Source organism: Castor canadensis, chromosome 13, assembly GCF_047511655.1.
Source record: "Castor canadensis chromosome 13, mCasCan1.hap1v2, whole genome shotgun sequence".
Taxonomy (NCBI): Eukaryota; Metazoa; Chordata; class Mammalia; order Rodentia; family Castoridae; genus Castor; species Castor canadensis.
The window spans coordinates 72,509,080-72,627,609 of record NC_133398.1 but is presented as its reverse complement, the minus strand read 5'-3'; the positions used below and the strand labels follow the sequence as shown (position 1 = coordinate 72,627,609).

General features: G+C 35.7%; 1 protein-coding gene, 1 non-coding gene and 1 pseudogene across 4 annotated transcripts; 1 reads left to right on the top strand and 2 right to left on the bottom strand.

Annotated features, from left to right (window-relative positions):
- Positions 1-29,901: 29,901 nt before the first annotated feature.
- Positions 29,902-118,031, bottom strand: Smc5 (structural maintenance of chromosomes 5). 3 transcript variants are annotated; one of them, XM_020182223.2, is made up of 25 exons: positions 117,765-118,031; positions 113,114-113,255; positions 107,134-107,186; positions 95,150-95,312; positions 94,099-94,233; positions 92,235-92,375; positions 87,906-88,067; positions 84,789-84,860; positions 73,498-73,753; positions 71,722-71,876; positions 67,548-67,661; positions 65,611-65,705; positions 64,839-64,971; positions 60,878-61,051; positions 60,614-60,783; positions 58,052-58,175; positions 57,657-57,779; positions 40,923-41,048; positions 38,501-38,545; positions 37,988-38,083; positions 37,305-37,409; positions 36,703-36,822; positions 33,529-33,708; positions 33,355-33,450; positions 29,902-32,247 (listed from the first exon to the last, which is right to left on the bottom strand). In XM_020182223.2, the coding sequence occupies exons 1-25, from the start codon at positions 117,947-117,949 to the stop codon at positions 32,104-32,106; spliced, it is 3,309 nt and encodes a 1,102-aa protein (XP_020037812.1). In that variant the 5' UTR covers positions 117,950-118,031; the 3' UTR covers positions 29,902-32,103. The 3 variants fall into 3 exon arrangements, with proteins under 3 accessions (XP_020037812.1, XP_073908119.1, XP_073908118.1); XM_074052018.1 differs by lacking the exon at positions 117,765-118,031 and adding an exon at positions 95,902-95,964 and having other exon boundaries at positions 113,114-113,198; XM_074052017.1 differs by lacking the exon at positions 38,501-38,545.
- Positions 78,711-79,129, top strand: LOC109698195 (adenylate kinase 4, mitochondrial pseudogene; annotated as a pseudogene).
- LOC141415997 (small nucleolar RNA SNORA18) lies at positions 93,476-93,608 on the bottom strand. The gene has a single exon (XR_012440934.1). It is a non-coding gene; the product is annotated as a small nucleolar RNA SNORA18 (small nucleolar RNA).
- Positions 118,032-118,530: the final 499 nt, after the last annotated feature.

Below are 118,530 nucleotides of genomic sequence, written 5' to 3'. Positions count from 1 at the left end.
AGTGCCGCAATAAACATGGGTGTGCAGGTGCCTCTGGAGTAACCTGTGTCACAGTCTTTTGGGTATATCCCCAAGAGTGGTATTACTGGATCAAATTGTAGATCCATGTCTAGCTTTTTAAGTAGCCTCCAAATTTTTTTCCAGAGTGGTTGTACTAGTTTACATTCCCACCAACAGTGTAAGAGGGTTCCTTTTTTCCCGCATCCTCGCCAACACCTGTTGTTGGTGGTGTTGCTGATGATGGCTATTCTAACAGGGGTGAGGTGGAATCTTAGTGTGGTTTTAATTTGCATTTCCTTTATTGCTAGAGATGGTGAGCATTTTTTCATGTGTTTTCTGGCCATTTGAATTTCTTCTTTTGAGAAAGTTCTGTTTAGTACACTTGCCCATTTCTTTATTGGTTCATTAGTTTTGGGAGAATTTAGTTTTTTAAGTTCCCTGTATATTCTGGTTATCAGTCCTTTGATGTATAGTTGGCAAAAATTTTCTCCCACTCTGTAGGTGTTCTCTTCAGTTTAGAGACCATTTCTTTTGATGAACAGAAGCTTTTTAGTTTTATGAGGTCCCATTTATCTATGCTATCTCTTAGTTGCTGTGCTGCTGGGGTTTCATTGAGAAAGTTCTTACCTATACCTACTAACTCCAGAGTATTTCCTACTCTTTCCTGTATCAACTTAAGAGTTTGTGGTCTGATATTAAGATCCTTGATCCATTTTGAGTTAATCTTGGTATAGGGTGATATACATGGATCTAGTTTCAGTTTTTTGCAGATTGCTAACCAGTTTTCCCAGCAGTTTTTGTTGAAGAGGCTGCTATTTCTCCATCGTATATTTTTAGCTCCTTTGTCAAAGATAAGTTGCTTATAGTTGTGTGGCTTCATATCTGGGTCCTCTATTCTGTTCCACTGGTCTTCATGTCTGTTTTTGTGCCAGTACCATGCTGTTTTTATTGTTATTGCTTTGTAATATAGTTTGAAGTCAGGTATTGTGATACCTCCTGCATTGTTCTTTTGACTGAGTATTGCCTTGGCTATTCGTGGCCTCTTGTGTTTCCATACAAATTTCACAGTAGATTTTTCAATCTCTTTAATGAATGTCATTGGAATTTTGATGGGAATTGCATTAAACATGTAGATTACTTTTGGGAGTATCGACATTTTTACTATGTTGATTCTACCAATCCATGAGCATGGGAGATCTCTCCACTTTCTATAGTCTTCCTCAATCTCTTTCTTCAGAAGTGTATAGTTTTCCTTGTAGAGGCCTTTCACATCTTTTGTTAGGTTTACACCTAGGTATTTGATTTTTTTTGTGCAGAAACTTTTTAATTTGAGTCAGTCCCATTTGTTGATTCCTCCTATTATTTCCTGAGCTACTGAGAGTCATCTGCAGACAGTTCTTGACTCTGCCTATTCTTCAAGTGCTATGTTTTCCTATAGCAGTTTGAAAGTTTGAGTTCTTACGTAAAAGTCTTTGATCAATTTTGCTTGAATTTGTGTAGGATGAGAGATAGGGATCTAGTTTCAGTCTTCTGCATGTAGATATTCCCAAGATCATTTGTTGACGAAGTTATCTTCAGTGTACATTTTTAGCACCTTTGTTGAAAATCAGGAGGCTATAGCTGTGCAGGTTTATTTCTGGGTCTTCTATTCTACTGGTGTATGTGTTTGTTTTTGTGGTAGTGCCGTGATGTTTTTGCTACCGATGTATTGATATCTTCAGCATTTCTCTTTTTGCTCAGGATTGCTTTGGCTATTTGGGGTTTTTTGCTTCCATTTGAATTTTAGGACTAATTTTTCTATTTCTGTGAATAATGTCATTGGAATTTTGATGGGGATCACATTTAATCTTTAGATTGCTTTTGGTAGTATAGTCATTTTTACCATATTCTGTCAATACGTGAACGTGAAAGCTCTTTCCATGTTCTAGTATCTTCTTCAGTGTCTTCAGTGTTTCCTAAGTTTACCTTGTATAGGTCTTTCACCTATGTTGTTACATTTATTTCTTAGTTTTTTAATTTTGAGACTATTTTAAATGGAATTTTTTCCTGATTTTTTAGCATGATTGTTATTGGTATATAGAAAAGCTACTGATTTTTGTATATTGATTCAGTATCCTACTTTTCTGAAAGTGTTTATAAGAAAATCTAAGAGTTTGCTAGTGGAATCACTAGGGTGTTTTATGTATAGCTTCATATAATCTGCAAAGAAGGATAATTTGACTTCCTCCTTTCCTATTTATGTTCCTTTTATCTCTTTTCTTGCCTTGCTCTAAGAATTAAAGCACTATACTGAATGATAGTGGAGAGTGGACACCCTGTCTTAGTCCTGATTTTAGATTATTTAGACCCTCTTGGTTCAATTTTGGTTGGACATATGTGTCTATAGATTTTTCAATGTATTAGAATATAAATTTTCAAAATATCCCCTAATGACCTTTTCCTTTCAGTGGTATCTGAAATCCCCCTTTTCACCTCTGATTTTATTTATTTGGGTTTTTTCTCTTTTAGTTAGTTTGGCTAAGGATTTGTCAATCTTATTTATCTTTTCAAAGAATTAACTCTTTTTTTCATTGATTCTTTGTATTGTCCTTTTAGTTTCCATTTTGTTAATTTCCATCCTGATCTTTATTATTATTGGGGTTTGCCTTGTTCTTGGTTTTCTAAGACTTTGAGGTGCATCATTGGGTTCTGTGGTGCTTCTCTGATTTTTTAATGTAGGTACTCATAGCTATAAACTTCCTTATTAGAACTTCTTTTACTATATTTGAAAGGTTCTGGTAAGTTGTGATTTCCTTTTTATTTGATTCTATGAATTAATTTTCCTTTCTGATTTCAAAAATGTATTGTTCAATCTCTACATGTTTGTATAGTCTCTATAGCTTCTCTTGCTATCGATTTCTAGTATTATTCCATTATGATCTGATAATAAACAAGAAATTATCTCAATATTTTTGTATTTGTTAAGACTTGGCTTATGGCCTAATGTGCTTCTGAGAAAGTGTATCCTACAGCTATGGATGGAATGTTTTGTAAAGGTTCAATACACTTGATCTATGGTGCAGTTTAACTCTGAGGTTTCTTTGTTACTTTGTTGTTGTTTGGATGATCTATCTATTGATGATAGTAGGGTATTGAAGTCACACACTGTTATTGTATCTGTCCCTTTATGTCCAGTAATGTTTGTTTTATGAAATTCTCAAAGTTTGTACATATGTATTTATAATTGCTCCATCTTCTTGATGGAGTTTCCTTTATTAATATGTAGTAACCTTCTTTATCAGTGCAAATTTTGACTTGAAGAATCCTTTGCCAGATATGAGTATAGTTATACTGCTTACTTTTAGACTCTTTTTGCTTGGAATATCATTTTCTGTCATTTCATTTTCAGTCTTTGTGTCTTTGCCAATAAGATGAGTTTCTTTAGACAGAAAAAGTTGGGACTTTGCTAATCCATTCAGCCAGTCTATATCTTTTAATTGGAGAGTTAGGACAATTTACATTTAGGATTATTATTGTGGAATATGTACTAATTTCTTCTTCTTCATCTTAGAGGTTTGCTGGTTTACTATGTTGTTAATGTTTGATTCTTTCCTACTTCTCATTTGTTTATCAATTTTCCTTGCAAGATTTATTCTTACCCAAGTCTCATGTTTGCATATATTTTTCTTCCTCTCCTATTGTTGTATTCCTTTAAGTATCTTCTGCCTTCTTGTCTTAGTGGCCCTGAATTGCTTTAGTTTGGGAAATTCAAGGAAGCTTAAAAATAGTAAAAACACACAGCTGCTCCTTGGTGTAAAAGTTGATGATGTCGACCAAAATGGTCTCCAGCAGAACCACCATGGCACTGGCTCCTCCTCAGCAATAGCCTCTCCCCACCTCACTCCCCACCAGTGGAGGAGGTGGTGACCCAGATTTATTTTTATTGCAAATTTAATCAGCAGTGTCTTAGAATGATTTCTTTGTCATTAGTCTCCCTTGTTATTTAATGATATATAAACAAACATCTGAGAAAATGCTAAGTTTAAGGGACCCTATACTCTTTTTTCAAAGTACTATTCCTAATTGTGACCACTTTAGCTTTGTTATTTTATTGTAGGGAGGCAAATATTCAGGCACTTATGGCAAGTATTCTGCTTATTACTACAAAGGCAATGCCAGGAATAGGGACTGCAGAGTCCCTTGGGTAAAGCCACTGTACAAAGATTTTTTTTTTCTCCTTTCCTCTTTAGTGATGTATATTTTGGTGGTGACCTCGGCAACTCAGCCACCTTGGGTGTACAGATCAGGCTTAAATAATTGGGCAGCAAATCCAGGATGGCATCCACTGTAGTATTTTTTTTTTCTATAAAAGTAAAAATCTTCATTGACTGCAACCAACACTAAACAAAGAGTACACACAAGAACAGGCCACAGCAACTGAAGTGTAAGTTTGGATGATGATAATCAGTGCCAAGCCACACACAAATTTGCTTATTCTAAGAAGACCTTTATGTACTCAGGCTGTCTCAGGCAGGAAAGCACAACTCTCTGAAGAGAGCATGCAGGTTTTCTTCTGAGGCCAGCTATAAACACCTTCATTTAAATAGAGTTAGAGCAAGCTTGCTTAATCCTAGAAAGAAAGCCTTAGGTCTTTCATCCTCTTTGCATGGTCACTAGCTGTGAATCATCCAGTGTTGCAGCATTTCCCTATTTCTCAATGCATCAGATTCCCAGCCTTTCTAACCTGCCTCAGTTCCTTCAGTTTTGGAGTCTTGTTGCTGTTGCACTTTTTTCTAAATGTGCACACAGATTTTATACTTTGGCTTAGGTTGGATTTTTCTCTCCTTTGCATAATTACATACACATTTGACAGACCAGAACAGTTCTAAAATAGACAGGTCTTTCCAGAGAGGAGGTGCTATATTGCTTCTAGTTCCTTCAAGCTCTTTTTATTTCCTAGCATACATTTAGTAATGTTATATGTTATGTTTATGCTGTCCAAGACTCCAGCAACCCTCCCCATCTTTAGAGGCACCAAGGATACATGCACTTTAAAGTGACTTGTTTTTCCATCTTTTTGAGTTTAGAACAGCATTGATGTAAAATCTGTTGTTCCTAAGTGCCTCTGATAATGGTTAAAATGTTTTCTCTTTCTGATATAAGATAGTAATTTTTAAAAAGCCTTCAGTCACCTTCTGTATTTCTGTGTTGGTCGTAGGTGGTCAGCATCATTTTCTGTCATCCCCACCCAGTGAAGTATTAACTGGTCTCCAAGGGCTTAACCCAGACAAATCAAATTTACATGGTGTCTCAGCTATACTTATTTTTACTGTCTAAATTTGTCATTGGTATTTGTTTCTGCAGAATTCTATGAGGGAATGCCACAACACTGACATGTTTTCTGTTTAAGTGTTCCCCAGTTAAATAACTGATACTTTACATGTACTCAAAAAACTATTTGTGAGTGAGACTGCCTGAAATTTACTTTTTTTTTTGGCAATGGAGTTTACTTTTAGACATTGGTCTTTGATTTAATTTTCCTGGTGTTTTGCAACTACTCCCTCCCACAGGCTGCTCCAATATAATTTGAAATCTTAACCCTCACGATATATAATGGAACACCGATTATAAACTAAATTCAGTGCTATACTAACTAGAAAACATTGCTAATTTTAAAAAGTTGATACAGTGCCTAGCAAGCATGAGTCCCTGAGTTCAAACCCTATTAACAAAATTTTGTATATATATATATATATATATATATATAAAATCAGCACACATGGAGCTGCTTACTTCTTAATGACCCCATGGTATTCCACTTAATTTAAAAATATTTAAAAGTTGAGCTAAGTCTCTCTTCTGCAGATAAGGGGACAGAGGCTAGGAAGGGAGCAGTGAGAACATGAGCAAATTATAGAGATTTTCACAAGAAAATGTTACAATTAAGAGAAATGAAGCACAAAGGTCAGAGATTCTGTGTGTTAACTCAGAAGATGAAACATTAATCATGGAAGACTGAATCAGTTTTTTCCTTATTAATTTTTAACTGACAAAATTGTATATAAATAGTGTGCATGTCTTAAAATCTGTTTACATGTGTCAGGGGGAGGGTGAAGAGAGGGGAGAAAGGAGGATGGATTTTATATACTTACATGAAATAGAAAAATGAAGCCTGTTGTAATCATTTTAAGTAGTGGGGGAGGGGATGAGGGAGAAAGATGGTAGGGAGAACCCACCCAAGATACACTGTAAGCATATATAGAAATGTCACAAGGAATCGCCCCTGTACAACTAATATATGCTAATAAAAATGTTTTTTAAAATGTTTACATTGTGGAATGTTAAATCAATCAGTGACCTATTCTTCTGAGCTCCAGTCGCACACATTATAAAATTATAGCATTTAATTTATTTATACATTTATTTTTTGAGATATTCTCACTACAGACTGACCTCAAATTCAAGATCTTTCTACCTCAGCCTCCTAAATGCTGGGATTATAGGTGTGCACCACCATGCCTGGCTACTCTTGTTTTCTTCTAGGCTCTTTCTTTCTTTTTATTTTTTGGTGGACTGGGGTTTGAATTCAGGGCCTTGTGCTTGCAAGGCAGATGCTCTACCACTTGAGCTGCTCCTCCAGCCCCCCTTTTTTTGTGTTTGGTATTTTCTCTCAAGAACTATTTGCCTGGGCTGGCCTTGAACTTTGTTCTTCCTGATCTCTGCTTCCTGAGTAGCTAGAATTACAGATGTGGGCCACTGGTGCCTTGTGGCTCTTAGTTTCTTGACTGTGTTCCTCACCTTAATGTAGTGCACCTACATCTCTTCCTTTGGAGGCCCTTGTGTCCTGTCTCTTCCCAGATACTCAGGTTGGCCCAGTCCATATTGGGAAAGAGAATGTGGGTTTTGGTTCCCACATTTTCTAACTCAGGTGGGTAAGCCTGAAACTGCAGAAGATCATCTTGCCTGGCTGCATGAAAGAAGCTACGCAGGCAGGTGAATAAAAGGTAACAGGCAAAAGAGAGCATGAGATATGGAGCCAAAGAGAGCCATGACGATATTATTGGGCGTCTTGGGTAGAGCTGTGCCTGACCCCAGCTTCATTCCTGGACTTCCTGGTTACACTGCAGATTAATTTCTACTTTTCCCTAAACTCATTTAAGTCAGGCTTCTATGAGTTTCAACCCAGAATTCTGCAACAAATCTGGTACAAGTTTCAACTATCAAGTTGGTGAGAAAATGTTGTAAAAGCAATAAAATAGAATGATTATTTCAGAGCTCTGATTTTGCATTTTTTTAGACTATAGTATCTAATTTATCTATTATAACTCTAACATAAACAAGACGGAGTGGTGGTACACATCTGTATTGATCTCAAGTTTGAGGACAGCTTGGGCTAGATAGCAAGATCTTATCTCAAAAAAAAAAAACCCAAAACAAACAAACGAACAAACAACAACAGCATTGGCCAAGCCATTTTTGACCATTTTCCAGAATGAGATATGGGGTAGAGGACTTGGGTGGTGATTTTAATGAACCATGGATCCCCCTCCAGGGTTTTTTTTTCCTCTTAATATATTTGAGTTATTTGAAATTATTGACACTTATTCTGCTGTTTAAGCAATATTTTCAATTGTCAATATTTCCATTGTTGAAAATTTAGTATCTGTTTTCAAGTAAGTTGCCTGAGAGCAAATTATTTTTTAAAAAAATCAGCATTTCCTGTTGGGTGCTGGTGGCTAACTCCTGTAATCCTAGCTACATGGGAGGCTTAGATCAGGAGGACCATGGTTTGAGGCAAATAGTTCATGAGACCCCATCTCCAAAAGAACTAGACCAAAATGGACTGGAGATGTGGCTCAAGCAGTAAAGCACCTTCTTTGCAAGTGGGAAGTCCTGAATTCAAAGCCAGGTTCCACAAAAAAAAAAAGTTTCCTATAATTAATTCATGTCCTGATAACATCTATTCGCTCCACAGAGATTTACAAATTTTTTAACGTGTTTTTTAAGTATTTACTTTGTTCTCTAAATTACTCACAAAATCTTTTCCAGTCAGCGTGCCTGTATATTTATCAGCACTTCCTATGTTTTCTGTTGGGTATTTTTCTTATTTTCATGCAGCTTTAATTTCCTTTTATTTCAAAAGGAAATATCAAAAATTTCTAATAAGATGATCAATTTTTATGGCCCATTCCTGCAAAGGCCAAAATCCTTTTTGTAAACCCCAGAATGTGGAATCATTGTCTAGATTTCTTCTCGTGGATTTTCTATAGAGTAGGAGGTGGGAACAATTACACGTTCAACTGAGAGGCGCAGTTAAATTATAACAAATCTAAAAGGTGAAATAAAAAATTTGCTGTGGAAAAGAATGAGTGGTAGAGAGCCAGGTACAAGGTGTACTTTTTTTTTTTCCAGATGATTTAATTCACAAGTACTTATTGAGCACATTTTTCATGCCAGATACTGTCACAAGCAACAGGAACACAGAAGTTAGAGCAGACAAGTTCTCTGATTCTTACATCTACATTAGTATAATGTATTTCTACTCATGAAGCTTTTAAGAAAGTATTTTTAACAAAGAAAAATGAACACATATGTATACATAAAAGTGTAATTTAAAATGTCTATGAGTTTTAAATTGTTCTATCTATTTATCAGGTTGGCTTTGCAAATGTCTGGAAGTCTACCTAATAAAGTGTGAAAGGAATTGTCTGGGAAGGGGTGGGGCAACTGAGATAAGCGGGAAAATTCCTCGTCTACCTTGTGTGTATTTTGAACACTTTATTCACACACTATTTCCACCTTTCAACTAAAAATACATTTCTTTTAAGATGTAAAATTATAGGCAGCATTTCTAACCTTCACTTTAAGTAGATGAGCATTGTTAAGGAAGAAGAGTCCTTGCTGGCTAAAACGTAAAAGTATGATGGGAAATGGTCGTTGTATGGCCCACAACCAGTCTTCCATAAGACAGAATAGAGAAATGGGATCAAGAGGCAACTGAAACCAGAAGGGCGTACATACAGAAGAGAGGTGGAGCTACCATAATGGAATAGTATTTAAGAAGTACAAATAAAAGATGGGTTGCTGAGAATTTTTTGGGATCTATTAAGAAAGCAAAGAAAATTTTAAAATGGGCAAGGACTAAACCCATGAGGAACTTTGCGGTCAACATGAGAAACATGGAGAAGCAGGTCAACCAGTTTCTGGGTACTGTCTTTGTGTGTGTGTGTGTGTGTGTGTGTGGTAGCAAGCATTGAACTCACATCTTCCTGCTTGGTGAGGCACAGCTCCTCAGGGTGCCCTGTTAGAAGGTAGCAGACCAGGAGGCAACCCACAGGAGAAGGGAGACCAGGAGCTCCTTCAAACCATGGCTCAGATGTCCAGACAGAGACACCACACACACCAAAGGATATACACAGGTTTGTTACTCAGATAATAAGTGAGAGCATGGGAGAGCAGGACAGGCCTCCCAAGTTTGTCCAAAATGGCTTGAGAAAGTAAGGAAGGGAGAGAAATTTGGTGTTTTTGTTGTGGGTAGAGGGTAGAACAGGGTAAGGCTTCTTATAGGTAAGCAGTGGGTTTGCAAGGTTTGAACGTCCTGCTGGAACAAAAGAGCAAGATGGAAAAAAAGTGAGCATAAAAAGTTATCAGGAGGACTGGCAGGGTGATTCACACCTATAATCCCAGCTATGTGGGAAGCAGAGATAGAAAGAACACAGTTCAAGGGCAGCCCAGGCAAAAAAAAAAAAAAATAGCAAGACACCATTTAACAAACCAGGTATGGTGGTTGATGTCTGTTATCCCAGTTACAGGGGGTGGAAGTAGGAGGATTTCAGTCTGAGGCTGGCTTGAGCAAAAAGCATGAGACCCTATCTGAAAAATAAAGCAAATGTGGCCCAAGTGGTAGAGCACAAGTGCAAGGCCCTGAATTCAGACCACAGCATGGCTTTAAAAAAAAGAAAAAGTCATTAGCAATCAAACATCAAAAAGATACAGTGGGGCTAGGGATGTGGGTCAATGGTACAGTGCTTGCCTAGCATGCGTCAGGCCCTGGGTTGCCACTCCATCTCCTCCTCAAAAAAGGACAAAAAATGGAGTGTGTATGAGGCCTGTGCAACACAAAAATTGTTTTCATTTCCATGGGAAGACAGACATTGGAGGAAAAACTTGGAATTCCATTGCCCTATACTGGTAAGGAAGCTTACAGCACTGAAGAGAGAGATTCCCACAGACACAGGCAAAGTGTTGTCTTAGTCCATTTTGTGTTACTATAACAAAATACTGGAGACTGGGTACTTAATTTAAAAAAAGGATTTAGCTGACAGCTCTGGAGGGAGAGGTCACATGGCAGGAGAGGGTGCAAGATGGCTTCCAGAGAGATGTCAGTTTCATTTATTACAACCAAGTACTATAATCAAGTATTAATCTGGTCTTGTAAGAGCTAGAACTCCCAAGAGATGAACACTAATTCCTTCTGAGGGCTATGCCCCCAATGACCCAATTAGCACAGACTGGGCCCACCTCTAAAAGGTTCTACCATCTTTCAAGACTGTCACTGAGGACCTAGCTTCCAGCACATGAATCTTTGGGTGACAAATCATAGCCAAACCATAGCAAGTGCAAAAAGGGCATGAGAAAGCTGACAGAATGGATTAAAAATGCCAGGAAATCTCAGATGATTTAAGAAGTCAGAGGATTTACAGGCAAGGTTGCTAAAATGCCAGCACGTAGCTATGGAATTAAGAGTAGCAAAACCAAGATGGGAACTCATGGGAAATCATTTGTACATTAAAAAACTTTTCAGATCAATATTGAATTTTTTATTCATAATCCAATATAAGTCAAAAGTAGAAAATATATCTTACAAAGAACAAAAAGAAAAATGTGACCCATCTAAGAAAAGGATACGGAGGTTAGATACAGAAAGTTAGCATGAAGGCAGTCACTTGATTAGGCTCTGAAACAAGGCAGCTGGGTTCCAGTGTCAGTCCTGCCACTGACTTACTGAATGACCTGGAAGAAGTGAGACTTTGCTACTATAAGCCTTATTTATTTCCTCTGCAAATGTGAGATAATACCAAAACTAATAGCGTTCTCATAATGATTAAATGAGATACTACAGATAACCTTCTGAGGATTGGGCCTGGCAGATCAACTGATGTTGCTATTAATAATTAACATGAAAAATTTGGAAAAGAAGGGAAGGGGCTGCTCTTTTCAGAGCCCACATTATCTCTCACTTAATCTCTGAAACTGTGCAAGGCAGGAACCATTATGATCCCCATGTTACAGATGCTGAACTGGAAATACAGAGATGGCAGTATGTCCGAGGTAGGTATTGGAGTAAGCATTCAAGTGAAAGTCTTTATGTCTCCAGAATCTTTCAGGCTGTGTGCTATATGCCAAGTTGCTTTTCTTTGGTACTCATTAATGGCTATTATCTTTAAAGTGGGAGAAGAGAGGAGGAACAATGAATCTTAGAAAGAATACAAATGGGGAAGTCAACAAGTGTGTAGGAGTCAGAAGAATGGAAACAATGGAACACATTTGAAGATTAAAAGAAAATCAGAAAACAGGAAAATTATGGGCACATATATATTTTTTCTAAAAATAATGCAGTGTTTGTAGAAAAGTTCTTGGTCAGGTGATGGGGGAAAGCTGTATGGGAGTCAAATGTGAAGACTGCTTTTATAACCAAAACTTGTGAGAAAGATAAGGAATCAACTTGGCAAAAATCAGTACTTTACCAGTAAGATAGTATTGGAGATGAAGCATTCTTCAAATGTTTACTGATAATATTTTAATTAAGGCAGTTTTTATGGGCATATTTTTTCAAAGGAGAAGAAGACGCACAATAAACAGAAAGAATGCATTTGTCCAAATAACTCTGCTTAAGAAAGTCATTTCATTGCCACTTTTTTGTTTTTATTGAATATTATCTTTTTACTTACTCTTTGGGTTTATGCACAAAATTTATTATGCCTTTAGCAACTAATCCAAATCCCAGTTTTTCAACAGTTTGTGATATTCCATGCATCTCACAGGGTGCTATAGTACTCTTACTTTAAATTCCTCAACATTCAGTTTCTGAAAAACCATACATTTGGCACTGAGGTGCAAGGAATAGAATGTGAAATGACCAGCACAAAGTCAAAACAGCAACTGTGTACCACAGTTCCAGATTAATGCAGAGTAATCAAATAAGAAAGTCCAAGAGAACAAGCTTTGTCCTCTCATGGGTTCATCTGGCTTTCGTGATGGTCAGTGAAGCATAACTCAGCCCTATCTGTTTGCCTCATACTAAGATCTGACAGATACTGTATTTCATGGTCAAAACAAGGGTCTCTATAAAGAAATTTTGCCCATTTGGAAGCTACAGCCAAGAGCTGTAGGCAGGAGGAGAGATAATGAACAGTGTCTCCATGTGTGTTCTCTGGATTCCAAAGACTTCTGGCTGGGTTTTGTAAGTTGAACCTTGCCTTATGTAGAATAGATTTACACTTCCACATTACAATAAAAAGAACAAAAAGAAACACAGCTAATCTCCCTCAGGAGAGACAATGGTAATCAATTCATTAAGCTGAGCCTCCACTTGTCAGATTTATGTAGTCAGAGAATAATGGTGTGGAAGACTAGACTCTGGCTGCAACTTCACATCAAGTACAAGTTATAATCAGATGAGAAACTGTAACCCTCCCTCCACAATGATGACAAATGAGTCATTTTAAATTTCAAGAGGATATTGTGTAGAGGATTTTTGGATTTTTAAATTTTATTTTGTATGAAAACAATATTACAGTGCTTCTCAGAAACTGGAATCAACAAAAGACATTCCACATAACATGGAATGCCTTTGGGTCACTCCAAACTTCCCTCCTCAGTTCTGAAGCAATCATGGTGATCGATCATCATCGGGTGTGCAACCGTGTGGCGACACAGGGCGATGCTCAGAAGGGCTCGGGTTTATTGCTCTGCTGTCACTATCTTGAAATTATTAATGATTTTGAACAAGGGGCACTGTGTTTTCATTTTGCACTGGGCCCTGCAAATTATGTAGCTGCTCCCACTGGTTGTGTTTGAGTTCAGATACCAACTTGCTCATAGATCAGTGATGCTGACCAGGTATTTTATAATTTCTTGACTGTGAACCACTGGATTTTGAGTTAGAAAGGAAGAGAAATTAACAATTTAAAAAACCCTATGTGGCCATTAGGTACTTTGGAGGTATGATCTTTATTTAGTCTTGAGCAATCCTTCGAGGAATATACTATCATCCACATTCAGGTAAGGAGGAAACAAAGGCTCAGAAATATTAGTAATTTGCACACACATCCCTGAAAGGCAACATTTCCAATTATGTGCACTGATTACAAATATGTTTAAAATATAATTAATACTATATGAGGACTTCCAGAAAGATAAAGTCACCCTTCTATAATTCATTTCCCCTTAAACCCACTAAAATGAATAAAGAGAATCAAAAACCAGAAGTCTGTTGATGATGAAACTAGGAAATAGTTACGGGGTCACATGCATGTATGAAGACTATCTGTTACATACAATGACCTAAGGTGAAGAAGCCTAATGGCAACACTCATTTTCTCTATCCAGTGCATGGTGCAGAGTTTAAACAATTTCAGAAGGATGCTAGTAAAACCCCTTCTTTGAAATCACAAAGACTAAGTGTATGGCTGGGACACAGGAAAAATGGAGACCTGTTTTTCTGAAATATGGCTAGTAAATGAAAATGAGTATGCTAAAAAAACTTGAAACAAAACTACCAGTTGGTCCTACCATTGACAATCCTGACTCCCTAAATACACACAGGAACAACAAAATTGAGCTCTGCACCACCAAAATTCCAGCTCAAGTTCTATGTATTGTTTACAGTGTGCCCAGGTGAACAGAGTTCAGAAGAACTCACAATATTTGGGGGCAAATAATATTAAGTATAGAGTCCATTTTACTCTATTTAAATCTGAATTATAAAAGGGGAAAATCTATACAGGAGCAATGTAGTCAGAGTAAAAAAGAATAAAGAGAAAAACGTTTTTTAAAAGGGTAAAAAGGAAAGAAATCAAACATCAGAGAAGTATTTTGAAAGAAAAATTACAGCAGAATATTTCAGACACAAAATACTTAGTTGTATTCTTTTTTTTTGATATTAAGGTATTTTATTGGCTCTCATTGTTATTAATATTAGGTTTGAAACAGAAGAAGAAGGAGAGTTCAATCACAGGGAATATTGCCATAGAAGAGATGTACAGCAAGGAAGCAGGTCAGGGAATGAACTGTTACACAGCAATACACCTTTCTGTTCATTACAGAAGGAAAATTGTAGAGAATTAGACCACTAAGTGAGATAAAAGAGTGCCTTAGTCTTCCTCAACAAAAGATACAAAATAAAATAAAAATTACAAATACAATGTCCTCGAAATAATTCTGATTTTTGTACTTGGCTAATTTAATAAACAAAACTCAGTCTGGTTCAGAAAATGACATCACAGAAAACAAGTCCAACATTCCCAATAATGTAGGGTATTTCAATAGCTTATAAACTACTAAAAAGTGATCTGCCTTAAGGAAAAAGAAAAAAAAAAACATACTCAAAAATTACTTGTTCTGAAAAGACACCCCCAAGGGCAGGAGAATAGATAATAACACCTTATATTTATATAAGCATGAAGCAGGTCTCCCAGAAGCAGGTAGTACTCCACAGATATAATTTAATTAATCTTAATTTCACTTCATTTATCAGCAGCAGTAGGCCATGGGACATTATTCCCATGTTACTAGGGAAGAAAATACAACTGTAACATACTGGAAAATTAGTTCAATGATGTCAAAAACATAAGTCAGTTGTATTCTTAAAAACAAAAAAACCCAGAATATGAGACCAGAGAAGATAAAAGAGATGAAAAAACTGAGTAAAACTTAAGCCAAAGAAGAGGAAGTTTATAGAAATGAAAGCCATATTAGAAATAGCATAACACAGAACTGACACGGTAGAAAGAATCTATATGTTCAGAAAGACCAAGTGTAATAAAAAGGGAAATCTTACATGCAGTGGGAAAGAAAGAGAAATAAAACCTATTAGAAGAAAAACAATTAGCTATAGAAGACAGGAAGCAACACATGCATGGTATTCCCGAAGAAAAGCAGAATCAATAAAAAAGAAAAAACCAGATAAAATAGCAGAAATCTTCCTTGAACTTAGGGATTGGGATATGGCATGTGCCACCATGCCCGGATAACAGCGTGCATTTTAATAAGCATTCCAGTTATCTCTGGTGCAGGTGGTCAGTCAGCACATTACAGAGTGGATCTCAGAAAGGCAAAAAAATCAAACCAGAACATCTCAAAAAACTGCCTTCAGGTTATGATTTGCTCTGAAATAGAAGTCTCTTTGTTCTTAAAGTCTTCTGTTTTCCCATCAAATTGATTTTTAAAGTCTGCAATTAATATTTATCAAGTTAATAATTTGAGTAGCTTTGGTGAGTTATAACCACATTACACTATTTAAAATGTACAATTTGATAAGTTTTGATACGTGCATACACCCATAAAATCCATCAGGACTGAGACAATGAACATATATGTCCTCTGCCACATACCCAGGCAATCATTACTCTGTTTTCAATCACTCTAAATTTGTTTGCATTTCCTAGAATTTTTAAAGCACATTCTATTTTGTGTCTGGGAGTCTGCCTTCTCTAGCTCATCAGTTATTTTGAGATTGTTCAATAAAACATTGCATGGATTTACCAGTTCGCAACTATTGACAGATTGGCGTTATTATAAAGAAAACTTGTATAACATTCATGTAAAAACCCAGAAGACTTACATTTCTCCATCAAATTATCTTGGCAATTTTTTGTTTTAGTACTAGGAATTGAACTCAAGACCTCTACACCCCAGTTGTTCTGCTCTTAGTTCTTCAGATAGGTTTGAGCTAACTTTGCCAGAGCTGGTCTCGAGCTGCAATCCTCCTTCTGCCTTCTGAGTAGTATCTTGACAATTTTGTTGAGAATTACTTGTTCAGAGGTATGTGTGTGTGTTTCTATTTCTGAAGTCTTGATTCTGTTCCTTTGACCTTTTATCGTTATGCTAATAAATATACAACGCAATGTCTTGATTAAGTTTTACAATGATTCTTGAAATCTGATAGTTTAAGCCCTTGAACTTTTTCAAAGTTTTCTGAGTATTCTAGGTTTCTTGAATTTGTGTTTGAATTTTAGAATCATTTTTGTTAAAAGCTATCCACATGCTGACTAGGCTTTTGATTGGGATCATTCTGATTATGGAGATGTTTGAGAGAACTGAGAGCTAAACAATATTGAGTTTCTGGTTTAGGCCTCTAATTTCCCTCAGTGTTTTGTAGTTTTTAGTTTCATATCTCATTAGGTTTATTCCCAATGTTTTTAGTCATTGTAATTTTCAATTTCTCACTAGATTATTCCTAGTACACAGAAATCCAATTAATTCTTTTTTTTATTTTTATATTTGAAAAATGAAGTAATTCTTAGCTGGGTGTTGTGGCACACAGGCGGTGGAGACAGGAGGATCACAAAGTTTGAGGTCAGTCCAGGCAGTTAGTTAGACCCTGTCCCAAAGGCAAAATATAGGACTGATGGAGTGGCTCAAGAGATGAAGCATCTGCCTAGCAAGCATGAGGCCCTAAGTTCAAAACCCAGTGCTGCCAGAGTGGGGGAAAGACTAAAAATATGGTTCGAGTGATAGAGAGCTGACCTTGGTTTTACATCCCAGCACTACAATTAATTCTTGTATTTTTATCCTGAAAACTTGCTAAACACACTTCTTGGTTCTAGTAGGGTTTGTATAGATTCATCAGATTTTGCAAATAAGGAATTATGTCATTTGCCAAGAAAAAAAAAAAAGGTTCTAGTTCTTCTTTTTCCAATATGGATGCTTTCTCTTCTCTTGCTTTACTGTTCTGGGGATTCTTCAATGATGAGTGGGAATCTTTGTCTTATTTCACTCAGCTTTTTCTGAGGTACTGGGGCTTGAACTCAGGGCCTACATCTTGAGCCGCTTCACCAGCCCTTGTTTGTGATGGGTTTTTTGAGCTAGGGTCTCAAGAACTATTTGCCTGGGCTGGCTTTGAACTGTGATCCTCCTGATCTCTGCCTCCTGAGTAGCTAGGACCAGCGCCCCCTTTTCAAAACAGTATCAAGTGAATAAAACAAGTCAGTGAGCAACTAATAATTTGAGAGGGAGAGCCAAGAGCTTTCTTATTGATTTAAAAAGTTAGAAAATACAACAATCTTAGTATTTTGCCTTTTACAACAGCAACAGTAACACCAAAATGGACATAAATGCCTAGAAATAAACTTGATTAGAAATATGCAGTACTCTGAAGAAAATCATAGATCTCCAGGTTGTAGGAAATGCGATTAAATGGAGACACCTACTGAGAAGATTCAATACTATATAAATCTCAGCTGTTTAATACAGAAATTAATATAATTCCAAATAAAATCCCAATATGCTTGTTTTTGGAATGCCAAGATGATCCTAACATTTACCTGGAAAAGTAAACTGTGGGAAAATAATTAGAATTCTAAGAAACAAGAAGAGTAGACTACTCCTGTAAGGTAGGAATATGTAGTATGAAGAAATAATAATTAACACATGATGACAGACCAGTGTCACTCAGTAGAGACTGAAGTTTAGCATGCAATATGGAGAAAAGGTAGAAGACTTACTGTCCAGGACAGCTCGTCTGCCTGTTCAGTGAGGCAGGGGGGAGGTGCTGGAGGTGGAGGAGTGGGCGGGAGATGCTTGACTCCTTCTGCATTCTTACATCAAAATAAATTACAAACAAAATAAAGCTTTTAATGTAAAAACAGAACTATAAAAATATAGAAAACATGAACATAGTATTCATATTATCTAAAAGTGGGAAAAGCTTTTCTGAAAATGACAGAGATTGAAAAATTTTTACTAGAATGAAATTTAAAAAAATAGTCAAACACAAAACCCCATAAACAAAGCAAAAAGATATTTGGGGGAAATACAACTTATATCATCGGTAAATGGTGAAATGCATACACACAGCTGGGTGAAGTTGCACACACCTATAATCCCAACTACTCTAGAGGCAGAGATCAGGAGGATTGAGGCCAGTGCTGGGGCAAAAAAAAAAAAAAAAAAAAAGAGAGACCTTCTCAACAAACAAGCTAAGCATGGTGGTACACACCTGTAATCCCAGTTCCTCAGGAGGCATAGTTGGGAGAATCATAGTCCAAGGCTGGCCTCGTGTAAAAAGCTAGACCCTATCTGAAAAATAACCAAAGCAAAATGGGCTGGAGGCGTGGCTCTAGTGACAGATCACCTGTCAAGCACAAGGCCCTAAGTTCAAACCCCAGTACCACAACAAAATAAGCTAATATGATGTAAATACGTGTATTTAAAGAATAAGGACCAGAAAAATTTCTACACATATTCAGTAGATTCAATTTTTTTTTCTCTAAATCTCCTATTGCTTGAATTCTAAGATGCAGAACCCATAACTCTGTATAGCGGGCCTATTATTTTTCTTCTTTCCTCTTTTTTTTTTTTGCCTATTAGAGATATGAAAATTAAAAGATTTGTAATATCCAACATGTGGGAGCAAATTAATTGCAGGAAGGATGCATTACTGTAACAGAGACCAAAGAGTAAAGTGGCTTTAGAAACGCTCATTTCTCTTCTATGTAATACTGCTGGTGTGAATGGCTCAGGCAACTGGACAGTTTTGCAAGCCGGGACCTTGCCTGAGACCCTGTCACAGGATCGGCGTTGTCAGCAATATTCCAGGGGTGGCCTGGTCCCTCCTCCAAAGGCTCTCAAGACTTCTGTTGCATACCGATGAGCCTTTTCAATTGTCTTGCCTTCAACTGACAGAGCTGCATTGTCTTTCCGGGTTGGTCTTAAGTCATGCCAACAAGAGACAGCCATTTCTTCTGTGAACAGGGCTGCTCTGCCATGGGTCCCTGGCTTATCCTTCTCTCTCCTTGCGATATGTGGAAGGCACAGTGTGGTCAAGACATGGCTTAAAAAGCCTCAGAGGACACTGTTGGAAAATGTGCCCTTCACTTATGCTATGCAATCCTGAAAGGTAAGTTTAGTGACTAGAGAATGTATTAGGTTCACATCTTGTATTCTCTAGGTAAGGCCTGTGTTTGTCTTCAGCATCAAGTGACCATTGGAGTCATCAGAAGTCACTGGACAAGGCACTGTCCGGAGTAATGACTAAGCGCTGAGTACATGTTCTGGGGGCTGCAGAGGCAAGAAAACCTGTATTGTTTCAATACAAACTCCTGAGAACTACAGCACCGAAACTAGCAACAGCCTTACTCCTTTGCGGTGTTAGCTAGGAAGGATGCATCTGCAATAAGAGGCGATTCTGGACCTGAGCAGGGAAATGTGGTGTTACTGAGCAATGAGCACACACCTAAGTATTTACTTATTACTCTAAATCTTCGTCTATTACTCACTATACCGTACTTTACAAGGGGCAATAAACCCCGTACACAGATTAGTTTACTTGTTAATCGGAAGGGATTTGTTTTTAATTTCCTTTATTCATATGTGCATTCAATGATTGGGCCATTACTTCCCCCTTCTCCCCGCCCCCTCCCTTTCCCCCTCTCCCCCCACCTCCTCTCTTCCAAGCAAAAACTGTTTTGCCCTTATCTCTAATTTTGTTAAAGAGAGTATAAACATTAATGAGGACCAGGGGTTTTTGCTAGTTGAGGTAAGGATAGCTATGTAGGGAGATTCCTAGTTTTGCTTCCATGTACATATGTGTTACTTTCTAAATTGATTCTTCTTGAACTAACCTTTTCTGTAGTTCCTAGTCTCCTTCTCCTATTGGCCTCTGTTGCTTTCAAGTTTCTGCATTAGTTCCTTTGCATTGAAGACATCAAATGCTATCTTTTTTTGGGGGGGGAGTTACCTACCTATCCTCTTACCTCCCTTGTGTGCACTTGCCTTATGTGATCAAAGTCCTATCCCCTTGTTGTGTTTGCCCTTGATCTAATGTCCACATATGAGGGAGAACATATGATGTTTGGTCTTTTGGGCCAGGCTAACCTCACTCAGAATGATGTTCTCCAGTTCCATCCATTTACCAGCGAATGATAACATTTCGTTCTTCTTCATGGCTGCATAAAATTCCATTGTATATAGATACCACATTTTCTTGATCCATTTGTCAGTAGTGGGGCATCTTGTTTGTTTCCATAACTTGGCTATTGTGAATAGTCCTGCAATAAACATGGTGTACAAGTACCTCTGGAGTAACCTGTGTCACATTCCTTTGGGTATATCCGCAAGAGTGGTATTGCTGGAGCAAATAGCGGGCCTATGTTTAGATTTTTAAGAAGCCTCCAAATTTTTTTCCAGAGTGGTTGTACTAGTTTACATTCCCACCAACAGTGTAAGAGGGTTCCTTTTTCTCCACATCCTCGCCAACACCTGTTGTTGGTGGTGTTTCTGATGATGGCTATTCTAACAGGGGTGAGGTGAAATCTTAGTATAGTTTTGATTTGCATTTCCTTTATGGCTAGAGATGGTGAGCATTTTTTCATGTGTTTTTTGGCCATTTGAATTTCTTCTTTTGAGAAAGTTCTGTTTAGTTCACTTGCCCATTTCTTTATTGGTTCATTAGTTTTGGGAGAATTTAGTTTTTTAAGTTCCCTATATATTCTGGTTATCAGTCCTTTGTCTGATGTGTAGCTGGCAAAAATTTTCTCCCACTCTGTGGGTGGTCTCTTCAGTTTAGAGACCATTTCTTTTGATGAACAGAAGCTTTTTAGTTTTATGAGGTCCCATTTGTCTGTGCTTTTTCTTAGTTGCTGAGCTGCTGGGGTTCCACTGAGGAAGTCCTTGCCTATACCTATTACTTCCAAAGTATTTCCTACTCTTTCCTGTATCAACTTTAGATTTTGGGGTCTGATATTAAGGTCCTTGATCCATTTTGAGTTAATACTAGTACATAGATCTAATTTCAGTTACTGCTAACCAGTTTTCTCAACAGTTTTTGTTGAAGAGGCTGTCTTGTCTCCATCGTATGTTTTTGGTGCCTTTGTTGAAAATAAGATGGGCATAGCTGTGTGGCTTCATATCTGGGTCCTCTATTCTGTTCCACTGGTCTTCATGTCTGTTTTTGTGCCACTACCATGCTGTTTTTATTGTTATTGCTTTGTAATATAGTTTGAAGTCAGGTATTGTGATATCTCCAGCGTTGTTCTTTTTTGCTGAGTATTTCCTTGGCTATTTGTGATCTCTTGTGTTTCCAAATTAATTTTAGGGTAGATTTTTTAATCTCTTTGATCAATGTCATTGGGATTTTTATGGGAATTGCATTAAACATGTAGATTACTTTTGAGAGTATAGACATTTTTACTATGTTGATTCTACCAATCCATGAGCATGGGAGATCTCTCCACCTTCTATAGTCTTCCTCAATCTCTTTCTTCAGGGATTCATAGTTTTCCTTGTAGAGGCCATTCACATCTTTGTTAAGTTTATTCCTAGGTATTTGATTTGTTTTGAAGCTATTGTAAATGAAATTGTTTTCATATATTTTCTCATTTTGTTCATTATTATTGTATAGAAAAGCTCATGATTTTTGTAAGTTGATTTTGTATCCTACTACCTTGCTACAGCTATTGATGATGTCTAGGAGCTTTTGGGTAGAGTGTTTTGGGTCTTTAAGGTATAGGATCATATCGTCTGCAAATAGGGATATTTTGACAGTTTCTTTATCTATTTGTATTCCTTTTATTCCTTCTTCTTGCCTAATTGCTCTGGCTAGGAATTCCAGTACTATGTTGAACAGGAGTGGAGATAGTGGGCATCCTTGTCTCATTCCTGATTTTAGAAGGAATGGTTTCAGTTTTTCCCCATTAAGTATAAGGTTGGCTGTAGGTTTGTCATATATAGCTTTTATAATGTTGAGGTACTTTCCTTCTATTCCTAGTTTTCTTAGAGCTTTTATCATGAAATGGTGTTGGATCTTATCAAAGGCTTTTTCTGTGTCTATTGAGATGGTCAAGTGGTTTTTGTCTTTGCTTCTGTTAATGTAGTTTATTATGTTTATTGATTTTCATATGTTGAACCACCCCTGCATTCCTGGGATGAAGCCAACTTGGTCGTGGTGAATAATCTTTTTGATGTGTTATTGAATTCAGTTTGCCATTATTTTATTGAGGATTTTTGCATCAATGTTCATTAAGGAGATTGGCCTATAGTTCTCCTTTTTGGAGGTGTCTTTACCTGGTTTTGGGATGAGTGTAATACTGGCTTCGTAAAATGTATTAAGCAGTTTTCCTTCCCTTTCTATTTCGTGGAACAGTTTAAGGAGGTTTGGTATTAGGTCTTCTTTAAATGTTTGATAGAATTCAGCAGAGAATCCATCAGGTCCTGGACTTTTCTCTTTTGGGAGACTCTTTATTGCTGTTTCAATTTCATTTTGTGTTATAGATCTATTCAGGTGATTAATTTCCTCTTGGTTCAGTTTTGGATGATCATATGTATATAGAAATCTGTCCATTTCTTTAAGATTTTCAAATTTATTTGAATATAGGTTCTCAAAGTAGTCTCTGATGATTTCCTGGACTTCCATGGTGTTGTTGTTATTTCCCCTTTTGCATTCCTGATTCTACTGATTTGGGTTTTTTCTCTCTTCATTTTAGTCAGGTTTGCTAGGGGTCTGTCGATCTTATGTTTTCAAAGAAACAACTTTTTGTTTCATTAATTCTTTGTATGTTTTTTTTGTTGTTTCTATTTCACTGATTTCGGCTCTATTTTTATTATTTTTCTCCTGTTTGTTTTGGAATTTGCTTGTTCTTGTATTTCTAGGAGTTTGAGATATAACCTTAGGTCATTGATTTGAGGTCTGTCTTTTTAATATATGCACTCATGGCTATAAACTTTCCTCTCTGGACTGCCTTTGCATGTCCCATAGTTCCAGTAGGTTGTGTTTTCATTTTCATTAACTTCCAGGAACCTTTTAATTTCCTCTTTTATTTCATCAATGACACACTGGTCATTGGGCAATGTGTTGTTCAGTTTCCAGCTGCTTGCATGTTTTTTATTATTTTTGTTGAGTTCTAGTTTTGATGCATTATGATCAGACAGAATGCATGGTATTATTTCTATTTTCTTGTATTTGCTTCGGCTTGCTTTGTGCCCTAAGATATGATCAATTTTGGAGAAGGTTTTGTGAGCTGCTGAGAAAAATGTATATTGTGTGGAAGTTGGATGAAATGTTTTGTAGACATCAACTAAGTCCATTTGCTCTATGGCATGTTTTAGGTTTAGGATTTATTTATATTTGGTTTGGATGACCTATCTATTGGTGATGGGGGGGTATTAAAGTCTCCCACTACCACTGTGTTGGAGTTTATATATGTTTTTAGGTCCTTCTGGGTATGTTTGATGAAATTGGGTGTATTGACCTTGGGTGCATGTAGGTTGATAACTGTTATTTCCTTTTGGTCTATTTCCCCTTTTATTAGTATGGAATGTCCTTTTTTGTCTTGTTTGATCAGTGTAGGTTTGAAGTCTATTTTGTCCGAGGTAATTATTGTTACTCCTGCCTGTTTTCGGGGACCATTGGCTTGGTAAATCTTCTTCCAGCCTTTCACCCTAAGCCTATGCTTATTTCTATCGACAAGATGGATCTCCTGCAAGCAACAAATTGTTGGATCTTCCTTTTTAATCCAGTTTGTCAAATGGTGTCTTTTGATGGGGGAAGTAAGTCCATTAAGTATTAGTATTGATAGGTATGTGGTGATTCCTGCTATTTAGTTGTCTCAGTTGTTTGATTGTGTGTAGCTAAATCGATGTTACTCTACTCTCTTGCCTTTTCTTCTCCTGTGATTTGGTACTGCCTGTACAGAAAGAATTTTTTTAAAGATCAGGAAGAATTACACCAAAGTTTTACAGTAACTGAATCTGAGTGTCACCTTTTTAAGAAGGCTTTTCCCCTGCATACATTCTATAATGTAGTCACATGAAACGAGAAAATAGGACAGGGGGTTGTCTTAAGTTTTCCATTATAGAAACGAATACCTGAGATGAATCAATTTATAAGGTGGAAAGATTTTGATTCAGTTTTGGAAGTGTCAGTCCATGGTCAGATGGCTCCATTGTTTTTGGGTCTGTGGCAAGGCAGTACTTCACAGCAGCTGCATGTGGTAGAGGAGGACTCTGTTAATGTCAAGGGAGCCAGAAAGCAGACAGACAGACAGGGACTGCACTCCTGATATCCTCACCAAGGGTCCCTCCCCACCCGTGACCTACCTTCCTCCCACAAAGCCCCACCTCCTAAAGGTTCCAACACCTTCCAATAGAACCCTGAGCCAGGGAGCAAGCCCTCAACACATGGGCTTTTGAGGGATATTCCAGACCCAAACTAAACCAGTGGTGCATGTAGCTCAGGTATGCTTAGCATGTACATGTCCTCAGGCCATGCTCAGATAGCTAATTAAATAGCAGAATCAAATTCTCTGACACTAAAGCCTATGCTCTTTTCGCTTACAAAAAATTTAGGCTGGACATGGTGGTACACACCTGTAATCCCAGCTATGCAAGAGTTGGAGATGGGAAAGTTAGTGAGACACTATCTCAAAAACAAGCAGGGCAAGATGGCTCACACTTGTAATCCCAGCTATGTGGGAGGTGGAGGTAGGAGGACCATGATCTGAGACCAGCTCCAGGCAAAAGTGAGATCCTTTCTGAAAAATAAAGCAAAACACAGGCTGGGGGTGTGGTTCAAGTGGTAGAGCACTTGCCCAGTATGGGGGATGAGGGGGAGGAAGATTTGTAGCTGGGGATGTAGTAGTGGGAGAACAGCCTGGGCAATACAGTGAGACTTTATCTCAAAAAAGCAAAAGAAAATATTTTTAAAAATAGGAAATACAAGGTACATAATTCAAAATATACTAAAAAACATGGTAGAGAATAATCCTTCCTTCCTGTTCTTTATTTACCTAGTTTCTTTTCCTAGAGGCAATCACTGTTACCTTTCTAGACAGAAAACCTAGCTGTTTTCTTTTTAAATATGAATGGGAAAAAGAGAAAACAAAACCCACACAGAGCTCTGCACTTTGCTATTTCTGTTAACTGTGGTGATCTGATCGTATCAGTCCATAAAGAGCACTTTTTAAACAACTATACTCTATTAAATGGTTATCTGCATAATTTATTAACTTCTCACACATATGCCTACCAATACCTGAGAAAGAATGTAAGTTGGAAGCAAGAATTCCTGAGTGGACGTGCTAAGTCAGGAGATACGTACTGCAAATGCATCACTAAGCTGCTCTCCATGAACATGTACACGTCACCAACCATGTGTGTCTTCCATTGTAAGCTTGCCGACTTCTTGTGTTTTGTCATTGCCTGTGATCTCTTCATAGTAGGGTACTGCCTGCCTGAGTACCAATTCCAGCACCTACCAACTTTTTGAATTTGAACAAGTCATTTTGATCTTTCTGAACCTTCTTCCTCTTTGGAAAGGAATATCCACTTTTTAGAGCTCCTATGAAAATTAAAGGAGCTATGTTAGAGAGCAACCATTACACAAATGATAGGCAAAAATAATTATTTTAATATATTTTAAATATAAATAGCTTTTGTGTCTTTCCTTCAATTCTATTTTTAGCACATCAAGAGTTTGGGCTTTCTAATTCATCTCCTCATTGTCAGCCTTTCTCACACACCTGCCCTCCTCCCCCAAGTCTGATGGTCAAATGAATCTTCCTGGAGTTCTAAAACAAAACCAAAAAGAAGGCATTTCTGAAACTTATCCTTCATTAGAAGATGGGTGGAGCCCCACCCTACCTTCCTAAGTGATTTTTTACTGAGCACCTTCAGCCACTCCCTTTAAATGCTCCAGCAATATGCAGCATGCTATTGTGGGATATGTTAAATTACTATTGCAGTCATTTGTCCCAGGTGTTCCAACAAAAAGCTATTGTTACAGCAGCGGCTCACGAGTGCCACTACTATCCATATATTACCACACAGAAGGTTTTGTCAATCAGGAATGTCGGAAGTAGATTTTTATTAAATTGATGGCTTATAGTAGACATGTGAGAGATGGTTTCTCACTGCAATATTAAGGTACTCAAGATATGTATTAACAGATTGACTAAAATGTTCAGGCAATACCATTACTTCATGGACTGGGTTTAAGAATTGCAAGGCCCCTTATTCTTAGGGGTGGCTCCCAAAGCTTATAGGCCTAAGAGTCCTATGATCAGACGTGGGAGTCTAAGTATTTCTGGTTGTTTCATGCCCACTTAAATAATATAATCCTGCTTCTGGAATATCATCACATCTGGGCATGTAAAATGTGATCAATCTACCCTAGATGATAAAAGAACTCTAACTCCACCATGCTTACAAACCAAGATATGTGAACAGTTTTGTACCTGGAAGTAATATTCAATGACTGTCTATATGAATGGCAGAATGTGATCACAGACTTATTTTCATTATCAAGGTTACAAAAGGATAGCTAACTCACCTATTTTAACTAGTCTTTTTCCAACAAGACCTATCAGTTGTTCATGACAACATAAGGTCAGATGGATGTCTATTTTTAACTGTACGAAGACTTTTCAACTTCCTATAACATATCATGACCATCTTTCTGCAGACTGTTTCTTCTTTTTGAAGGCCCACCATGAATACCTAAATTCTGTACCTTTATGAAGGTTTGCTGAACCAACATGGACCTCAACACCTCTCAGTTCCGAGTGTTCAATCTATGTCACTCAACTATACTTTAAAATCTGTCTTGTGTCTGTGGTCTGCAATAGCACTCAATAGATTTGTTTCTTAAGAATGGAACCATAGGTAGGCCCTATTTCTTATTCCTCAAACTATTAAGTATACTACATTGATCAAAATACACACAAATAAGAAATGAACAATAGGATATGCTCAAATCAACTATCAGCATTATGAGAAAGAGCATTCTTTCATGCTATAGTTGAGTGCTTATGATGTGCTAAGCATTTAAGTTCTGAGAAGGTGGCAATCAATACATCAAACTGTCTTCAGAGAACTTATATTCTAGCGGAGAAGAAAAACATAAATAAATAAATACTTTGAACAAAGATAAAACATGGTATGAGGCAGTAGAGGGGCTCAAAGCCTTCTTTAGATGGCAGTAAGAATAGGAAGAAGGTAAGTAGGAACTTTGAAGACTGTGATAACTCTGGATTCTTATGACTAGAAAGGACAATTTACTAAGCCTTTCATGTGAAAATGTTGTCAATGGGCCATATGATAATTATTTCTTGGAGTTGATGGCATAGATTCCCAAATGTCCTGATATTCACCTTTCCTTTTTTGAGAAGAGTAGCTGGACTTTACTTAGGTACATGGTAATGCAATATAAAGATGACACAGTCAAGCCTCTCTCGCAGATAGATCAGGCTATGTGACTAAGTTTGAGACAAGAATGAAAGTAATATGATTATGTTCTTAAAAAGAGTGGTCATGCCCTCTCCTATCCCTTTCTCTATTCTTGATGTTTTACATATAGATATGTTGGTAAGGGCTAAAGCAGCCATCCTGGACTGTGAGAAGGAATCCATGGGTTTCTGGGGAAGGCACAACAACACAACAGAAGTTGAATGAGTTGGCATACCAGCCACAGACTGCTTATGCTGCTACAACTAAACATCTACTTGTGTCAGTTATATTTGGGTCTTCGCTACAGAAGCAGAAGAAATCTGTATCCTAACTAATTTGGGGGCATACTGGAGAAGAAATATCTTACCTGCGAAGTTAAATATGTAAGTAGGAACTGCATATGGTACAGCTTCAACAACTCAAAAAGACAGCTTGATAGCAAGTCAGGAGAGTATTCAAAAAACAAAAAAATTAGACCCAATTTTCTAGTCTCACCCGTCATTTATCAGTAGCAAGAGCTTAAACGAGTTATAACTTTGTTAACTCCCTTTTTCTCTAGCAACAGTACAGGGTTGCTGTATACAATTATATTAAAATCATATAAATTGTAATATAGCATATAAACAAATTAGTGTAGCACTTAGTTTACAAAATAACTCACATGTAGGCTTATTGATGTGAGCCTTAATCACTCAAAGGACTCCTTTTCATGATTTATGACTGTAAAAAGAAGGAATGACCTAAGTCACTTGCAAGATTCCTTCTAAGTCTAATATCTAACATATGAAGGTAAAGACTGTGATGTGACACAGAGATCACCATGACTAAACTAAGATTTTAAATAATATGAAACAACGTAAAACTTATATCACCTCCTGTTCCCAATGGGATTATTTCTTTCAATCCACTCTTTAGAAAATTGTTGTGAATGGCTACACAACTCTCTTGGCATTCCATCTCCTCCTCTTTCGCTCTGAATGTACAGACTGAATGCCAAGAGTGTGTAAGTACTTTCCTGAGAGATGGTCAGACAGGTAAGACAATAATGCGTGTGGAAAGAGAACACCTTTCAGGTATTTCTGACCTGTCTAGAAATAGCTCATCCAGATTACAGCCTCTCTGATGACGGCAGGACCAGAGTCAGAGCTATTTTTAGGCAGCCTTCAGCGTTACCAAGTCCCCTTAGCACAGCTTATAGTGAAGTCAAGTGGCAAGGCCCTGTGCTTTCTCTTTAGGATAAATAAGGCTTTTTTTTTCTTTTCTTTTTCTTAAATCTTCCAGCCACTTGCCAGTAAATTACTTTGGAACAATGAGCAAATATAGTCACATGTAATGACAGGGGCATATTCTGAGAAGTGGGTTGTTAGGTGATTCTGTTTGGTGTAAACATCTTAAGTATACAATGCCACTAGTCAATATAATCTTATGGAACCACCACCATGTAAGGGGCCTGTTGTTGACTAAAACATCATGGCCTGGCAAGGTGGTACACACTTGTAATACTAGCACTGGGGAGGCTGAGGTGGGAGGACTGTGAGTTCTAAGCCACCTGGGCTACAGACCCTGTCTCAAAAAAAAAAAAAAAAAAAAAAGAGAGAAAGAAAAAAGTTATTATGTGGTACATGACTGCAGTTATATTTCATATATTAAAAGATCAGCCACTCCCAACTTCTCCACTGGGAATAAAAGTAAGCCCAAATTATCAACACAGTCAAATCTCCCACATATGCAAATTCATTGTAAAATTTCCAAAATATATGGTAAGACTATAAAACAATGAGATGGATTAGTATAAACATCTTTAGGCTAGCTCATCTAACTTACATTCAGATTTCATGATGGTAACAAGGTATATGAAAATACTTATTCTATAATGCCCAAGGCTCAAAGTCTATAGGTTATATATTTCCTTTGAACAACTGACCTACTGACCAGTAAAATAGAGTAAGAACTTCTGTATTAACTCAGAATTTACAAAGTATGTACCCAGTATATTACATCTTTTAAAATTTAGAATAAGTAAAGAAGTAAACATTTACAAAGCACCTACTACGATGCCAGGCTCCCTATAGGCCATTTATTTTATTTATCTTCTCAATAGCTCTGTCAATCAGGTATATTTCACCAGTGTGGAAATGGTCCAAGGGACTTGCCTGCGAGCAAGTGATAAAGTATACTTCACTGTAGTTACATTTAAAAAAATTACTAAGGATAATAGTTTAATGTAAGAAACAATAAGGTAAAATTGGCTACTGAGCATGTTTTTAGCAAATTTAGTATTGCAACAAAAATATTCATACTTGTCTTATAGCTTGGCTAAATTTTCTCTTTTCAATACTAATAGACTTCCAAACACTATCGTAAATGCTAGGCACCCAAGACATTTTTTCTTTTTTTTTTTTAGTAAATCTGAAAATGACTTTAAAAAAGATTCAAAGTCTAAAAGAAAAAAATCTCATTTTAAGTAACATACCCAACAAATATGAAAATATGTATTTATTACCAACAAAGTAGCATTTTGAACAGTTTTTAACCAACTGTACACATGTACACACATAATATCATGATGAAATTATGTTTTTCACATACTAAAAAAGGTACATACGGCAAACAAACAGGCATTTGTCTAAGACAATCAGAAGACAGCAAGAAATCATTCTTCTTGCTTTGATTATATTTCCATTACTTTTAACAGAGACTCTCTTTAGGTAAATCATTGAAGATTTAGTCCTCAAAATTTAGTCATCACCTTAGGGTTTTAAATGTTATTTTATACATCAAATCAGGCTTTTACTTAAAGTTTCTACAATATGAAAGTAATTAAAAATCAACATTTGCAGAAAATATATGACATTATACTGTGCTAGACTTATTCTTTAATATACTAAAACAATACATAATTTATCTGTCACAGCCTGAAATTCAATAAAAACAAAATATTACCTTGTCTAGTAGAGAGAAATATAAATGCTTATAAACAAGGTATGGAATAACTTGGCACATATAAATTAAAATGTAAATTGACCATTTTATTTTCAAATATGCTTAATCTTTGATCATCTTCATTTTCACACTGATGTTCATTCTGCAAAGTAAGATGGTAGTTACTCAGACAATAAACAAACTACACCAAGCACATATTAATAACGGTATTACAGTGGAAAACAACATAACAAGAGAAATGTTTGGCAACAGCCAGTTCACTAATATGTTACCAAATTTTTCAATGTTAATATGATTTATTCATACTTGTAAAAATGTATTTTAAAATATTTTTATACTTCATGCATTAGATTTAGTTTAAGAGGGGAGGGCGCTTTTAAAATTTTTTATAAAGAAAAACACTTTTTATAGAGAAAATGTCTAAGTGAGAGAACAAAAACTCAGTTCATTATTTTTTGATCTAATAAGAATATAAATTTCAATGGCTATTTAATAATATACAAAACCCAAACTGAATGCAATTCTTTAATTTATTCAGGCTAGCAAGTAAAAAAAAAAAAAAATCTGTCATTACCAACACAGATCTAATTGAATCCACTATTCAAAGACATGTTCTTGGACTGTTTGATTTTCTTACAAGGTTTATTTTTTAAAAGAATAGAATTTGGCACTGTTAATTAGCATAACTCAGAGGAAACAAATGGTTTTCTTTCAAGCTGGAAGAAAACAAACTAGATTTTTAAAGATAATGGGTGCAACACTATAAGGAAGGACCTATAAATTTAAACTCTAAAAACATTATGGTCTCAAACAAATCAATGCTTTCCTTCACATTTTACATAGCACTAAGAAATTTCAAATACAAATTGTAGAAACCAGTATATGAAATCTTAATAAAAATCTTACTAAAAATAATTATAAAAATGCTTTCAGAAATTTAAGATGTAAAATACAATTGACTTTAAATTAAAAAACAAAACAAGAAACTCCCTCCCAAACACACATGTACACGCTCTTTACAACGTTATTCTTTAAAAACCCTTTGTCAACTGATTTTAATCTCTTTCAATCTTTTGGCTGCATTTTGCATCACCTAGTGGGCCACCTTGTGGCTTTTCAAAGTCCTGCTACCATTTCTGAAGCCCAATTTTTTTTCCCCCTTTGAAATACCAATATAATTATAGCATCAAGTTTCATAAAACATTAAAGGCCCATAAAAGTCCATTTCCTGTGAAGATAAGGTAACTTTTTTTAACAGGAAGAAATTAATAAATTACTATACATTAGATTAGACACTCCCACATCAATTTAAAAAAATTAAATATAACACTAGGAGAAAATTAGAATTTAAGTTCTGGAGTCATTTTTAGGCTCTAAAAAGTAAAGTTATTTTGCAATTAAAGCTCAGGGTTACCATGTCAAGTAGACTCCTTTGTGACTGAGACCCCCTGTTCCATCCCACCTTTGATTTGCACTAATCAATACCTTTAAACATGAGAGCCCAATAACTCACAGAGTACTACTGCCTCAAGTTCAACAGGTATTGAAGACTTAACTTTCACTACCAGATAATGTTCCACAGAGTCATTATGGTCTCCATTTCATCACCCTGTATGCATTTAAAAGCAGGTTTCCATAAATAACCAATCTTTTTGTTTTAATAAATCTGCTAACTTTTATTAGTTGAGCCACACATATAAGCAGTTAAAAGGAAAACCCCAAAGTTCTCTCCCTTTAATTTTACTGAGAAGGTTGAGTGAATGTGATACGGCGCCGCCGCCTCTGGAAAGCCTTTAAATTCCATCTGTTTGGTTCCAGCATATGAGGACCATTGTAGACGAACAACACTGTCATCTTTTCAGAATAAGGAAGATTTTGCAGGAGCTGTAAGCATTAACACAGATAAATTATCATAACATTACACACTGAGAAGCACAGTTTTCCAATCTCACATGTGTATAAGTATATTATTTTATTAATAAAATTCTTAGGAAGCTCGAGAGCACCTCGCTATAAACCTGGCCCGCCTGTAATCGCTACCTGAATTAACATACCTTAAGCCTGGCCTACTAACTGTCTTGGAATAATGGACATGCCTGGAAGTCCTCAATATTCACAGGACAACTGGGATAATAAAGCTCCCTAGTAGACTCTAGAGAAGAACACATCCCACACAATTTTCCTAGGATACTTTTACTTTTATCCACACTTTTCACGTACCTTCTATGGTTAAGCACTGTGATAGACTGCTAGTCCCTGCAAGTGCAGGGAGGTTTGGTTTTTAGGCCAAGATGTTTGGTAAGAAATAGAATATTATCAGATTTGGCTATTCCACAGAGTATCTGCTGAAAAAAATAAGATGCTAAAATCCAAATAAAAAACTGAATTTAGGATGGGATCTCTGATGAAAATTTTCATGAAAAATAAAAAATCTGATTACATTAATAAATACATCTTTGAGTACATCCATTTTATTATTTATTCATAGCACTAGAAGTAACAAATTTCTCATTGTAAGGGTTTTAGATTACAGAAAATTCTCTTTAAAGGTAATTGTGTTGTTATCAAAGTTAATCTGCAAGTAAATGTCTGGGCCAGGGTAATGGCAGTGGTGAAGAGAGATGGCCAATATGTGACAGGAAGGTCTTTCTGATAAAATGCAGAGGGTTACCCCTCTAGGGTTTGCATTCCTCAATGATCTTTTAGTGCTAAAAAGAAATTCTCTAAAAGAGGAACAAGTGCCAAAAGCAGGGAAGAAATTTTGGTCCTAGAACACAATGAAATGTTTCCTAAATTTCTTCCTTGGATAATGAAGGTTCTGATTAAGTATGCCCCTTTATGTAAATGTTTATTAATAGTACTATAATCATTTTAGCTTCTTTTTTTGTAAATTTTTCTACTCATATTTATGAACTGGGCTAAAATCTGCAATATAAGTAAGCCACAGAGGACTTACTTTTCTGAGTGTCTGAGCACTTTGAGGTTACTTACCTTTGGTGTAATGAAGAAGTATTGAGATGTATTTTCTTTACAGGCAGTATTTACAACCATTTCAAACACTCTCCGTTCATTGATTGGGTCCATACCCTAAATCATGACAATAATAATAACATTTATGTCTATTATAGGATACAATAAGATCAAATAAAAGGATACTTGCTCTACCTGATTGATTTCATCGACCACTCTGAATGGACATCTATTAAGCTCCTGAAGTGCCATCAAGTATAACATAGTGGAAACACTTCTTTCACCTCCACTTTGATGATGAGGAGTCAATTCGTGCAGTTGAGTACTACTTCGAAATTTGACTCTAATTCGGATTCCATATTTATCATAGTCCTCCTATAAAAAATTTAGAAAGTGAAAAACTGAGTTTTCTCTGCTAATTTAACTTTATTATTTGAAAATAGATCAAATAAAACAATCGTAAGAATAAAGAACAATTAGTTAGTGATACTTGTTTAAAAGTAAAACAATAAAGTAACAATCAAGCAGTTTTTGTCTAAAAACTTTAAGAGCTTCCAAGGATCTATTTAGACAAGGAATTATTAAGATTAAAAGTAATCTTCTTCCTGCTCTATAGTATTCTTTCCAGCTTTAACAGGCTTTCCCAAAGAAGTTTTAGAAATTACTGACTGAGGAGACATGCCATGGAAAGGTACCATCTATTCTAGTTCTAAAGGGCTAGGTGTTTTGTTTTGCTTTGCAATACTGGGGATTGATTTGAGTACTTCATCCTTGCTGCAAACACTCTACCCTATGAGCCTCCACCTCCAAGGACCTGGGTTTACAGGTGTGAGCCACCACACCTGATTCCAAAGTACTAGGTAAAGCTAATTTAAACACAGTGGCGTGCCATGACATTTTCTGCTACAGAAGCTGCTGTGTATGCCTTGCAGAGGGCTACAAGTTCTCCCCATTTCTTCAGCTAGCTAGTAATAATAAAAAAATTTAGGTAGGTATTATTTGCATATTTTGAAAAACTGTATTACGTCATATATACACACACAATACTTAGTAAAACACCGAACACCTAGAGTTGCTTAACAAATATTGTTACAATGACTGCATTCAGTGTTCTGTACATTTTGTCAAAACTGAGCCTATTCTAAGATTTACTTAATGCTTTTATCACTATTATTTGTCATTTCTAGATCATCCAGGTTCAGATTTACCTTAAAAGTGAGATATGCAACATAAGCAATTAAAAAATTTCTAGCACATTAGGTAAAATTAATTTTAAAAATGAACCAGTATATCCAAAATATCATTTTGACATACAATCATAATACAAATACTATTAGTGAAATATTATATTTTTTCATAGTACATTTTTGAAAACTGGTATATATTATAGACTGAAGAACAATTTCCATGTTTCCCTGCTCAATAGAAAGATGTTTCTGGGTAGCAGTGACTTCATCAGCCAGAGGTCTAAGGTTAATAGTAATAACTTTTATAAAAACGTAAACCTCTTTAACTATAAATGTACGTATTCTAATAGGCTATCAAATATCTACCACTTTCAATCTGTTTGCCCCTCCCCCAAACAAACCAAAATAAATAACAACCATATAATAAATTTATAATAATTTCAACTCCCAAGATTTACTTTTTAACTTACTACATTTCTTTCATGATAATTTTATTAATTATAAAACTTCCTGACTATACCAGCTTTGATTACTAGAATTTTGTTTTTTGGCTGTTACCCACTCTTTGTACTTTCTGCCCTATTTTAGATTCTTCCATCTCACTGAAGACTCTGTTAAATGAGGCACTTCTAAAACCATGACTAGGGAGGGCAGAATAGAAAAGGAAGAAAGGCGCTAGCTGAGAAGAATATCCTAAAAGCCTAATGCTAGGTAACAGAACTTCACTGAAAACAATGAGAATCATTTCTCCTGCAATGCAGTTATCCCTCAAAAACACACAAAAAGCTATCCAGAAGAAGAAACAGCACATGAAAAAGTTACAGAACCATGTACTAGGATTTAAAGGACAGGAATGCTATGACAAGTCAAGTTCCATAGGGTGGGCTGATGTGATCATATTTATGCCTCACATGGTCAACCTACTGATGAAGATACTATTGTTACTTAAGAGTCTGATGATATTTCCAGGAATCAAATTTCTCTGAGAGCTTAGGCTCTGGGGTCAAGTTTCTGGAGTTTGAATCTTTGCCACTAAGAAGCTATGTGACCTTCTGTAAACTTATCTTAAGTTTTAGTTAGCTTGTTTATGAAATATGGTGGATAAAAGTACCTGTGCTCATAAGACTGTAAGGATTAAACAAGATAAATGTACAAGTTAGTGGTGTAAAGAAAGCATATTAGAAATTACATATTGAAACTACAATACTTCTTTCATAACAAGGATATATTCTTGTTCTAATAAGCCAAAAGGCTGTGTGAATAACAACTACTTTGGTAGGGCCTAATACCTTAGACTTAGAACTTAAAAAATGTATCGGTTGGCGGAATGGCTTAAGTGGTAGAGCACCTGCCTACCAAGCACAGGGCCCTGAGTTCAACCTCCCAGCCATACCCACCCCAAAATTAAACCCAAAACCAAAAAAGATTTTAAAAATGTAATGTTTCACACTTATGATTCATACTAAGCAGATAAGTCATGGGGCAAAACTCAAGAGGAGAAAACAGTGACACCTTGCTTTATATTTATATATTTAACAGAGTGCAAAACTGCATACATGGTAAAATGCAAAACTGTAAAGCTGCAATCTCCCAGGGACTCATGCATGCTAAGAACATACTGTACCACCAGCCCCCTTTTACAGAGTTTTTTTTTTTTTGTACTGGGGATTGAACCCAGGGCTTCATGTTTGTGCTCCAACACTTGAACTATTTTGTTTATGAATTAGGGTCTTGTTAACTTGGTCCAGGCTGACTTCAAACTTACAATCCTCCTGCCTCCGCCTCCTGAGTGCTGGGATTACGGGACTGCATCATGCCTGTATTGTGAATTCCTAAACTCTTCATCAAAACAGAACCACCAATACATATTTCAGTTATGTTTGCTAATCTGGTTAAGTAGGGCAGTGGTAGATTTGTAAAGCAATGTTCTTATTCATAGAGCTAAATAACGATTACTTGGACTGGATATAAATAGAGCTGGTAAGATATTAGTCATTTATCTCAAACATTACCCCTCATATTCCCACACACACAAAAAGACCTTAATGGAATCCCATAGATGGTCTTTTCCTTTCTTTGGGTAATTTTTTAGTGAGCAAAAATTTCAGATACAAGTCTAACTTACACGTACTTTCTACACTTCATTAAAATTACAAGAAATAAATTCCAAATGTGATTTTACCTCATTTTCTGTGTGGAGATCAACTTCACCAGCACACTGCATGGAACTAAAAAAATTGCTGAATTTTTCATTAATTTTTTCTACTAGCTCCTTTAAGGGATTAAGCCACCTTTCTTTTACCTACAAATAAAGACAATTTTAAAAACACAGTTTAGAAGAAGTATTATTACATTCAGATACAAAACTTTATACAGAACAGATTTTACATTAGTATCAAACTGGTCATAAGGACACACTTTTTCCTTTTTTTTTTTTTTAATTTTCTTTATTCCTCTGTGCATACAATGATCGGGTCATTACTTCCCACTTCCCCCCGCCCCCTCCCTTTGCCTCCACCCCTTCCCTCTCACGCCCACCCCCTCGCTTCCAAGCAGATACTGTTTTGCCCTTATCTCAATTTTGTTGAAGAGAGTATAAACATTAATAAGGAGGACCAGGGGATTTTGCTAGTTGAGGTAAGGATAGCTATATAGGGAGATTCCTAGTTTTGCAGGACACACTTTTTCTTTGGAGCACATTATTCCATTTTGTAGTACTCTGCATGCTGTACTGTTAATGGGAAGCATATGACAAAAAAGAAAGGATAACAAATTTAAAATTACCTGTGAAATGCTTTCCCTGTATTTATCCAGTTCAACTCTCTTTCCCTTTAGTTCTTCAGTTAACTGCTCTATTTCTTCTTCTCTTTTTGTATATTCTTCAACCACCTGGCAGGAAAAAAATGTTTCTGTAAGATAAGCCTATCAAAGGATAAACATAAAAATTTGCATCAATGAAAACATTAACTAAAATGCCAATTGTGTTGCACTGTTTGTACGAAATTAAGTCATGTTCTTATTACATTCTGAAAATGACATTTTTTAATCCTTGAAAAAATAGACACAGCTATATTTTAAGTTAACCCAACTATTCTTTTTATATTAAAAAAAAAAGGGCACAGAACACTGTGTTCTTTAGGAAGAATCTATTTAAAATTCTAATAGATTCAGAATCTGGCATTTAAAGCACATTGTTCCTGCTGTCTAGCTTATTATTACCAAGAGCTCTAGTACAGAGTGGGAGGCAAGTACTGGAAGGAAGTAAGTGTGAGAGAGAGAGAGAGAGAGAGAGAGAGAGAGAGAGAGAGAGAGAGAGTGTGTGTGTGTGTGTGTGTGTGTGTGTGTGTGTGTACTGGAAGGAAGTGTGTGTGTGTGTGTGTGTGTGTGTGTGTGTGTGTGTACTGTGTATATACGGGGAGGACAGCAGTAGTGGCAGCTGCAGAATGGGAATAGGAAAAGATACATACTGTAGGATTCAGTCCTGTGAAGCAGGAGGCTCTTGATCTTTCCTCAGTTAATAAAGCATCAATTTCATCCAATGTATTTGGAAGATCTTGGAAAGCCTGAAGAAAAAACAATTGTCTCAACCATTAGTGAATATAGTGAAAACAGTTCCATTCAATTAATTAAAAGAAAAATAATCTTGAGTAAGTATCTACTATTTGATCAACAGCATGCCAGCACACAACACAAAGTAATCATAAACAGGGTCTTTTGCCTTCAAAAAGCTTACACTTTAAAAGAAAACAAAATGTATATATTGGATAATACCTTAAGGCAATGTATTGATGTTGAGTATTAAAATAAGCAGTACATATATAGGCTATGGAATTTAGAGAAAGGAAGTGTTGTTTCATGCTACAGGAGAATTAAGAGAATTCAAAGGCCTAGAATTCATCTCTGGCCGTAAAGCAAATGACTAAAGAAAAGCAAAGCAGAGAGAGGATAGAAGTTTGGAAAAAAGAATGAGCACTGCATACCATGGGGAGTGAGGAGTTGTGTCCATTTGGAATGGTGGGTACTTGCTGAATTGGTAGAATGGGTCCAGAATATGTGGGGCATTGAAAGAGAGCAAGAAGTTAGAACTTTATACTATACTTATGAAGAACTACAAAAGCATCCTAAGAATCCAATTACTTTGACAGCAGAACTTCATCATAGGGCTATCTTCCGAATCTATGCCGTAGAGATAAATTAGAACAGATACTTTCCTATGAGGGAAGATAAGCAGTACATTGTTTGGCCTAGCACAATCTGCAAAGTCCAAATACTAAAAGGTACAAAATCAATCTTGTACCCCTAAAAAATATTCTGATGTGTAATAATAATCTAATATCTTAAACTTATACCTTGAATGAATTTCAATTTTTATAGACCTTCGGATATTCGTTGTTTGCTGAGGTCTGAACTTTTATAAGCCCAAACGTGGTATCTTCATGTGACTCTTAACAGACTTCTATTTAACATAGTGAAACAGAATCTTCATTTCACCTGCTTCCCCCATACCACTTTCAGCAAACCTTTCTCTTTCAATCTTCTCCATCTCTGTAAATAGCATCACTATTTGTTCATGTGAAAAACAGAGGGGTTCTTTCTTACTCTTCATCTCAAATCCATCAGTAAGTCCTACTGACTCTGTCATTAAAAGATACCTCAAATCTATCAACCCCTCTTTCTCCAATGCTACTGCTCTAAGCCATGCCATGATAATTTGTTGCCAGGTCCAAAGCAATAACCTATTAAATAGTCTTCCTGCTTCCACTCTTGTATCTATAATCTCCATTGACAAGTCAGAGTACTCTTTAATAAACTGAACTTGAGAATACGACTCTTGTGTTTAAGATCCTGAAGTGGATTTCATCTCAAAAAGAATATAACCCACGGATTGGGATGTAGTTCAATAGAAGAGTGCCTGCTTATCATGTGCAAGGCCTGGGCTTGATCCCCAATACTGAAAAAAAAAAAAAAAAAGGGAGATAACCCATCCTTGTCACTCTATCCCTTTACCTTGTTTCATTTTCCTTCTTAGCATCTCCTACTAGAACGGAGAAGTTTCAGTAAAGAAGGAAGTGTATATCTGTGTTATTCAATACCTGTTACATAGCAGCTAATCAATATATGTTATTTATAATTTTTTTTTTGGTGGTACTGGTGTTTCAACAAGTACTCTACTACTTGAGGTACATCTCAAGCCCTAGTTTAATGAATGCATTAGTTATCTTTTTCAAAAACAGTGTAAATCATCAATGATCAGGTTATTTCCTGATACTGCACTAATATTTATTTTATGAAAACAAACTCTTTTTTCTTTTTTTTTTTCAGTACTGGGGCTTGAACTCAGGGCCTATACCTGGAGCCACTCCACCAGCCCTTTTTGTGTTAGGTGTTTTCGAGATAGGGTCTCACAAACTATTTGCCTGGGTTGGTTTCAAACCTTGATCCTCCTGATCTCTGCCTCCCAAGTACCTAGGTGTGAGCCACCAGTGCCCAGCTTATTATTATCATTTGAAACAAATTTCTCAATTAGTTTCACAAACTTCTATTGGATTCCTACTATGTACTCAGTCAAACCCATTCTCTGAGGTTTCTGTGTCTGGTGTCCTAAAATAAATCCTCTGAGGATCTGACAATTATTATCCAAATGAATCTTTTTTTTTTTTTTCCCCAGTTCTGTTTAGTGGACATTTCATCATTTATTGAAATAGAAAAATTTCAAATACTAGCTATTTTAAAACTCATTTTCTAATTTTATTTTGAAAGTATCACCCGAACTTGTCAGATAAAGCTTAGGATCACAGAGGTACATATGTTAGAATGTACACTAAAGGACAGCATTTCCTAGTTCTACTTAGTGATGCATCATCAGCCTATGAAATAAAATGGAAATACGAAAAGGTTCTTTTTTTCCTTTCCTTACTGACAGACATTAGCCGTGAGGATTTAGCTCCCAATGAGCCCTAATTAAACACACCAATTTCTGTAAAAACTTTTTCATTTTGCCTTTGTTTTTCTAAAAATCTTGTCATTTACTGTTTCTTACATACCAACTACTGGTTTCCATGAAAAACTATACTCTGTACTTCTAACTGTACCTTTTAAAGGTGGTCTAGGGGAAAAGTCCACTTTTATTGAAAGGATAAATGTTGTAATACTAATAATTTTCTAAGGTAATTCCTATGTTTTAACAATTTTAGTACTAAGCAATAAGACTGACTGGTGGCTAAATGTGAGTAGAGAAAATCTGTTAAGCAAAATTACTTTATATATATTCAGTTTAAGCTTGGGGAAAACATTTTTTTCATGACATACCATGTTTTTCATGGTCTGTTACAATGCCTAGGATATGTTAAGCTTAAAACAATGTGTTATAGCAACGTAGCATTATATACTTTTTATACTTACTGTCTGATATTCTTGAGGCACAATCTGTTCTGCACTCAGGTTACATACTTGCCTAGCTCTCTTCATAAGTTCCTTGCATTTCTGCAATAATCTCATTCTGTTTTCATCCAACTCAACGAACTGTTGCTATTACAAGAAAAATATTTTGAAAAATTGAATGTTATTGTTAAATTAGAGGCCTGTTTTATTAAATTACCACTGAATTTATTAAATTATCACTGAATTTTTATTCTGATGATAATCATATCCCTTGAACCATTATCTCAAGACTGCTTTTGTTATAAAAGTTAAGTTTCAAGTTAAACTTTAATAACCAGCATTTCTCTAATCTGCAAGAACTCTAAAATTCAAATTTAACTGTCTTTTTCTGAAAGCTTAACTTGGCTATATGCAATTATGCTGTAATGAAATTTAAAATACACAGTATTAGGCTTCATGTCAGAAAACTCCACATTCAAATGCAAACCTTTAAATTGTGTTTGATAGTTTTCCAAGTGCCTTTTGGAGTTATTTACTCATGGGCCTATTCATTTCTTCATTAAATAATTACTGAGAAATAGAAAGGTTAATACGGAGAAAGATACACAGAATCACTATCCTAACAGACACAGATGCTATTTATTCAGTGTTTATGTGTTAGACTCATGGCTAGGTACTTTACATGTACCTTTTATTTCGTACAACATTATGCAGTAATATTATTTCCATTACAGACATTAAAAAGAAAAAAAGCTGGGCACCAGTGGCTCACACTTGTAATCCTAGCTACTCAGGAGGCAGAGATCAGGAGGATCCCAGTTCGAAGCCAGCCCAGGAAATAAATTGAAAAATCATTCACAAAAAAAGGGCTGGTGGAGTGGCTCAAGGTTTAGGTCCTGAAATCAAACCCTAGTACTGCCCCATCACTCCAAAAAAAGAAAAAAAAGTCTGAGGAATTAAACAACTTGCTCAAGCTCACACATTTGCAGACCATCATAATTCATACCCATGCCTGCTCGTTAGAGCAAAATGCTGCTCAGCAGGAACAGCCTGAATACAGTATGTAAGTGGGGAAGGGGATACACGAAGGGCAGAGGAGTCACAGAAGCTGTGAGAACGCAACAGTTTTAAAGAGGAAGACATTATACTAGAGAAGCAGTAGCACAAGGCATTCTAAGGACAAGTGATTATGGAGGTAAAGGCTCAGACGCCTCAAAGATGTGCTTATTTAACAAATAATCTAATATGGCTGAAGGAGAGGAATTTGTAAGAAAGTAACTGGCAAAGTAGACAAGGGCCAGACTTCAAATTTACATGTGATGAGGAGGGCATCTAATCTACCGAATGCCTTCTGTAGGTCAAGAACTATCACAACCACTACTCCATGTGTTAACTAACTTAATCCCCATTACAATCTTGAGAAATGTGTTACCCCTTTTTTCATATGTGGTTAAGAGACATTAAGAAACTTGCCCAAGGTTATGGAACTGGCAGAGCAGGTTTCTAGAAAAGAAAACAGATTAACTTTGCTCTTTCCATTAAATTTCAAACCAGTCTGCACAAAAGCACATTGGGATTGGAGTTTGATGCCCTAGTCACATCCTAGATCTATTTCACTAGTATCCCTGAGGATGAGGCTTGTATATCTGCTATTAACAAGTTCTTCAGGTGATTTTTACTCATGCTAGTTTGATAGCAAATAAACCAATAGTTATGACAAGTAAAAAAGTCATGTAATAGTCTGAACTGAAAATATAAGCAGGCCTTTATACTAATCACTTAGTGCCATGGTACCCTTGAATGAATTCCTCAGGCCCTGTAGCCAGAGAGAAATCAAAGAAAATGTAGAAGATTCCCAGTCACCCCAGTTTGCTCTCTCAAGGCATTGTACTCAGGTAAATGTAAAATAAGGAACAGTTGGAAAGAAACTAAACACTCCTAATCGTTTCTATTCCTGCTTCTTGTTCCTCTCAAAAATGCTAAAGTGAAGTATTAGGACATTATAAGACAGATATATCACTGAGTTGGATCATCTGGAGTTCTGGACTTAGAACAAAACCTCATTTAGTAGTTTCATTCAGTTTGATGAAGTCTAATAAAATCTTCATCTGAGAAAACATTCTTCCTATACATATGCATTTGTGACATAGCTCTTCACATGGCACCTGTTCTTTTTAAACCCCAATTCTTGCTGAGCTTTTCTTTTTTGGGCAGTGAGAGTACAGAAAAAGGGGAATACAATGCTATAAAGTCAAGCTAGTGAAAAGGGTCTACTTTACATTCCTGCTTAGAGGCTAGCCTTTAGAGAACAGAATATACTGCATTTGTTGGCCAGAAAGCTCACTACTATAAGCCTAGCTACTTTAGCGGTAGAGATCAGGAGGATAGCATTTTAAGGCCAGCCTGAGCAAAACATTCAGGAGATCCCACCATAAGCAATAAAAGCTAGGTGTAATACCTGTCATCACAGCTATACAAGAGGCATATAAGGAAAATTACAGTCCTGGCCAGCCCAGGCATAAACACCAGACCCTATTCTAAAAAAACCTAAAGCCAAAACAACTGGGGGGGATGGCTCAAGTGGTAGAGTGCCTACCTAGCAAGCATAAGGCCTTGAGTTCAAACCCTAGTATTGCACTGCTCCAAAGTAGAAAACACTACATTTTAACACATGAGAAAATGACTAAATTTATTAAAATATCCCCTTCTAACATCTCAAAAAGGATTATTTTCTAGGTATAAATCTTGGAAGAAATGAATGTTATGTTTTCTCTGAAATTCTTTCTTAAGGAAGTTCAGTTGTCATGAAAGTGGCACAGAAATACCTTGACTAGGAAAAGCCTTTCTAAGAAGGCCCTCTTGTGGAAGAAGAAAGAAACTCATACAATTTCTCAGACCAGTTAAATATTTATTAACAGTTCTGTTTAACAATTCATTAAAAAAATAAAAACCATTTTTTGGGTGGTAAAATGGTTCAAGTGGTAGAGCACCTGATTAGCAAGCATGAGGCCCTGAGTTCAAGCCCAAGTACTGCCCCCCGCAAAAAAAATTAAAGTAAAATAAAAAATTTAGCTGGATGCCAGTGGCTCACACCTATAATCTTAGCTAGTCAGGAGGCAGAGAGCAGAACGATCACAGTTTGAGGCCAGCCTGGGCAAACAGTTTGGGAGACCCTATCTTGAAAAAGCCCACCACAAAAAAGAGCTGGTGGAGTGGCTCAAGGTGTAGGCCCTGAGTTCAAGCCCCAGCACCGCAAAAAATTAAATAAATAAATCCATTTTTTGTATGCACAGAATTAAGTTCTAGGTAGCAGTGAAGTTAAAAAAAAAAGCTGTAAAATAATAAATTTCTTCAATTTTCCCTTAATACAATTTTATATAAGCATCAAATTTTATTCCAACTTGAGTGATTTTCTTGATTCCTCCTTCCTTCCTATTTTGAAACAGGGTCTTGCTATGCAATCCAGGCTGGTCTCGAGAATTTGTAATTCTCCTGCCCCAGCCACCCATTTCTAAATACTGGGATTACAGGCACGAGCTACCATGCTGGTTGTAATTTAACTGATTCCTAATTCAAATGTTAACTATAAATCCTAGTTACCACACAGAATACATACTTAAAATACGAAAATTAGTTTTTAAAAGTGTCAATTTGAAATTTTAATGCTAAATTTGAAATTTAGAAAATGGTGGCCTTTAATTGACTTTTAAATACACAAGATTAAAGTTTCAATAATATAACTGTTACCAAAGAAATAATGGGACTACAGCTTGAGCAACTCTAATCTGAAAGTCTGAAATCAACATGCTCTAAAATCTTTTAACTTTTTGGGTGGTGACGTGACACCACAAGTAGAAAATCCTGTACTTCATCTCATGATAAGTTGCAGTCAAATACAAGTGCATTTGTACTATATAAAGTCACTTGCAGTATGGGGTGGGTATGAAACAGAAATGAAGTTCCATCCCCGAGAGATCTCATTATGTACAAGCAAATACACCCCCAAATCTGAAATCCACTTCTCATAAAGAAATACTCCAAATATAGTATTTACTTGTTAAATGATTTCTATAGGAGACACATAAGTCATACACATCTCATTTAAGTAAGAGAATCTCTGACTTTTTTTTTTTTTTTAGTAGAGAAGTGGATGCAGGAGAGAAAGGTAAGATGAAAAGCACAGAATTCCTAAGTTTAGCACTAAGATGAACAAATAATTTTTGTTTCTTATAATTAATATTAATATCGATGTAAATCTAAATTTTTAAAGCAAACACCAGAATCATGCCAGGCAGCACAGTAAAATTTTTTAATGTGTACTGCAGAATTATCTTTAATGCCACAAAACCAGATACTAGGGCAAAAATCCACATTATATGCACACAAAGGTTGCACCATATGGATGTCAGATCCAGTCAGCTGTCTTTGGTGTAAAAGCATTTCTCAATATTATTGGGCTTAAAAAATAAGGATCAGGGTTGAAGGCAGGGCTCAAGTGGTAGAGCACCAGCCTAATAAGTGCAAAGCCCTCAGTTCAAACCCCAGTACTGCCAAAAAAGAAACTAATTACATTTACATCTTGAAAAATGATCTTGGTGACTCCATACTAAACATCTTGAGGTATTATTATTAAACTGAATGTCACAGCATCCCCAAAAGTTAGGCAGGAACCCTACTATCTCTGCAGATGATTAAAGTGGAGTGGTGAGGAAACCTAACCATGGCCTAAAACAAAGTAACTGGAATATCTGTATGTCCACCTCTGAATTTGTACTCATAATCAGCTTAGTAATTTGTCCTAAAAACATCTGAGAAAGTGGTGACATTACTAAACAGAGGCTCATAACTACATGCCTTTCCTTGGGAGATGCTCTACTAATATGGAACCCTGTTATTCTACTTGCTTTCCAAAGTCTGACAAACCATCAAACCCCATAGTGGTTAGCTATTCCTGTGTCCGCTCATGAATACAACCCCTACTGAAATTCTTTGTCAATCAATCTTATGTAAATTTATTTTCCTGATCAGACTAAAGAACAAAATAGTAGTAATGGCTCCTCAGTGCAATCTGCCATGTGTTAAAAAGGACAAGTAGCAAAAAAAGAAATTATTTCTCCTTGTTTCAAGTGAAGATAGACAGCAAAACAGATAAAGCACTTAAGAGCATATATATAGATGAGAACAAACACGAGAAGAAAAACAGGAGAGCAAGTAAAAGAGACTGAACTTCCACATATGTAGTTGTAGTTCTGTATGTTCTTCTTTTGTTCATCTTTCCTGACTATTTAAATTGTGGCTAATGAATATGTATGGTCAGTCAGCAGCAAACATTTATCAAGGATGCAACATAAGAAATGTAAAGACCTTACAAAAGGCTAGATGAGAACAATTCTAAATAAAAAGCATTTAAGAATTTTCCAGGCTGAGGGTGTAACTCAGTGGTAAAGTGTTTGCCTAGCAGAGGCACTGGGCTCAATCCCCAATACTGCAAAAGGCAAGCAAACAACAAAAACCCAAAACCCACAACAAATAAAAGTAGAACTTTTAAATCATCATACGAGGTATAAAATAATGCTGAGGAAATACAAAATGAAGTCAGTAAGATTAATATGGAAAAAGTTGTTAAGGTATACGTGTGTTTCAAGGAAGAATGTTCTGATCCTAAAAGTAACAATGGGCTCAGAGTGACGAAGGTGAAAAAAGCAATACAGGAAAATACAGGGAATAATAAGCAATAGTAAAAGACTACACAGAAAGAGCCAACCAAGATAAAAAAGACTAGAAGACAGGAGTAGTCACTACAAGACTACTGCAAAGCTTGGATCCTGTATAATAAATATTAGAAAGCTGGAGATTTCTAAGTGGGCTATGAAAAATGAGAATAGCTTTTCTGGCAGGTTACAGGACATTCAGTTGGTAAAAAGTGAGGCTATCACTATTAAGACCTGAATAGCAGCCATGGAAGTAGAAGGTGATGAATTATGAATGTGGTAATGGCTGAACTGTTGAAAGAGAATGAAAAGAAAGGAACAAAGACAAAAAGAGAATCAACATGTGCTATGTGAGCTGGGGGTGTGGCTCTAGTGGTAGAGCACTTGCCTAGCAACCTCAAGGCCCTGAGTTTAAACTCCAGTACCACCAAAACAAACAAAATGTGCTAAGTAATGTTTCTCCAATTAACTTTGAAATTAAGCAAATAGGAACTGAGAAATTATGCATTAAAAGTAATCACAGGTGTGGGGTTTGAATTCAGGGCTTCATACTTCCCAGGCAGGCGCTCTACCACTCCGAATCACTCCACCAGTCCTATTTGTACTTTCTTGATAATAACAAATCATTCAACTATAGGAACTGTAACTTTAAATTGATTGTGATATATACTCTAGCTTGGAGATACATGAAGATGGTAAGTAGCTGAGAACTGAGTAGGTTACCTAAAAGGAAAAATCAGGTTCTTTTTTTTTTTTTGTGGGACTGGGGTTTGAACTCAGGCTTTCATGCCTGGGTGCTCTAACTGCTTGAGCCACACCTCTAGTCCGTTATGCTCTGGTTACTTTGGTGAACTATTTGCCTGGGCTGGCCTTGAACCTTGGTCCTCCTGATGTCAGTCTCCCAAGTTTCTCTGAACAATTTGGCTGTCTTTGTGGAAAAAAATACGAATTAGGACCTTTCCCACAGTGCCCATGACATAAGCACTGGTGAGAGTCCCCTGTGGTCCAGTTCAACATCCAACGCCCCCTGCCTACCCTACCCCCTCAGGTCCTATCTTTGGTTTCTTTTTGCTGAATCCATCTTATATACTTAGAATTAACACTGTCATTATTGCTGTCTTCCTTTCCTTTTTGGGGGGTAAGAGTGGGGAGAGCTTTGTCTTCCATGTCTCTGGCTTTTGCTCAAAGTGAACTAGCCAATCTTAGCATTGAACCTAACCTTCAGTTGTTTGGCTAGGTTGCTGCAGGTACAGGCTCTTATTTATCTGCTAGCAAACAAAACTGTCTTCCCCACACCCCCTCCTTTTTCTAGCCATAAAGTGTTTTAGCAAGTTAGAGGGTCTTAACAAACTAGTTTCAGAATAATGAAGCTACTACTCTATTCTGATTAATTTTTATTCATCTGTATAGTCCTCTGTCTATATTTTCTTAAACTGATCCTCTAAGGATGCTTTCTGCAAAAAGACAAAAAACACTACCCCCCCATCCCCCAAAACAAAAAAAAACCCCAAAGAACAAAAACAGAAAAAAATCTCACTATAGCTCACTTTTATGAAACAGACACATTTTAAGTGTCAAGTGAATCATGTATATATCACTGCCAGAGAGTGGCAGACTTTTGAGCACTGGTTCTGGAAGAGTACAAGGGACTGTGAATACATGAGAAGATTTAAAAAATTCTCCAACAAATATGGTAAAGTGTTAACATCTGATAAATGGGTGGTAGGTGCACTGATGTTATGCTACTCTTCATGCTCTTGGATGTATTTAAAATTTCATACCTAAAAATACTGGGAAAAAAGACTTCAGTGACACAAATGATGAAAGTTTTTCTTAAAATGTTTCAGTTTTTTGTTAACTTTTGTGGTGTAACTGATGAATTATAAACTGACATATTTAGTGTACAACTTGATGAATTCTGACAAATATATATACACCTTTGAGATCATCACCACTATCCAGATAATAAACACATTCACTGCCCTTCAAAAGCTTTGTGCCCCTTTGTAATCCATCTCACTGTATTCCTCCCCACCGCCCCCGGCCACCCCAGCCAGGAAACCACTTACGTGCCTCCTGTCACAAGGCATTTTGTAGAATTTTACACAAATCAAATTATATATTTGATAATCTTTTTTGGCTTGGTTTCTTTCACTCAGTATAACAACTTTATTTCTTTTTGTGGGAAAGTAATCTTCCATGGTGTGTATATACCACAATTTGTTTTAACCATTCAACTGTTGCTAGACATCTGTTTTTAGTTTTTAGGTCCTACAAAGAAAGCTGTTATGTATTCATGCTCCAGTCTCTCACAGGCACACACTTTTAGGTAAAAACTAGGAGAACAAAGGCTAGATAGTATGGCAGGTTTATGTTTTGCACTTAAAAAACTCCCAAATGGCTTTCCAAAGTGGTTACACTTTAAATTTCCACCAGTTGCTCCCAATCCTCACCAGTACTTTTAAAATTTTAGCCGTTCTAGTGGGACTGTATCAGTAGCTCATCTGGCTTTCATTAACATTTCCCTATAGAATGATAAGGTTGGACATGTTTTTGCTATTTGCTAGCTGTATACTTTCTTTAATATGTTGAATGTTTTGTTTTGTTTTGGGCAATACTGGGGCTTGAACTCAGGGCCTTTTCCTTGAGGCATTCCACCAGCCTTTTTTATGATGGGTTTTTTTTGAGATAGGGTCTTGTAAACTATTTGCCCAGGCTAGCTTTGAACCAGATCCTCCTAATCTCTTCCTCCTGAGTAGCTAAGATTACAGGCGTGGTGAGCTTTCAGTGCTTAGCCTCCTATGTTGAAATCTTTGGTCATTTTTTGAATAGGATGATGGTGTTTGCATTGTAAGTTTTGTTTGTTTTTGACACAGGGTTTCATTATACAGCCTAGATGGCTCTCAAAAACTTGAGATTCTCCTGCTTCAGCCTCCTCAGTGTTGGTGTTAGAGATGTGCACCACCACACCTGGCTGTATTGATAGTTTTAAAGAGTTCATTCTATAGTTAACACCAGGGGTCAGTAAATATTTTCTATAAAAGGTCAGCAAATATTTTAGGCTTTGAGGGCTACATGTACTCTGCCACATACTCTTCTTAAAAAAAAAACAAACAAAAAAACCTCCCTGAAAGATGTAAAACTATTATTACCTTGCAGAATCTTTACAAAAATAAGAGCTTCTGCTGTATTTGGCTAATAGGCATAGCCCCTTGGGCTAGATACATCTTTTGTCAAATATTATGTTTTGCAAATATATTCTCCCAAGTTATAGCTGACCTTTTTTCTAAGTGAAAAATTTTCATTTAGTGAAGAACAAAAAAATTCAGTTTTGAGGAAACACAATGACTCTTTATACTCTTGCAATGTATGCATTTTGTATTCTGTTTGAGAAATCTTTGTCAAACCCAAGGTCAATAAGATTTTCTCTTATATTTTATTTAACAAGTTTCATAGCATACATTTAAGACAGTGAGACACATACACACACTCTGAAGTAAGGGTTGCAGTTCTTTTTTTTTTAATATCTGGTTCAACTGTTCTAGCACTATTTGTTAGGAAAGTAATTCTCCAATGAATTGCCTGGCTAGCTCTGTCAAAAAAATGATTGACCATATTTACTAAATCTTCTTCTGCATTCTTTCTTATATTCCAATGATCCATAAATACATTTTTTTACACACATTCAATGTTGCCTTGGTTACTAGAACTTTACAAGCCAAAGCTATTTTGAGTCCTAAAACTTTTTTTTCTTAAAGTTGTTTTCATTCTTCTAAGTTCACTGCATTTTAGAGTAACTTTTTAATTTATCCTAAAAACTTAGCTGGGAATTTTATTGAATCTACAGATTTAGAGGAAAACTGGTATTTTAACAAATCCCAAATCTTCAATCCATAAACACACGTACTTACGTTCTCTTAGAAAAGATTTTTCGCATCAAAGTATTGTCGTTTTCATCATTATATAGGTCTTATAAATACAAGTATTTCATATTTCTGAGGTTAATGTAAACAAAATTAAGTTTCAATTTCTGATTGTTCATTACTAACAGATGGAGTCACAACTGACTTCCATATATTGAATTTATATCCTTAGCACCCTTGCTAAATTAAATCCACCCTTAGTTCTAACAGCATTTTTGTAGAGTCCTTAAAACTCTCCATAGAGATGATCATATCTGCTGAAACTGAGAGGTTTCTTCTTCTTTGTCAGTCTGTCTTTTATTCTTTCTTGCTTTCTTGTACTGGCTGCATATCAAGTTCAATGTTCCCAATCATAAAGGGAAAAGTATACTGCCACTAACATACAGTCTTAACATGAGCTGTTACTTTTTTGTAGATGCCCTGTATCAGGTTGATGAGATTTCTTCTATTCCTAATTGCAGGAAGTTACCATGAAAGGATGATGAATTTATCAAACCAGATGAGACAATCATCTGTTTTTTTTTTTGCTTGAAAACTCTCAAACAAACCAACCAATCTTGTGTATCTGGGATAAAATTCACTTGGCTAAGATACATTATCTTTTTTTCTTATATTGTTGGGTTTGATTTGCCAACATTTCATAGTTTAAGAATTTTTGGATTTGGGTTCATGAGAGAGATTATTTTTCTTACAATATGGGAGCCTGAACTCAGGGCCACTCTACCACTTGAGCCACACCTCCACCAGCCCTTTCTGCTCTGCATTATTTTTCAGATAGGATCTCTGCATTTTAATTTTTTTGTTTGGGGTCAGCCTTGGGCTACAATCCTCTTACTTTTGTCTCCTTCATAGCTGGGATTACAAATGTGTTCTACCAGTTTGTTTGTTAAAATGAAGCCCAGGCTAGCCTTAAACTGCAATCCTTCTGATCTCAGCCTCCCAGGTGGCTGGGATTACAGGGACTTGCACAGCCAGCCTATCATATTTTCTTAACATACATTAAGGACTGTAGTACCTATTTTGTTATTTTCTTTCTCATCTTAAATTCTCTTTCTCTGAACTCCCTTCATGAAGTTGCAACAATCACAGATGTTTTTTCCCTTCTCTCAGGGATCACTGTTCTTTGCTGCCAATCATTGTTTCGTATATCTTGTTACATCCTCTAGTCCCCTAAGTTAGAAGGTAAAATATGACTTCTGTCACTTGACATGGCCAAGAATGGAAACTCTACTTTTTTATTGTGGAAAATTTCAAACAAATTCAAATGTAGACAGAACATGTATAATAAACCGTCATGTACCTAGCATCCAGGTTCTATGATTCTCAACCCATCTATATTCCTCTTCCTGCATATCCCCCTCCTACGGATTATTTTAAAGCAATCTCAGACATCCTATACCTTTCTTTTTGTTGTTATTGTATGTTTGTCTGCAGTACTAGGGATTGAATTCAGGGCCTCTACTTGAATCACATTCCCAGTCCTGTTTTTTTTGAGACAGTCTCAGGATGACCTGAAACCCTCAATTCTCCTGCTTCAGCTTCTAAATGCTGGGATTACAAGTATACATTACCAGGCCCAGTCTATAACTTTCTTTATAAATACTACAGCAATGAATCTCTAAAAGGCAAACTTAAAAAAAAATCCATAACCATAATGCCATTATCAAAACTAAAAATAATATCAATAAATCCTATTATCAAATAGAGTACTTAAATTCTCATTTCTCCTAAATTTTGTTTTTACAGTTGCTCTGTTCAAATCAGTATCAAAATAAGGTCCAAAACGGTACTGGGTTAATGATTTTTCAAGTTCTTTTTCACTTACAGAAAGGATACCCTGTTTCCCTTGAAACTTAGTCTAGAACTTGCATAGTCCAGTAAGACAGGAACTAGTCTCATGTGGCTCTAAAACTGCTTAAAAACTGATTATTTGGGAAGATTAATTTAAACAACTGGGCAGGTGAATTTATTAAGTTCAACTGTAAGTTTTATAAAATAAAAATTCAGATCAAGTATTTCTGATGAAAATTTATCATCTGACTTTAGATGTGTTTTAAGTATAAAATATTTTGAAGACTTAGTATGGAAAGGATATAAAATGGGTCATTAATAATTTTATACATATTAACTTAATATATTATAATTAATATTACCTATTTCTTCTTCGTTTTTAAAATTTTGCCAACGGTAAGTTTCTAATTCCCTATGTAGACTGCATAATATTTCTATTGGAAAGTGCTGAAATAAATCATCTATCCTATAGCATTCCTTACATGCTAGATTTTGCTGACTGCATTCCTGTGGTACCATCTAATATATTTCTTGCTCTCTTGCAGCTCTGGCAAACTGCTAGTTTTAGATCAATGGCTCATTACTGGGGGCAATTTTGCTCCTCAACGTACATCTGATGATGTCTTCAGACAAACATTTTTGACTGTCACTGGTGTGTGTGTGTGTGTGTGTGTGTGTGTGTGTGTTACTATATTATTGGTACCTAGCACATAGAGGTTAGAGGTAGTGCTAAATATTCTACAATGCATAAGACAGTTTCTCACAGAAAGAATTATATCCAGTCCAAAATGCCAATAATGCTGAGGTCAAGAAACCCTGTTCTACACACTTAAAGAACGAAAGGCAGGAATATAGAACATGTCATATTAAGGGGAGGGCTTTAGTGGGAGGAGGAGGTTAAATGAAGAGGATAAAGGGGGGTTAATATGGTGGATGTACTTTCTATACATTTATGAATATGAAACAATGAAGCCTGTTGAAGTTATTTTAAATAGGGAAATGAGGTAGAAGGGAGAATGGAGGGGATGAAACAAACCAGGATATAACACATGTATATATGTAAATATTACAATGAAATCCCCTACATATTACCATATACTAATAAAAATGGTTTTTCATTGTGGTTTTTGGTGGCACTGGGGTCTGAACTCTGGGCCCAACACTTGCTAGGCAGGTGCTTTTACCACTTGAGCCACTCAGCCAGCCTTTAAAAATGTTTTTTAAAAATGTACATATGTACAAGACATATATATATATATTCCACTCCAATAAAGGCCATTACATTGCAGATGTCTATGAAAAAAACAAAAAACTAAATACAAAGAAACACTGTCTGAGGCTTACACAGACTGAAATTTGATTATTTCACAAGATCATTCCATAACTGATGATGTGTCCTTTCATCAGCATGCACATAAAAATATCTGGCTTTTTGTGATACATGCAGCTAATGTGATACACTGATTCACAAGCAGATATTCTAATACTATAATTCCTTCTTCATTTATCAGATGGAATATTTCTGTAGACAGCCCCTCCTCCTTTATTCTTTATTGTAAATAACAGTTTCCATAGGAAATGGAGGATAAAAGCTAAATTCCCTATCATTTTTCAAAATAATGAACTAGTTTCCTAAACACCCTGCAAAGTAACCTATATTCTTTTTAAAATATCATTACAAATTTGTCAGTTTAAGACACTTTTGGTATGTTTCCATCTATTCACTTCATCCATGGCCAGTAATCTTTACACAGATTAATTTTCCTGGGCCTGGAATAACACATCTCTCCAATGTGCTATTTTAGTATTTGAAGCAATAGTCTAGGTCTTTCCAATAGACAAGTAAGGAAATGTTTTGTTCTGAAACAAGGTCTCATTATGTAGCTTACTTGACCTTGAACTCAGAGTCCGCCTGCCTCAACCTCCCAAGTGCTGGGATTACAGTATATACCACAATGCCTGGCTTAGTTTTTTTTAATTTTAGAGAAAATACATTATGAACTAATTCTGGTATTTCCAATTAAATTAAAATCTTCAAAGTGTTTTTCTTATTTATCTTCCTCTTTTTTTTTTGGTGGGACTGGGGTTTGAACTTAAGTCTTCACGCTTGCAAAGTAGGCGCTCTACTGCTTAAACCAGCTTCCAGCCCTATCTTCTTTGTATCTAAATATTTTCTCCCTCATGCTGAAGATCCTAAAACATTAACATAATTACTTGTTTGCTTTACCTTTTATTTTCATAATAACATCACAAATATTATTATAGCATGGCTACTAAACACAATATAAGATTTTTTTACAATTCTTTTTGTCTTTAGAATCAAATTACTGTGTTTAAAGGCACTTGAGATATTTTTCTCTGTGAGGCCATATTGTTAACTCAAAACAAAAACAGATGGGTTATATTTCATTTTGCTTTAGCTAAATTTGTCTTTATTTTGTTAGTAGGTTGTTACAAAGTAAGAAAAAAAGATCTGTTTAAATGAATACAACTTTTAACTTCCTTGTCTACTCCCACAAACAATTAAAATGAAAAGATGCTGCTTACCAGTGTAATTTCCAGTAAGCATGTAGGCACAATCACATTTCCCGACTCTTTCTTTGAAAGTGGTAACACACTACACATATTTCTCTCCTCACCTTTTAATTTTACTTAACAATATATATGAGATGCCACTCTATATAACACAATATTGAGATAATCAGACTTTTCCACATCCATTTGCCTGATATACCTTTGCCCATCCATTTATTGACATATAATTTACTGATCATAAGATCCCTTATTTTAAGGGTACAATTCAACGATCATTAGTGAATTTGCAGAGCTGTCACCATCACCACAGCTCTATGTTACATTTTCATCACTTAAAAAGGTTACTGTACCCATCATCCTTCTATTTTAAACCTTTCTGAACTTTTAGATTTACTACTCACATTTTGCACAGTGTTAGAATTTACTTCTTTCTTTCCTTCCTTCCTTTTCTTCCTTCCTTCCCTCCCTCCCTCCTTTTTTTCTTTCTTTCTTGTAGGCTGGGGATTGAACTTACTAGGCAGGTGTTCTACCACTTCAACCACTTCACCAGCCCCTACCCGCCTCCAAAACCTTTTTTAAATAAAGAAAGTACACTCACTGCCATTTAATAATATGATTGATGTTTGGCCTTAGTGGTTTTTTTTTTTTTTTAATTTTGATATGGGAACTTGCTATGTTACCTAGGCTGATCTTAAACTCCTGAGCTCAAGTTATCCTCCCACCTCTGCCTCCTTACAAGTGCTGAGGTAATTACAGGTATGTACCACCATGTCCAGACTGGCTTTGTTTCTGTCTCTGTTTTATTTCAGAGTAATTTTTTTCTCATATACTTATAAATGAAACATCTAATCTTAGCTATGTGGTCTATTTTGTTTCTCTCACCCCTCTTCTTTGTACTTCATTTTGGTATTTTAGGAAGGCTTCTATTTTGATTCTAAAGATTATCTTTGTGCAAATACCTTATATAATATACTTACGTTCTTAACAGCTTTTGATCTTTTTGTTTTGTTATGTGTGAAAGTAAGGTTTGAACTAAGGGCTCAAGCTTGCTAGGCAGGAGCTCTACCACTTGAACAATGCCTCCAACCCTTTCTATAGCTTTTTTGGGTGGTGAATGTCTATTGGCTCCCTGGTTGAAATAATACTGAAATTCTCACTTCCATGACCCAAAACACCCAACTGAAGTAATATTCCTGATAATATGTATAGGACAATCAGCAAATATATGCCATTTTATTTATATTGTCGCTTTCATTTTCAGAGAACTATGCTTTAGCTATTACTACCAGACTGACAATCATACAGTATACGTCTTACTACTGTTCCTTTAATTATCATGCATCTCTAGTTCTCCTCAGTAGAAGTTTGCTCTATGAAGGAGTTTCAGTTAGTTTGTAATTCCTAAGGCTGGACAACACCAGCATTATCAGACCTTTCCCTAGTCTGTAAAGTTGCCTCCCAGTTTTAGCTATTTTCATATAATATAGGACTACTGAGCTACCTTTCTATGCCTACTGCCCACCACCCTCCTCCCCTTTACGATGAGTACCTGTTGGCAACTTGATTTTTGGATTCTCTGAGCTTTTCCTTGCTAAAAATATCAGGCTATCTTTGATGCTGTTATTGATTTATTTCATCTACTTGGATTTTAGAGTTCACAGGCATTGTATAATAAAGCCTTTGCCACCGGTTCCTCTAAAACTCTTGAAATTGACAATCCGTGGTATTTCTGAATGCCTTCATCACGTGTGTGTTTATGCTAAGGATATGACTCAGGATGACAGTATGCAATTCTACAAAGACCAACTGTAGGAGTAAAGGGTTGAGTTTTTGAACCACATAATGTCAGCACAACTTCCCAAACTCAAACATGAGGGTTACAGACTAAATTCAATCACATGACCAATGACTGAATAAACCATGCCTACATAATGGAACCATACTGCAGTCTGGTTCTACATGGTAGAGCTTCTTGATTGGTAAGCACACAGAAGTGTCAGAAGAATGAATCACTCTGATTCCACATGAAAAGGGTACAGAAATTCCATGCTTAGGACCTAACCAGACATAGTTCTACGTTTCTCATCATTTGGCTAGCACTGATTTCCTTTATAATAAAATCATAATTTAAGTGTTCGCCTGAGTTTTGAGTTCTAGTGAATTACTTAACCTGAGGGCATCATGAGATCCCCTGAATTTTAGCCAGTTGGTTGGAAGTGCAAGTGGCATGGGAACACTTAAGCTTGTAGGTGTCATACAAAATAATGGCAGTCTTATTGAGAGCTGTGCCTGTAAACTGTCAAGTTTGACACTAACTCCCAAGTGGTTAGCACCAGAAAAGTATTACAGTACACTGACAGGGATACCTAAAAGCTTAGTTTTATTTTTGTGTATGTTGTCTGGGGTTTGTTGTTATATTATCCTAAGTGCTCTATTGTTTTTGGGAAAAGATTTTGGAGATTCAAAAAAGTACATCATTATCACTATCATTTTGTTGCCTCATCTTCTCTGAATTTTAAGTTAATGTGCTATATCAGATTTTTTTTTCCTCCTCCACATACTTTATCAATATTTATCATTTCATAGCCAGATATTAACAGAAGATTAAATTGTCAAGATTATATAGCTACTATTAAGTGTTTTCAGGATTGCTTTCCTCATCAGCAGGATACATTAAATTTTTAAATTATATAGCATACAAGAAGTACATGTTGCAAGTGGTAATACATGACATATGTTTTCAAACTGGTCAGAGGCTGGAACCCCAAAATAAAAAACAAAGGCAAAAATCGTACCTCTATGACACGTAGTTGTGAAGATGCAGCTATATAATCTGACTCTAATTTGTTCTTCTCAGAGATCATTGTAGTATTTTGAAGAATTAAATCTACTTTTTGTATATGCAGAGAAGTACAAATCTAGGAACAAAACAACCCCTTAGAGTTTAGTGTGCTTTCCCATGTATTTAGCAGTCATCTGGAATAAAATAATTTACTTCAACAAGTTAATCTATTATTACTTATAAACAAAGTGCATACAAGTTGAAACCGATAATGAAAATCTCTTGCTTACATAAAACAAAAAGAGCAAGAGACTTAATGAAGACCATCCCTCCCATAAATCCCTCTAAAGTTTTTATTATCTTATCAGCTATTTTTAAAAATTGGCCAAAACTAAGAAAATGTCTTACCTTTACTAGATTTGTTAATTCAGTAACAAGTTTTGCTTTCTGAACATTCAGTTCTTTGATTTTGGTACTTGCTTTCCGTTCTTCCTCTTCCAGGTTGCAAGTATCCTGTTCCATCAGCTTTATACTGTATGATACACACATAATATGCAGACAGATTAAGCACAAGGACTATGTCAAAAGCTTAATCCCCCTGCAGTTTTCTGGGCTACAATCTATTATTCAGACGTACAAACTGCAAGCTCCTAGATTAAACAATAATTTTATGCAATTAATCAGGATATAAAATTTTTTGTTGAGATTATGTACCCCGCCATCATCCAGTAATATTAATGGTGATGATATAAGAAACGGAGTCAGAAAAGATGGCTATGCATTTCCCCACTGCCATTCACTAACAAGCAGAGGAAGGCCAGGTGCTGTGGCCCACAGTATCATTTGGGAGGCTGAGCAGGAGGATCATTAGTATGAGACTACCCTGTCTCAAAACAAAAACAAAAGCAGTGGAAGCTAGATGTGGTTGCTCACGCCTATAATCACAGTTACTGGGGAGGCAGAGATAAGAAGGATAGCAGTGTGAGGCTAGTCTGGGCAAAAAGATCATGAGACCTTCCCCCCCATCTCACCCAAGAGTTGGGCATGGTGGTATGTATGTGTCATCTCAGCTATGCAGGAAGACTAAAAAGTAGCATTGTAGTCCAGGCCAGTCCAAGCAAAAAATGCAAGACCATATCCAAAAATAATTAAAAGCAAAATGCACTGGTGGTGTGGTCCAAGTAGTAGAGTACCTACTTTGCAAGTACAAAATCCTGAGTTTAAACCCTGTCCCACCAAAAAAAGAAAAGCGAAATAGTGGGCTGATAAGGGTATAAAAAATCATTTTACTGAAAAAAATCCTCAAAATTATTTTATGAGAAAGTTTTGTTTCATTTTATTTAGACATGTATCTGTTTGCGATACTAGGGCTTGATCTTAGGGCCACCAAGCATTCTACAATTTGAGCGTGTTCCTAGTCCTTTTTGCTTTTTAGTGTTTTTCAAATTGGGTCTCCGTCTTCCCTTGGACCCAGATCTTTCTACCTTTGCCTCCTCAGTAGCTGGAATTACAGACTCCCATCACCATGTCAGACCTGAAAGTTTTTTGACAAGTGGTCCAGCACAGCAGTCACCCAGTAAAGGTTAAGTGCTTTGTAGATGACTGAAGATAGGACTAAAGTGAAGGGTTAAAGTGAGGAAAAAAAAGTTTAAAGTTTTGTTGAGATGGTCTTGCTATGTAACCAAGGCTGGCCCAGAACTCACTATGCAGCCCATGTTGTCCTGGAACTTGCAATCCTCCTGCCTCAGCCTCCCAAGCTGGAAAAAACAAACAAACAAAAAAACCTAGGAAGACAGACTAATTACACATACCTCACTTTAAGTAACCAAGTGACATTATTAATTTTTAAAAAAAGATTAAAATGAAAATTTTTCTACCACACTTCAAATATAATTCAACTTACAGACTTAGGAATGCACAGTACATTAGGCCAAGGTAAACTTGTATCTTACTCTCTTACTCAAAGCAATGAGTTTCTAAAGACTGAATATATCATTAGTCTATATCCTCATTCTATGGGCAAGAACTTAAAACAACAACAAAAAAGTCTAGGCTATGTCATGGCAAGCTATAAGAAAAGCCTTAAATGGAAATGGTGCTCCTTTCCCCTAGTTTTGACATCCTAATAGCTTTTATCCTATTGAACATATCCTAGTTTCTATAAAAAATATAAATTTAAAGTAAAATTTCTAATGTGTTCTGAAAATAGCTACCTTGGACCTCACAGTAAGCTACTAGTTTTCCTTATGTACTCGTTCAGATCTGAAAAGTAAACAGCCTAAAATTGTTTCAAAGTGGCCAGCTAGGTCAAAACTATTTCACCATAATAAAAGGATGTCACTGCCCTTCTCAAGTAGGGCTGGTGGAGTGGCTAAAATGGCAGAGCACCTGCCTAGCAAGCACAAGGCTCTGAGTTCAAATCCCAGTCCCACAAAAAAAAGGCTTAAAAAAAAGTTGACTTAATGTTGACATTTGCACTGAGCTGCAAAAACAAGAAAAAATGCTTTAGAATGCTTCAGGTACCTTGGTGCACTAGTAGTCATTAGATTTGTTACTGCCATGTACTCAAAACATTAAACATTTCCTTAAGAATTTTTTTGTTGAAACAGCTAGCAGATTTTATAAAATCTCAAACTCTGAGAAAGTTAACACTGCATGTGATGAATAGGAAGTTCATGGTACTTATGAAGCATTTCTGCTATGCACAAACCTACGAAAGCTGCCTCAAGGAGAGGCACTTTATAGGTGGAGGCTTCGCTCAAGTGGTAGGGAGCCTGCCTTGCAAGCGTGAAGCCCTGAGTTCAAACCCCAGCACCACCACCAATAAATAAATAAATAAAAGCTTTAGAAACACTTACAAAATGTGCTTGCTGGAAGTGTGCTGTTATTATAGGTTTAATTAGTAATCACTCACGTACCACTTTGTGATTCTCCCCGTCCCCTCCAAAAAAAAAAAAGGCTAAAAGATACCTTCCTAGCTTGGAACTAATTTTTTGTTCCAGTTGTCTTTTCTTGGTTTTTCTTTCAAGAAGTTCCTTCTTCTTTTGCCTAAGTTCATTGTCTTTGTGTTCTAGACGTCTGTTTGTCTCTCGTAAGGCAAATAATCCTGTATCCACTGCTTGCAACTTTCTATTAATTTCCTATGGGATATACAAAATAACAATTTTGTTAAAGTTCTAGGTAAAGTATTAGAAATCCAGTTAATATTCTTTTCTAATAATCAAATCAATCAACCTTTAGCTGTTCTTCCAAGTGTCTTCTTTGCTCTAGATCCACGGTGACTGTGAGAAACTGGGCTACTTTAAGGGATGTGTTACTAGAAATAACTTTGTTTGAATAAAAAGATGTCTTCACCACATACTTTTCTTCTGCTGTATAAATTTGTTTTAATCGGGTTTCTTGTATTACCTGTAATGTAAAAGAAGAATCATGAACATCTAATGAAAACTGTGATACATGTTTTAAAGGACTTAAGAATTAAAACCATAATCCAACTGATTTTTTGGAGGACCAAAATACACTAGATATACTTTTCACTGTTTCCTTCCTTGATTATATTGTTCAAAGATACATAATCTTATTATACTTAATTCTGGCATATTTAGGCAAATACTAATTTTTTTTTTTTGACGGTACTGGGGTTTACAACTCAGTGCTTCGTGCTCGCTAGTCAGGTGCTCTACCACTTGAGTCACACCTCCACCCCATTTTGCTCTAGTTATTTTGGAGTTAGGGTCTCAGTTTTTGTGCAGGTGAGCCTGGACTAGGAGCATCCTATTTTAAGCTTCCTATAGTAGCTGGGATGACAGGCACATGTCCAGTTTTTTTTCCTGGGGAAATGGGGTCTTGCATATTGTTTCTGCTCTGCCTGGCCCAGAACCACAGTCTTCCTGATCTCAATCTCAACTTCCTGCAGAGATGGGATAACAGGCACATACCACCACACCATTTATTGGTTGAAATGGGGTCTCTCAAGCTTTTTGTCTAGGCTCGCCTCGAAGTGCAGTCCTCCCAATCTCAGCCTCACAAGTAACTAAGACAGGCTTGAGCCATGGGTGTCTGTCTATATGAGTTTTTAAACTAATGCATTCAAAGCACTACAACATTATCGAAGCTGTTTTTGTATATTTATCAAGAGCAGGCTGCTAGGATGTGTTTTTCCAGGCTCTGAAGATACATTAACAATACTATTGCTGTTGACTCCCTCTCCCCAAGAAGTTTATACTCTATGTGATGAGAGAAGGCCTGTTTAAGCACATTTAATTAACACGGTACAAACTGCCATCTTAAATCTTGAATCATTTGGAATAAAGGAAAAGCTTTACGTATCTGCATTTCAAGTGGAATTCGAACTAATGGAGACTGGTGAGGGAAGGATATTCCTAGCAAAAAGGACATCTCAAGCTAAAAAAAAGTATGAGACAATTTAACCAAAGGGGAGGGTCTTAGTAATGGGAGAACAATTTCATGAATAGTGTCTAATTACTGTTAGAGAACCTAAAATGCTAAAACTTAACAATAAAACACACCCTAAAGAATGTATTTTTAGCCAGGCACAATGGCTCAAGCTTGTAATTCCAGTTACTTAGAAGGCTGAGATTGGAGAATCACGGTTAGATGCCAGTCTGAACAAACAGCAAGACCCTATCTTAATCAATAATCTGGGTATAGTAGCACACCTTTGTCATCCCAGCTATGTGGGAGGCCATGGTAGGAGGATCGCAGTCTAAGGCCATCCCTGGGCAAAAGCAAGACCCTATCTGAAAAATAACCTAAAGGCAAAATGGGCTAGAGATGTGGTTCAAGTGGTGGAGCACCTGCCTATCAACTGCAAGACCTTGAGTTCAAACCCTAGTAGTATTTCTAAAGGAAATACACTGAATTACATCAGTGGTATGAGGTTTGCATGATGGGTCTGAGTTTGATCTGCAGCATAACAAAACAGAGGTTAAAAGAGGAGCGCTTCAAGCCACACCTTTGTTAACAAATTTTATTCTAAGAAATATACCAATTATTGCCATTATCTATACAAGACAAACGAAGAACTGAAAATATAAAGGGATATAATTGAAGATACACATATCAACTACAGAAATTAATGTATTCTGAAAGATGACCAAGATAATGTCTCAGGGCTTTACCAAGAGCTTGAAATACTTCCTAAGGTGTCTTTACCATATAAGGTGTCTTTACACGACAGAAAAAGTTTCTCATAATTAAAAGTACTTTTACATACATAGCACCGAGCTGGGAATCAGGACAATCAGGTAGAAGAAACATTCATTGTACTTAGTAACCGTAAAAATTATTTTCAATTGGGATGGAGGGGTTATAGGTCAGTGGTAGATGTTTACATAGCACATACAGCCCTGAGTTTGATACCCAGCACATGGGAGAGGGAGTGTTGGAAAAATATCATCATTTATGTAACACCAAAGAATTAAGGTGAATGAAAAATATCTGAAAAGATGTGTAAGGGAGGGCTGGCTAAGTGGCTCAAGCAATAAGAGCACCTGCCTAGCAAGCATGAGGCTGACTTCAAACCCCAGTGCCGCCAACAACAAAAGAAAAGAAGTAAAAGGGAAGGGACGAATTCATTTTACTTTCATTGTAAATTATATGAATTGAATGCTATTTCATTATTCCAAACAGTAGTGTTAAAGCTCTGTAGGTGACTGAAACAAAATATTAAAAGTACATAAAATAATTCAATATGAAGCATTATTCAAAGAGTAAAAAGAATTTTCCAAGTACAGTAATTGCTCATTTCTGCCACAAAATAAAGACACGAAAACTCCTACTAAGCTTTTGACTATCTTTTTCCACTAGTAAAGAATTCTACTACCCTTACTTTCAGAGGTAGCTCTATCCATTCCTAAAGCTGTAAAATAAATAGATTGGATCTATGTAAACAGTCTTATTGTCTTTTCTAACCCTTCCTGAATTAAGACACAAAGAGGTACACTCATATGTAAAGTTCTATTTTTGGTTTCTTCAAGTGATCTCCTAACCATATGATTTAATTTTTAACCAAGGACATAGGAAACTTGCTATAATTCATTTTTGAAAAAAAAGTTAGTAAGAGCACTCATTTCTATCTTCTGTTAGTGAAATAATAGTGCCCCAAATGAATGATCTTAGAAATACTTGGACACTGGTTGTCAGAAGACAAATTTAACATCATAAATACTAGTAAGGTTTATAAGTAGTTCTCACAAGTTACAGTATTAATATGGCAACTTGGTGCTATGGAAAAACCTGTTGTAGGAGAGATGCATTCTGTTTCTGCCCATAATAAAACCACAAGTGGTTTGGAAACATAGATATCACTTCTAAGAAGAAAATTCCAAATAGCGTTAGGAGAACACAGGAACTAAGAGTGTTTATGCCTATACTAGCCAAGAAAATTAGATCCTATGAAAAGTGGTCATCGAAATATTCAGATAATCTTTAAATAGAAGCTTTATAAGGGGGAGGGTTTACTGAAATAATTCTATACCACAGCCTACCATCCTAAAGTATAGCTTCTTTGAAAGATAATCTAGAATACAAGAATTTTAGTGATTAAGCTATTAATGATAAGCTTGATAGGTTTATCAAGCAGGCAGAATCAGGTAAGAACATCTAAGCAACTCTTTCCAGGTTTTAACTTTATTTAATTCCCCTAAAGGTATAAAAGTGCTTATTTTTCTTATCACTTTTGTCATAAAGTATTAGACAATACTCACTATTTTATATTAAAAATTTTAGAAACAGCTGGGTGCTGGTCTCTCAGGCCTGAAATCTTAGCTACTTAGGAGGCTGAGATTGGGAGGATCAAGGTTCAAGACCAACCTCAGGCAAAAACGTTTGTGAGACTCCATCTCAGCAGAAAAAAGTTAGACATGATAGTGCGTACTTGTCATCTCAGCTAAGCCTTAAAATAGGAGGATCGCAGTTCAAACTGGCCTGGACAAAAAGCTAGACCCCAAAATAACTAGGGCGAAAAGGGCTGGAGGCATGGCTCAGGTGGCAGAATGCCTGCCTATCAAGTGTTCAAACTCCATTGCTGCCCCCTCCTCCCACAAAAGTTAAATATAATGGTTAAAAACAACAGAATATTACACTGATTTAAACTTCCGATAATCTGGTTTCACTTTAAATCACGAAATTTTAATAAGATTATGCTTTTAGAAATAGCTCAGTACTTTCTTACCCGTTCAATTCGTTCTCTAGTCCTTTCAGTTCCCACAGGAACTTCATGAATATGGTACTGGCAGCAAAGGTAACTCATCACAGGATCAGGCGCGTCAAACAGCTCTCGTAGATAAGAGAAAAATCCATACTGTCTGAAAGGAAAAGTACTGCTTTGGTTTTTCTTCTTAAAATATCATTTAAAAAATCGTTCTAAGTGGCTGATAAGTAAAATATAAACGGTTTCAACAATGGTAGCTAAAAGTCTTTTTTTTTTTTTTTACATTTTAAAATCACTTCATATTGTTTACTTCCTTGATAGAAGTTTAAGCTTTTCATGATTACGAACTATTACACTGTTCTTTCATTATTTGATCTATTGTTTTATATTAAGAATGTCTTATTATATATAGAGTTGAGCCATTTACCTATAATTGTTTAAAATTGTGATTTTTATATTTAGTCCTCTGGAATTTATTTTTGCATTAAAAAGTGATGATTTACCATTCCATTTTACCAGTAACTAACCAACTTGTATCTTTTATCTTTAATAAAGGATAATTTAGTATCTCTCATTAAATAGTCCAATACTGTTCCACTGATTTGAAACATCACCTTTATCACACACTAACTATGCCACATTTCCTGGGCCTAAATTTTCCTCACTTTAGACTTCAGCAGAGATCCTAAAAGAGAATAATACAGCTTATAGTAAACATGTTATAAAGAGATCAAGTAAAATATATTTAAGGTAATTCAACATTCAGGTTAGTTCTAATATTTTTAAGACTTACTTCAGTTCATTTAGAGATCTTGAAGGTGCTTTGTCTGCATATGAACTCTTAGGAGCAATTACAGCATTTACTCTTAACTTTTTATTGTCACGAACCTAAATATAGGGAAAAGGGAATTATCACATATTCTCAATAGAAATAATTTTAAAGTTAGCACATTCCTGCTGGCATTCAGGGGATGGGATTGCAGGCAAATGTGTGCTACCGCACTCAGTCAAGAAGAGTCCACTTCTTTTAGAGATATATAGGAAGTATTTTCAAATGAAACAGGATGCCTGGGATTTGCTTTAGAATAGTAAAGAAAGGAGAAAGTTATGCTTTCATTAGTAGCAAATTATTTTGTATTGGGCTAATTTTTCTGCAAATAATGATTACAAACTCTAGGAAAAAGTTTTAAGAAATCATTTGAAGGCACTGGAAAAAAAGAAGATGGCGGAAAGCTGACCTTTGAAAGAGGAGAGTAGTGGGTGAGACTTATGATTATGTGGCTTTGGGTTTGAGGATGTTCCCACATCTGGGGCACAGTAATGGGGATGGAATTCAGGTAGAAAGCTGCAGTCTACTGGCTGAAGGAATAATGGGATGGGGTGACCAAAATGGCTGTGAAATGAGGAAGTAAATTCTTAGAAGGTGGGTGCTGCAAAGTGAGAAGCCCAAATAATCTGCATATAAATTCATGTTAAAATACTGACCCTTGAACTACAAATGCTTGGAAAAACTCGGGGCTGGAAGAAAGTAATAAACAGAAGGCTAAAAAAAAAAACACAGAATGGGAATTTCAGTTGCTATACATTGTATGGAATACAGCGTTTGGAGTTTGAGTCCTAAGTTAGCTGTCTGCTAGTCTCTTTAGAAAAAACAACTGAATTTAATCTTTACAGTGTATTATTAACCACGATTCAAGTACACAATAAAAAAAATTACAAGACATAAGAAGAAATTTCTGAATGTTGTCCCCTAACCTTTATTCCCCATTATCCTTGAAGGTTTCCACTACGTAATTTTGTAAAACAGTTATTGTTATAAATGTGTATGTTATGTTACAACAGAACTGATGGTACTTAAATGGAGAAATAATAAAGCCAACAAGCCAAAATATAAGTAATTAGTGAATCCGAGAAATGGGTATATGGAAGTTCTACATACTACTCTGATAACTTTTCTGTATGTTTATATCAAAATAAGAAATTACTTAAAAAATCAAAAGAGGAGTATAAATACTGGCTATGAACCAATCTATTACTAATGCTAGTATATGGGTTCCATTTAGCTTTCAAAAGTTATTGTTCTGGTAGTTATGTTAAATAAAAACCAATTACGCAGCAAGAAAGTAATTTTCTTTTTAATTTCATTACAATGTTTCTAATTATACCAAGGAGAAAGTTGGAGTATGGGGTCAACATGTCCTTAGCACCATGTTCTCTCTTTTAAAACATGTTATCTATTTACAGCAGCACCAATACATCTAGAATTTACTAACTTGGGAGTGATATTATACTTTCAGAGGATTTTGTTTGAGTACTAAAGAATGAGATGATTTGAAGAAAAACAAATAAAATAATATAGTGCCAGCCTTATAGATATGGCAAAATTTTACAGGTTAATAAAGGATGGGGAATGGTACATTAGTAGATATAATTTCTGGGGAAAGTTAAAATAAATTTCATAATTTAAAATACATATATGCCAGGCATAGTGGTACATGCCTTTAATTCCAGCACAAGGAAGGGTAAAAGAGGATCACAAGTTTGAGGTCAGCCTGGCTACATAGTGAGACCTAATTTCAAAATGCCAAATAAATAAATGAAAAATAATTTTGCACAGGAGTTAACCAGTGGTAAAATCAGTTACCACTTTCTGCTCTAGTTCTCTATAGCAAAAATTCAAGTGCCGAAAGATAAATGCCAAATGATTCAAAGGGTTATATTGGTACTTGCCTCTTTGAGGAAAACCTCCATGTCTTCTTGACTTTCAAACACAAAGGCTCTCAAGTCATTTGATGGAATATGATTTTCAATATATTTAGCATTTTTATTGTCTTTCATATTGATCTAAAAAAAAAAAAAGAAAAACTAAGTTGATTTTCGTAAGACCCACTGATTACTAGACATGTTTATATTTTTCTTAGATGAACTAGATTAAGCTTAATATGTAAGAGAAGTAAGACAAAAAGAGAATGATGTGATACTGAAGGGTCATTTCAAAACATCTAGTCCATATTGCTACTCACAAGCAACCAAAACGTAGTTCATCAAAAGCTAAGATCTGACTAGTTCCTGGATGTGTATCAACTGTGATAGTGTCTAAGAAGTAACTTCAGTTTCTTTCTGGTCAGCTCATTGAAAACATTAAAACAGTCTGTAAGACTGCAACCTAAGAGTATAAGTAAACATTTCTTATTTTTCCCAAACTTTCTTCTTAATTTTCAAGAGAAGTTCATATTATAGATGATAATAACTGATATGTACAAAGAATAAAACTTCACAAAACTCATGGAAAAAAACTTGTTATGGTTTAATGGCAGCTACCAATGCCTTTAAGAGAAATCCTAGGTTTGCACCACCACAGCACAAACTATCTAAGCTATTATTATTATTATTATTATTTTTATCATCAGACAAGGTCTTAATCTGTACCCCAAGCTGGCTTGGAACTTACTATGTAGCCCATGCAAGCCTTGAACTTTCAATCCTCCAGCCTCAAATTCCTGAGTGCACCACTATGCCCAGCTCTTGCTAATTTGCTTTAAAAAATATCAACTAATTAGGCATTTCTTCACGTGTAGCTCAATTCTATGGAAGTTTTTAAGACAGGTCAGGGAGAAAAAACCGTCTCCAGAAAAGTAATCTATTCTTCATGCAGATGAATAGCATGTTGAAAAGCTTATGATTAAAGCTTCCACTAACAAAAGCATATTAAATAGTGCTATCTATTGGGTTTTAGAAGATATATTACCTCCAGCAGATAGAAATCAGGTTCCTTGAAAAACTAATGAAAGACAGGATATTTATGTAGGAGAACATATCATGAGGCATAATTGTTATAGAACTAGAGCTTTGGGGGTCAGAGATACCCTTTCAAATCCTATGTGTGATCTAGATCAAGTACTACTTAAATCAGAAAGTTTTATTTAATTCCATCTGTAAGATGAAGATGATAAAACAGTATAACTTCAAAGGACTAAATGTAGGATAAAAGAGATAACACAATAAAAAATAGTCAAATACTTGTCACGTAAATGTTGGCCAATACTATTCTCTACAGAATATCAATAAGACACACAAAAAATTAAAATCATACAAAATACCCAGGCATAAACAATAAACATTAAGTGTCTACTATTTCATAAATTTTTGTCATTAAATTGCTTTATGAGAATGAAGGGTACAAACTGGACAAGATGGTGCATGCCTATAATACTAGCAACTGAGGCACTGAAGTAGGGGATTCCCAAGTTTGAGGCCATTCTGGCCTACATACTAGTGCCAGGACATTGTTACATAGTGAGGCCCTATCTCAATGAAACAAAAAGAAGGAAAATATAAATGAAAGAAGATGTAAGAGGATGTTTACTTCAACTTACAGAAAGGATAAAAGTAACAACAAAATGACCAAAAGAAGTCATTTTAAAAAAATAGTTATGGAAAAACCAGCCTAGAACGTGGGTCTCATTTTCACTTTCTCCTCTGGGTGTATTTTTCAGAGATATTCTCCCATTTCAGATTCTGGGTCCTCATCTGTGTAAATTGGTTTCATGGCCATTCAATTCTTTAATGGGTTTTCAGTCAGATAAATGAATCTCAAGAAGTCAAACAAATAGGGATCTTTTGGGTCACAGGCCAGTTTCTGCAGTTCTAACTGACTCATTTACGCTTTTTTAAGTGTAACACATATATTGCATTCTTGGTATAGTTTCCTGATATCTTTTCAGCACATTTAGTCACCTTATTAGTTCTTCAGCTTCCAGTTTCTTAGGATGCTCCCTCTCTTCATGACATCAGTGCAACACTTGTCAAAGTTCTTCAAAGAACTTTACAGTCATAGCAGTAAGACAGAGATAGGCAGACATATAGGAGATGTAGCACTCTCAAGATGAATCTGGTTGTTGAGGCAGACTCCTGTTTCACAGTTCTTTAAGTAAACTTCTATACTATTCTGTAACCTGTTTTGTTATTCATTAACATTTCATAAATGTCCTTTTATATTACTATACAGAGACCTACAGTGGTATTTTTAATGGCTGTCTTGTATTCCACTATAAAAAATGAAGAATAATTTACTTCACCAATCAGTATCTTTGTGAGTTTTCTTCTTTTGTCTAGCACTGTGCTATTATAAACACTACATGAGGAGTGTATCTGTAAATAAACTTTTCTACACTTCTTCAATTCTACACTGTAATTCTTAGAAATAAATCATGCAAATATGTGGCTGACAAGTTATATGACTATAATTTTAAATTTGCATATTGCTAACTTGTCCTTGGAGGTTGCCACCTCTCAACTACATCTTGAAGGGCTAGGAAAGTGTATATGGGGATATGGATGGAGGGAAAGTGTCAGAAAAGTTATTCCATGAAGGATGAAAAAAGTAGTTCATCACTTTAAGGATTCAAATAAAATTTAAAATGCAAACATGTCAACTAGTAGTATGACTTGGTGATATGTCACTGTCAGAAAGCAAAATGACAGAATGACAAAAGTTTTAAAATATTATTTTGAGGTTGGCATTTTAATAGAAATCCAGTGACAGTTAAATTTGCATTAAAACTTATGCCAAGGGTAATAATATTTTTTCTTTTATTTTCTTTCAATCCTCAGATTAACAAAACAATAGAAAGTCGTATCCATCCCGCCCCCACCCCCAGCAATACTGGGAAGGGGATGAAATCAGGGTCCACCACTGAGCCACACTTCTAGTCCTTTTGCTCTTTGTTTTTGAGACTTGGTCTAACTTTTGCATGAGCTGGCCTTAAACCTTGATCCTATCTCTTGCCTCTCAAGTAGCTGGGATCACACGCATGCACCAACATACACAGCTTAAAAGTCTCTTCTCGATCTGGCAAAAATATTCTACTGATAAATACTTAAGGAAGAAAACACATTAGGCATATTGATTTTTTTTTTTTTGTGGCACAGGTGTTTGAACTCAGGGTTTTAAGTTTGCTAGGTTGCCACTTGAGCCACATTTCTAGTCCATGAATATTAATTTTTACTAACATTAGCTATAATAAAAGATTAAAGCCTATAGAAAAAGATTCTTCATAAAGTATAGCACAAATGAGTTAGGGAAAAGTTTTTCATGAATCCTGCAGAATTTTATAATGAATTCTTTTTTAAAGAAAAACATTATCTATCAAAAATAACCCTGAAGTTAAATGGTTAAATTTTTATATGTATATTTTACAACAATTTAATTTTTAATTGTTGAACTTTGCCAGAACAAACAAATAAACAAAAAAACCTCAAGTCATTTTAGGATAACTTTTAAGTTTATACATAAGCTATATGTGATTTTTTTCACTTTTTCATCCTTTACATAGCCAAGGCAATCATTTTACAGTTTAAAATCCATTAAATCCATGGCCACACCTCATTAAATGATTTGCTAAATGTAACTTCACCTATTCTTGATGACCATAATCAACAATAAGAGCTATCAATAATGACATCAATAAACTATATGCTTCATTCTCAAAATCCTCAGAATGCCCTTTTTATAGGTGATTTTCTTGCCTATCCTGTCCCATATCCCTTATCAACATTTTTTTTGCAGTAGTTTTCTAACTCTTCAGTAGGTTTTAATCAAATACACGGTATTACTTAAGAACCAGTCAACCAAGCCAATTTTATCCACGATTCTTGGACAATTCGCTTGCCAGTTTCTTATCTCCTTCTAGAAAAAAGTTCACAGGTTTGTGACAGGTATTGCCCTCAGTGATCAAGGGTCATTTTTAAAGTTCATATATGGACCAGCCCTATGTCAGATGCCAAGTCCAATAATGAAAATCAAGGTGTTAATACAAACGGCTAAGAATTTTTAAAACAACAAAAACCTGCAATGATTATAGTAATAGTAACAGATGCTACCAACATGAATAAAAGTTCTCACCGTAAGCATTATGGGCTCACAGACTCTTTGCTTAAATTTGTCTCTGTTATTTCGTAGCCACAAAACAGCATCATAGGTGTCCCGGTACCTCTGCCTCAGCTTATCTTCCTTTTGATTCATAAGATTGTCAAAACGTATGATATGATCATCCACATCTAAAATTGGAAAACAAAGTATTGTTTTTCTGCAAACTTTAGTGAGACAATCCATTAACAGTACAAAAGAATATCCTAGATCTAAAGGTTAAAAACACCATTCAGCAAGTATTCTGTGGAAAAGACTTGGCCTGGACAAATCATTCTAAAATTTCTTAACACCTGATATAAGATGATCTTGAAGCTACTGAAAATGAAAACAGGTCACCTACAAAAGAGTAAGAAAAAAGCTAGCTTTCTTATCAGAAGACAGTGGCAAATTTTCTCTCAAAATTCTGAGGAAATAATTACTTTCCACATAGAATAATTATGCAACAAAATGAAGAAAATGGAATAATAAGTTAAAAATACTCTCAATGATGCAAAAACACTGAAATTAATCTACAAATATCTCTTCTTAGGGGGTTACCTGAAAATGTACAAAATAAGGGCACAGTGTTAAAAAAAACAAAAGGAGGCATGGAATTTGGGAACAGGTTTATTCAATGTAGGAAAAGTGTGAGAAAAATCATAGGTGAAAATCATGCAGGAGACCTTGAGAACAACCTCCTTAGACAGAAGGCCACAGAATTCAAGTGAATGCCTGGTAGGATAGTTGAATTTTTAATTCTTCAATTTAAGGAAATGTTAAAGCAAATGATGTTTTTTTAAACTTTTTTACTATTCATTTATTCACATATGCGTACATTGTTTGGGTCATTTCTCCCCCCTCCCCGCCTCACTTCCAGGCAGAACCTGTTCTGCCCTTATCTCTAATTTTGTTGAAGAGAAGAAGACATAAGCATAATAAGGAAGACAAAGCGTTTTTGCTAGTTGAGTTAAGGATAGCTATACAGAAAGATTCAAATAAATGAATTAAAGCCCTTTAAAAAGTTATCAATAAAAGGAAGTTTAATTATAACCAATATACTTGGTTGGCTATGAACAAGTTTAGCAGTCCAACTAGAGTTAACCCATAGACTACATAAAACTTAATTATGGTTCTCAATAAAATACAGAAGTTTTCAGTCTTGAAAATATAAAAACCACAGAACAGATAAATTTTCAATGTGAAACACAAGTTCTGTACTAGTATTTTAGCTTATAAAAGGTGTACTCAAACCATACTTACAATTGTTAAATGGCACAAAAGTATGATTACGTATAATAATCAATGCTATTAGTATAATAATCTAATTTGAAGAATTACAATAGTAGAGATGGGGGATATATTGAGCACACAGAATATAAGATCCCCTCATCCTCTATGTATGGTCTACAGGAATAAAAAGCAAAGATGAAAGGTCTCAAGGAGCAAAGCTAATAGCTATAAAGGTTAGGATAAGGAGAGTTAAGTCTGATCTTAGTAGGAGTGAGTGATTCTGTAAAGAAAATAAACCTAAGCATTTTTAGAGAATTAAATCAACTAGTATAAATTGACATAAGATTAAGTCAGCTAGAGGCAAATCATGGTACATGGTAGATGTAGGTAAAAAGGCACAAAGCTAGAAGAACTGTACTGAGTTTCCTCAACAAGGAGACTTGATCAGTTTAAAGCAATGAATATCAGGGGAAGAAGAAAGCCCATCAACAGAGATATTTTTCTATTTTTTAAACAGTTCTTCACTCTATGAAAACTTACTCTGTTTCTCCTTCTCTAGCATCTCCCTCTCTCTTCGTTTATCAATTATCTCTCCTTCACATAATGCTTTTTCATCTTGAACTCGTCTCAAATCATTTGTAATGGCATCAATCTGAGGCTGAAGATTCTCACAGTTTTCTGTGGTCTTTAGTTCATTTTGCAAATCCTCTATCATTTTGCGGGTATTACTTATTCTCCTTTGTCGGTCTCGCTCTTCATTTTGTTTTACTGTTAAGGCCTGCTGAAGTTCTTCGATCTAACAAAATAAAAGCAGGTTAGAAGTTAAATTACTTTTCCCCCTGGCTTATAAGGCTTTCGTAGTAATATAGTTTTTCAAATGCACAGGGCTGAGAGTGTAGCTCAGTGGAATAGCACTTCCCCAGTCACACACAAGGCCCTGGATTGGATCAACAGCACCACACAAAACAGAAACAATCTTATGAGTATTTTCCCCATTAAAAGGTATTCTGCTCACAAATTACTAGTCCTATCAGACTACTTGTATTTTTATTTGTTCACTAATATAGCTCAAATAATTAAAAGTAGTGCTTGATACATGTAATTAGTACTCATTAAATATTCTTTGAATAAACAAAATATTTAGAAACCTAAACAGATTTCTAAAAAACAATCATTTCTGAAAAAAGCCTTATGTTCTCTTATTTTTGGCTACATTTTCTGAAATTCTAACTCATTAGCCAACTTCATCCAAGAAACTATCAAAATTAATCACATTAGTCCCACCATGACTAATACAAATGTTTAGTTTAAGCACAGTTAAGTCTAACCTCTTTTTTTTTTTTGTGGCACTGGGGTTTGAACTCAGGGTTTTATGCTTGCTAGGCAGACTCTACCACTTGAACCATGCCTCCGGCAAGTCTAACCTCTCAGATCTCCCGTCTTTGCTACTAGGTTACTGCCATACTGCTCTCTAGCTTCAATTTTTCTGTGTATATATTCTTATTCTAGCTGAAACTTGGTTATTTCCTGAAGGCACTTTTCCCTACAGCCCTATCAAGTGATGACTTGCCATCATACCCCACTATTTTGTGGAGAAGGTATCCTCATTGCCATAGTATTCCTTTTTCCTTTAACTCAGCCCCACTTCCAGTTTCTTTGAACACCATGGCATCAGACTTTGCCATCCATTTTCCTTGTTGCTCTATTAAATCCCTCCTTAATAACCTCCCTCATCCTCTGTTCATTCACTGATGACTCTGGCACCTGATTCACTCTTCCTCTACCCATCACTGTGCCTATCATCATGAGACTTCACCCTAAATACATAAAATCAATCTAACTCTGCTCTCTTTGTTCCTTTACTTCTTTAACTCCAATCATCCTTTCCTTGTATTGTGTATCATGCAAATCATGATCTGCTGAAAATCGTACCACCTCTGAAAAGTGCATTTCCCACAATACTATTCTTTTTTCTTCTTCACAATCCAAGTTTTATAACCTTTCCTTTCTTTTTATTTTACTCACCCTGGTATTCCTTTTCTAGCTATTGACACTACACAATCCTACAATCCACTGACCATCATTGTCAGTAAACTACCTTCTCATAATCTTTCACTGTCTGCATCTTTCCCTTAACCAGGTGAGGTTCTACAACCTGTCACTATAACCACTCCCTTTGCTAAGACCTCTCAACCCTCTGTTTCCCTGTCACAATGGCCAGGAAAATGCCTAGTCCTAAATAAACCTACTATATACTTTCTATCTATCTCTAAGCACTGAACTAATGGAAGAAATTCTCAAAAACTAGTCTCACTTTAAATTTACAACCACAAAATTTAAATAAGCAATAAAAACTACCACAAATACACATCTCTAATAAATCAGTGCCTTCATTCTGATGTAAGTTTGAACCTTTTCTTCTTAGTCCTCTGCTCACTTAGCTAATGACTGTGCTCTATACTCTGTTAATAGTTCAAAATCAGAATACTCCCTTTTTTCCTGCTTTCAAACCTAACACTAACTACATTTGCACTTGCTCTGCTTTATTTTGTACAATGTAAGGACATCCCTTTATGTCCTAAATTTAACCCCTCTAAGGCTATTCGAAAGCAATGCTTTTCAAATTATTTATGAAAGACACTTTTTTAAAAGAGGTCCAAGCTACCACAAGACAAATTCATCAATTAAAATTAAAATAATCAATGATTATTTTGGGAAATATGTACTCTTTGACATTGCACTTCTAGGAAATTATCCAAAGGAAATGAAAAAGTATGCCCAAAGAAAAAGCTATACAAGAATACTCATAGCAGCCTTACTGGTTATAGCCCCAAACTACAAACTACTTAAAAATCCATTAAGGGCCGGGCGCCAGTGACTCACACCTGTAATCCTAGCCACTCAGAAGGCAGAGATCAGGAGGATCGCAGTTCGAAGCCAGCTCGGGCAAACAGTTCTGTGAGACTCTTGTCTTGAAAAGCCCTTCAGAAAAATAGGGCTGGTGGAGTGGCTCAAGGTGAAGGCCCTGAGTTCAAGCTCCAGAACAGAAAAAAAAAAAAAAAAAAAAAAAGTCCATTAAGGGGTGAATGGTTAAACAAAGAAAAATGGAAAAAAAATACACTAAACTGAATGAAAATAAAAACAAAGCATACCAAAATTTGTGGGGCACAGGTAGAACAGCAACAAGATGAAAATTTATAGTACTAAAAGTGTACATAAGAAAAAAAGTCTCAAATTAATAAGCTCTACCTTAAGAACCTTGAAAAAATAAAAAAAATAGAGCTATATCAAGTAAAAGAAAGGAAACAATCAAGATAACAACAGGAATTAATGAAATTGAAAATAGTAACACAGAGAAAAGCAAAAACCTGGCTCCTTGAAAGAAAAGTAATAAAATTAACAAACTTCTAGCAAGACTAACAAAAAGGAGGGAAAAGCCAGAAGAAACACAATTTGTCCATGGAACGAATTAATAATTTCACTATGACTCTAAGCTTACCAAAAGATAACACATAAATTTGAAGCATGAACAAAATGAAGCAGTTTCTTTTCTCTGTTTACTTATTCAGTTTATTATGGCAATAGAGCTTGAAGTCAGGGCTTCATGTTTTCTAGGCAAGAGCTCTATCACTTTGGCCATAACTTGGGTCAAAATAAACCAATTTTTTACAAAACATGAACTACCACAAGTTAACTAAGACGAAAAAGGTTATTTAAATAACATTAAAACTATTAAGGAAGCTGAACTCCTAATTTTAAAACTCTCGTAAAAGAAATCACTAGGCCCAGACAGTTTTGCTTCAGGATTATACAAAATGTTTAAGAAAGAAATTAACACCAATCCTATGCAATCTCTTCCAGAAAGTAAGAGGGGGATCACTTCCCAATTCACTTTATGAAGCTAGCCATTATCCTACTACCAAAAGCAAACATGAATACAAAAAGAAAACTACAGAAGAAAATGGCTTATAAGTAGAGACACAAAAGCCCTGTAACAAAATGTTGGCAAATAGAATTCATTTACATATGAAAAGAATTACCTATTTACACACCACATCCAAGTGCAGGGCTGTAAGGTTGATTTGATATTCAAAAAACAAAGATCAACCAATATAAACCATCATATTAATAGGCTACAGAAACAAATTATACAATCATATCAATAGATGCTAAAGAACATTTGACAAAATGGACCACCCATTCCTGATAAAAATTCTCAGAAACATAGGAGTATGTATAGGAATTTCTTGAATCTGATAAAGAACACCTATAAAAAACCCCTACAACTAATATACTTAACGATGAAAAAACTGAATGTTTTCTTCCTAAGTTCAAGAACCACACAAGGATGTCTGTACTCTTCACTCTTATTCAACACAGTGATGCAGCCATACACTAAGACAAGAAAAGGAAACTAAACACATACAAATCAGAAAGAAAACAGCAAGGCTGTCCTTATTTGTACATACAGCAGGAGCTCACATAATCTACAGATTCTCTCAAAAGCGAGCGACACTGGGGAATGAGCTGTTCAGTCAAGGTTTAGGAAACTCCTGGAAACCTAGACACACATAAGTAGGTTACGTGCATGTGCATGCTCCAGAAGGACCTGAGAAGACCTTTGACTCTCCTCTAGGTTTCACCTTGAGGCTCTAGGGAAATATGAAATGAAGGCTGGTACAGATTTACATACCAGCAGTGGAAATTAACCATAGTTTTCAATAATCTAAGTAGCATTCATTCATAAAATCTTACTGGGTCTCAGTGAAAATTTAGAACAGTATCCAGCTGAGTGTTCAGAGTGTGACCAAATGCATACACATTCTCTCTCCACAAAGACTAGGAGACATAATGGTTCTAAGCATTTAAATATCTGTTCAGGCATTAGCAAACCACTAATCTAGCCGGGCAGTGACTTCACAGGCCACGTCTGACAAAGAATACAAACTTTACAGAATTAGGACAGTCACTATGCAAACAGCCACAACATCATCAATGAACAGAAACAAGTTTTGGGAAGGGGAAAGACAACTGACTTTCAGAGTTTCATATTTTAAATTAATTAATAATTACTTTTGGGTAATACTGGGGTTTGAACTCCGTACATCACACTTGCTATGCAGGTGCTCTACCACTTGACCCACCCCTCCAGACCATATTTTTAATTTAAATTATGCAGTTATGACAAAAACTTTAAACACATTCAAAGAAAAACAAAGTAGGGCCCATAAACAGGAGTAAAAACAAACAAACAAAAAGTAGTCAATAGAAAAAGTTACTGAGGAAATCCAGAAATGGATTCACAAAACCTGACTCTAAAACAGTATTATAAAATGTTTAATAAAATAAAGGAAACCATATCTAAAGAACTAAAGGAAAGTAAGACAGCACTCTCTCACTGAAAAAAAATATCAATAGGCAGGAGCACCCTTGCAAGAGCAACAGATACCCAAGGCAGGGGCCAAGAAACAAAATTCCAGAGTTGCCTGCAGGGTTGCTGTGTCTGGGCTGCCTGTTGGGATGACCCACGCCTCATCAAGGTCATAGCTTCCAAACTCCTGCAGCGGTCATTCCTCGGGCCACCCAACTCGGGCAAGACACCACATACCAGAGGATGGCCCAGATGTCTACAACATCTCTCCAGAGGCCACTTATTTTGGGAGAACCACAAGGCCAACATGGAAGTTGGCAACGTAGCAAAGCAGTACCTAGAAAAAGGTCTTTTGGTTCCAAATCACGTGATCACACACCTAATGATTTCAGAGCAGAAGAATAGGAATAGCCAACACTGGCTAGTAAATGGTTTTCCAATGACATTGGTACAGGCTGAAGCCCTGAACAAAATCTGTGAAGTGGATCTAGGTCAGTTGGAACATTGCATCTGAAACACTTAAAGATCCGCTCAGCTGATGCTGGATTCACCCTCCTAGCAGAAGGATCTATAACTTGGACTTCAAGTCACCTTATGTACATGGGATTAATGACATCACTGGTGAGCCATCAGTCCAACAGATGATGATAAGCCAGGCTAAGGTGATACAAAGATGCAGCAAAAACAGTCATCAAACTTTACAAGTTTACTATTTTCTGGGACAAAAACTAACAAAATCTGGCCTATGTTTATTTAGCTCTCTCATACAAGAACACACCAATTCAGTCCAAAGAAGCATAGTGAGCTTGCCTAGTGGAAGAAGGAGGAAGATGTGGTCACTTGATCGTGTGTGTGTGTGTGTGTGCGTGTGTGTGTGGTATTGGTGCTATGTCCAAATTAGAAGCTACCTGAGATAGCTTGCAGCATCTTTTCTAATAGTGGTAACAATGATAGGAAAACTAGCAAGCAGAAAGTGCTCACAAAGAGGCCCTCCTCTGCCTTTGAAAAGAAGGTGTCTTTGAACATGTCAAGCCCTTTGCAAGGAAGCAAATACAGGCTGGATTTCAAATGGTATCTAACCTGTGTTCTAGCTGGTATTTGACAGCCACGATGTTGTGGTAGTCTTTTTGCGTATGATGGTGGTGATCTCTGGCTCTCCCACCCTTCAAAGCCTGTTGAACCATATCACCAGCAAGTCTGAGAATGAATGCGAAGAGCTCTAGTCACACCTTTGTCCCAGTTTTTGGCTGTGTGCTCCTGTGGTGACTATTTAATTAAAGCCAACTGCACTCAGTGGTTGCTTCTTTGAGTGACTAGGTCCACATTCATTTTTCTGGTAGGAATAATGCCCTGTCTACATCCATACTTTGCACATCCCTTCTCTTCAGCCATTCTGGCTTCTACTTACAAAATTTTCTTGTATCTGCTTTCTTTCTTCCTAGGCTATCAAATAACACAGATAGTTACTACATTTATCCCTCTCAAATTCCTCTTTGTGTGAACTCAGAGCTACTGAATCTCTTCATATATCAGGAACTGAGCCATGCAGAGAATCTTACTTTAAACAGCTGGTCTCTTAGGGGCTCTCTTTGAATCTCTCAAAATCTTTGAGAATCATCTAGAAACATGGGAAATACTAATGGAAATGCTAAAGGATCTTACCTTATGTTTAGAAGTAGTAATAAGACCATATGGAATTACTGAACAAATGGAATAGTTCAGATTTTTATTCAAGACAAAATGAATTTTGAACATACTGCTACAGATTGTTGGCAAGAGTATTTTTCTTCTGTGAGTGACTCAAGCAGATGATAGTAAAGGGGACACCCTACATGTACATAGATTAAGTTGCAACAGATGAACCTAGATTGAGTATGACAGCTTCACGATTATGGGAAAACAATACCTCCCCCATTCCAAAGATGCAGTCTATTGGGTGACCATAAAGTCTAGAATAAAGGTACTAGTATTTTGTCATTCATTACACCAATAAACTATTTGTTGAAAGATAAAAAATAATTTAAAAATAAAGGAATAGAAATTATTAAACAAGGAAAGCCAACTGGAAATTCTGGAATTGAAAAGTACAGAAAGTGAAATGAAAGACTCTCTAGAGAGGCTTAACTCTAGATAGAACAAGTACAAAACAAGTCAACTGAGATTATCTAGTCTGAGGAACAGAAAGAAAAAACACACAAAAAAAATCTCAGATCCATGTGACATCATCATCAAGCATTTCAAAATATGCAAAATACCAGTGTTAGAAAGAGAGAAAAGAAAGGGGTAGAAAGAATATTGGAAGAAATAATGTCCCCAAACTTCCCAACTTTGATGAAAAACATGAACCTGCACAACTAAGAAACTCATGAATTTCAAGCAGGATAAACTCAAGGAGATTCTCATCTAGAAATATCAGTTAAGTAATGAAAACCAAAGACAAAGAGAAAACTTTGAAAATACGAAAAAAAAGTGACTCATACGCAAGATCCTCTATAAGATTAATAACTGACTCCTCATCAGAAGCCATGAAGGAGGGTTGGTGGAGTGGCTCAAGTGGTGGAGTACTTGCCTAGCAAGAGTGAGGAGAGGAGTTCAAGCTCCAGTGTTGCCAAAAAAAAAAAAGAGAGAGAGAGAAAAAAACAAAAGTCAGAGAAACAATGGAGGCCAGAAGGCAGTGGGATATCACATTCAAAGTGCTACAACATAACCAAGAATTCTATGTCTAGCAAAAGTATCCTTCAAAATCAGAGAATTTAAGATATTCCCAGGTAAGACAGAGAGAACTAGTTACTAGTAGGTCTGCCCTATGTGAAACAATAAAGCGAAGGAATCTTTCAGTCTAAAATGGAAGGACACTAGACAATAACCTGACAGTAATCTACACAAAGAAATCAAAAGCACTAATAATTATATAGATGATATAAAGAGCATAAATATATTCTTACTTGTAATTCTACTTTCTCCTATATCACTCAGAATTTGTCCCTTTCCATAGTAACTGATTCGTGTTAATGAGGTAACTCTTGCCAGGGTCTCTAGCTAGGTTTCAGGATGGGGTCTGGTTGCCAGAGGAAGCAATGTGAGTAGAGGGTTAGGACATTCAGTCCTACTGGCTAACCTCAAGCAGGGAAAGAAGCTGGAAACTGAGTGCAGTCACCAATGGCTAATGATTTAGTCAATCATGAAACTATGATAAAATTTGCTAAGCAACAAAGGTTTGAAGAACTTGTGAGTTGTAAATGCTAGGAAGATGATGTGCCCACAAAGGGAATGGAAACTGCAACATTCCATCCTACTCTACACATTTTCCTATGCATCAATTCCATTTGGCTTTTTCTGAGTCATATCCTTTTTGATAAACTAGTCCTTGTTAAGCAGTGCTTGCCTAACTTCTGTGAGTGGATCTAGCAAATTCAATCTTTAGCAGGGGTTGTTGGAACCCAAGAAGTTGCAAACAACTTGAAAAGAAGTGTGGTAGGACTGAAGACCCAGGGACTGTAGCTGGCACATGAAGTGAGGGCAGTCTTGCAGGACTGAGCCCTTAACTTCTTGGGCCTTTTCCAAATGAACCAAATTCAACTACAGGACACCAGGTTGGTGTCAGAGAATTAGAGCAGTGTTGGAAACAAACAAATTGTATAAATAACCATAACATTTTATTGACAGGCTTCACGATGATTAAAAATATAATTTGTAGGGAGAAGGGAATGGAACTGTATTAGGAGCAAAGTTTTATATATTGTTGATATTAAACTGAACTAGATTAATATAAATTAATACTGAATTCATCAATTTGAATCCCAAGCAAGCCATAAGTCAGCTCAAGAAATATAATAAGAAAAAAGAAGAAATTCAGTAAGAGAAACAACCCAGTAAGGCCATAGACTGAACCTCCAGCACCACAAAAGAAAAATTAAACACTTAGCTGGGCATGGTGGGGCATGCCTGCAATCCTAGCACTTAGGAGGCTGAAGCAGAAGGATCGCCAAGTCTGAAGTCAGCCTGGATTACACAGTGAAATCCTATCTCTAAATAAATAAATTAATTAAAAATATAACAGAAAACATCTATCAACTTAAAATAAGGGAAAAACGGAAGAAAAGAGGAACAAAAAAGTTGTATGACATAGAGAACACAAATTAGCAAAATGGTACATATAAATCCTACCTTACCAGTAATTAAATGTAATTGAATTAAATACTCAAACTAAAAACCAGAGACTAAGTGGATTAAAAAACATGATCCAACTGTCTACTATTTACTCGACACATTTTAGATTCACAGACACAGGTTTAAAGTACAAAGACAGAACCTTATGTGCTAAAAAATAATTATTATCCTTTTCTTAGTAATCCGGAAAAAGGTATCACTACTCATCAACTGTTAAGTCAAAAAGTTAGATGTGATACCTGGTTCTTCCCTAATTCAATCCTTAAGTTACTCCCTTTGCAAATTTTGTTGGTTCAATTCACTAAAATTACTAATTAACTGTTAGCACTCCAGTTTAAGCCACCATTTCCTCTTACCTGGACTACTATAATAGCCTCCTGACTTCTATGCTTTCATTCTTGCCCCATTAGTCTATTTTCCTAATAAGGTAGTCCAAAGCACCTTACAAGAAAAAATGAAATCTTTTTTTCTCCTTGGCTTAAAGACTTTCAGTCTTTTAATGGTTTCTCATAAACAATCAAATTCAATTTCCTTTTTATTTTTCCCCTACACTGCTTCTTTATCTCATATGGTCTCTGTCCATTTTTCATCTGTGTTACTTATCAGGAACAATACTGGACCCAAGATTGAGGCAAGATTGTTTAAATGTTAAGAAAAAACAATTTGTATCTTAGAATTAACTATCTAGCCATATTAACATTATAGAGACATACAAGGACTCAGAAAGTTCACCCCCAAACAGTAGAAAAAACAAAAAAATTTCTACTTCCCCCCAAAAAAGAAGCTAGAAGAGGTATAACAAGCAATCTGATCAAATAAATCACTAAAACATATAAAATTCAAAAAATACAAACATTAAAAAAAATTAAGTAACAATTCAAATACTGATATGGAAAAAGAAATAACAGTATACTAGATTTTTATCTTAAGTTGGAAGACTAAAAATACTAATTTTAACTTTTTTCTTAGATAAATGTCATTTAAACTTTATAAGTAATTATTAGAACAGGCCCAGAATATGGAACTTCCAGTCTATAAATTAAAAAATGGAATAAGAAAAACTTGATCAACAGCAACAGCAACAGAAAGCAGGAAGGGAATTAAAAGGAACCAAACAAAGACCTAAGTATAAAACATAATAGTTAATGTTAACAGTTAATGAAAATTCAAAAGCCAGTGTATATTATTCATAGCAGAAAAAAGAAATCAAAACATTATGCAGACATAACAAAAAACAAAGCTTTAGGCTGGGCATGGGGCACATGCCTGTGATCCAGCTACTTGGGAGACTGCGGCAAAAGGATGGTAAGTTTGAGGCCAGCCTGGACAACTTAGAGATCCTCAAAATAAAATTTAAAAGCAAGACAGGGATGTAACTTAGTGGTAGAGTGCTTGACTAGTACATGCAAGCTCTGGGTTCAGTCCCTAGTACTGTAAAACAAATAGTAACAACAAAACTTTTAAAATCTAGATAGCAAAACCTAACAAAATTATAAGGAAAAACTGAAAAATCTATACTCATAGAAAGAGCTATTGACACTTGAAAAATGAACAACATATCAATTTGGTAAAAAAAAAATATAGGACACTTAATATATAGTAAGCTTGCTCTAACATATACATGTATGTATATACACACATACCAAAAGATAATGTATATTCTTTTCAAATATATGTAGAAAAAAATCAAATATACAATAGAAGACCAAAAGATGTCTCACAAAATCCTAAAATAATACAGCTATAACTATTGACCATAAAGCAGTATAGCTATAACTTTTATAAGGATTAAAAAAGGAAAAAAAGGCAGCTTAAAATTCCCTATCTGAGGGGCTGGAAGTGCAGCTCAGAAGTTAACTATGTACCTAGAATGTGTGAGGCCCTGTGTTCAATCTCCAGCAATCCAAAGAGAAAACAAAACAAACAAATCTGTATCTATAAAAAAAAAAAACAGTAAGAACTTCTAAGTAACCTTAACTGAGTATTAAAATGAAAATTAAAAACAGAAAAAAAATAAGTAACTATTTGCAAATCATTTTAAAATACATCATAAAAAAAGAAAATCATGAAATTTTAAACTAAATATACACAAACTATACATGAGTAACTTTGAGAAAATTTCCCCAATTACCTTCTATGCAATTACTACAATTTCAAACCTGAGTTTTTCTCACAGTGACATACAAATAAAGAATAAGAAGGATCCTGCACAATTCTCAAATACTGCTCAGACCTTAAAACAAAAGTTAGCATAAATTAGAGAAATAAAAATTTCGGTAAGAAATCTTACATGTTTATCCTTCCTTTCTATAAGATCTTGCTTTTGCTTGCATTTTTGGGATGTCTCCTTAATATCTGTTGCCTGTAAGATTGAATCAGAGAAGGGGAAAGTTAGTTAAAAACTATGTAAGTCAATTATATGGTCTCATCCATCCAAATATTCTGTGAATTAGAACAACAACACTGCTTTTCCAAGCAGTGACAGTTATTTCAAAACTGTCAGCAAAAAATAGCACTGGTACAAAAATGTATAAAAGCTTATTCCTACTGATATTAAAAATAGCTATAGTAATATACAGCATGTTTATCTCAGTATTTATTTTCCTGTGTTATTTTATCTGATCCTGAACAACCCTGTTTTTCTACACATTAAGAATAACATTAGGCAGTTATTAAGTGACAGAGTGGGTATGCAAAATACAGATATGAGTAAATACAAAGCCTGTGCCTAGTTCATAACTTGCATTGCCTCCCTGGATTGTTAAAAAACAATCACAAGTACTGGAAAATCACAAGTGTTTTCTGCTGGAAAAGAAGGTAAGGAACAAGAGTAGGATGAATGTGAAATAAAATTAACAATTTTATTCCTTTTGCATGGCTATGAGCACTAATAACTTAAAAAACGTACACGCACACACACACATTCACATTTTATCACAGTCCAGGAGCATTTCTTTAGAAAAGCAATTCTAAAATATCTTATGCCATGGAGATTTTCCACATAAACAAATTAGGCTCATAGGCGTTTGAGGATGTCTTAAAAGATAGACATCTACTAAGAACTGACAAGAAAACAAGGGGTAATATATGATTAAGAATTTACTGTAGACATTTTCCCACTATAGAAAAAAGTAAAGAAAGTGGGAGTAACAAAGTTCAGGAATAAAAAAGCAACTATAACCCACAATTTATCTATAACCAACCACCATTAACATGAGAACTGTCAAATATTCACTCTTTAGCCTTTAAGAAGTCATGTTATTGCTGGGATTTACTATCTTTAAAGATAAAGTGAAGAGACTTGTCTACAGTCTCTTCTTGCTCTAAAATTTTAAATGATCAACAGAAATTCTCTTTTAAAATTAGGTTCAAGAAAGTCCTAAAATCCTTATCTGTTCTTAATAACTCATTTTCAAGATTTGAACCTAACTCTTCTAAACCTACTTTAACCCACTGTAGAATTAAGATGTAGTGGAGGTTTACTGGCATGGTAGTAGCAAAGTCAAACTAGTCACTCCTTCCCTGCTAGACTTTACATTCCTAGACATTGCCCTTCTTGTTCAGCATGCTCCACATGCATAGTTTAGTACTTATGTGGTACTATCTCACTCAAGAAATCACTTTTCTTACAGGCTCCCTAGAAAGAAAAAAAGGCACAATCGTATCTCTAGATGAAAGAGTTCCAAATAACTGGGTTTTTTTTTTCCAATCAAAGATAACACTTACATTAATCAAACCTGTATATTGAATGGTCCTTTACCAATTAGTAGTCTTAAAATTAGTAACAAAGAATATAGTATAGCATGTTCACATGAGGATAAAATGTAAATTTTTAAATAAACATGGCTATAAAGAAAATACTACAAAGTTTATAATACACTTTCTATTAAATATTCTTTCAATAATGGAAATTATGTTTTATGCTATTTTTTCCCAAGAGCACCATGAGGTTGAAATTCTCCCTTTATGATCAATTGATAACCATTTGCAAAGTCCAGTGACGAACAACAGGAATATAATGCACAAACACATTGAAAATGTTTTTCTGGTTTCATAAAACTAACTTTCACAAAACATAAATCCCATTGGTCTACTTAGAAAGCCCTCTACTTATTCTGAGTTAACTAACCAATTTACACTAGAGGCTCTTAAGTAGAGTCAATCATTTGACTTCATTGCATCTACAAATCTCTAAAATCTAATGCGTGTTTATATTGTATAACAGTAATCCCCCCTTACCTATGCCTTTACCTTCTATGCTCAACTGTAATCCAAAAGTAGTTAATGGAACACTCAAGAAATAAACAATTTATAAACAGGCTTTAACTGCATGCTATTCTAAGTAGCACTGTAAAATATCAAGCTGTCATGCCCAACATGAACCATCCCTACGTGCAACATATCCACACTGTATAAGCTACCTACTTACTAGTTCCTAAGCAGTCATCTCAGTTATTAGACTGACTGATGAGGTATTGCAGTGTTTCTATTAAAATAATCCTTATTTTACTTACTAACGGCCCCAAAGCCAAAGAGTGGTCATGAAGGCAACAGATACGCCAAAGAAAAATATGAAGTGCTTGCTTTCAGAGTAAAGGCAATAGCTTATCACAGTTATATATGTATAGGAAAAAGCCTAACACATACAGGTTGAGCATCCCTAATCTAAAAATTTATAATTTAAAATGTTGCAAATTCTGAAACTTTTTGAGCACAGAAATGATTATTAAGTTTCAGAATTTTAATTTTTTGGATTAGGGAAATCAATTGGTAATATCTATACAAATATTCAAAACTCCAAAAATTGAAACACTTCTGGTCCTAAGCACTTCACATAAGGAATATTCAAACTGTATAGGATTCAGTGCAACCTATGGCTTCAGATATCCACTGGAGAGTCTTGGAACGTATGCCCCTCAGATAAGGAGAAACTGCTATATTCTACAAACGGGAATTTATACCATTTCTCAAAATAATCTCTAACTTCCAAATCCCCAAAAGGTTAAAAGTTATGACCATAAATAATTTTAAATTATATTTTTGAAGTATAAGAAATGAATACATTATTTATTCTAATACCAGATTTTTTAAATATCATCCTACTCCAAAAGGGTAATTATTAAACAAATACATAATAAATTCACAAAAGGAGCTCAATGTTTCTAGGAATAGCATTTTGTATCATTTTGTAATTAAAACAATCACATTTCCTTTTATCTTCTAAAAAGTAGCAATTCTCCAAGAGTAACACTGAAGTTCTCGAAAGCCCTACAGTAATTTGTAGTTAAAGAACTAAAGGAATAAAAGACATAAGTGAACCCTAAAAAGTATTTTGAAAGACTTGCTAAGCATTTTTGCACTTGCTAAAATAAAATTCAGATAACTCAAAACTGAGTGAAAAGAGTACCTTTTCTTTGATTCGAGTCTCCAAATTATAGCGCTGCCTGTCAATTTCCTCAATTCGATGTGTGATAGGAATCTGCCCGTCTTTAAGTTTTCTGATCTCTTCCTTCACTTGGTCACGAACTAGTTTCACTTCTTCATATTCCTGACGAACATTTTCATATTCCTTGCAAGTAATTCAAGAAATAGAAGTTAAGCCAGGTGCTGGTGGCTCATGCTTGTAATCCTAGCTAGTCAAGAGGCAGAGATCAGGAGGAGCATGGTTTGACGCCAGCTAAGGCAAATACTTTGCAAGACCGCATCTCAAAAATACCCAACACAAAAAAAGGGCTGGCAGAGTGGCTCAAATGGTAGAGCACCTGGCTAGCAAGTGTACTGTCAAAAAAAGAAAAAAATAGAAGCTAATGCACTTATATTAACATGTATACTAAAGGTGAGATACAGGCAGAAACCAAACTTAAGAAGAGACTGTTTTGGCACACAAGTGAGATTTTCCCATAACCTCTCAATAAGGAAAGAATTCAGGGATAAAAAAGAGGCAAAAGAAACTCAATTACATAAGGGAAAAATTACAAAAGGAAAACAAAACACCAAAAACAGAACAATGTTTGTCATGTCACAGGGTTAACAAGTATTTGCTGAGTAAAAACAAGTGGAACACTAAGACAGCATATACAAAAAGTGAAAGAGATGAAAAAACAACAACAAAAAAAAGAGGCTGGCGGGAATGGCTCAAATGGTAGAGTGCCTGCCTAGCAAGCGTGAAGCCCTGACCCTGAGTTCAAACCACAGTATGGAAAAAAAAAAAAAAAAAAAAAAGACAAACTAAAAGATTTTAAAAGATTAAAAATAAGATGGGTCATCAAAAATTGGAACCAAGAGGATAATAACCACCTAAGCAGATCTATACACGTAATGAAACTGAAATAGCAATAGAGTCTCCCAAAAATGAAAGTCCAGAAGCTGACAGATTCTCAGCTGGATTCTACCAGACCTTCAAAGAAGTAATACCAACTCTCCTTAAACTTTTCCAAGAAATAGAAAGGAAAAGAACACTGCCCAACTCATTCTATGAAGCCAGTATTATACTCCTCCCAAAACCGGATAGGACACATCGAAGAAGGAGAACTACAGGCCAATCTCCTTAATAAACATCGATCCAAAAATCCTCAATAAAACAATGGCAAACCGAATCCAACAACGTATCAGAAAGACCATTCATCACGAACAAGTCAGCTTCATCCAAGGGGATGCAGAGATGATTCAACATAAGCAAATCTATAAATATAATACAGCACATTAATAGAAGCAAAGACAAAAACCACTTGATCATCTCAATAGATGCAGAAAAAGCCTTTGACAAGATTCAACACCACTTCATGATAAAAGCTCTAAGACAACTAGGAATAGAAGGAATGTACGTCATCATTATAAAGGCTATATGTTATAAACCTATAGCCAACATCATACTTAATGGGAAACACTGAAACCATTTCCCCTAAAATCAGGAATGAGGCAAGGGTGCCCACTACTCTCCCAACTCCTGTTCAACATAATCCTCGAATTCCTAGCCAGAGCAGTAAGGCAAGAAGAAGAAATAAAAGGAGTACAAATAGTTAAAGAAATGGTCAAACTATTCCTATTTGCAGACGACATGATCCTATACCCCAAAGACCCAAAAAACTCCTAGACACCATCAACAGCTATAGCAAGGTGGCAAAGATACAAAATCAACTTACAAAAATCACCAACAATGAACAAATTGAGAAAGAATATAGGAAAACAATTCCATTTACAATAGCCTCAAAAGAAATCAAATACCTAGGAGGAAACTTAACAAAGGATGTAAATGACCTCTATAAGGAGAACCACAAACCTCTGGAAAAAAGAGACTGAGGAACATTACAGATGATGGAAATATCTCCCATGCTCATGGATTAATAGACTTAACATAGTAAAATTGGCTATACTACCAAAAGCAAAATGTTCAACACAATTCCCATCAAAATTCCAATGACATTGAAATTGAAATGAGATTGAAAAATCTACCCTAAAGTTCATTTGGAAACAAAAGACGGAGAATAGCCAAGGCAATATTGAGCAAAAAGAGCAATGCTGAAGGTATCATCACAACACCTGACTTCAAACTATACTACAGAGTCATAGCAATAAAAACAGCATGGTACTGGCACAGAAACAGGTAAGAAGACCAGTGGAACACAAATAGAGGATCCAGATATGAATCCACACAACTATGCCCACCTTATTTCTGCCAAAGGCACCAAAACCATCTGCTTGCAGAAAACTGAAACTAGATCTATGCCTGTCACCCTGTATATTGTCAACTCAAAGTGAATTAAGGACCTTAATATCAGACTCAAAACCTTGTAGTTAGTACATGAAAGAGCAGGGGATACCTTGGAAACAATAGGTATAGGTAAGGACTTCCTCGGTAGAACTCCAGCAGCCTAGGAACTAAGATAAAGGATGGACAAATGGGACTTCATGAAATTAAAAGGCTTCTGTACAATAAAAGAAATGGTCTCTAAACTGAAGAGACCACCCACAGGGTGGGAGAAAATATATGTTAGCTATGTTTCAAAGGTCTGGTAACCAGAATACACAGGGAGCTCAAAAAACTAAACTCCCCACAAATCAATGAACCAAAAAAGAAGTGGGCACACTAAGATTACATCTCACCCCTGTTAGAATGGCTATCATCAAGAATACCAACAACAAAAAAATGCCGGCGAGGATGCAAGGTAAAAGGAAACCTCATACACTGCTGGTGGGAATGTAAGCTAGCACAACCACTTTGGAAAACAATATGGAGGCTCCTTAAAAAACTAAACATAGATCTGCCATGTGATCCAGCAATACCACTCCTAGGGACATACGTGAAGGAATGCAACTGAAGTTATTACAAAAGCACCTGCACAACTGTGTTTACTGAAGCACTATTTACAACAGCCAAACTATGGAAACAGCCAAGATGCCCCACAACTGACGAATGGATCAAGAAAATGTGGTATTTATACACAATGGAATTTTACTCAGCCACAAAGAAGAGTGAAATTTTGTCATTCACAAATAAATAGATGGGACTAGAGAACATCATCTTAAGTGAATTTAGTCAGGCTCAGAAGGCCAAAAACAGCATGTTCTCCCTCAAATGTGAATTACAGACCCAAATTATATGAAGTAATATTATTGGACATGGGTCACACACTAAGGGAAGAACACGCATGGGAGAAATAGGGAAAGGAGAGGAAACCTAAAACTTGAATGTGGTTTACATGTTCCCTGTTAAGGAGAGAATAAAGTAATCTAAAATTGGCAGAGGCCACTATGGGAAGGGAACCAGGAAGTAAGCGAAGAGGTCTGGTAGAAATGAACCAATGTGGTTTGCAATACACAAGTGCATGGAACCAACACTAGGAATCTCTCTGTATAGCTATTTTTATCCCAAACTAGCAAAAACAGTATGTCTTTCTTACTATCTATTATATTTTCTCCTTAACAAAATCAGAGAAAAAGAGAGTGGAACAGGTTCTGTCTGAAAGAGGGATGGGGTGGGACAGGGTAAGGAGGCACAATGTATAGACATGTAAGTAAATGTAAAAGCAATAAGGTAAAATGAAAGATTGCCAAGTTAAAAAAAAGGGTCAAGGAATAATAAACAGGAAAAATGCAATCAAAAAGGGGAGAAAAAAGGAAAAAGAATGGAATCACAAAACAGGGTAGGGATGAAAAATGCAATAGAGTCACACATTTTTCAATCTAATGACAATTATTTCCACTATGACCTTGTAATAAATAACGTGAAACTTTCTCATGTATTTTTGTTCCACCTATTAAGTAATACACTGAGGGAGTTCAATCTTTAGCCAAAATTGTGTTCTTAGGTAATAAAATATACATCATTCAGTAAATAGAAAGAATATACAGTACAGTCAGAAAAATTATGAAACATAAGTGGATTACAGTTAAGATACTTCAGCTACATTTGTAGCTGAATTTGATCTTAGTGACCTGACTGAAGGAAAAAAAGATTTAAAATTTTTTTACACATACAAACATTTTAAGATTATTAACATTTAAAAAAAAAGAAAAAAACTATCCATTAGAGACTAAAATTTGGAATTAAGAGCACTGAATTAACTGCTCACTCTTGTACAAAAACTAGCATGCATCTATTTAAGAAATGAGAATTACATTATAAATGACATAAAGTGAAAAGGAGACAACTAATTTGAAGTCACTACTACCTTGCTAATAAGTACTCTACTACTTAAAAGAATCACCTATTTTACTTCTAATAACTAAGACTTACCACCCACGGTCTTTTTGCTTCAAGCATCTCAATTAAATCTAAATGTCGTTTTCGTTCATAGAACCTGTCCACATCTTGTTTGTATCGTTCGTTTCTCTGAACCATTTTCTCTAGGTATTCGGTTTTCTCTTTGCATGAGGTCTAAAATAAGTATTTATCCAACAATTAGTTTAACTGAAAAAATACAAAAGGTCAAATCTTCTAACAACGCAACAAAGCTAACAAAATTTTATGTAAGACAATTCCATGGTAATTCTTAAGAACTGTGTAAAATAACACTCATACACATGTGCTGGTCAAGGCTCTAAAATCTATCAGTCATGTAACTGTAAGGAAGCTCTGTCACATCTCTTGCATGAAACCTGCCTCATCCTCTTCAGGAGTAGGAGCAGGCAAAACAGGTGGCATAACCCTTATCTGAAATGCTTGGGGCCAGAAGTGGTCCTGGTTTTGAAATTTTATCACATTTTGGAACATTTGCATAAAAGTTACCAATTGAACAAGCATAATCTGTAAAACATAAAATCCAAAATGCTTCAAAATCTGAAATTTTTTGAGCACCTACATGATATTCAAAAAAATTTGGATTTAGGAGCATTTCTAATTTTGAACCAGGGTTGTTCAATCTGTATAGGTAAAAGCTCCACAAAAGCTATAAAAATGATACACAAATAAGTAATACTAGGATTAGTATGTTATGGACACATGACTTTAACCTTCATAATGACATGAAACAAACTAAAATTAAGCTTTTATATTGAGAGTTAAAAAATACAGAGATGTACTCAGAACCTAATAGAATATATGCTTGTTTTCTTTTTGAGGATGGTAGATAATTTAGGTGAGTGTTTCAGGGGAAGTATTAAGACTGAGGCAGAAAAAATTAAAAGAATTGAAGGAGCATCTGAGCAGGATGAAATAATTATAAACAGCTCAAAACAACTCCTTTGGTCATTCACTCTGAATAAGCAAAATAAAATTAGTATTTCATTACAATAAAAAACTTCTTAAGTGTAGACAGTTATACCTAAAGAGGAAACATTTGATTATAAGATTTTTCATTATGACAATGTACCAATTTATCTTAAATGCAGGGATGTGGAACTAGATTTATTAAATAAAACACAAAAGGTTATGCTATAAAAGGACATTTTTATTTACATATTTACTAAAGGTGAAAATAAATTTTTTCTGTAAACAATATATATATATGCATACATAGCAAGTCTTTCATATTTTGTAAATGTATTGTAGTTACTCCCCACAGACCTAAGAAATAGCTCTGTGAGTAAAGTAAAACCACACAATTACTATAGGAGGCATTTCCAACGATGTGTGGCTATAAACAGAAGCCCCATCAGGATAGACCTCAATGAAAATAAAAAATTTAGTACTGTAACTAAATGTACAGTCCTTTTATAGTCTACCTTCATGTAACTGAAAAAAAAAAACAGAGAGAATGGTTCACCACAGGTATTACGTAAACACATCTGCTGTATAACCCAAAACCTTGTATGATGCCTACATAATAGGTGTTTAATAGGTATTGACTCAAAAACAGAACAATATAATTTCCTGAGAGAACATACTGTTACTGATTCTCGAAAACCTCAGTAACAATTACCAAGAAAAAAAAAAAAAAGAAAAAACTCTAAGAACTGCTGAAATAGTCACATTTTACAAACTTTACATTATCAAATTCATTCTCACTTTTTGTCACTTGTTGATGTCAGCAACACAATCCTGAGTGAAAAAAGTCACAAATACAAATTCACTTAATGAACAGAACTACTACTCACTCTTCCACATTGAGACACAGAAACCACTAAGAGACAACAGAAATGAGTTATCTGTTTATAAGTACCTCTAGCTGTTTTTCTTTCTCCCTGAAGTTTTTGAGTTCACAGTGATACCTGTACATTTCTGGAGGACCAACTGACTTCTCAGTAGCTTCAAGGAGTTCAATTTTGCTTAGTTTAGCAAATTCTCCAACTTTGTCCTAGAGCACAAAAATTAATTATCAGCAACTATTATCATTTATAAGTACCATTAAAATGTATTACACTTGTCAAATGGAACTCATTAAAAATTTGTTGAGACGTGAATCTTCATGTAAATCTTTTTACATACTATTTAACAAAGAAAAACATGGTATAAACTATCATTTTTTTTATAACAAAATTTCTATGTCAGTATTTCCAGGTAGTAGTGTTTATATGTATTCAATAAATAGTTTAGGAATAAAAGAAAAAAAAAAACTCTCCCAGATTGAAATGGTAACTCTATTACACATCTGCTGGAATGTTAGAAGTTAAAGGAGGTAATTTCAAACATCTACTTCTGGAGATAGTCTGACATCAGCTGATAAATGCAAAAAGATTTCAAATTTAAAATTTTTACTTAACTTGGACTTATTTAATAAAATCACCATGTTTCTGAAGAAAATGAACTTTAATTTGATCACTAAATGGTATTCAAAGACAAATTTAAAAGGCATTTGACTGTGACAGTTAACATATCAGAATTTTTATTTTTAATAAACAAATTTAAAATATAGGAAGATTTTATAAGGTACACCGATAAGTTTTGGTATTTTATGCCAACAAATACTTTGATTAAAAAGCTGCTTATTGACAAAACTTTAAGTTTCTACAAATGAAGTATCAAAGCTACTTACTCTCTGTACTTAAAAATACAGCTTTATTTCGCTCAAAGCACTTTATAATTTAGGCTTTTTATTAATTAAAATGAAAAACTTAAGTGATAAGATGCTACCTTTCACAAAGAACTGTAAGTATTAATAGTGCTGTGCTCCATGTAAAATAGTAACTGTTATTATTAATATCCCTTGAAAAGGGATAAAGAGGAAAACTATATACAAAAATTTCCCATTTTTACTTTTATTTCTCTCATACCTGAGGTAGAAACTGGCAAAGATTGCCCACTTGAATATTTAAGGCTGAAACTTGCTCTTCTACTACTTTCTGGGTTGTAGATTTTTTGTTGATAAACCACAAAGACTGATTTTTTGCCACATCAATCTCACGGGTGATTACAAGGTTTCCAGAAGTCCTGAACCTAATTAAAGAATCATTTAAAAAATCTTTAATTCAAAACACATACATAGGTTTAGAAATAAAATTTCTAACAGCACCAATGGTGTCAGAATTATTATTATAATTTTTATTCCTTTTGAAATTTTGGTTCCTCCTAAGAAGGAAACCTTGACATTTTATTAGTAATACCATAACTGACTACATATCAGTAACTACATACCCAACATTCAAAATTAGTCAAATTGTTAAAATAAAATCAAAATTAATGCCAATACTAATTCCTAAACACTACCAGAGGAGTTACATAACTGCAGTTATTTATTCTTTAAGCATTAGGCTATTCTCTATCACATGCATTGACTGCAATTCAAAACAGATTGATATATTAAAGCATATTAAAAGTTAAACCTTGAAATTTCCCCTACTTGGAAATTGTATGAATGAAAACCAACTAACTCCTGCATAGGCATTTTCCGAAATCAAAACTAGCCTGCCCATACAGGAAGCCCATGGATTCCTCACCATGTACTCCACTCTGAATTCAGAGGGAATTACAATACATGGCTACAAAGGAACATTAGCAATATAGAATCTGAAAGAAGGGTATTTACTTATTTCTTGCTTTTAGAAGTACTACCGCTCCACACCTCTCATCTATTCATCCATCTTCTTCACTGGAATTCAGCAGCATGTGGTAAAGAGATAAATTATTGGTATCTAATGGCCAAATGACAGTAATTTGTAAATATTGTATCTATAGATCATATTGTAATCAGAATACTTCAAGCAGTTAAGTGGTTTTGAACTTTGCCAACAGAATGACTAATGAAGTACCCTTACTCATTTTCCTTCTCTAAACAACTAAAAATATCAAACTGTCTTCATGTTTTTACTAAATATGAAAGAGTACACAGGGGAACTCAAAATGCAATTGATTTTCAAAAACTTTGAGGGCATTTGCTCAGCCAGTGACCCTGAGGATTTATTTTCATGATCTCCAGTAGAAGGTTTGCAAATAAAGCACAGAGCCACCTAACATGGAAAGTGTTACAGAAATCAACCACCGAAGTACCATACCCTTAGAGGAAGGACACAGCAGACATACTTCATCACCACCACCACCAAGGACAGCAAGGCAAAACCTGCCTGCCTCAAACTATGGCTTCAATTATGAAACAAAAAGCCTTCCCCACAGTTACTAATCACAAATCAGTCTCAACAGGTTTATATCTTAACATTACATAACCTACTACCTAAAAGGTTCAAAAACCCTCAATCTGAGAATTCAATACATTGTAATCCTAAACTGAAAGTATCTAAAGGTCTGATAGAAGCTGGTAAAAATTCCTTCTGTAGGAATTTATCTTATCCTCAAAGAATGAGCATAGATAAAGTTCAAAGATAAAGGAGCCCCTCAGTGGAAACTTCATATACACATGAAAACAAAGCATCAAGAACTAGCAGAAAAAAAGAAAAAAAAAAAAGAACTAGCAGAAATATAGAAATCAAAATCATAAGGATAAAAGAAAAAATAAAAATCATAAAGAAAGATATCGTTTGAAAGATATTAAAGAGGTCCGGCACAGAGGCTCAAGTCTGTATTCTAGCTTCTTGGAAGATGGAGGGTGGGATGATTCCAGTTCAAAGCCAGTCTGGGCAAAAAGTTAGGGAGGACCCCTCCGCCCCCACCTCAACCAAGGAGTAGGCGCAGTGGTACATACCTGTCCTCCCCAGCTACACAGGAAAGCACACATAGAAGAATCACAGTCCTGCCTAGCAAGAATGAAGCCCTGAGTTCAACCCCCAGTACCATTTAAAAAAAGAGAGAGAAAGAGAGATTTGGCTAAGTAATAAGGCCTAATACCAACCTAATAAGAGTAGAGAAATATGGAAGGTACAGAATAGGTCAGTAAAAGTATTTAATGAAATGAAAAAACTAAAAAAAAAATTTGACCAGAAACTGTTCCAAACTGACGTGACATCAAATCACAGATTTAAGAAACTCATTAAATACCAAGTGGGACAGTTAATCTTGATTATCAACTTGACTGGATTAAAAAGCACTTAAATTAGTAAAGCATCCTCTGTGCATGTCTGTTAGGGTATTTCCAGAGACAATGAGGTTATGAGAACTCTGACCCAATCAATAGATTAATTTGAGGATTCACATTATGATGGCATTATGGGGCCTTAAGTGGGGCCTAGCTGGACGAAGTAGGTCATGGGGTCACGTTGGAGGCTCTGCTTCTTGGCCTCCATGATGCAATCTGCTCTGCTACTCCATGCTCTGTCCACCATGATGGACTGAAGCCTCTGAAACAGTGAGCCAAAATAAATGCTTCCTCCTTTAAATTGCTTTTTCTTTCTTTATTTTTTGCAGTACTAGAGTCTGAACTCGTAGCCTATACCTTGAGCCACTCCACCAGCTCTTTTCTGTGATGGGTTTTTTTCGAGATAGGGTCTCACAAACTTTTTGCCATGGCTGGCTTTGAATCTCTATCCTCCTGATCTCTGCCTCCTGAATAGCTAGGATTACAGGTGTGAGCCACGGGTACCCACCTTTAAATTGCTTTTCTCAGGTATTTGATCACTGCGATGCAAAAGCCTAACAAACTAATGAAAATAAAAAATAAATCTACACCTAGATATGCTATCTGAAACTAAAAGAATATCAAAATAAATGATTTTAAAAGCTTCTCAAGAAAGAATGATTACCATCAAAACAAGATCAGATTCACATTAGAAGACAATGATACTATACAGTGAATATGCTAAGACTTTTCAATATTGATTTTTATATACAGCAAATATCTTTCATGATTTAGAGCAAAATAATATTTTTGGAAACAAACTATGTGCTCTACTAAAAAGCCTAACTAAATCAAGTTTTAAAGAATGTCCTAGCAGAAAGAAAGTGATCCCAAAAGGAAGATTAGAAATGCAAAAAGGAGTGAAATGCAAGGCAAAATGACGTATGTGAGATAACTTTTTAAAAAAAGAATAATTAATTATTAATCATCATAATATGTCTTCAGGAGTTTAAAAAACTAGAATTTAGCTAAAAAACTGTTTGGTACCAAGATAAAGACATCAATTCTAGACTTAAATAAGTACTTATTTTAAAAATTCTAATAACCACTAAAACAAGAAAGAAAGCATAAGTTCCAAGTCAATAGAAAGGAAAAAAATGAAATAAAAATATCTAACAAAAGCAAGACAGAAAAGGGATGGCAAAGAGTAGGACAAATAAAAAACAAATTCAAACACATGGCAAATACAATATACGTCAATGTATTTCAAATATTTTTAAAGGCTACAGAAAAATAACACCAGCTGTACTTATTTTAATGATATGAAAAACTTGAAAGAAATGAATGAAAAAAGTTAATCAGGAAAACAGTACTTTTAAAGGACTGCTAATTATATTAATGGAAAATTAAACAGATTTTAAGGCAAAAATCTTCAAATGAGAGAAGTATACAACAATAAAAGTTGAGTATACCAAGAAGACGAAACAATCTGAATGTTACATACAATTAATAACACTCTCAAAATAGATGAAGTAAAAATTGACATGACTAGAGGGAAAATGCAATAACACATTCCTCAGTAATCAAGGGATCAATCTGACAACGAATCAGTGAAAATATAGAAGTATTAACAATATATTTAAAAAACTTGAGTTAACGGACAAACACAAAACACTGCAGGTATCATTAGCAGAATACTCATTCTTTCCACCAAATGAGAAATAATTACAAAAGCTCACTACAAAAATTAAGACTGAACAACTTCAAAGGAGGTAACATAAAAACTACATATAAATATAAATATATATACATACATATGCATATTCTGCCACACTCCAAAGTGGAAATCAATACTAAAATTATAACAAGAAAATCACTGCATTAGAGCTAGAAACAATTTCTAATCACAAACTCAAAAAGAAAATACTCAGAAAGAAAAATAAGACATCGTATGTCAGAATCTGGGAGGTAGAGCTAAAGTGATACTAAGAGGGAAAATTTTAACCTTAACTGTTTAAATATTAAGGTAAATGAAAGACTGAAAATTAGTATGATGCACATCCAATTTCAAGAAATTAGAAAAAGGACAAAAGAAACTAAAAGAAAGTTTAAAAAGAACTAGTAAAGGTTAAGAATAAAAATTAATGAAACAGAAAACCATGATGATATAAGACAAAAACAATAGTGCAGTTCACCAAAAAGCCAGTTAAAACTGACAAATGGACTTTTTTCAAATCCAGAAAAAAAGAAACATGAATGAAAGAGAGGATACAATTATAGAAGACACAAACATACTTGAGATAGCAGGCATATAATAAACTCGTATGAAAGTATACTATTCAGGCCAATAAAATTTAAAACTAAGAAAAGTGAAAAACCATCAAAGATATAGATAACTGAGGGGAGTGGGGAGGGAAGCAAAAAAAAAAAGATACAGATAACTACAATTATCTAAAAAGAAACAGAAAATCTAAGTAATTCCATTATTATTAAATAAATCAATTCAGTAATTAAGGGGGTAAAAAAACCCCAAAAGGCTCAGATGCTTTTACCAGTAAGTTTAACCAAACCTTCAAATCACAACACCCTTCATAAACAAAATACAGATATAAAAATGTTGAAATAAATACTTATCATTCACTTTTCAGCTCAAAAAAAAAAAGGGGGGGGGGCCTTTCCAGAAATAAAAGCACCTCCTCCTCCAAATCTTGTCAAGACCAACAAAGAGCTAAATCCAGTTATAAGTTCTTTCTCCTGAATTTACTTCATCTATCAGCAGTACCAGATACAGACAGATGATCAATAATACCCTCCTTTTCAAGCCACTGGAAGCACTGATTTCCAGTTACCATACTCTGACTAGAAGGACCACCTATTTCCTTTCCTGCTTTTTCCCCTATATTCAAACTTGAAATGCTGCATTGCAGCAGGGTTTCTATTTCTTAGACATCTTCTTCCCTTCAGCTATTATCATTTCCATCCATGATATCATACATCATAGCACTTACAACTCTCCAAAGGTATTATCTTCAGCCCATCTGACCACTCCCAGCACAACATATTTATATTTTCAACTGTCCATCCAATGTTTCTACCTGAATATTTACTAGGCATCTCAAACATTTGAGTCTGAAAAGTAGTGTTTGGCTGTTTTTCTTCTTTGTGACATCTTAACATTTTTAATACTGGATTGCATATTTAGAACTATCTGTGACATATACAGATAGTATCTTACAAGTGGTAGCCTCTTAAATCAATGAAATATGATGTACTCTAAAGTGAACTTTTTTTTCCTCTCCAGTGCTGGGGAGCAAACTCAAGTCCTTGTGCATGAGAGACAAATGCTCTCCCCTTGAGCTGCACCCCAGCCCCCAATGAACTTCTGATCTTACTCCCCAAACCTCCTATAGAAGGTCTACCTCAGTTAATGCAAACTATATGCCTTTAAGCATGACAGATACCTTGAAGTCCTTTGTTCTCCCACACCACAAATTTAATTTGTGAACAAATCCTAAACTGTTCTCATCTCCCAAAGGTTATTTTATTAGTCACTTAACTGATATCCTCACTTTTGCCTTTGCTTTCTTAAGTGTATTTCCACACAACAATTCAAATGATCTGATGAAAACTTAAGTTACATCATGTCATTCTTCTACTCAAAACCTGGTGGCTTCACATCTTAGTCAAAATACAGTAAATGCCAGATCACTGGCATTGGCTCTACTGGCTACAAGGTCCTATAAGTTGATTCCTTATCTTTCACTATTCTGTCCATTCAATGTGACTCAGTCATCCTGGGTACCACTTCAATGCCTTAGCATTTGAGGATACTTCTGCTTGAAATGTTTTACCCAAATATCTCCATGTTATTACCTTCTCTCCTTAGGTCTTTGCTCAAATGATATCTCCTCAGTGAGAACTTTCCTGAACTCATCCACCACCCAATTTAAAACTGAAAGATTCTATTCTGTGTTCCTGTTCTTTGTTTCTGCTTCATTTTTCTATGTAGCACATATGCCATCACCTAACATTAATACATAAATTTTGCTAGTATGAATCCCCTTTATGCCCTTAATTTCATGAGGGCAGAATATATATATCCCCAATATATGCTCAGTAAATATTTGAAAAATGATTGCTTAAATGAATATCAGAGATTATTCCCACCATCCCACTCAGTAATAGTAAGTTCGACAACCAAAAATAAGCTGTTTTACATTTGGTATTTTCAAGACCATATGGACCTAGGAGAAAAAGTGAATACAACACAACCATGTGGTGTTTGGGGAAAAGAAACCTTCTCTTATATCAGATTTGGTAACAGGGCTCTAGTTAATGACCAGTGGTTAGACTATTGGTGCTAACAGAAACTGTATACCAAACAAGTGTGTCTTGGTGACTGAATATGTCATCCATACTGATCCATGGTTCATGGTACCAAAGCTACCCCAGGCATATCCTTGGAAATTACTTATTAAAAAAAATTAACATATAATCATATTTAAAGTACACAATTCAATATGGGTTTTTCATTTATGGCAAAATATACATTGCATAAAAGTTACCATTTTAACTGTTTTTAGGTATAGTGTTTCAACAATGGTTTTTAGTATATTCACAAGGTATGCAAGCATGACTATTATCTAGAATATTTTCATGAGTCCCCAAAAAAGGAATCCATGCCTTTTAGGTCACCCACATTCACTTCTCCCCTTGTATCTCACAGCTCTAGATATGTCTTCTAGATATGCTTCTAGGTATGTCTTTTCTTTTGGGGGGTGGGAGAGGTAACTGGGGTTTGAACTCAAGGCCTCACACCTGCTAGATAGGACCTCTACCACTTGAGCCATACTCCCAGGCCTATAGATGTATGTCTACTCTGGAAATTTCATTTATTAAGAATCATACAATGTACCCTTTTGTGTCTGGCTTCTTTCATTAAGCACAGTATTTTCAAGGTTCATCAATACAATAGTATGTAAGAGTACTTCATTCCTTTTTATGGTCGAATCATAGCTTCCTATTTGGGTATACCACATTTTGCTTAGTCACTACCAGTTGACTTGGATTATTTATAATTTTTCACTATATTAAAATTAGGGAAAGTAAGGAGGAATGAGGGAGAATGATGGAGGAAGTGCATCTAATTAAGATATATTATAAACACATATGTAAATGTCACAATGAATACTCCCTCTACAACTATTATATGCGTTGAAAAAAAAAAAAAAGATTAGGGAAAGCTAGGGCTGTGGGTATGACTCAAGTGGTAGAGGGCTTGCCTAGTAAGCACAAGGTCCTAAGTTCAAACCCCAGTAATATTTTTTAAAAATTATACATATGTATTAGGGAAAGCTATTTTTTTTAAACGAGTAAACGTTCTCTAGATAGTTAAGTAAAATAACTGGAAAAAAAGTATGTATATTCTAAACACAGAGAAATACAGCTGAAAAGAATACACTGATTACAATCCCACCAACAGTGGCAGGATAGAATCTACTTCCTTGTACACTCTTGATATTTGTGGGTACAAGGTTTCAAGGAGACCACTGAAGTAAAAGAACAAATGTTTATATTTTACAGAGTACAGTACTCTACTGAGGATGCCTAATGTCTTCTCCCATAATGCTGCCTGCCAAACTTCTGCTAAAGAATGCTACCTTTCAACAAATCTAAAATTTTCACTTTATCACTTAAATTAAGTATACTACATGTCCTTTCTGGCTTGGAAGGATTACCATAATTGTGCCTTGCTTTTTGGTTTTTATTTCCCTTTTGGAAGCATATTTTCACAAAATTAAGGACAGAGAAACACTCAGCAGATCACATAATTTAAACATAACTGAGGAAAACACAGGACTGAACTGAGAGTTTCTATGCACCAAATGAGTTGCATAAATGCAGGAATTTAAATCTCTTTTATATTTTGGCAGTGCCTGGAAAACAGAAGGTAATAAAACCACAAATAGGGAGGGCTTATTGTACTTTTGTATTACTAGATTTATTTTAAAATTATTCTAATCTGTCTGGGAGTCCTCATTGTATTTACTTATTTCTTTATTGGCATTACTGGGGTTTGAACTCAGGGTAGGGCAGGTGCCCTTTGCCATGTCTCCAGCCCTTTTCACTCTGGTTATTTTGGATATAGTCAGATTGCCCAGGCCAGCCTGGACCACAGTCCTCCTTTCTACACTTCCCACGTAGCTGGGATGACAGGCAACACCACCATGACCAGCTTTTTCTCACTGGGATGAGGTCTCACAAACTTTTTTTTTGCCCAAGCTAACCTGGAACCACAATCCTCCCCATCTCAGACTCCCAAGTAGCTATGATTATTGGCATGAGCCACCAGCCTCTGGCTTGTGTTTATTTTCTTGATAATAAGTTATTTCCTTGATTTTGTATTTATCGTTCACTTTTAGTTTTGTACTAAATTTCTTTGCTCATTTTTTCTATTAGGTTGTTTATAATTTTTACTGAGATATTAGTATTTTACTAATTTTAAGCCTGCACATATTTTGTATGCTAAAAATGTTTTCTCACATCTATCTTTAACTAGGGTGTCACATTATTTTTAATTGGACTTTTAGACAGCCTAAATTTCCTATCTTTTTTTTGGGGGGAGGGGGGTTTCAGACAGGGTCATGCTGTGTAGCTCAGGCTGTTCTTGAACACACTATGTACCCCAGGATGGCCTTAAATATCTCACCCTCCTGCTTCAGCCTCCAAGTGCTAAGATTACAGGAATGAGCCACCACAACTGGCTTCCTATCTTACTTTTTAATGGCTATTCACACTACTCTTGGTTAGAAAGACCTTCTCCATTCCCAACATTTGAAAAACATTCAATATTTTCTCAATTATTTCTAGGCAAGTACTCTATACCATTTGAGCCTCATCCCCAACCCCTCTATTATTTATAAAAGTAGATAATTTTTCATCTGGCACTTAGTACACCTAGATTTTATTTATGCATAAGATGTCAGATTAAGCTCTCTATTCAGAGTAATTTGAGTAATTTATACCTGTGATATTGTGATATATTAAGAAATACAGCTGGATGTAGTACACACGCTTGATCTTTTAGTACCACCCCTATACTCTCCAAGAAAGGAAGAAGGGATTATAGAAAGTGAATTAATAATCAATGATGCCTAAGTGATAGAGCCTCCATGAAAACCCCTGAGCTACAAAGATTCAGAAAGCTCCTGTTTCATAAGCTCATCTGTGTGCTGGGATGATGGTGTACCCCCAACTCCATGAGGAAGAAGCTCCTGGGCTCAGGCTCTTTCTGACAATGACCTATACATTTCTTCATTTTGCTGTTTATCTGTATCTTCTGTAGCACTCTTTATAATAAATTAATAAACCATTTCTCTTAGTTCTATGAGCTGTCCTACCAAATAATCAAACCTAAGGAATGGGACCTGGGAATCCCAATTTACAGCTGGTTGGTCAGAAATACGGGACACAACTCAAAACTCAAAAATGGCCTGTGATATGGCGGACAGTCTGGTGGGATTGAGCCCTTAACCTACAGGCTCTGCACTAACTCTAGTTAGTGTTAGAATTTTAATTTGATTCAGCCATAAAAAAGAATGAAATTATGTTGTTTGCAGAAAAATGAATGGAACTGGAAATCACCATGTTATGCAAAATAAGTCAGATTAAAAAAGACAAAGATCATAGACAAATCACACAGACAGAACCTATACCTTTAAAAAAAATTATACAGTATAAAACAGAGGGTCTACTTGGGGGTGGGAACCAGCAGGAAGGTGAAGAAAGGGTAAATGCAATCAAAGTACTTTATACTCATGTATGAAAACAGAATGAAATCCATTAAAAACTGTTTAAAAACCTGTTTAAAAAGAGGGGGAGGTGTGGGGTAAGAAAGATTAATAGAAGGGGTGAATTTGATCAAAGTACATTATATGCATGTATGGGAATTAAAAAAATAAGCAATATTTGAAAGTTTAAAAAAAGTTGAATTGAACTGATATACAGGGTTCAGTGGAACACACCTGTCATCCCAGTTACTCAGAAAGCAGAGGTCAGGAGGATCTCAATTTGAAGGCAGCCCACGGAAAATGTTAGCAAGACCCCATCTCAAGAAACAAGCCAAGCATGGTGGTAATCTCAGCTACACAGGAAGCATAGGTAAGAGGATCATGGCCTGACGGTGGATGCTGGTCTCAGAAAACACATGAGACCCTATCTAAAAATATCCTGAAAGCAAGAAGGGCTAGAGGTGTGGCTCAAGTGGTAAAGTGCTTGCCTAGCAACTGCGAGGCCCTGAGTTCAAACCCCAGTACTGCCCAAAAAAGAAAAACAAAAACAACAAAAAATCCCAACCCCCCTCCCCCCCAAAAGAAAACACAAGAGGATGTGCTTTCTACTGTTTAAAAAGTTTGGTTTTTTCCTATCTCTTATAATACCCCACACTTGAATAGTCACCTTTACACTACATTAAATTCTCATATACACTTAGATCTGTTTCTAGTTTTTCCACTCTGCTCCTCTAATCTTCTGTACCAAGAGCATACTATTTTACATCTACAGCATTGTAATACTTTAATATCTGGTAACATAAAAGTCTTATCCACAATACATTGTTTTCTGAAAAGGAGCTTTACAATCAAATTAGAAACTTACCTGCTGAAACTCTCACTGGAACTGTACCATACAATTTCAATAATTTGGGAAGGACTGACATACTAATGATTTTAATTTTATGTTTCTAGGAAAATAACATGTTTCTCTATTTGTGTCTTGGTTTTGTGTCCTCAAATTCTACCATTATATTTTACTAAGCTAGGCAAAGTATTTATGTATTTTTTTCCTTGTCTATCTTTTATCTTTAATAAAAAAGTTCCCAAGGTTTAGAGTCCACAGAATTTCTCCATATCCTATAAAATTATAAGGCTATGAGATGATTTTTTAAGAAAATTTTTAACTTAAAAGTTCTACAACTCTACATAAGTACTACAAAAGCAACTCTTAAAAATCTAAACAATGTGCAAAAAGACTAAAAGTATATACACTAAGGATGGTCAATTGGTTCCATGATAAGTATCTATTCTTAACCATCAGAAATAGCTGCCAAGAATGGTCAACAGAAGTAGGCATGGTGGTAATGCCTATAATCCCTGCATTCAGGAGGCTGAGGAGGAGGATCACAAGTTCCAGGCCGGCCTGAGCTACATAGCCAGTTCCAGGCCAGCCTCGCCTACAGAGTGAGACCCTGCCTCAAAACACCAAAAGAAGAATGGTCAATTCAGAACATCTAAGCTCAATGGGAAAAGATACCATAAAGACGGTAACAGAAGTATACGTATTTGTCATACATGAGACTCACCAAACGATCAACAGGGGTTATTTCTAGAAGTAGAATTATGGCAAGAAGGCTTTTTATTTGTTTGTTTCTGCAGTGCTGGGGATGGAGTCCAGAGGCCTCATGCTGGTAGGCAAGCACTCTGTCATTGAGATGCACTCCAGCCCAAGTATTACTTTCAAAACCAGTAAAAAGCAACAATTAAATTTGAGAAAAATACTGCCCCTGCTTAATGAAGATTTAGCAGGGGTATATTTCTATTTCATTTCCTCCCATAAACTTACAGTCACCTTAGGAATTTTTCCAAAAAAAATTTAAGTTTTAAAAGATGCATAAAAACTTACTTGTTTAGATAAAATACTCAAGTATTATTTCCAATATTTATGTCATAATACTATATTAATATCTTTTCCAAGATCATCAGGAAAGCATAAATATAAACTAAAAACTATACAGAAAAATGTGGTTTCAGCACTTACAATTCAATTTCAACCATGCCTCTGGAACATCCTCTCTTCACAAAAAAACCAACCTAAGGCATAGAAAAGAAAAAGTGAGCTGTGTGATGACATTTCCAGGTTATCAGAGATTAACTGAAGTCATCATTGTGACATATCAAGTCTGTTTTCAGTAAATACATAACTGTCCATTCCCATCACTTTCTAAACAGACTGGATCTTAAATTGGGCTACAACTAAGCAATAAATACTAAAAAATCATAGAAAATACACCTTATAAATAATCTTTTTAATAGCAGTACTGACAATAATGACAACTGTAACCACAAAAGCTAACATTTACTAAATGCTGCTGTGCTAAGCAGTTTACATATTTCTCATTAACTAATGCTCAATTATTTTATAGACGGTAAAATTTAGGACCAGACAAACTAAAAAAAAAAAAAACATGTTCCAGTAAACTGAGGGTACAGCTTACTATTTAAGAATACTGGCCTTAACATGTATTATCTAGGCTCAAATCTCAACTCCTTCACAGACAAGCTATTTGACCTTGACCAGATTTTGTTTTTTCAAAGATAGGAAAACAATGGCATCTTTGCAGGAGCTAACTGTTACATTTGTTTGCTACAATTAAAATACCTGGCACCAATGAGAAGGAAAAACTAGGTAGTTTTTATTATAAAGAACCCAAATAGATGGTGTAGAATATGCTTGCGTTAAGTTCTTACATTAACATTTAAACAAAAGTACATATAATATTAAAATATTCTTGCTGAGAACTTGAGCATTCCCTAAGTACTAAATTTATGGATACACAAAAGGCTGCAATTTGTGTCTAGGAACTACTACACTGTGTGCTTACAATCATCCCGGGACTGGAGGCCTGGCTCAAGTGGTACAGCATCTACTTGCTGAGGGAAAGCTCAAAGTTCAAACCCTCGTACTCGGAAGAAGAATAAAATGACCATATAACCATCACCAATTTAGTAGTGATGTCACAGACTGACCAGGAGATTTTGTATGTGTGTTGGGTGGGAGTCCTGGGGTTTGAACTCAGGGCCTTGTGCTTACTAGGCAAGCACTCTACCATTTGAGCCATGCCTCTAGCCACTATCACCAATCTAAGAAACTGAACATTATCAATGTATCTGACATTCCTTTTATAGTTCACCCCAAATGAGTCCTTCTATTCCCTCCTAAAGCTCTAAGCTTATTGGTCATTCTTTTGCATTTCTTTACTTTTATTATATATATGTATATCCCTAAACATTGAATACACTTTTTTTTACTAAAGTCATATCTCATGTACTCTTTCCAGATGGAATTTTTGCTTAAAATTGTTTTTAAGATTTAACCAGTGAACCATGATTTATTTATTTTGACTGTCCTATAATATTCAACTTTATATGACTATGCTAAAATTCATGGAAACAATACTGCTATAAAAGTTTTATAATCTCATCTAGTATAAATGTTTAACAACTTACAAGAGTAGGTAGGAGTAGAAATTTTGAGTGACCAGGTGCATGTACAGACTTACTAAATAATGCCACATCATTTCCCAAAAGGTTGCAAATTTATATTCCCAGCAAAAGTATACCAGAGTTCTTACTGCTCTATATCCTTGTAAACACACTGAAGAACTTTGAAGTCTGATTGGGTTACTGAGCTAAGGTTAATTTGCATTTCTTTGGCAACTAATGAAGTTGAGCATCTTTTTGTATATTTGCTGGCCAATTTGGGCTGCCTCTTCTCTGAAACATCTAAGCATATCTTCTGCCCTTTTTTCTTCTGAGTTGTTATTATTTCACCTACTTTATAGTTCAGATATTGACCTTTTTTAAGATGTGTAATATAAACTTTCTATTGGTGGCTTACCTTTTATCAAAAGATAAAAGTTTTGATAAAAACTTTTCATAAAGGTTTCTTAATTTTGTTATATTTGAGTTCATCAGTATTTTCCTTTCCAGTCTATACTTTTAAATGTTTCTTTATCCCAAGTCACAGATACTTTCCCCTATCCAGTTGTATTTTAAAAACTTTTTTGTTTGATCACATTTAGATCTTCAATTAACATAGAAGTAATTTGTGAGGACAGAACTTAATTCCATTTTTTCCTATATGGATAATCAATTATCTCAGTACTGTTCATGGTTTTTCTCCACTGACCTATAATGTCAGCTCTGTCATAAACTGAGCTTATACTAATATGGCTTTGTCTGGGTTCTTATTCTGGTCCATCACATTGGTCCACTGTTCATTTCTATCCTCTAATACTACAATATCTTCATTACTACAACATAGTCAGTCTTTTTTTTTTTTTTCCTGTTTCCAATTGCTTGGTTGGGTTTTTTTGTTTGTATTCTGAGATAGGGTCTCCAAATGTAGTCCAGGCTGGCCTGGAATTTGTCATCCTCCTGTCTCTGCCCTCATGAATGCTGGATTATAGGCATGTGACATCAAGATTTCATATTAAGTGTTGATATCTGGTAGGATAACTTTTCCTAATTTCTTCTAATTCTTTAGGAGTATCTTAGCTATCTATTGCCCTTTGCTTGTGGATCTACATTTTAAATCCAGCTTTTAATTTGCCATAGATATTACTGGGATTTTGAGTAAAGTAAATTGAGTATGTAAATGTGAAGAATAACATTTTTGTTAAGAATAACATTTATACAGAGTATCACTCCATCAAATATTTAATGTTTAACATAAATTTTGTAATTTCTGTATGCAGTTCTTACATGTCTTCTGTTAATTTATTCTTATGCAACTTGCACTTCTATTGCTATTATAAATAGTACATATTTTTAGTTTCATTTTTCTGCTCATTAGTGTACAGAAATATAACTGATTTTTACCTAATCTCCTATCTAACAATACTGACAAACTCCCATATTAATTAATCAGGCTTGTTTGGAGATTCTTTTTGGTTTCTATGCAGACACTTCTTTCCACTGTTATCGATTCTTTGTCCACCTTATTGTTCTACCTAGAACTTCCAGTACAATCAATGTTAACAGTACTGAGAGGTCATTTTAACTTGTTCCTGAGATTTGCCACACATTTTCATAGATATCTTTTGTGAAATTAAAAAAATTCCCTTCTACTCCTTGTTAAGAATTCTCATAAGTTGCTCAGTCCCAGGGGCTTATGCCTGTAATCCTAGCTACTTGCAGGACTGAGATCAGAAAGATCATGGTTCATGGCCACCTGGGACAAACAGTTCACAAGACCCCTTCTCCAAAATAACCAGAGCAAAATGGGATGGAGGTATGACTTGAGTGGTGCAGCCCCTGCTTTGCAAGCATAAAGCTCTGAGCCCAGTCCCATCAAAAAAAAAAAAAAATTTTTTTTCCATAATATTATTGTGAAAATTCCTTTAAAACATGATGCAAAGCCAGTTGCAGTGGCTCACATCTATCTGTAATCCCAAGTAATTCAAAAGGCAGAGGTCACAGGATCACAGACCAAGGCCAGCCTGGTCACTGAGTAAGACCCTTATTTCAATGACTATAAAGCTGGACCTGTGTGTGCTATATATGCTATACAGGAGACATAAACAGGAGGATCACAGTGCAGGCTGACATGAGCAAAATTTCAAGGCCCTACTGAAATAGTAAAGTAAAAAACAGTTGTGTGGCTTAAATGGTAGAGCACCTGCCTAGCAAATGCAAGGCCCTGAGTTCAAATTCCAGTACTGCCAAAAAAAAAAAATCTAGTGGCCAATCAATTTCTCATTCCTAGAATAAATTTAAACTGGCCATAATGCTTTTTTTCCCTTATATAACCCAGGTTTGCTCAAGCAGTCCAGGCTATCCTCAAACTTGTAATCTACCTACCTCTGCTTCCTGAGTACAGAGATACAGACATGAATCACTATACCCGCCTGTACTATGCATTTTATACCAGAAGTGTTTTGGATTTTTTTACTTTTTTCAAATTTTTTAATATACGCATATAAATGAGTTGTATTGGGGAATGGGATCCAAGACTAAACATAAAATTTACTTGTTTCATCTACAGCTTATATAGTCTGAAAGTAATGTGTCAATATTTTTAATAACTTTGTACATTAAAGTTTCACAGTATGGGATTTCACCTGAGACATCACGAAGATACTCAAAAAGTTTAGGATTTGGAACTTTTTGGATTAGGGAGGCTTAACATGTACTTTCAAAGTTTCTTTAGTGAGGATCTCAAGCTTTATTCATTTTCTTTCTCTGCTCCCATTCTGGGAAGATATCACCACTGTATTTTGTATTCTGAAATTCACTGTCATGAGTCTGTCTATGGATTTGTTTTATTTATCCTGCCTGGATACATTGGGCTTCTTGAATCTGAGAACTCAAGTTTTTCAGTATTTCTGGAAATTTCTTAAAGTCATTCTTTCTTTGAATACTGCCTCTTCATTACTATCTCCCTTAGGAACTACAATTAGATGAATACTGGATTATATTCCTTTACCCACTCTTGACGTTGATTTTATATTTTTCTATCTCTATACTGCATTTTGGGAAACTTTTTTCAAATGTTTGTATAAATTTTCTTCTCAAATGTGTGTACTTTGGTTTTTTATCGGCCTGTTAAATTTCTCTGCTCAGAACTTTATTTTTCATTTCTATAATTTTACTCCATTCTTTTTCTTTTTTAGTTTTGTTTTTATGAGACAGGGTCTCACTTCACAGCCTAGGCTTTCCTCAAAAATGTGATCCTCCAATCTCAGCCTCCGCAGTACTAGGATTATAGGTATCTGCCACCACAACCAGCTCAATTCTTCTTCAAGTGTACTGATTTTTTTGTCACTTATTCCACTGTCATATCTGCAACCTTCTTTTATTTTCTTAAATGAATTAAATTACTTAGGTTACGTACTGTATGTACAAGCTTTGTAAGTCTGATTGGGTTGGTTTGGTTAACTCTTATTTTAAGCCATTCATTTTTTCCCCAAGTTGTATGGTGTTTTTTGATTTATGAATTTCTTCAAACTTCTATTAAAATTCTTTTAATGACTGGATTAGAGATATTACTCAGACAACTTTCAACTAAGATTTTAATTTATGGTTTTAATTTTTTTGAGACAGTAGCCCAGGTAGGCCTCAAACTCTAGATCATTTTGCCTCAATCTCCAAAGTGCTGGGATTTGCCTAACATAATTTATACTATTTAGGTCATATGGGATTCTCTCCCCAAACACATCCAAGACTCTGATTATGAATTCTTTGCTAGATACCCTCCACACAATCAAACAATGAGTAAGTAAATCCACTGTCCTATTCGGTGGTATTGTTCTTCTTCTATACACAGTGTTTGACTTTCCAAGATTATCTCCTAGCCCTTTCCCACCTGAATCCCTAAACCTGTTCAAACAACTCAAAGTTGGGCTTTAAGGCACAAGCTATCAGAAAATGCCCAAGCAGAAACTACTGTAAAGCTCGCTATGTCTTCAGATTCACACTATTTTGTTTTTACCCTTAGTAAATTCACTTCACCTTTCCATAAGCCCAGTAACGCACTTAAAAAATGACACATTTCTGGATGCCAGCAGTTCACATCTGTAATCCTAGCTACTTGAGAGCATTATGGTTCAAGACTAGCCCAGGAAAATACTTTATGAGACCCTCATCTCCAAATAATCAGAGCAAAATGGATTGGAGGTGTAATAGTAGAGCACCTACTTTTCAAGGGCAAAGCCCTGAGTTCAAACCCCAATCCCACCAAAAAATTTAAAAAAAAAATTTTTAATTTAAAATAACATATTGCTTTATATCTACCATTTCGGGCATTAGGTACTTGGATAAAACTCTCTAGGCATATGGCCCAAAATACTTCTAGCAACAAAAATTTCCTTCTAGCTTCTCTACCTGCCAAATTCCTTATTCCCTATATTCAAACACTACAAATTTACTATACCCAAAGAATTAAAATACAGAAGTTGATTTGTTTCTAAAAGCACTTAATGGCTTTGAATTTTCTTAAAAAGTAATTGTTAACTCACCTTATCTGCCCGCCCCATAAAAGCAGGTTTGCCTGCTAATCCAAGGCAAATGGCACACACAATGCTCGACTTCCCTGTTCCATTAGCTCCTATAATCATGTTCAAGTGGGGTCCTGGAGACACTTCACAGATGTCATATGTTCTGAATTATAAAGGGGTGACATTATTAGGCAAGAGAAAAAATATTTTCTTTACAAAAACACTTTTTGTTCCTTTGCATTATCATTATCTACAACATTCCACAAATTCATTTAAAACAAGCTAACCTTACAAATTTAATGTTACTTATAGATTTGGGGGAAGAGGTGCTAAGGATCAAACCCAGGGCCTTACATGCTAGGCAAGCACTTTACCACTGAACTATATCCCTACCTCTGTAGCTTTTCATTAAACAGCCTACAAAAGGAAAATATCTCAATGGAAGAAATGAAAAAGTGATAATGCATATCTAAACTAAGAACATCAGTGGGAAATTAAGACTTCATATGCCTTTTCAAAAGTAAGTCTGCTGGAGGTATAATTCAAGTGGTAGAATTACGCCTGCCCAGCAAGCACAAAGCCCTCAGTTAAAACCCCAGTACTGTCCCAACCAAAAGAAAATAATTAAATTTCATGGGAGATTCTATCAAAGCTACTCTACAAATAAAGAATTTTTAAAACAAATTTTATATGAAAAGTCATGGCTTTTCTTATATCTGTGGATTTTATGTTTATATTTATCTTGAAACTCTAATATTTTAATATTTGAAACAGTCCTACCAAATAATTCTTATTCAAATTAGAAAACTGAAACTATATATTAACCCAATGGTTTCATTTTATCATTAAAAAAAAAAAATCATTTCCTTTAACATCTTGCAAGAAGATTCACCAAGGGATCTACTGTTAGTCTACATTGAAATAATCTTTATTCCTCTGAGACAAAGCAAGAATGCATCAATGCCAAGTACCTTTGTAATATTTCCTCAAACCATACCACTACATGCTGTCCCATGTTCTACCCACACAGTTAGCATCCAATCCTTGTTACTTGCCTGGAATACCTTTGGAAAAATGTAAGAAAGGACTCATACTTTCTTCTAACTTGTCTTTGAATATCCTGAAATGAGACCCAGGTGTAGTATTTTTTGCCCACATTTAAGTTAGTTCTCAGGTATAACTGCCAACTAATTCCCCAAGAATAAACGATTACCCTGCAATTAACCTGCCAAGAATATAAATAATTTAACCATACATATTTCAACTTTGATACTTAAAAACATAAATGATTTAAAAAATCTGGGTAGCAGTAAAAATAAATATAAGTGGCAAAAAAAAAGTATTTTCCAGCAGGTTTTCTAGCTCTACATCTCTACAAAGCATCTATCTACTTTGCCTTTCAGATGCTTTGTTCTGTTAGCAACTGGGTCTTAAACGAAACTTTAGTTAAAATACAACTAGCTTGGGAACTTCAGATATCTAAGAAATTACCTGACATGGAACTTCTTAAGCACAACATTATCAGGTCTCATTCTTTTAACACTAGCCTTTCCTTCTGTGAGATCTCTTTGCAAATATTAAACTAGAAGTGACACAACTGGTATTAATAAAAACAACATGGAAAAGCATGAAAATTTCTGGCATATAAAATACATACATATTATAAGTAGGGGTTTTGCCAAAAAACAAAACAAAGCTCTGGATTTTACAAATTCATTCTTCTATTTATTGGAGATTCCCTTTTTGTGAGCATCTTTTTTTTTTAGTTCCCCCTGAAAGAACTATTGTCAAAGTTCACTCTTATCTCACTCTATAAATTTAGTGAGGTATTTCATGTATTCTTGAAATACATGGTTACATCTTTCTGATAACTTATATATGCAATTACCTCCTCCTAAAACTTAAAACTTTACACATTCAAAACTAAATCCACTGTATTTTCCAACAAAACCACTCTTGTAGTCACTCAATGAATACTATCATCTATCCCATTGTTTAAATGAGAAATCTAGGCATTAGTTCTACATCACCTTTGATTCTTCCATCCCTTGTGCCTCTACCTGCATCTGCCCTCTCCCCCCAACCCAATCACATGCAAATCTATAACTTGTTAGTAAAAAGAAAAACTCAGGAAGAAAGGACTTTTTGTAATTTAGTCATAACTTAATTTTCCTTGCTCTAGCTCCTTTTTCTGCACAGACCTCTAAATTTTACCTTATTTTTTTTTTTCAGTTTCTTTTTAAAAAAACTTTTGTGGTACTGGGGCTTGAACTCAGGGCCTACACCTTGAGCCACTCTACCGGCCCTTTTCCTGTGATGGCTGTTTCAAGATAGGGTCTGGCGAACTATTTGCCCAGGCTGTCTTCAAACCGTGATCCTCCAGATCTCTGCCTCCTGAATTGCTAAGATTATAGGCATGAGCCACTGGTGCCCAGCCTTTTTTCAGTTTCTTGACGAGTTTATGTTTCCTTTAGCCCAGAAATCTCTCCCTCCACTCCCAACTCCATTCAACTTGGTTCAGACATAAAAACCCTTCTCTATCATTTCCAGACCATTTGAGGTCTAAGACTACCTCTTGTGCTTCTTCGCTAATTCTCTAAATCTATCCCTCACTACCTCACTCCTAAAACCCAAAGTCCTCTCATCATTAAAATAAACAAAATCTCACTTAGCACTGTACTTTCTAGGCACCTCTTCTTTCTATTTACATGTAAGCTTTACTTCTTCACTCTTCATTCATTCCTTGCTTTACAAAGTTTTCTTTTCCATTGCTTCATCAAGGGGGTCAAAGATTTCCCAACTGCTATAAGCAGTAGGCTCCTTTCAGTCCTGTTATCTGATGTCAATGTAGCAGATATTCTCAAACACTTTTTTTCTTTAGCTTCTCTGATAACAATTTCTCTTGGTTCTTTCTCAGTCTGTGAGTTCTTTTTCTTCTCTTGCCCTCACATGTAGGCCTTATATTCCTTTTAGGCAATCTCAATAATTTCTGCAACTTCAATAATCACCTATATGCATGGTTCCCAAATGTCTGACTTGTTCTCATTTTTCTTGGAGTTCTAGGCATTTATAAATTCTATCAACAGAACCTCTCTCTTAGATATTCCACAGGAAACTTCAAATCACAGGATCTAAAGGCATTTATCATTTATTTTCCTCAAACTGCTCCCTCTAAGCATCTGACCAGTTAGCTAAGGCAGAGACTAGGGGAAAATGCAGCACTCCTCACCCCATCATACCTCACAATTAATCTGTAGCCAGATCCTGTCAAATCTCTCCTTTTGGCTCCTACTATGTACAAACTCTACTTCTTGCCTTCACATTTTAAGTCTTCTTGCCTCCAATCTGCCACCTTTTCTAAGTCATCCTCTACACTGCTTTCAGGTTAGCAAAAATCATCTCATTCCCTTAAAACACAGCCTGACTGCCTACAAGATGAAGCTGGAATGTCTTAGCATAATGAACAGAGACAGTGGGTTGCTCTGCCCTCTGTCCACATATTCACTCACATCCTAAGTTCAAGTCATACTGAAATACAGGACAATTCCTAAATATTCCAAACTTTCAGGCAATATCTCTGTCTACAATGCTGTTCCCTCCCTTTAGGACTTTCACATCTTCTTTATGAAGCTCTTTCTCCTAGTTATGGATAAAATTATGCACTTCTTCCTTTGTGTTCTCCATGGAACCCTATCAACATATGTTATGGTCTCTACCTCCTTTGACTACATTGCTATTTCCTGATCTGGATTTGAATTGTAATTCAGCTGTTTATTAGCTATGTAAACCTAGGCAAAATTAATCTCTGTGAGCTTATGTCATCAATAAAGATATGACAGAGTTTTGAATAAAGAAACAGCTAATGGGTAAACAAAATACCAAGTTCTGGGGCTAGCAGAATGCTCTACTGGTAGCGCGCCTACCAAGCAAGTGTGATGCCGAGTTCAAATCCCAGTACCACCAGGGGTGGGAAAACACCTAGTTCTGTACCTGGCACATGATCCATCCGATGTTTGAAGGGGGAAAAAAAAAGTGTTATTGTTTCTACAATTCTGCAGCTTTTATGCCATTATGTGCAAACTTATTATTTTTTTTTAAAGACTGAAAAATGAAGTGTAAGGCTATACACAGATACATGACATTTTCTTTTGCAACACATTTGGATTCTACAAAGTTGTCTGAAGGGAGAGAAGAGGAGCCAGGGAAGAAAACTGGATTTGGAGGCTCTGTCGGTAGCTCAGGCAAGTGAGAGTCAGGTTTAATTTTTATAGCACACCCTAACCCCGATGCAGAGTAACCATTCCCATCCTCTCTAGTCTCTGTCCACCGGCAAACGTCCACACTTCCAGAACCTGCCTCTCCGATTTGACTGTAGCCTCCTGAATCCCCAGGGCCCACACTTTTGTGAGTTGCAGAACAAGGGCAAAGACCTAGTCCTACATCCACTGACGGGCAGATGACGCCTTCAAAACCGTTTACGGAAGGAATAATACTAATAATAAAAATCAGCACAAGACACATCCACAGCAACACACGTCAGTCTCCACGGCCTACGCGGAGAAACGCTCGCGGGAAGCCCGGCACTAATTCACCGCTAGAGTGCCCGCCGGCCGCACGCCCACGCCCGATTACGGCGGGTTTGGCCGCCTGCCGCGGCCCCCGGACCACTCACAGGAAGTTCTCCATCGCGATGCGGACGATAGAGCCTTCCACGAAAGGCCCGGAGGACGGCAGCTGAGACGACGGCGGGGTCGGATTCTTTCTCTTGCTCGGAACCTCCGAGGAAGGGTCCGTCGGCAGGACCCTCTTGGAAGCCAGGGAGCTTGAGGTTGACGCCTTCCTGCTCGGAGTCGCCATCCTGGCTGCCTCGGCGTCCTGCAGCGGCTTCCGTTCCTAGTGACCCGCAGCCCAGGAGCCTTCGCGCCCGGCTCCCGCGCGAACAGCCGACGCACGGCCCCGCCCACAAGCCCGCGCCGCGCTTGCGCAGTCCCTCCCGGCGGCCTCAGCGTCCCGCCCCGGCCGGCTGCGCGCGCCCCAGAAGCCTGCGCCGCGGCCATGTTGGTGTGGCTGGTACGGTCCGCAAGATGTTGCGGCGTGACCGTCTTTTCCGTACATTTTAGGGTGTTTGAGGGTTGTTGTTTTTTTTTTTAATTTCAGTTAAAATTGTGAATTGCATTTAGTATTTTGGAATCAACGGCAACGCTTCCCGAGCCTGGGCGTTGGGTGTGGAGGAGAGAACACGTCGCTTTCTCCCCATATGCTCCAAGAATGCCATTTGGGTCTCCTCATTTCCATCCCTTTTTTCCCTCAAATCAGGTCTCTGTCTTCAAAGAACGAAAATTTAAAAACAAAACAGAAGTCCGCCGATGGGTCCCGTGCACATACTCAAAAGCTCCCATTTGTGAAGATGACACCGCGTGGATCTCTGCACCTCCCCT

Coding starts and splice junctions, on each gene's coding strand:
- Smc5 (XM_020182223.2), bottom strand. CDS start 117,949: ATGGCGACTCCGAGCAGGAAGGCGTCAACCTCAAGCTCCCTGGCTTCC. Junction 71,877..73,497: donor GCTAGAGAAGGAGAAACAGA/GTAAGTTTTCAT, acceptor TTCCAATTTTAG/ATGTGGATGATCATATCATA. Junction 33,451..33,528: donor TGGTCGATGAAATCAATCAG/GTAGAGCAAGTA, acceptor GTCATGATTTAG/GGTATGGACCCAATCAATGA.